Source organism: Trachurus trachurus (genome assembly GCF_905171665.1).
Source record: "Trachurus trachurus genome assembly, chromosome: 2".
NCBI classification, from domain to species: Eukaryota; Metazoa; Chordata; class Actinopteri; order Carangiformes; family Carangidae; genus Trachurus; species Trachurus trachurus.
In genome coordinates this window covers 15267841-15412019 of record NC_139914.1, presented here as the reverse complement: position 1 = coordinate 15412019, position 144179 = coordinate 15267841, and the positions used below count along the sequence as shown (strand labels likewise).

At 42.0% G+C, this 144179-nt stretch overlaps 5 protein-coding genes across 7 annotated transcripts in view; 1 reads left to right on the top strand and 4 right to left on the bottom strand.

The window, feature by feature from the left end:
• Window positions 1–18723, bottom strand: part of hecw2b (HECT, C2 and WW domain containing E3 ubiquitin protein ligase 2b) — a 31109-nt gene extending 12386 nt beyond the window's left edge. Inside the window, exons 1-15 of one of the 2 annotated variants that reach the window (XM_083988704.1) lie at window positions 18028–18723; window positions 13009–13116; window positions 12401–12495; window positions 11378–11453; window positions 11120–11289; window positions 10276–10418; window positions 9834–9934; window positions 7417–8240; window positions 6397–6538; window positions 5260–5430; window positions 3442–3534; window positions 2915–3065; window positions 2300–2400; window positions 1534–1658; window positions 1166–1351 (exon numbers count right to left, since the gene is read on the bottom strand). In XM_083988704.1, coding sequence (XP_083844830.1) covers window positions 1166–1351; window positions 1534–1658; window positions 2300–2400; window positions 2915–3065; window positions 3442–3534; window positions 5260–5430; window positions 6397–6538; window positions 7417–8240; window positions 9834–9934; window positions 10276–10418; window positions 11120–11289; window positions 11378–11453; window positions 12401–12495; window positions 13009–13116; window positions 18028–18412 — 2871 coding nt within the window. In that variant the 5' untranslated portion in view covers window positions 18413–18723. The remainder of the gene's footprint in view (window positions 1–1165; window positions 1352–1533; window positions 1659–2299; window positions 2401–2914; window positions 3066–3441; window positions 3535–5259; window positions 5431–6396; window positions 6539–7416; window positions 8241–9833; window positions 9935–10275; window positions 10419–11119; window positions 11290–11377; window positions 11454–12400; window positions 12496–13008; window positions 13117–18027) is intronic. The other variant, XM_083988705.1, reaches the window with a different exon arrangement.
• Window positions 18724–30978: 12255 nt separating this feature from the next.
• On the bottom strand, window positions 30979–53122 carry gtf3c3 (general transcription factor IIIC, polypeptide 3). The gene is made up of 18 exons (XM_083989409.1): window positions 52975–53122; window positions 52208–52280; window positions 51064–51458; window positions 49911–50034; window positions 48116–48307; window positions 47211–47376; window positions 45987–46345; window positions 44006–44106; window positions 40229–40400; window positions 37798–38000; window positions 36921–37022; window positions 36662–36791; window positions 35247–35472; window positions 33904–33958; window positions 33680–33815; window positions 32186–32310; window positions 31943–32095; window positions 30979–31331 (listed from the first exon to the last, which is right to left on the bottom strand). The coding sequence occupies exons 1-18, from the start codon at window positions 53065–53067 to the stop codon at window positions 31209–31211; spliced, it is 2928 nt and encodes a 975-aa protein (XP_083845535.1). The 5' UTR covers window positions 53068–53122; the 3' UTR covers window positions 30979–31208.
• Window positions 53123–57258: 4136 nt separating this feature from the next.
• LOC310997588 (adenosine receptor A1-like) lies at window positions 57259–62758 on the top strand (the record flags this gene model as incomplete). The annotated part of the gene is made up of 4 exons (XM_083987340.1): window positions 57259–57438; window positions 59540–59674; window positions 60468–60652; window positions 62059–62758. The coding sequence occupies 4 exons, from the start codon at window positions 57259–57261 to the stop codon at window positions 62756–62758; spliced, it is 1200 nt and encodes a 399-aa protein (XP_083843466.1).
• Window positions 62759–68303: 5545 nt separating this feature from the next.
• On the bottom strand, window positions 68304–97493 carry LOC310998789 (dystrophin-like). Of its 2 annotated transcripts, none has more exons than XM_083988984.1 (18): window positions 97410–97493; window positions 91896–91957; window positions 91705–91779; window positions 88492–88693; window positions 87896–87981; window positions 86924–87081; window positions 85750–85916; window positions 84644–84755; window positions 82843–82979; window positions 81357–81395; window positions 80133–80198; window positions 77129–77194; window positions 74975–75133; window positions 72536–72779; window positions 70111–70225; window positions 69732–69821; window positions 69520–69543; window positions 68304–68405 (listed from the first exon to the last, which is right to left on the bottom strand). In XM_083988984.1, exons 1-17 carry the CDS (start codon window positions 97427–97429, stop codon window positions 69521–69523), a joined length of 1821 nt encoding a protein of 606 aa, XP_083845110.1. In that variant the 5' UTR covers window positions 97430–97493; the 3' UTR covers window positions 68304–68405; window position 69520. The 2 variants fall into 2 exon arrangements, with proteins under 2 accessions (XP_083845110.1, XP_083845111.1); XM_083988985.1 differs by lacking the exon at window positions 97410–97493 and adding an exon at window positions 97312–97374.
• An 8018-nt stretch (window positions 97494–105511) lies between these two features.
• LOC310999082 (dystrophin-like) overlaps window positions 105512–144179 on the bottom strand; it is a gene marked incomplete at its 3' end in the record, with an annotated part of 346130 nt that continues 307462 nt past the window's right edge. Inside the window, exons 46-66 of the mRNA XM_083989398.1 lie at window positions 142450–142572; window positions 140500–140672; window positions 139946–140081; window positions 138906–139081; window positions 137513–137660; window positions 136660–136785; window positions 135885–136037; window positions 133924–134022; window positions 132718–132814; window positions 130298–130467; window positions 128507–128624; window positions 127969–128180; window positions 126984–127138; window positions 125599–125788; window positions 118575–118747; window positions 117792–117948; window positions 116865–116976; window positions 113094–113362; window positions 112316–112462; window positions 105807–105870; window positions 105512–105576 (exon numbers count right to left, since the gene is read on the bottom strand). Coding sequence (XP_083845524.1) covers window positions 105512–105576; window positions 105807–105870; window positions 112316–112462; window positions 113094–113362; window positions 116865–116976; window positions 117792–117948; window positions 118575–118747; window positions 125599–125788; window positions 126984–127138; window positions 127969–128180; window positions 128507–128624; window positions 130298–130467; window positions 132718–132814; window positions 133924–134022; window positions 135885–136037; window positions 136660–136785; window positions 137513–137660; window positions 138906–139081; window positions 139946–140081; window positions 140500–140672; window positions 142450–142572 — 3063 coding nt within the window. The remainder of the gene's footprint in view (window positions 105577–105806; window positions 105871–112315; window positions 112463–113093; window positions 113363–116864; window positions 116977–117791; window positions 117949–118574; window positions 118748–125598; window positions 125789–126983; window positions 127139–127968; window positions 128181–128506; window positions 128625–130297; window positions 130468–132717; window positions 132815–133923; window positions 134023–135884; window positions 136038–136659; window positions 136786–137512; window positions 137661–138905; window positions 139082–139945; window positions 140082–140499; window positions 140673–142449; window positions 142573–144179) is intronic.

Below are 144179 nucleotides of genomic sequence, written 5' to 3'. Positions count from 1 at the left end.
AATACGACAGAGTATTAGGGCCACATTGTGGGAAAAAAACAGGCTTAGAGAATAAAGTAATACATTTACGAGAATAAAGTCCTACGTTTCATACGAGAAAAAAAGTCATAACATTACGAGAATAAAGTCGTAAATTTATGAGAATAAAGTCATTAATTTACGAGAATAAAGTCGTTAATTTACGACTATTCTCGAAGTTTGTGATTTTTTTTATTTGTCAATACTCCGTCGTACTTTAAAGCAGTACTAAAGAACTTTCAGTTTTGGTTGAGTTTGGCGGCGCCTGTGGACCAAAGCGGTAGTGTTTTGCCTGAAGGAAGACTCCATTTCCCATGAACACTAGCGTGAAGCCCTGTAAATATCCTGCATTCAAATTAACAGAAGACATCAAAACTAAGTTTCTGTTTCCAGTGGATCATTTCAAAGTGAGAACACAAACATAATCCATTGCTAAAGTGCCGTTTTGCCTGTTCCCTCCTTGTTGTGACTCGCAAAAGTGAAAGTAAAGTGAGAGCCGGGTTCCTACCATGCTCCTCAAAGCTGCTTAGTGCCAGAGAAAGAGATACAGACCATAATGATACAGACCCCCTCAGGCCATGACAGAGGTGTCATTCAACCTGTTGTAGTCGATGTATCATCACAAAAGTTATGAAAATATTTTATGAAGGTTGAAAAGTTACTTAGTGCTGGTTTAAAATATCTTTTTTTTTAAATATAAATTAAATAGCAAAAGTAGATATTCAATATTAAGCATAAACCTAAACCACCTACAAATTACTGAACACAACCATCTAATGGATCCTCTCAGGATTTTATGGTTCGTTCCATTTACGTTGAAAGTCAGAATGACATCACCTCTGAGTCGAGCGCTTTCCAGTTGCAAAACCAACACGAAAGTCGTAAATAAAGACAATTAATTTAACAAAATGAAAATTATAACGAAAACGTGTTACTTTCACCAAAACACATGGGCTAGCCGTTAGCTACATGACTTTAATTGTGTCAGCTACTGTTGACGCTAATGGCGGCCATCTTGAATTCTTACGTTGGGGTGTGTGGCGGATTTGGAGATCTGATTCCAGATTAAAATTCCAACTCCAACTTTAAAGTCCAACCTGATTGCACTATTAATAAGGTGAGACTGTGAGCCCCCCCCCCCCCCCACCTTGCCGGCGTGGTCGTGCTTCATCTCCCAGCCGCGCGGCAGCTCCAGCTGCTTGTTACAGAACATGTTGAGGAAAGTCACCAGGTCTCTGTTGTGTTGGTAGCGCTCGTAGTGGTGAGCGTCACGACGAACCTTACTGATCATGTGCTTCAGACACGTGTTGGTGGTGAACATGCGGTAGGCACTCTGAGAGGGAAGGACACACACACACACACACACAGACACACACACACACACACACACACACAGAGACAGACACACAGACACACACACACACACACACACAGACAGGAGAGCTTGAATGAAAATTTAAAAAAAGAGCAAAAAGAGAGGAGGAGGAGGAGGAAGGAGAGAAACGAGTGTCGTACGGGGTTGGAATGCAGCACAGTGAAGAAGTCGGGGCTGGTCAGGAACTTGGCGCTGGGAGACTGAAGCAGCAGCGTGAGACGAGACCTGGAGCTGGACTGAGCCACGCTGCTGTCCCTACGCAGCTCTGCAACACACACACACACAATTCATTTTTTATTTTAATGTTTATTTAACAGGGACGATATATACAACAGCCACAAAGAATGAACAATGTGATGCATAAAGACGTGTAGCTGCAGCTAATGGTCTTTGTCCCTGGTCAGGCTACAGAAGGATAAAAGATACTGAATACCGTTACAATAAGTGCAATAATACAAATACAGTGAATAGTTATCATGAATAAATAAACAGAGCTACAAAATTTAGATGAAGAAATTGCACAAATTAAATACATTAAACATTAGTAAAGTGTTGTATTGACACTAGTGACTTGAGAGAAGTTAATGTTCACGTTTCTGCTGCTGCTTAAGCCAAATGTTTAGCTTTAGCACTAAACATCTTTAATTCTGTTTGGGATTTGATTTCTGGTGGTAAAGAACTCCATAGGTGTTTATCTACCCAGCACTGAGAGGGAGGATTGACCGGATGTCGTCCTGCATCTTCTAATTTTACAGTTTTGCTTGTTCATGCTCGTTGTCGTTGTCCCACAGTCGTCTGACTTAGTAAAAATCTGTGACATCGCTATATCAGAAGAAGTGCACAAATCAAGGTGGAGGAACATACTTGTCCTCCATAGACCAGAATGCATTGCAGCGAGGTGGTCACCTGGTATGGGGGGCATGTCGGTCTCGTCCGCCAGCAGCTCATTGGCCGGCTGCTCCTCCGGCCTGCTGTCATTGGTCATCGTCCTTCGTATACTCTGATACCTGGAGAGGTGTGTGTATAGTAGGAGTGGGAGAAAAAATCCATTCACATAAATATCGCAATATCTTTTTTGACGATTTTTAAATTGATTTTTTTTTTTTTTAAAGTCGATTTTTTTTTAGAATTTTTTTTTGTTGTTGAATTTTTTTAAATATTGTGCAATGTGCATTTATTCGCCTTTTTTACATACAGAGAGTCCAGGTTTTGAAAAGGGTTTAAGTTCACTTTATAATGGAGTATGTTAGTTTATATTCTCCTACAGTGTTTGTGTACAGATAAATGTTAAAAATGCTAAAGACTAAAAATCATAGAGAGAATCTGCAATATCGTAGAATCACAATTTAAATCTAATCACCGTCCAAAAGATCGTAGAAGAATCGAATCGGGAGAAAAGCGTATCGACCCAGCCCTAGTGTATAGATCATCATATTGAAGCTGGTCGTACATTGTGTGTGTGTGTGTGTGTGTGTGTGTGCGTGCGTGCGTGTGTGCGTGCGTGCGTGTGTGTGTGCTGACCGACGGTTGAGCTGCTCCATCTGCTGGATGGAGTTGGACCTCTGCAGCGTCTGTGGGGCCGGGGGGGCGGTGGGCCGCTGCCACGTCGTCGTCCTGTTCACGTGGTCCACGTAGAAGATCCGACCGTGGCTGTCGATACGAGCCTCCCAGTCTGACACACACACACACACACACACACACACACACACACACACACACACACACACACACACACACACATGTTTAAAGAGATAGTTCAACATTTTGGTGAATAATCCCTATAGTTTTAGGAGTAGGTTCATTGTTGTTGCAAGCTGTTTTTAGAGCGGCGGGGCAGAGACGTGAGCTGCTCAGGTTGATGAGGGAAGGGGTTAAAGCACCGTTCACCTCCATTGTGTTCACTGAGCAGCTCACGTCTCTGCCCTGCCAATCTCAAACAGCATGCACCCATAATTATGACTGTAGGGATTATGGTGATTATGGGAGAATCTGCTTGAGGGATGTGAACTATCCCTTTAAGGACCATGAGGAAGTGTATTAACACTCACTGGGCGGCAGCGGCTCGTCCACTCTCTGGTAACGGCTGATGTCATGGCGGATAGACGGCAGCGAGCGCATGGACGGGTGGCCGTTGACCTGAGCTGTGACACACACACACACACACACACACACACACACACACACACACACACACACACACACACACACACACACACACACACACACACACACACACACACACACACACACACACACACACACACACACACACACACACACACACACACACACACACGAAACATTCAGATCTTTTTTCCATCATCAGCAAAGTGTCAGAACCTCCTGACCCAGTTTCCACCCTGAGGAAGTTATTATTTAATAAAGTCCAACAATCAGCTGCTGTTCTCTGTGTCGTCCTGCTGCCTTCAGCATCTCAACAATCAGCTGCTGCCTCGTAGCATCTCAACAATCAGCTGCTGCCTTCAGCATCTCAACAATCATCCTGCTGCCTTCAGCATCTCCACAATCAGCTGCTGCCTTCAGCATCTCCACAATCAGCTGCTGCCTTGTAGCATCTCAACAATCAGCTGCTGCCTTCAGCATCTCCACAATCAGCTGCTGCCTTGTAGCATCTCAACAATCAGCTGCTGCCTTCAGCATCTCAACAATCATCCTGCTGCCTTCAGCATCTCCACAATCAGCTGCTGCCTTCAGCATCTCAACAATCAGCTGCTGCCTTGTAGCATCTCAACAATCAGCTGCTGCCTTCAGCATCTCAACAATCAGCTGCTGCCTTGTAGCATCTCAACAATCAGCTGCTGCCTCGTAGCATCTCAACAATCAGCTGCTGCCTCGTAGCATCTCAACAATCAGCTGCTGCCTTGTAGCATCTCCACAATCAGCTGCTGCCTTGTAGCATCTCAACAATCAGCTGCTGCCTTGTAGCATCTCAACAATCAGCTGCTGCCTTGTAGCATCTCAACAATCAGCTGCTGCCTTCAGCATCTCCACCAGACTTCAACACTCCAGCTCCTTTTCACTGGGTTTCTGTGTAATAATCTAATTGTGGTTGAATCAGTTCCTCTTTTTATATTCTGACTTCAGAGATTTTGTAGATGAGACATTAAAATCAAAGCAACAAGATTTTTTTGCAGCAATGTATATAGACTAATTCAGTGGTTCCCAACCTGGGGGGCGGGACCCCCCAAGGGGGGCGCCAAAGATCCAGGGGGGGTCGCGAAGCCCTCTTGATTTTAAGGGGTTTAATAATTTTAACGTAATTAAAATGTTAAATAAATGAGTAGGCTAAGCATTTCATTCATATATGTGACCAAATCAACTAAATTCAAAGGCCACATTAAACATTTATTCCTGTATTTAAATAGATAAATAGATAAATAAAATAAATGAAATAAATAAATGATAGGCCTATATCAATAGATGACTGAATATCAACAGTTTTAAAACATTAAATACATAATATACAGCAGGGCAATATCAGGCACAATGAATGTGAAAACCAGCAACGGAACAACGAGAAAAAACCTGTGTAAAATGACAACATATAATAACCCTAACCTTTGGGAACCACTGGACTAATTAATTCATTAATAAACAAACCATCATAATAAAAACAATAACAATAACAACAACAATAACGGCTATAATAATGGCTTTTAGGTTGCCTTTAACATCTGGCCAGGGACAACGGAGGAGAACTAGCCTTGTTGGCTAACTCTGGCCCACTTACAGTTTTCTTTTAACTCTGTTGATTAGTGGTGCACTGTCCCTATGAAATAAACTAATAAATGAAATGAAATGAAACAATGGGGGAAATGAGCAACATCCTCCGGTCTGCAGCTCACCTGTCTCTCTCTCCCCCGTTGAGCCACTGGGACTCTCTGTGGCGCCGCTCACTTCCTGGTTCTGGCCCCCGCCCCCCTGCTTGGACCTCCTCCTCCTCCACACCCCCCCCCCCTCCCCCTCCTGCTCCTCCTGCTCCTCCGGCCGGTCGCTGCCGCCGCTGGCTTCAGCTCCTGGAATCAGCCAGAAGACTTCATGCATTGGAGGTAAAAGTACAGCAGAATAACCTTTAGGCCACGTGGGGTCGCCTGAAATGTCTTTGTTTTTTTAGCTAATTATTATTATTTTTTAAAATTATGATTAAAAACACCACACACAATCTTAAACAACTGTTTTTTATACTTTCACTTTCTCTAATCGAGTTCAAATAAAATTGACAGGTTGTGATTTGTGAGCCTAAAAAGGTTGGGAACCACTGCTTTAGGCCAACAAATCAAACTGCCAACTGTAATCTTAAAGGACCTACATGTAAAGTTTGCTACTGCTATATGGCTAATATTAGCATTAGCTATTTTCTTGACAAACACTTTGACCACTGTTACAATTACAAAAACAAGAAGTACTAATACTAATTGGAGGTTACAGCTAGTAAAGGTCTGACCAGGATAGAAATATAAGAAAAACAAGAGGCTTGCTAACAGCTAGCTAGCTATGTAGCAACCGCAAAACTTTTTTTCTGGCATATTTATTATTTTCACAGCAATATCAAACTTTTTTTGATACAAAACAGCCAGTAAAAAAAAAAAAGTATTGTTTTTTTGTAAAGTGTTTTCATGACCGGTAAGTAAACAGCTAACAATGCTAACACTAGCTGTGTAGCTATAGCGATATATCATGAAAAAACGTGGTTATATACTGTAAGTATATAATTCTTTTTTCTTGAAAACTTTATTTATAAAGTTTTTTAAGTTTAAATATAGGTATATAATTAACCATAAACATTAAAGAGAAACATTATATATCCATTTATATTCTCATGAGTTATGTTTACAGCACTCTCGCCTCAGCAAGAGGGTTCTGGGTTCGATTCCCGGGCTAAGGGTCCAGCTTCCCCTCACTTCTTTATATCAAAATGTACCAGTCAAACGTGACTTTTAGAGCTCGTGGCCTGGATTTGTAATAGAACAGTCACCACCCACCAGCTTCAGCGCCTCCTCCTTGGTCGGCTTCGCTGCTGCCTGTAGGAGCAGCTGCTGCTACTGGTCCATTGGCCTCGCTGCTCGATGACTCCGCCCCTTCCTCCTCTGCCTTTGGAGCTACCTCCTTCCTGGTGTCCACCTCCTGGAAAGAGCCACAGAGTCAAGTTTTGCCAATTTTTTTTTTGCTTTACTTTTAAAGTGATACGCCAACATTTTTTTTTCGTGTCTTGCCTCACTCCCATGTCCCACCGCGAGGAGACCAGAGGAAGACCCAGGACACGCTGGAGTGACCACGTCACTCGGCTGGCCTGGGAACGCCTCGGGGTCCCCCGGAAGAGCTGGAGGAAGAGTCCGGGGAGAGGGAAGTCTGGGGATCCCTGCTCCGACTGCTGCCCCCGCGACCCGACTCTGGATAATGCGGTGGTCAATGGATGGATGGATGGATGGATGGATGGATGGAACCATGACGATAGAACTAGTGCTTTTACTTTGAAACAGGAAGCTAACCTACCCTCGATGTAGCTAGCTTGAACCAAAATAAAGCGTCTTTGCTTGAACCCTCCGTTTTGACCGATCTGGTCCCGTTAGCGGCATTTGACCGCTCAAGATGCCTTACCGGAGAGTTTTGTAGCTCTGAGACCAAGATCGGTCCGTTTAGAGTTGCTGAAGAGTTTCTCTGATGACTTTAGGTGGAGGCAGGCTAACACTACCCATACACTTCCAGTGTTTGAGCTAAGCTAATTAGCGACTTTAGGTGGAGGCAGGCTAACACTACCTATACACTTCCAGTGTTTGAGCTAAGCTAATTAGCGACTTTAGGTGGAGGCAGGCTAACACTACCCATACACTTCCAGTGTTTGAACTAAGCTAATTACGGCGATACGGCTCTATCTCCCTTGTTACTGCACGCACAGTGGAAAGGATGGTGTCTATCTGCTGGTCATGGACTCGGGAGTGAGGCAAGACACGGAAAAATTTTTTTTTGGTGTATCCCTTTAAACTTTTTTTACACCTTCTCACCTCAATGATTGAAAGTAGAGCAGGCATCGAACTGCAGGCTACGTCTTGATTTGCGCTGGTCCTGTTGCTCTGCTCCTGACAGGAACTTTCCCTCACAGGCTCCAGCGCCTCGGCCCCCGCTGCCTGAGACGAGCCGGGGACTGTGGGTGTTTCCTGCGTGGCGTGTAGCACCTCAGCCGAAGCGGCGGCGGGTTCACCGATCCTAGCCGCGGCCTCTGCAGCTCCTGATGTTCCTGCTCCGGCTGCACCAGCTGCAGACTCTGTTTGAGCTCCGGAGGATGAAGCTCCAGCCTGTGTTTCCCCGTCCGAGCCCCCGTTCCCCTGGTCGGGGTTAGGGTTACTACCCGACCTGCTTGTCGAGGATGAGCCTGTACTTTGCTGCGTCTGTGATTGGTCCCTGTGCGTCTCTTCGTCCTCGTCAGAGTCTATGTGCAGCATGGCGTTGAGCCGCGTGTCCGTTGGGAAGCTGGAGCGGAGTTTCGGAGAGGGCCCGGCCGGATGCGGGTCCCCGGCGCTCCGCGGAGCCTCGATGGCGTCCAGGTAGTCGTTGAGAGACACCTGCCGGTGGGTGTGTCCGCCCAGCGCCACGGGAAGCAGATCGTCCTCGCGTGTCCGTCCGGGCTCCCGCCACACGCCGTCGTCCACGTAGTAGCAGCTGTTGCCGTTGGCGACCGGGGAGCCCTCGTCGGAGCCCGTGGGGGAGGGGCCACATGTGACGTGTAAAGACGAGGACGGGTGAGGGAGGTCTTCGTCGTCCGAGGGGCTGCCGGGGTCGCTGTTGGCCGCGGCGCCCAGGAGGGTTCCCATGGTATCTGGGGAGGCTTCTGACAGGACACGAGTTATGACTGATGTTTATGTTAAAGGGACATTATGTACATTAGGGGACAAATTCTGCTCATTTCTGCTTCTTGACCTGGTACCTTGGTGTCTAACAGTAATGTTAGTAACAGGCTTTGGTCAGAAAAACAGCTGGTTCTCTACACACCAGTTTCACAGCCCTGCTGTAAACGGTCGGTTTAGAGTCTTCGCTCTGGTAGCTGAGGTAACCATGGTAACCATGGTAACCATGGGAGCGAGGGCTTGAATATTCACATCACCCGGCTTGTGATGTAATAAGCCGTTGAAATTAAAACGGCTTGTTTAAGAGACACATTTTCTGACTATGGCAGTTTACAAAATGTTGATGTAGTCGTCAAAACTGATGTTTAACGGGTGAGAAGGCAAATACACAAACTAAAGCTGTGAAAAAGTGAGTTTGCTGCCTGAGTCCCCTTTAAAGGAACACATTGACATCTGCGTTTGCTACATATGAAGATAAATATGGGAGAGGATACTTTAGCTTAGCATAGGTTAGCTTAGCTTAGCATCTGTGAGAAACTATATCTTGATTGTTGATCAGTACAGTTTAATTCATAATTAGTGTATTGCTCATTTGCATATTCATATCCATTTTCAAAGAAACTTGTAATACAAAAAAATGTACTTTTCATGTCTACTTTCATTGTGTAAAGTTTTATTGTGGTAGAAGTTAAAGGGGAAAAAAATAAGCCTATTTGGGTGTATTTTGGGCATATTTGATCATTTCAAATTATGCCTCCGCACCCTAATGGAGTTTAGAAGTATCATATCCTGAAGCTCTGCTATACTTCCACATTTCATTTTACTGTATGTTATTCCCTACATTGACATACATTAGCACCATACTGTTGATCCATGCACCAATAGTTGATACAGTAGTTTTCTACCACGTCTCAAACTGAGATTTATTGGATACAAGAGGATAAAAAACATATTTTCTTACAATGTATTATTACAATATTATTAAATTACCAAAGATTGGTTTTGTATTGAAGAGAAAAAACTGTAGAGTTGTTTTCCAGTAAGTAAGATTCATTCAAACCTCTATTTTAAAAAGGGTTGTTGTTTTGTCAAAGAATGTGTTATTCCGTTGGGTTTGTTTAAATCGAACCCAGGGTGTGAAATAACACGAGGCACCTGGCTTCGTCCTGCCTGACGTTCCAGATGACCAGTCCATCTGTGGAACAGACAACTAGAGCTGGACCTCCACAGTCAGCACTTGTGCTCCTAGTTTTAAGGACACACTGAGGAAAAAAAAAATCTGAAATTTCAAGAATAATCATCATGGTACAAGAATAAAGTCAGAATTAAAAAAAAAAAAAAACTTGTTCTACATTCTGAAATCTCAAATGTATTTCTTTTAACCTCAATGTGGCCCTTTGACTCTGCTGGTGCATTTGAAAGCTATGGCTGTGTTGGCCTGGCTGAATGGAGCTGTCCATGGTGCTGAAACAGCCATTTTTATTTTGCTTTGTTAAATCAGCATCTAATCTTTGGTTTGGTTGTGTATTATTGCTTCCCTGTGTGTGTGCATCAGACACATCCAACCATACACACACCTTCATGTCCATTGGAGGTGATGTCCACTCTGAACTGAAGCTCCCCGCTCACATGGTCCGTAGGGAGGCGACGACCCAGGCTGTAGCTGACTGGCTGATCACTATACGCACACACACACACACACACACACACACACACATGCATTACAATGCTACTGACAAATGATAAATAATCAGAGAACACACTTCAAACTAAAGCAAAAATAGATAGACGCTGCATATATCCACACCGTCTTTGATATAACATTTAAACAGAAAATAAACGTGGACCAAGCATAGAACCCTGGGGGACTCCAAATAGTAATCCAGTTGTCAATTATATTCCTACTTGTAAATTGTTACCATTAACTGTTATCGATCACAACAACTTATCTGTAGCATGTATTAACAATAACAAGAATTTCCCTAAAATGCCCCTTCACAGTTATTTGTATGGACTCACTCCTGTGTAGGTCCCTCCAGAAGTCTCTGCACAGGGATGATCAGCTGACCCAGGAACCGCTTGATGATTGGTCGGCTCTTGGAGAACTTGTCTTTCACTTCGATCTCCAACACATCACTGACCAGAGCCACAAAAGTGTATTTCTATCAGGAGAAAATGGGAAAATTATAGTTCTATTTTATTACCTGACATGGAAATTAGGTATAGTTGCTTATTCTCTTTTCTTTTTTTTTGGTAATCAACTTTTTATTTCTTTTCTTAAAGGGACAACGAGGAGTTTTGTAAAAGTGTTTTCACTCTACATTTATGAGCCTCCGCACCGTGAAATTCTTTGACCGGTGCAAGACAGACTCATGTTTTCATTCATCAAGAATTAAAGTCAGAGGTTGGAAGACGATCACATACCGTCGTAGTTCCCACCATAAACGGAGATTCGGCGGCGTTATTCTCATGACTCGCCACGAAACCGAAAGTAAAGAAACGCTGGTCGGCTCGCCCAGCATTTCCACCACCACTAATAATAACAAAATAACCATAGAGACAAAACCATAGATTTATCTAAAATGGACCATTAACAAGTGGTAACGGAGATTCATCCACATTAATATCAGACTTTTTATAACCAAATAGAAACTCCTCGTTGTCCCTTTAACCGATTCCAATGCCAATATGTCAAAATTGTGACACAAAAGTGCATTTAAATTCAATTGGCCAACTTTCTGTTAGGTTTACACTGTCTTTCTGAGACCATTGAAATATGTAGCCTGATGCATATGCAAAGTTTCTTGTCTTTTTGAGTATGTTTAGGTTGTAAAAAACGAAATTAATTAGTGTTTGTGCTGACCTCGCCGTGCCACACAGGGTTGATGGTGTTAGCTATGATGGAGGAGCGCCTCTCCTGGCCGTGGTGGGTGAACTTGGGGAGGCCGCTCCTCTTCCCGGGCTGGATGGACATCTTCAGGTAGGGGTCTGGGTTGAAGAACATGCCCTTCTTCAGGCCCGACGCCCGGATGTCTGGAGAGGAAACCAAACGTTCAGAAGTCATACCTGCATGAGATGAATCCACAGCACTACAAGATGCTACGCTATTCAGTCCTCTCACCTGATAGGGTGAAGCTGACAAGTTTCCGACTGTGCTCGGGACCTGATTGGTCGTCCACTTGGCCTTCACTCCCCACCTGATGCGTAAAAATCAACAATTCCCATTTTTAGGAGGAACCAAAAATTGGTCTTAGGGAAACTTAAAACATTAAAACAAAGTGTGACAAAACTTTGCATTCGATATGATCACTGACCTCTAGCCTTTGGTCCTAAAGGAAGGGACAAACCTACCCTACCCATCCCTAAACTTTAACATCTAACTCTGAATTTCAACAAGTTCTCCAAAGATAATGTTCCTACAAGACCTCAGTTGTCATGGCTAAAATAAATGAATGAAAATAAACAAGCAACTAGCTCATGGTTAGGTTTCGGAACTCAAACCATTTGATTGACTCCTACCACGATCATTGTGGTAGGAGTAAAGGAAAAACAAAAAAAGCCTATTCGGGTGTATTTTGGGCATATTTGATAAGTCTGTGGCTCATTTGCATATTCAAATTCATTTTCAAAGAAACTTGTAATACAAAAAATGTTACATTTCATAGATACTTTCATCGTGTAAAGTTTCATTGTGATAGCAGTAAAGGAAAAAACAGCCCCATTGGGGTGTATTGTTGTCAGCACCATAGACTTTATACAGTAAATCAATGTTGGATTGATGAGAATTAAACATATTTCCCCAACTAGGATTTCTTAGGACTTTTAGTATGTTGTTCTGGACACCTCATAGAAATGATGTATGGTGAAAAACATTCTGTTACAATTAGTCTGTTAGAAAACGCTATTTTGCCTGGACTATATGCTTGGGAAAGGAATGAAGACCAGAGCACTTTCACAACATGTCACATTTACTACAACCACTAGATGTCGCCTTACAACAAATAGAACTATGGCTCACAAGAAGCTGCTGCACAGGTAACCAATGAGACAGTCTTCTGAAAGTAAGAAAACAGCTCCAACATGTCCTCAAACTGGTCCAAACTAAAAACTCTCGTCTATAAATCGTAGAAAGCCACAAACTTACCAAGACTCTGGGGTTCTTGACGGTGATACAAGGAGTCGTCGCTCTCAGCGCGCCGCTCACTCCGTGGTAGTATTTAAAGCAGATCTTTGTCTCCGCTGAGGAGAGAACACACATCAACATGTTCGTCACTTTGACAGAATGGGGTTATGTGGACATGATGTGGTTATGTGGACATGATGTGGTTATGTGGACATTATTATGTGGACATGATGTGGTTATGTGGACATTATTATGTGGACATGATGTGGTTATGTGGACATGATGTGGTTATGTGGACATTATTATGTGGACATGATGTGGTTATGTGGACATTATTATGTGGACATGATGTGGTTATGTGGACATGATGTGGTTATGTGGACATGATGTGGTTATGTGGACATGATGTGGTTATGTGGACATTATTATGTGGACATGATGTGGTTATGTGGACATTATTATGTGGACATGATGTGGTTATGTGGACATTATTATGTGGACATTATTATGTGGACATTATTATGTGGACATGATGTGGTTATGTGGACATGATGTGGTTATGTGGACATTATTATGTGGACATTATTATGTGGACATTATTATGTGGACATGATGTGAAGTCCACTCACGGTCCATGAAGTAGGGTCCTGGCTCGAGCCTCCAGATGATCTGTCCCCTCTGGGTGCCGTTCACGCCGCGGTTCTTAGAGTCCCAGACGTCGGCCACACACGTCTCATCTAACAAACACATTATAAAACATAAAGGTGAAATCCTGCGAGTAGTGTAGTGTAACTGACATGTTTACGGTGAACTTTGACCTCCAGAGGGTTAACAATGGTAGAGGGGACTGAGCAGTGACAGAGCTACTTGGAGCTAACGTCTGGACAGCTGGGAACAGATTTTTATTCTACATGTCCTCTTTCATATTGTTGTTATTGGTAACCGTTGGCGTCGGGACGAACAACGGCCCTTAGCCGTGGTAGAATGAGCATAGACCACTGTTAGCTTAGCATTAGCCTTTAGCCCCTTAGCCGTGGTATAATGAGCAGAGACCACTGTTAGCTTAGCATTAGCCTTTAGCCCCTTAGCCGTGGTAGAATGAGCAGAGACCACTGTTAGCTTAGCATTAGCCTTTAGCCCCTTAGCCGTGGTAGAATGAGCATAGACCACTGTTAGCTTAGCATTAGCCTTTAGCCCCTTAGCCGTGGTAGAATGAGCATAGACCACTGTTAGCTTAGCATTAGCCTTTAGCCCCTTAGCCGTGGTATAATGAGCAGAGACCACTGTTAGCTTAGCATTAGCCTTTAGCCCCTTAGCCGTGGTAGAATGAGCATAGACCACTGTTAGCTTAGCATTAGCCTTTAGCCCCTTAGCCGTGGTAGAATGAGCATAGACCACTGTTAGCTTAGCATTAGCCTTTAGCCCCTTAGCCGTGGTAGAATGAGCAGAGACCACTGTTAGCTTAGCATTAGCCTTTAGCCCCTTAGCCGTGGTATAATGAGCATAGACCACTGTTAGCTTAGCATTAGCCTTTAGCCCCTTAGAGTGGTAGAATGAGCATAGACCACTGTTAGCTTAGCATTAGCCTTTAGCCCCTTAGCCGTGGTATAATGAGCATAGACCACTGTTAGCTTAGCATTAGCCTTTAGCCCCTTAGCCGTGGTATAATGAGCAGAGACCACGGCCTGGACTGATATATTGCTTAAACATGTCACTATCAATATCACATATTACAAAAAGGATCTGATGGCGCCAATTCTACAACCACAAAGGTGTGAAGTTAGCAACACTGCTAGCTTGCTGTACATCATTTTGAAAAAGCAACATCAGTCAGTCAGTCACATTAGCAGTCCACACATTAAAGGGATAGTTCAAGTTATTTTTAGAACCGAGCTGCTCAGAACTACTCTACAGTGGCTAATGGGATTTCTTGGTTTAACTCATCAAACTCATCAAATACACAATCCAACAACTCCACAACGCTCTGGTGGACAAGTTGTGAGCTGCACATTCACCACGCTATGAGATAATAACACAACGTTACCACACAGAGTTGTTGTAGAGGGAAATACAGAGACTGTTGATGAAAAACTGTCCCTGAAGGCAACGTGCATCAGCGGTTTTGCATGAATTTCCCTCTAAAACAACTCTGTGTGGTAACGTTGTGTTATTATCTCATAGCGTGGTGAATGTGCAGCTCACAAATTGTCCACCAGAGCGTTGTGGAGTTGTTGGATTGTGTATTTGATGAGTTTGATGAGGGAAACCAAGAAATCCCATAATGAGCCTCCGTAGCGTAGCTCTGAGCAGCTCACGGCTCTGCTCCGCCGTTCTAAAAACAGCTTGCACCGACAATTAAAGGTAACGAACCTACTGCTATGACTATAGGGATTATGGTGATGGGCCAATTTGCCAAAATGTTGAACTATCCCTTTAAGCATGATTGAAGTAAGTATGATTAAGTGTAAAAACTATGTTTTTTTTTTACTTCACTTCAACAGAAGTTACTACACTGCTATTTGGTTTAATGATACAACACTAATTCCTCATTTGTTTTCTCATTGGGGATTTGACAGTAGAAGTAAAGAAGCATGTCGACTGACAACCCATCATGCACAGTGGCGGACTGGGACAGAAAATAGGCCCTGGCATTTTTGACAGAGAGAGGCCACACATTATATATATATATATATATATATATATATATATATATATATATATATATATATATATATATAATGTGTGGCCTCTCTCTAGGTTGCCACCTATATATATACATATAGCTTGAAATAACAGCAATATGAATGGAAAGCATAAGGAACATCCAGATCTGGACGTTTCATATGCTTTCCATTCATGGTACTTAAATATCAGCTGACAGAGGGAGAGCAGCCTCGTTTGGTGATAAGAAGAACAGGTTCTTTAGGAACATGAGGAGAAAAAACATTTTCTGTAACATTATAAGACTGCGCCATCCCCCCTCCCCCTCTCATCTCCCTCCCCAGGCTGAATGAACAGGCGATTGGGGGAAAAAAACAAACAAAAACAATTGCTAGTCGAAGCGGTAAAAGCGTTAAAAGCATTTTGCGTTACCGCTTTAACTTTGACAGAGTGATCATTATGATTGGGAAAGAAAATGCATTATCCAAACTCAGAGGGTTATGGAGGGATTCGATCCCACACAGGAGCAGGAGTTATGATCTCAAGGCTAGGTGCTCTACCAGTTGAGCTACACGTTACACTCACTAATCACTGTCACTCACGAGTCAGCTTGCATCTATGTGCCTGCAGGCGCATTGTTGCCACCTATTGGTCTGGACATGGAACAACAGTAGATGATAAGCAAGAGGAAAAAAAAACTGTGACGGCTGCGCAGCGGCCGGCGGCGGCCGTCCTGCCGCACCGGCCGTTCTGGTATTCTCCAGAACGTCCAGATGGCCAGTCCGCCCCTGATCATGCATCTGATCGGTACCTGAGGGAAACTTTGCCCTGGGGTTATAAATAACAGCCCTGTCCGTGCCTGTTGAGCCATCAGACACTGATGTGTAAAGGATGAGAAATGGCCCATGTCGTAATAAGTCAACCACATAGACGTCCCGGCCCCTGTCACACCAGCTCACCATCAATAAAGCCTCCACACACACACACACACACACACACACACACACACACACCTGTCAGTCAGACTGCTTTCGATAGGCATTTCCTTTTCTATTAATTCAAAATCTTTCAAACTCCTCTGGTTCTGAACGAATAATTCTCCTCCTCTCCAGGCTGAGTAAAAGTCATAATTTGCTAAGTGAGATTTAAAGTTTTCTTATTGTATGATTTCCATGTAAACTCTTACTTGATAAAGGCAGGTCTAGTAGTATCAATATAGATTAACTATTATGGATCAACACTTAAAATTAAACACGGAGTAAAATGGAGTAAAATATTGGACTTTTAAGTAATTCAATTCATTCACACACACACACACACACACACACACACACACACACACACACACACACACACACACACACACACACACACACTCCATTAACCACTTATGTAGCTGCAGAGGGGCTGATGCTAATGCTCTAACCTTCAGATGAGTTACAAGTCACAACCTCTTCAACAGTCTCAAATTACATCCCAAAGCAAGAAAAGCAGAGAGATGTATGAGAAGAGGCGGAGGAAGTGAAGACCGCCATGACTCATAACGATGAGCTAAGCAACAATAGGCTATCATGTATTATTCAAAAATAAAACTGTGTTGTGACCTAAAGGTAAAATTTAAGTTATGCTTTTTGTGACTAGCCAGAGCTAGCTGGTTAGCATGCTAACCAAGGCAAACTGAGGTTAGCATGCTAACCAGCTAGCTCTGGCTAGCTGGTTAGCATGCTAACCAATGCTGAAAACTGAGGTTAGCATGCTAACCAGCTAGCTCTGGCCTGTCCTATTTCCTAATATCTGGAAAAGTGAGTCACACTTCACACAGTGTATCTTGTAACCCCGCATCAAAAGCTGAGGCTAATGGTGCTAATAGTGATGGACACCACTATTAGCCTAGCATTAGCTCCCACATACCAAAACTTAAAGGGATACGCCAACATTTTTTTTTCGTGTCTTGCCTCACTCCTGAGTCCATGACCAGCAGATAGACACCATCCTTTCCACTGTGCGTGCAGTAACCATGGAGATAGAGCCGTATTGCCCGTAATTAGCTTAGCTCAAACACTGGAAGTGTATAGGTAGTGTTAGCCTAGCTTAGCTCAAACACTGGAAGTGTATGGGTAGTGTTAGCCTGCCTCCACCTTAAGTCGCTAATTAGCTTAGCTCAAACACTGGAAGTGTATGGGTAGTGTTAGCCTGCCTCCACCTTAAGTCGCTAATTAGCTTAGCTCAAACACTGGAAGTGTATGGGTAGTGTTAGCCTGCCTCCACCTAAAGTCGCTAATTAGCTTAGCTCAAACACTGGAAGTGTATGGGTAGTGTTAGCCTGCCTCCACCTAAAGTCGCTAATTAGCTTAGCTCAAACACTGGAAGTGTATGGGTAGTGTTAGCCTGCCTCCACCTAAAGTCGCTAATTAGCTTAGCTCAAACACTGGAAGTGTATGGGTAGTGTTAGCCTGCCTCCACCTAAAGTCGCTAATTAGCTTAGCTCAAACACTGGAAGTGTATGGGTAGTGTTAGCCTAGCTTAGCTCAAACACTGGAAGTGTATGGGTAGTGTTAGCCTAGCTTAACTCAAACACTGGAAGTGTATGGGTAGTGTTAGCCTAGCTTAGCTCAAACACTGGAAGTGTATGGGTAGTGTTAGCCTGCCTCCACCTAAAGTCGCTAATTAGCTTAGCTCAAACACTGGAAGTGTATGGGTAGTGTTAGCCTGCCTCCACCTAAAGTCGCTAATTAGCTTAGCTCAAACACTGGAAGTGTATGGGTAGTGTTAGCCTGCCTCCACCTAAAGTCGCTAATTAGCTTAGCTCAAACACTGGAAGTGTATGGGTAGTGTTAGCCTGCCTCCACCTAAAGTCTCTAATTAGCTTAGCTCAAACACTGGAAGTGTATGGGTAGTGTTAGCCTAGCTTAGCTCAAACACTGGAAGTGTATGGGTAGTGTTAGCCTCCTCCTACCTGAGCTGAGCAGCAGTCTAAGTGAGCTCACCAATGTGGTACAGGCCGATCCAGTCGGTGGCGTCCACTTCCTCCTTGATGTCCCAGGAAATGACCAGGTGGCTGTGACCCAGAGTCAGCTGATACGTCGACGCCGTGAGCGACGAGCGACTGTCGGAGGTCACCAGGTCGGTGTCGCTGTTGGCCCGCTGCAGCCCCAGACTCGCTGCTTCTGGCTGAAGCTCTGCCGACATGGAGGAGGAGGAGCAGCCGGAGAGGTTGTCCGGCCCGATGGTGAACGGCCGCGCGTGGGGGGTGCGCCGCCGCACCGCCAGCAGGTGCTCCCGAGCGCTGCTGTTTGCCGACGACGAGGAAGAGGGAGAGGAGGAGGAGAAGGAGCAGGAGGTGGCGGTGGTGGTGGTGGCGGCAGTCGCCATGGCTACCACGGACGAGGAGTTACTGGCCAGGGGAGGGGTTGAAGCGCGAGGGGGAGAGGAGGAGGAGAACTGGTGGTGGTGGTGGTGGTGGTGGTGGTAGCGGTGGGGAGAGGGTGGAGGGGATGAGGTGGAGGAAGTGGGGGAGGATGACTGGGGGCGGGGGCGAGGGGGGAGGACAGCTGTGGCGAGGGAGGGGCGAATGGTGGAGGCCAGGTGGGGGCGTTAACTAAAGAAAATGGAAAAGGGCGGGAAGGAAGGAAGTCAAAGCCTTTCAGTTTACAAGAACATCCTCCAACCAGGCCGCTGCAGATTCTCCTTAGTCCAGGTCCTAACCCTAACCCTAGTGTCTCAAAGACCAAGACGCTGCATATTCTCCTTATTCTCCTTAGTCCAGGTCATAGAGTCTCAAAGGAGGTTAAATCTAATGCAACTGGACTTAGTTATTTGTCTAGGAAGACGTTTCACCTTCATCCAAGAGGCTTCATCAGTTCATGTAGCATCTGACCAGGCTGAGACTGGTCCAACTATCTGGTGTGGAGACTCACTATTTAACCTCTTGTGTGGGCGTTCACAAGGGTGATGATGTCACTGGTTCCCTTGGTGCTCCAAGTGCCAACGACAGTCGTTTAAATGACTGTCTTTGATGGAAGGTTGGTTTCGACTTCGTTAGTGCCCCTGTGTTGTTATCCCCCAACCAAACGGAGTAGAGTAGAGTAGAGAATACTTTATTCATCCCTAGGAGGGAAATTCAAATCAGTCCAGTAGCTCACACGACAATGACACAAAGAAGAAAGAAAGATGGAGCAGGGCCGAGGAAGGAGGAGGAAGCGCGGAATAGATAGATAGAAGGATGACGAGAGGATGGTGGAAGGGTGGAGATAGAGTGGCGCACCATCCGAGGCACATCTACTTTAAAAACGGATTTTGATCTTCTCTAAACTCATGTCTTTAGCCTTGCTAGCCTTGCTAGCCTCGCTAGAAGGCGGTTCTGTTTCCCCAGCGTTCACTTGGCATCATTCAAAGTGGTACAATCCAGCCTGGACAGGAAGTGACAGATCTTCTCTGTGATTCCTCGATCAGTCATTTATATCCCAGTTTTTCCTGCAACATGTGTCACTTTTGACCAAAGCAGATCAAGGCCCAGAGTATTTTGTAAACCGTGGCGATATCCATTGCGGAAGAGGAGATCTAAGATGGAGGGGAGGAATGAAGGGAATCCGAGGAATACTTCCACTCATCTGTCCAGAGGGTGGAAGGGGGGAATGACGGGCGATCCTACAATCCACAGGGAGGACGGGTGGAAAAAGGTTTGAGACCTATAGAGGAGACAGAGAGAGAATATAGGTAAGGTGACAGTGTGTTGAAGGATGATTGAGGTTTTTTAGGATTAATCCTTTAACTATACAGTGATAATCATAGATACACTGTACTACAAAAAGGTTTCAAGACATTTTGATCAAGTGACTCGTGACAATGTCAAGGTTCTAGGTGTTGCATTGCATTTGATCTTACCCTCTCTTTTGATCACCACATCAAAGGTATCACCAACACCTCTTTTTTCATATCAAGAATTCATTCTTTTCTGTCAAAGGCCGATGCTCAAATTCTGATTCATGTCTTTGTTTCATCCTGACTTGTTTTCTGCCACATGCTCGGATTTAAAGTCTTAAATGCTGCAGCTGGAGTCCTAACCAAATCCAGGACATTAGATCATGTAACACTGATTTAAGCCTCCCGTCATTGGCTTCCTGTCCAAATCACATCCCATTGTAAGGTGCTTTTGAAGTTCTAAATGGACTTACTCCTTATACCTGTCTAATCTGTTTAAACCTGTATACTCCAATTAGCCTATCCCTGGAGTTAAAAGGCATCAATCCTCTCTATCCCTGGAGTTAAAAGGCATCAATCCTCTCTATCCCCGGAGTTAAAAAGGCATCAATCCTCAGTTTCTACTACAATTGTTTTCTTAAGTGTTATATCTTTTGTCCGTTCCTTTCCAACCCAACTGGTTAAGGAAGGTGGCTGCCCAGTGCCCACCTTGAGTCTGTTTCTGCCCAAAGTCTCTCGGTTGGAACCGTTGGGTCTTTGTACCTACTAGTACCCACTGGTATACCGTTGACTCTTTGTACCTATTACTATACTGTTGACTCTTTGTACCTACTAGTACCCACTGGTATACCGTTAGCTCTTTGTACCTATTACTATACTGTTGGCTCTTTGTACTAGGGCTGCACCGAATGGCATTTTTTGGCCGAAGCCGAATACCGAATAAAATCAAAACGCTTGGCCGAATAACCGAATAATACCGAATACCGAAAGTGGTTATAAAGTTTTTAAATAAAATATTTTTTTAAACTTAATTTTCAAAGAAAGTAAATGTTTATTGACTATTCTGACAGTTTTTGAATATTCCAGTTGCTGTTGCTCATCAAAAAAGCACAAGAAGTTAAATAAAGTTTTTCATTTATATCGGCCCATTGTGAGTGCTGAACGATCTATGCAAGTACATTCCAAAAAAACCCAAGTGTCTTTTAAAACAGTGGTTCCTAACCTTTCTTGGTCAGATTTTTTTTAATTCATCAATTACGCTGCTAGACATTTCAGGTGACCTCATTTGAATTTCAGGTGACCCCACGTGGGGTCCCGACCCCAAGGTTGGGAAACACTGTTTTAAAAGCTGTCGGCCACGGACGGAGTGGGCGACATGCTGGGACGAGGAACTTTCGTTTTAACTGCTGCAGCCGTCTCTCCCTCTCGTAGCCTACTCAGCATGTTGTTGTTTGGTTTTTAAATGATTCATTAAAAGGCGCGTTGCTACGGGAACGGTCCCCTCACTCAGTCCTCTCAGTGGCCGTGTCTCCGCTGCAGACAGGACGCACCGAGCTCTTGGAGCGACGTGCAACGATGCGCGGTCGCTGTGCAGCTTCCCCCCCACTGCTCTTGTTGCTGTTGATTTTCTAACAGTAGGAGTCACCTACTAATAAAGCTCCATGGGGTTTAAGCTGCCGTTTCCATCGTCGCGCGATCGCGTATTTATCAGACTTTTTATTTATTTTTTTTATTTTTTTAATATTCGGCCTTGTTTGCCTCATTCCACCGAAGGCCGAATGTTGCTTTTTTTGCAATATTCGGCCGAATATATTCGGTTACCGAATAATCGGTGCACCCCTACTTTGTACCTATTACTATACTGTTGGCTCTTTGTACCTACTAGTATACCGTTGGGTCTTTGTACTACTATACTGTTGGCTCTTTGTTAGACCTTGTTATGAACTGGCGCTATATAAATTAAACTGAATTGACCTGAAATTGACAATAACAGCCATAGTACAAGCCATCAGGACTTTGTGATGTCACAACGAAGCAGTCACTGATCACAGTCATACCCCGAGTCCCACCAACAACCTGGACCTTTCATCCAAAATGTGTTTACCTGGAATCTGCTATTTTTGTACGTGATCACTGAGAAGACAGTCAGCCAATCAGAAGCTAAACCTAAAGATGCTCCTGACCTGTTTTTACTAACAGGAAAAAAAAAGTCAGCACTCGCACCGTCTCAAAAGTTGTCACAGAATGCGTAGACAACATCAAATGAGGCTTGTACATTACAGTAGTCACACAATGACTTTGTTCCTTAGAGGTCAATGGGTTCATTTCCACTTCCTGAATGGATTTAAAGAGCACACACACACACACACACACAAACAATACTCCCCAATCTGCTCCTCTTTCTCCCCCTCCTTTCTTTCAAACTATCAATTCCTGTCTCTCAAACACTGCACACACTTTGGTTGCCATGGTGAGAGGTGATAATGAGTCCCAGCTTCTCAACCAGTCACGTCGCTGCCTCCTTCCTCCCTCTCTCTCTCTCTCTCTCTCTCTCTCTCTCTCTCTCTCTCTCTCTCTCTCCATCCTTCTTACCAGTCACAGCACAAGTATTCTACTTTGATGAAAATACTGTGGCAGTGTGCGCAAATTCACGTATATCTCTAGAAATAATAATCAGTAACTCACCAAACTTTGATCTCCACAGGAAATTAATAGATAAAGAGAAATAAGAAACCACAAATATTCCTTAGGCCTACTAATGTGACACTTAAACATACATAGAATTTGAATAAATACTTGAAACACACACAAGATCGCACACAATCAAGCCCAAACATCTGGACAGATAGATTTAGAAATTGCTCCGGGCAGAGACCAGTACTGAGCACGGTGTTACTACAAGAGGGGATGCCACGCACAGATGCACACACACACACACACACAATCACGAACACACGATCCCGGAGCTCTCGGGAGGTAAGTGTCCTTGATCCGGCAGCGGGATTAAAACCTAGAATAGGGGATTTACCGTCGACAGACTATCTTCCCTAATCCGTTGCATTAGCAGCAGGCTTCAATCTGCAGCTGGAGCCCTGGCTGCCATCTCCACTCTGTGGCTACGACTACATCCAGCTGTCCAACAAGTATCGGCTCAACAGATTTCAGTGACTAACATTCAGAAGAAGCGATTGCATCCGTTTCAAAAATATAAAGACACACATTTTGCCTACAAATTCTTCATTTTTGTGTTATTATTTTTATTCTTGTCTGTCACTGCACTGATTTTCGTAACACTGAGTGATGAGGTACAGTCTTCTAAGTCAGTGGTTCTCAAAGGTTTTTACATCAAGGACCTAAATTGACACAATTAGACCACGGACCCCCATTGGACAAAATCTTGAAGCAAATGCCAGAAATACACAAATATTTGTTCTGAGACTTAAGAATGTTACATTTTTTAGTCAATGTACGGCGTTCAAATTAGGGCCAATGACGAGAATTTTTGGAAATATTATAGAGACATTTCTGTAAAAAAGTGGTACAATTTCTCTAAAAACATTTAAACATTTCCAGAACAAGTGGTAAAATTTCTGATTTTTTTTTTTTTTTTTTAATTCTAGAAAAAAAAATTCCAGAGAAAAGTGGTAACATTTCTCAAAAAAAAATTCTAGAAATAAGTGTTAAAATTTCTCAAAGAGGTTTTTAAAAAGTTCTAGAAAGAGTGGTAAAAAGTTCTAGAAAAAGTTGGAAAGCCCTTTAAACCCTCTGAGTTCCTCTGGTTGCCCAGCTGCTTGGAACCTGTGAGGAAGCAGAGGAGCAGTTCCAGTACACTGAGCACATTGACGTTTCTGTGTCTTCTGTGTACTGGCATCTGATGATGAGTAATTCATTTAGAGAAACTGGTGGAGTTTCCATTTGGATCATTAACTTGAAGCAGAGTTGTCAAACTTCATTTCATGAGTTTTTAGTTTCTTTGTTTGAGGAAAAAAAGGGAACTGTCATTTCCTGTTGTTGCCTAATTAACACAGCTGCCCATCATCACATAGCTGCTTAATGCTTCACTCTGTTCATCTATGTTATATCTGCCAATTACAGATGGAAATGACACTGAACCAGAACAACAAAATTATGGGATGTAAACCCAAAACAACCAGCGAAAAGATTAGATAAAGGATCGACGGAAAGCTTTAAAAACTGTGTCGGACTAAAATACTGCTAAGATTTTGTGGTGCACTCTTTCCTCCAATGGCAGCCTCAAGTCTGTGGGTTATTTATAAACTGGCGAGTCTTTGAGACTAAAAATACACACAACCTAGTGAAAACAGACCCAGGCTGGTGGCATCGATACAGCATGTTGTGCAAGCTGTATGCACAAACATACACCCAAAAACATTGAGACCAGGGAGAGACACGCAGCAGTGCATTCACATTACACTGTGTTGTTTTCCCCCTGACTCTAAGATTCTGAAAACATGAAATCAATACAATGCTGATATTCTTTGAGGTGAGTGCACACACACACACACACACACACACACACACACACAGGAAAGCTACTTTAGTGAATTATGCACGAGTCAAGGCTTACAAACTGCACTGAAGACAAAAAAACAGCTCATAAATTGGTGTTTTTGGGGCTGTGATGACAGGAATACACACTGCTAGAGGGGATAACAAAATACAATCTATCTGCATTTCATATTGCAACTAGAACTGAGTGAAGGTATGGGCAGTTCAAACTTACACACACACACACACACACACACACACACACACACACACACACACACACACACACACACACACTCTCGCATACTCTCACGGTCCTGAAATAGCTGTAGCGTGTTTGGAGAACAATGAGGCGGTCCCCACAGAGGCGACAGCTTCCTGTCCCCACATTCCACTGTGCCAGTCTCTGTGTGTGTGTGTGTGTGTGTGTGTGTGTGTGTGTGTGTGTGTGTGTGTGTGTGTGTGTCTGTGTCTGTGTGTGTGTGTGTGTGTGTGTGTGTGTGTGTGTGTGTGTGTGTGTGTGTGTGTGTGTGTCTGTGTGTGTGTTTGCGTTTAGTGCAATCTTGTACTTCTGACCTTGTGCAGATTAAAGGGCCATACCGGACAGCAACATTTAAAAGCCGCTGAATTCGAGGCTTTTGTTAAAACGTTGGGAAATATGTTAATTCACACCAGTCATGAGTGTTAGTTAGTAGCCTAACTATGACGCTAAAGCTAGCAGCTGATTGGCTCAATGCTACAGCTAGCAGCTGATTGGCTCGATGCTAAAGCTAGCAGCTGATTGGCTCAATGCTAAAGCTAGCAGCTGATTGGCTCAATGCTAAAGCTAGCAGCTGATTGGCTCAATGCTACAGCTAGCAGCTGATTGGCTCAATGCTAAAGCTAGCAGCTGATTGGCTCAATGCTAAAGCTAGCAGCTGATTGGCTCGATGCTAAAGCTAGCAGCTGATTGGCTCGATGCTAAAGCTAGCAGCTGATTGGCTCGATGCTAAAGCTAGCAGCTGATTGGCTCGATGCTAAAGCTAGCAGCTGATTGGCTCGATGCTAAAGCTAGCAGCTGATTGGCTCGATGCTAAAGCTAGCAGCTGATCGGCTCGATGCTAAAGCTAGCAGCTGATCGGCTCGATGCTAAAGCTAGCAGCTGATCGGCTCGATGCTAAAGCTAGCAGCTGATCGGCTCGATGCTAAAGCTAGCAGCTGATCGGCTCGATGCTAAAGCTAGCAGCTGATTGGCTCAATGCTAAAGCTAGCAGCTGATTGGCTCAATGCAGACTGTAGATTTCCCTGTGTTTCTATTATAAAGCTGGTCTAGGTTCTAATTCTATATTATGCGTAATCCTAGGAGAAATGCACCATCTGTTTTCAGAAATTGAGCTTTTGTGTGAGCTGTCAGAACTCAGACTCACAATCCAATCCACTGAGATGATTCTTTGCTCTGAATACCACAAATATATATATTTTTGGATCAACAAATCAAATAAAACTTCAAATGAAATGTGAAAAAACAAGATAAAACAGAACTTAGATAACTATTTCCCTGGTTTCCAGACTTTATACTGAGTTAAACTTACTGGATGTTGGATGTTAACGTTACCTCAAATGTCAAAGTATTCCTTTAAGTTCAGACGTTCAAAACAAGCTAAATTCCACAAAGCAACTTTACACCCAGAATTCAACTGATGTCTTCATTTCCACTGATTATTTCAGCACTTAGACACTGACTCTAACACCACGGATGCATTAATGCAGCATTTTCATTGCTGAGGGACTGTTAGTGGCTAACAGTTAGCATGGCTACCAAAAACCTTATTTTTTCAGATGTCGGCAGCAAGTTGTATATGTAATACTGTGTGGTATTTCCCCACTGCTACAGATAGAATACAGTCAATTACCATTCTGTTAACTACAGTATATACAGTATGCAACTTTAAATAGCAATGCCTTGGAATGTGCTCCCATGATTCGCTTTTCCCAAGTCCCCCAAACTGGTTCAGATAAATCAATACATTATTTTCTTTATTTTTATGGAAAGGTAAAAAACCTAGAATAAATTTTGAGAAAATGTCTATCCCTAGAAAGAAGGACGGTCTAGGGATATACATACTTAGTATTTAGCGTATAATGGGATGTCTTATCCTGGGCAGACAGTTGGAGATGGCTGGAGCAGAAATTTGTCGCTGAAAATTGTAAAAATGGCTTCACTTTGGTATCACACCAATTATAATAAAACCATTAAAATCAAATTATTTTCATGTAGAATAGTTCATGTAATACATAAACAACTCAAAATGAATCTTAACCCTTGTGTCAAAATCCTGGGACGCAATGGAGAAATGCTCTTTCAATAAACTTAAGAGGAAATTCAGTTTGAACAATTCGAATATATTCCAGTATCTTCAAATTAAGTCTATCATGCAGTTTGTAATTTTGGTTAAATATCAGAGATTATTTATGTTAATTATTCAAAATTAACTTTCCATTGGACCCAGCAGTGGGCCTACGGGGAAAACAGATAGATGGAGTAACTCCAAAAAGACTTGAATATCTGTTGGATTTAGCTTTCCCTTAATTCTTATCAACCGGAAGGTGAGGAAATCAAAAGACTTCTGGAAATTGTTTCCATGGAACAAGCAGCCACTGTTCTGAAGATCTGGGCAAATGATGTCATGTCATGAATCAAACAGATGATGAGTCATTATGTTATTTTTGTTGTTGTCTCAGCTGTATCCGAAAAAAAAAAAAATATATAATGGTAAAAAAAAAAAAATAGCAATGCCTTGGTTTGTATAGACTCTATCCTGTCTTACAAACTGGAGATATGGGATTTGAAAGCTATGGTTTTCCCTTTTTTTTTTCTCTCACCCTGGGGTTTTTTTTTTTGCTCACCCTGAGGTTTTCCTTTTTTTCCCCCTGTCAAGTATTTTCTTAGGAGTTTTTCATCAGTGGATGTGAGGGTCTAAGTGCAGAGGATGTTGACATGATGCTGTGTAATATGGGCCAAGCACATAAACTCGCCCTGCCTTACCAGGTTGCATTATGGGAAATGTAGGAGCACTGTCAATAAAGGATGTAAATCATCAGGGTAAGTCATTAAACCCTTAATGAAAAACAGACTGATTACACTTAAACATCTCCCTAAAGACTCGAGGACAACCCAAACCCACATCACATCACATCACATCACATCACATCACGCATCACCTGCCCTGCTGAAGTGTCTTTGAGCAGGAATACTGGAGAACCAGCATTCCTCCTCCCAGCTGAAGAGAAGGAAAACCAGCATTCCTCCAGCATTCCTCCTCCCAGCTGAAGAGATGGAGAACCAGCATTCCTCCAGCATTCCTCCTCCCAGCTGCACACACCTGTATCAGCCCTGATGCTGTGAAGATGCTGCAGAAACACACATCCATCCATCCAAGCTGCTCTCTATCCCCAGTGAGCTGCAGCCAACAACACAATAAGATGCTAATCAACCAACATGAAGCTATAGAGTTATGTGTTATATATAGATTCTCCTCCATGACGCTGTTATATTAGGAAGGAAACTGAACATGAGCCGTGCAGCTATTCTGGGATGGTCTGGTTGTGCTGCTATCATTTATATTACCCAACAGGTTCAACATTACTATCATCACTTTCCCTTCGTTATTTTCTCCTCCTGACACCTGCACAATGAGACACAACGACACCGTTATCATTTATTCTGGCTGTTTTTATTGTTAGTGTGAGGCCTGAAACCAGCAACACAACACAACACAACACAACAGGCTAATTAGCTTCAAAATAACTTGTGCTACAATACATTTGCGTTTAAACAAAAGACGTAAATACATTTATAGTAGCAAACCAGGCTGCTAGTTAGCTACCGAGTCCGAGCTGCGACAACGAACCAAAACAAAACACTTTTCCTTTCTTTAACGTCGCACGTCGCTTACCTTTAAACTGGGGGTTTAAAAAACCAAACGTTGTTAAATAACGCAGTGAAGACGGTGAAATATTCCCAAGAAAGCCGCTTCATCATGGACGACAGCTCCTCCGTCCGGTCACCGAGCCTCCATGGCTGCTGAGGGGGGTTAGCCCCCTTCACAGCCCGGGTAAGAGGCTCCACAGCCCGGGTAAGAGGCTCCACAGCCCGGGTAAGAGGCTTCTCAGCCCGGTTCAGAGGCTCCACAGCCCGGGTAAGAGGCTCCACAGCCCGGGTAAGAGGCTTCTCAGCCCCGTTAACAGGCTTCTCAGCCCGGGTAAAAGCACCGCAGCCCCTCGGTAACAGCTACTCCAACCGACTGTCACCGTCTGCCGTGAATTTGTCCTGTTTAGCGAAATAATAACATCCGTTATAAATGGTGTTTTTTATTCCGTTGTGATGGAGTTCATCTCTTATTTATCTGTCTGGACCTGATTCATCCATGGGAGCGACTGCAGCTTCACATCCGCTCCCGTTTCCGCTGCTGCTCCACGTTTCCTCCGCTGTGTTCACGGAGACAGGGCCGTAGCTAGGAATTCTGGGCCCCCTGAAACAATACTAAAGTGGGCCCCTCCCCCTCACTTTTCCTTCTTTTTTTCTTAGACTACGTATGTATTATCATTTTTTATTTAGCCTTCTTTGTTTTGATGCTAATGCAGCAAAAACTCAAGTATCTTAGCAAGAATATTTGTCTTATTTCTCATCTTATCTCATTCTAGTTAAAATAAGACTCATCATATTAAAAGCAGCTTGTTTTTAGACACTTTTTACTTCTTTCAAGCAGATTTTCACTTGGAATAAGTAGAAAAAATCTGATAGTGGAGCAAGTTTTTCTTCCTTATTACAAGCACAAAAAACTTACTTTCACTGGCAGATTTTTCTACTTATTGTGAATTTAAAGGGACAACGAGGAGTTTTGGAAAAGCGAAGCGTTTTCACACTACATTTATGAGCCTCCGCGTGCACCGTACATTTCTTTGACCGGGCGCAAGACGAACTCATGTTTTCATTCATCAATAATTAAAGTCAGAGGTTCAAAGAGGTTCACATACCGTCGTAGTTCCGACCATAAACGGCGATGCGGCTGCGTTATTCCCATGATTTGCAACGAAGGAAACGCTGGTCGGCTCGACCAGCACTTCCGCCACCACTAATAATAACAAAATAACGATAGAGACAAAACCATAGATTTATCGAAAATGGGCCCATTAACAAGTGGTAACGGAGATTCATCCACATTAACGTGAGACTTTTTTATAACCGAATAGAAACTCCTCGTTGTCCCTTTAAGTGAAAATGATCTAAAAACAAGTTAATTTTTAGGTGATGAGTCTTATTTTAAGTGGAAAGAGATTAGTTTTGACTAGAAATGAGACATTTTGACAAGAAATAAGACAAATATTCTTGTAAAGATGTAGAGTTTTTACAGTGTACTATGAGTATTAGTCAGGGTCTTATGCAGAATAAATCAGTCATACAAAGATTAGACTACTGGGTTTTTTATGGGCCCCACTGGGCCCCTAGAGTTATCACCACCTTTCTCCCCTATACGGCCCTGGGCAGAGGTCTTCAACAGGGGGTCCGTGACCCCGGGGGGGGGGGGGCGCGGAGGGGCTGCAAGGGGGTCGTGGAATTTTTTGGTTGATTAGGCAATGTTTTATATCTTTTAGTTTCCACATTTATGTTTCAAATAAAAATGTAAATTTTGAATAGCTTGTCTGCACGATTATCATGCAATCAACAGAAATAGTTGATATTGCCATTGGAATCAGTTAAAGGGACAACGAGGAGTTTGTATTTGGTTATAAAAAGTCAGATATTAATGTGGATGAATCTACGTTACCACTTGTTAATGGCTCCATTTTCTATAAATCTATGGTTTTGTCTCTATGGTTATTTTGTTATTATTAGTGGTGGTGGAAATGCTGGGCGAGCCGACCAGCGTTTCTTTACTTTCGGTTTCGTGGCGAGTCATGAGAATAACGCCGCCGAATCTCCGTTTATGGTGGGAACTACGACGGTATGTGATCGTCTTCCAACCTCTGACTTTAATTCTTGATGAATGAAAACATGAGTCTGTCTTGCACCGGTCAAAGAATTTCACGGTGCGGAGGCTCATAAATGTAGTGAGGAAACACTTCACTTTAACAAAACTCCTCATTGTCCCTTTAACAAGGTCTGTTTATAAATGGCAGTGTCGCGGCGGCCACCTTACTCACTGTATCTGTAAAACATGAATATATGAAGCTGTGTATTATTTGAAAAGCTTAGCAGTGAATGTACAATAACAAAGTATGTTTATACAGACACTGGGAGCTTCCGCTACAAAACAAGCTAAAAATATAGACTTATTTAATTTTTTTCAGAACAATTTCTCTTGTCATCTCAGGAGAAGGAACGGAGGAAATTCTCACAGCTCTTAGTCGACGTGAGGGTGAGTAGATGAGGAGTGAAATTTGGATTTGGGTGAACTATCCCTTTAGAGCATTGTCATACAAAGGCGATATATCATAAGACTTAAACTCGATTTAAACCTAAACTTAAAAATGAAGCTGTCTTTACAAAATGGGATAGAACATCACTTGTGTAAAAATGTGAATTTTTTAAATTTTTCTATTAGAAAAGCAGCGATGAAAATAACGCTGAGTCATTTCTAAAGTATTGTGTATTTGCACATCGACAGTCGTATGTATTTGACTATATATTACACAGATCGTTGTATGCGGAAGACAACAGAATGACTTATCAATACATAAAATAGATGAAATAATTTAATAACACTTAAACACACACACCTTACACAAGACAGGTGTGTGATATACAGTTATATGAGATGTATGAACTGTATTGGTTGAATGGACATGAAATCATAACCCCCTTCACAGAAGTAATAAATGCTCATAATAAATCTCAAAAAAATATTTTCTTCTTAATTGCTGTAATTCTTCTTTCTCCAAATAGTTCCAGGTGTGTACTGGTACAGGATGTAGATTCTCAGACTACACAGTAGGTGTTGATGTACTGTCGAGCCATGTCCATGTTGCCGCTCGTCTGGTAGATGAGTGACAGGTTGAAGGCGATTTCCCTCCTCAGGTCCACCTGGTCGTCATCGATGCCCTGGAAGAACAAGAAGAGGGAGAGATGAAGGACAAGAAGAGGGAGAGATAAAGGAGAAAAAGAGGGACAGATGAAGGACAAGAAGAGGGAGAGATGAAGGACAAAAAGAGGGATATATAGAGGAGAAACAGAAGAATGAATGGAAGTGTTCAGTGTTTAAGAGCTAAATGTTCATTATAGTGTGGTTAAATATCTTTTTATTCGACTCTACGACGGAGTATTAGGGCCACATTGAGAAAAAAAACATACACAGACTTCGATAATAAGTCGTACATTTCCGACAAGAAAAAAAGTCATAACATTACGAGAATAAAGTCGTAAATTTACGAGAATAAAGTCGTACATTTCCTACGAGAAAAAAAGTCATAACATTACGAGAATAAAGTCTTAAATCTACGACTTTATTCTCGAAGTCTGTGATTTTTTTTATTTGTCAATGTGGCCCTAATACTCCGTCGTACGACTCACTCGCTTAATTTTCCACGTTTTCATATGCTAGCCTTAGCGTTAGCGTTAGCCGCTATGCTAGCTAGCCTTAGCGTTAGCGTTAGCCGCTATGCTAGCTTGCCTTAGCGTTAGCGTTAGCCGCATCGCTGCTAAAGTGCATTTACCTCCAGTTTCTGTCCCGGCAGCGTTAGCGCCTTCTGGTAGTAATGAACGGCCAGATGTGTGAGGCCCATCTGGTGCATCGCTCGGCCCATGTTGTACATACTCTCCTGACAGACGCCCCGCAGCTCCACGTAGCGCTGCAGGAAGGACGAACCCTGACAACACAAGGCCGCCTCAAGTTTTTAACACCTTTCTGGACAATAATTGTGTATTGTTGTGTGAGAAAGCTCATTACAACTCTTTACCTGCATCACCAGCGTGTGTCGTTTGGCCACGTACTTCTGCGACGCCATGTGGAAGAAGGTGAGGCCCACACACAGACTGTGGAGCGGGTTGTTGGGGTGAGTCTGGAAGGCCTGGACGTACTGGCCTGAAGAAACACAAGTATGAATTCAAATGACATTAAAGGGACATTGCGTAGGAATTCCTCCCATCTAGCGTTGTTGTATATGTGTGGTGGGCTGGGAAAACCCTTCACATAAACTAGAAGTTTTCAGCTATTCATAACTGTTTGAATAACTGAGATATCAAAGTCAAAGTCAGCTTTATTGTCAATTCCACAGTATGTACGGGACATAAGAGAATCGAAATTGTGTTACTCTCAGACCCTCGGTGCAAACAATAGACAGACAGACAATAAACATTTTAAAAAACAATAAAGCAATATGTGAATCTAAAATACCATATATATGATATATATATATCTAAAATACCATATCCCTCTCAGATCAAAAGTTATGGGCATTTTAATCTATTATGACCAAAAAACTGAAAAGTGTGTGGTGCCTCTATGACAAGAAGGGACCGTAAAGGGTGCGTGTAATCACGTGGTACGAGAACAGACGCCAAACCAAGCGTAGCATCGATGCTAAACCGAACGTAGCATCAATGCTAAACCAAACGTAGCTTCAATGCTAAACAGAACGTAGCATCGATGCTAAACCGAACGTAGCATCTGCGCTTGCACATGTTTTACAAAACATCAACAACATATTATAACTTCCTGTGATAGAGACGAGCTGTAAAAAGCATCTGGATCACAGGATTCTCTGCTTTCCGAGGGTCCTTGAATGTTTCCTCTACGATAACAACGGAGCTTCTCTCCTCTAGCGCTGCTGCTGCAGCTCAGCTGGAAATTAAACGCTTTATTTGCCACAAAAACATAAAAATAAGTACTTTCCGTTTTGTTTTCTTAAAGTATTTATTCACCACGATGTCGTAGAGTTCAAAGAACCAGAATCACACTAAATATCTAAACCGTGGAAATACTGTAGTACTTTTCCACCTATTTTGGCCGTTTGCTACAATAGAACGGTTTTCCCGCCGCCACACAGATCACAAGCAACTCAATCATATTTTTCATGCTGCATTCACCTGAAATTGGGCAGACGGACGACAGCTGCTGCACGGCAACAAGTGGTCCGTCAGCACGAGGCAAAACAATACACGTGACAATATGTTGTCATGGTGATGTGGTATTGTTTTACCGTCTTTCTCTGGACTTCTGTGACTAAAATGATCTGGTTTGTTAGCGACGGCCGTCTGCCCGACTGCAGGTGAATGCAGTTATGATACAAAACACTTTCTTTTTATCTGTGTTTTGAAAGACTGGATTGACCAGTGCAGCATAAAACGTGTAGATGTTGTAGTGCAGCGTGTGAACGTGTAAACGTAAACGTTGTAGTGCAGCGTGTAGATGTTGTAGTGCAGCGTGCAGCGTGTAGATGTAAACGTTGTACCCAGAGCGTGTTTGAAGCTGCCTGACACCATGGCGTTGTGTCCACACAGGACGCACAGCGCGTAGTTGTCGGGGTGTTTGAGCAGCAGACGCAGACTGAAGCGATGGTGGCGTTGGTGCTGCGAGGTGATGGTCAACTGAGGAGGAGAGACAGTCGGTCGTTAGCAGGATTCCTTCATTACACAGCTACAGCTTTGACTTGTGGACACATGAACATGGTCAAACCTGGTTGAAAACGTTCCACAGCTGAGGCAGATCCACATTCTCCATCAGCATTTTCCTGTTGAGAAGAGAAGAGACTTTAGCTTGATGTTCCTGGGAGCAGCCTGTTAGAAGCACAGGGTTCCTACAGCTTAAACCAACTTAAATTTAAGACTTTTTAATATGTTTTTAAAGCCACTTGAAATGAAATTTAAGACCGACTTCACAATAAACACAAAGGCAAAAAAAAACACACAAAAAACGTCACCACATCTATTATATAGGGTTTTACCCACTTTCCTCTGTGGTCCAAGGTAAAGTGACTGCTACATGGATGATTGGGGGAAAAAAAGTCACTGACTCGGGAGCTGGTGGTAGTGAGAAATTTAGCGTTGACGGCCGCCACTAACTTCTCTATGTCTGAATGTTACCAATTATTTAGAGATTTGAGACTAATTACAACCATAAAATACCACTTACCATGTGTTAACATTTTAAGACTTTTGAAAAATTGATTTAAGACATTTTAATGCCAATTAAGGCTGTAGGAGCCATGTTTTATTCAAACCTTGCACCATCAGGCCACTAGGTGGCAGTATTTTCTTTGTGCCTGACCTGAACCGGATGTTGGTGGGGGGTCAGGCAGGTTACTTGAGATTGCTCATTGTGTAGCCCAGGTGTTGCTGATGAGGCAGGAGCAAACAGTTTTTGACGGTGCTCAGCAGTGATTTAAGTTTGATCGTTTTCTGTTTATGTTATATATAATACGTGGCTTCACCCAGGAATAAAAGGAACATGATTGTTTCAAACGCAAAGAAGTTTCCGTTGGTTCATGCTCGAGTACCAGTCTAAACAATACTGTCAGCAACCAGTAGTGGCTACAGGACAAGCCCCTACAAAGGCCTTGTTTTTAGATTAATGAATTCAATGCCTTTTAAGACTTTTTAAGGATCCGTAAGAACCCTGAAGCAGCGGCCATGATGGGATGTTGTTGTTTACCTGATGTAGTTGTTTACCTGATGTAGTTGTAGGCCTTGTAGTGGTTGTTTACTAGTTGTTTACCTAATGTAGTTGTAGGCCTTGTAGTGGTTGTTGTTGTTTACCGTATGTAGTTGTAGGCCTTGTAGTGGTTGTAGTGGTTGTTTACTAGTTGTTTACTAGTTGTTTACCTGATGTAGTTGTAGGCCTTGTAGTGGTTGTAGTGGTTGTTTACTAGTTGTTTACTAGTTGTTTACCTGATGTAGTTGTAGGCCTTGTAGTGGTTGTAGTGGTTGTTTACTAGTTGTTTACTAGTTGTTTACCTGATGTAGTTGTAGGCCTTGTAGTGGTTGTAGTGGTTGTTTACTAGTTGTTTACTAGTTGTTTACCGTATGTAGTTGTAGGCCTTGTAGTGGTTGTGGTCCAGGATGGTGGCCGACAGCCCCAGGAACTCGAGCGCCTTCCTGCGGGGGATGTTGTCGTAGAAGGAGTAGAACTCCATGGCCGAGTCGACCAGCAGCTCGGCCTCTTCGTAGCGCCGCGCGTCGCACAGCGTCGTCACGCAGCTCAGCAGCAGCTGCCACCAGTCCTCTTTGGACAGGACGTTGGTTTTACCTGGGACACGGACCAGATGCCACCACAGACATCAGCTGTGTTCACATAGACACCAATACTCAGAATAAAGGGCTGATCCGTATAAAAACGCATCATGTGAACACGTCAGTTGGAAGATTCTGATCTGGTTGAGCTCAATCGGAAAGAAATTGTGTTTCGATTAAGATACGACCGAGTATTAGGGCCACATTCAGGAAAAAAAAAACAGACTTCGAGAATAAAGTCATAGATTTACAAGAATAAAGTTGTAAATTTACGAGAATAAAGTCAGACATGAAAACGGGTCGTGGGTGAAAAAGGTGAGAAGGTTCAGACCCCTCTACGGGGTCCGGTTGTTCCCCCGTAAGAACATGTTGAATATTTCATATTTGAAAACATCTGATGCATTTTGAGAAGAAATTCAAGCAGAACTACAAGACAGTATGAGTGTATAATAAAGTCACATTATGTTATATAACGTTATTAGTGTTGTCACGGTACCAACATGTTTTTTGATAATTTTCCAAATACAAAGAGAACACAAAACATGTCATTATTGACTTTATTTTAATAGAAAATCTTAGAACTATTATGCATCAGTAAATAATCAATCACTGCTGCTGCAGGATTAAAATTTATATTTCCATCGATCTGAACTCTTCCTAAATTAAAACAGTGGTCTGTTGTTTAAAAATTAATATCAACTGGTTTTCTTTGCATTAAAACACTGCATCTATTTTTGTTATTTTGACCAGTTGGAATTTTTGGGAGAAATTGTTCTCAGTAGTTTATAAAAATTAAACACAAACGATAATTTTACTCAAACACACACCTATTGTTTCCCACACGTAGACCGATGTGTGGTGTCAAGAATAAAGTCGTACATTTCCTACGAAAAAAGTCTTAACATTACGAGAATAAAGTCGCAAATTTAGTTTGTGTTTGAAGTTTGTGATTTTTTTTATTAGTCATGTGGCCCTGATAGAATAAAGCTTGATCAGATTATGTGATTTTGCGTCTCCATAGAAACATAGAAACATAGAAACACTGGATTCAGATTTTCGAATCCCTCAAGTTTATTTAATTAATTAAATAATTAATTAAGAAATTAGCTTTTCTTTTTCATCTAGTTTGAGTCATTTCCTGTTGAATGTGGTCTATATTCTACTATATATACTATATTATACATTATATACTATATTGTACGTACCGGTGTTGTCCAGATAAGCAGCTTCGTGGTCAGCGATCTCCGTCATGTCTTCAACTTTGACCAGTTTCAGGTGATTCTCACCTGACATGTTTGCAGTGCAGACGCACACCTTAGCTCGCTGCATGGCAACCTAGCACACACACACACACACACACACACACACACACACACACACGGTTTAGGTGTTTTGTTAACATATGATCATATATACACATGTTGTACCAGTAGAATAGTGCATGTGAGTGTGTTTGTGTGTTACCTTCAGCAGCATGGAGATCATGGTGATCATAGCGTCCAGGTACGCTGGGATCTGTCCCTGAGTCTTCAGCAGCGTCGAGCGATGCAGCAGCAGCTTCAGTTCCTACACACACAACACAGAGATGTGAGACACAACACAGAGATGTGAGACACACACACACACACACACACACACACACACACACACACACACACACACACACAACCAGGGCCGTTGTATAGGGGAGAAAGGTGATGATAACTCTAGGGGCCCAGCGCCCAGTGGGCCCATAAAAAACCCCAGTAGTCTAATCTTTGTATGACTGATTTATTCTGCGTAAGACCCTGACTAATACTCATAGTACACTGTAAAAACTCTACATCTTTCCAAGAATATTTGTCTTATTTCTTGTCCAAATGTCTCATTTCTAGTCAAAACTAATCTCTTTCCACTTCAAATAGAAAAATCTGCCAGTGAAAACATGTTTTTTGTGTTTGTAACAAGAAAGAAAAACTTGCTCCACTATCAGATTTTTCTACTTATTTCAAGTGAAAATCTGCTTGAAAGAAGTAAAAAGTGTCTAAAAAGAAGCTGCTTTTAATATGATGAGTCTTATTTTAAGTAGAATGAGATTTGTTTTGACTAGAAATGACATTTTGACTAGAAATAAGACAAATATTCTTGCTAAGATACTTGAGTTTTTGCAGTGTAATGCTGCATTAGCATCAAAACAAAGTAGGCTAAATAATAAATGATAATACATACGTAGTCTAAGAAAAAAAAAAGGAAAAGTTAGGGGGAGGGGCCCACTTTAGTATTCTTTAAGGGGGCCCAGAATTCATAGCAACGGCCCTGCCCACACACACACACACATGTAGAAACAGAGGGGGTTTGTTGCCTTCTGTGCAGCTGACGAGTCCTGTGACAGCGTGTCGGGGTCGTACATGGACTCCAGGGCCTTGAGGGCTCGGTCGGTGCGGCCCAGCTGCTGCTGCAGCGTCGCCAGGGACAACCGGGCCTCCAGGTGCAGCGGGGCCATTTCCACCACCTTAGTGTAGCTGTCCGCTGCTGCGTCCATGTGGCCCAGCGCCTTCAGGCACTCTGCACAGGGAATCAAACAGGGTTTATTCTGCTGCTGCGTCCATGTGGCCCAGCGCCTTCAGGCACTCTGCAGGGGGAATCAAACAGGGTTTATTCCGCTGCTGCGTCCATGTGGCCCAGCGCCTTCAGGCACTCTGCACAGGGAATCAAACAGGGTTTATTCTGCTGCTGCGTCCATGTGGCGCAGCGCCTTCAGGCACTCTGCAGGGGGAATCAAACAGGGTTTATTCCGCTGCTGCGTCCATGTGGCCCAGCGCCTTCAGGCACTCTGCACAGGGAATCAAACAGGGTTTATTCTGCTGCTGCTGCGTCCATGTGGCGCAGCGCCTTCAGGCACTCTGCAACACAGAGGGAATCAAACAGGGTTTATTCTGCTGCTGCGTCCATGTGGCGCAGCGCCTTCAGGCACTCTGCAACACAGAGGGAATCAAACAGGGTTTATTCTGCTGCTGCGTCCATGTGGCGCAGCGCCTTCAGGCACTCTGCAGGGGGAATCAAACAGGGTTTATTCTGCTGCTGCGTCCATGTGGCCCAGCGCCTTCAGGCACTCTGCAGGGGGAATCAAACAGGGTTTATTCTGCTGCTGCGTCCATGTGGCGCAGCGCCTTCAGGCACTCTGCAACACAGAGGGAATCAAACAGGGTTTATTCTGCTGCTGCTGCGTCCATGTGGCGCAGCGCCTTCAGGCACTCTGCAGAGGGAATCAAACAGGGTTTTATTCTCTCTTGTTACATGTTCCTTGACTTGTTTCTACTTCCTTCACAGTTTCTCATCTGATCAATAACACAAGTGATATTGATCATTTATATTTTACATTTCCAGCTTTTTTTTTCAGGAGAATTAATAGGAAAAAAAAGAAAAAACTGGGAAAAAACATTTCAGTTTAACTAAGTGATTTTTTTTCCGCCTCAAGTAAAAAAAGGAAAAAAGAAAAAAAAAAACATTTCAGTTGAACTTTTTTTCCCTGGTACCCAGGGGGCAAAGCAAAAAAACGGACAGGGAGCGTTGTAAAAGGTTTGACACCATAAATGATCTGTAGGAACTTGAAGGATTAAAACCTGGGTGGACAACCCGGTCAACTAGCTGCTGGAAAGCTACAGGGGACAAAACCCCTTTCTGGGGACATTTTGCTGGCGAAATGATGTAAATGCAAATATTTAGGTACTACAATGGCATAAATAGTCATACAACTATAACATTTGGCAGAGAGTATCTTGACACATAGGGGGAGGCAGGAAAAAAAGATTCTGGGGTTTGTTGCAACTCGATTTTAAGATATCACCCTCAACATCCCAAAAAAGACCAAAAAAAGTACTGTTCGCCTGACAAATTCTCATGAAAATTATTATTTTTCAGCACTTTATGGAGAATATCTATGCCTAACATGTATATAGAAAACTTCCTTAATTCATAAGCTTCCATTTGAGTCCCAGATAGTCTTTCTATCTCCAAAGCCCCACTTGCTGTGGCCAACGGTCTTCTCTATCTGTCTGTTCACTTTGGGGAGACCAGAAATAGAATGTTTTCTGATCAGGCCAGTTAACATGGAGTTTTTCACAATAGGTGTTGCATTGTTTGGAGACAGCCTGTAGCTTTCCAGTAGCTAGTAGAAAGACTATCTTGGACTCAAATGGAAGCTTATGAATTAAGGAAGTTTTCTATATATATGTTAAGCATAGATATTCTCTATAAAGTGCTGAAAAATAATAATTTTCATAAGAATTTGTCAGGTGAACAGTACTTTTTTGGGGTCTTTTTTGGGATGTTGAGGGTGATATCTTAAAATTAAGTTGCATCAAACCCCAGAATCTTTTTTTCCTGCCTCCCCCTATGTGTCAAGATACTCTCTGCCAAATTTTATAGTTGTATGACTATTTATGCCATTGTAGTACCTAAATATTTGCATTTACATCATTTCTCCAGCAAAATGTCCCCAGAAAGGGGTTTTGGCCCCTGTAGCTTTCCAGCAGCTAGTTGACCAGGTCGTCCACCAGGTTTTAATCCTTCAAGTTCCTACAGATCATTTTTGCTGTCAAACCTTTTACAACGCTCCCTGTCTGGTTTTTCAAAAAACTGGGATTTTGCCCCCTGGGTATGGATAAAAAAAATAATTAAATTGAACTTTAAAGTCAAAATGTTTTTCATTGTTATAGTTAATGTGTACTGCTGTTGAACTGTTTTTATGTTAATGGAACTACGGATGGAAATTAGCATCTTGCTATAATCACCTGCGTGCCTCAGCCAGACCACGGCCAGGTTGTATTTCTCTGACAGGATGAGGTTGGACAGCAGCGGCAGAGCAGACAGGTACTCTCCCTCCTCCAGGTACGCTTCACTCACATCCAGGTGCAGGTCCCCGATCTCCTCGGGGCTCTGCTCCATCAGGGACCACACCAAGCTCTGTTAAAGGGACAGTACAACATGAGCTCTGCTCCATCAGGGACCACACCAGGCTCTGTTAAAGAGACAGTACAACATTTAGTCTCCTCAGGGCTCTGCTCCATCAGGGACCACACCAGGCTCTGTTAAAGAGACAGTACAACATTTAGTCTCCTCAGGGCTCTGCTCCATCAGGGACCACACCAGGCTCTGTTAAAGGGACAGTACAACATGAGCTCTGCTCCATCAGGGACCACACCAGGCTCTGTTAAAGGGACAGTACAACATGAGCTCTGCTCCATCAGGGACCACACCAGGCTCTGTTAAAGGGACAGTACAACATGAGCTCTGCTCCATCAGGGACCACACCAAGCTCTGTTAAAGAGACAGTACAACATGAGCTCTGCTCCATCAGGGACCACACCAAGCTCTGTTAAAGGGACAGTACAACATTTAGTCTCCTCAGGGCTCTGCTCCATCAGGGACCACACCAGGCTCTGTTAAAGAGACAGTACAACATTTAGTCTCCTCAGGGCTCTGCTCCATCAGGGACCACACCAGGCTCTGTTAAAGGGACAGTACAACATGAGCTCTGCTCCATCAGGGACCACACCAGGCTCTGTTAAAGGGACAGTACAACATGAGCTCTGCTCCATCAGGGACCACACCAGGCTCTGTTAAAGGGACAGTACAACATGAGCTCTGCTCCATCAGGGACCACACCAGGCTCTGTTAAAGGGACAGTACAACATGAGCTCTGCTCCATCAGGGACCACACCAGGCTCTGTTAAAGGGACAGTACAACATGAGCTCTGCTCCATCAGGGACCACACCAGGCTCTGTTAAAGGGACAGTACAACATGAGCTCTGCTCCATCAGGGACCACACCAGGCTCTGTTAAAGAGACAGTACAACATTTAGTCCCCGATCTCCTCAGGGCTCTGCTCCATCAGGGACCACACCAGGCTCTGTTAAAGGGACAGTACAACATGAGCTCTGCTCCATCAGGGACCACACCAAGCTCTGTTAAAGGGACAGTACAACATTTAGTCTCCTCGGGGCTCTGCTCCATCAGGGACCACACCAAGCTCTGTTAAAGAGACAGTACAACATTTAGTCCCCGATCTCCTCAGGGCTCTGCTCCATCAGGGACCACACCAGGCTCTGTTAAAGGGACAGTACAACATGAGCTCTGCTCCATCAGGGACCACACCAAGCTCTGTTAAAGGGACAGTACAACATTTAGTCTCCTCAGGGCTCTGCTCCATCAGGGACCACACCAGGCTCTGTTAAAGGGACAGTACAACATTTAGTCTCCTCAGGGCTCTGCTCCATCAGGGACCACACCAGGCTCTACAGGAGGGTAAAGGGACAGTACAACATTTAGTCTCCTCGGGGCTCTGCTCCATCAGGGACCACACCAGGCTCTGTTAAAGGGACAGTACAACATTTAGTCCCCCATCTCCTCGGGGCTCTGCTCCATCAGGGACCACACCAAGCTCTGCACAGAAACACACATTTACAGTCCCAAAACAGTTAAAACAGTGCTGTAAACCAGTGGTTCTCAACCTTTTGTACATCAAGGACCCCTGAATTGACACATATTAGACCATGGACCCCCATTGGACCAAATTTAGAAGTAAACACCAGAAATACACAAATAATTGTTCTGAGACTGAAGAACTTTACTTTTTTATACATTTAAAGGCCCTTTCACACCGCGGACGTAACGAATAAACGACACGAAATTGCGAAATATTCACGGCCAAATATTTCGCATCAAAACCATACACACCGGCGGCGACGCGAATATGCGACGATGCGACAATTAAATTCCAAAGTTTCGCTTTGCGACGGGTGGTTCTTCGCCTCCATGTCATTTCTAATCTGTTAATTATCCCTCATGTATTCGCTGCTACGTTATGCCACTGTCGTCTTGTTACCAACTTCACTCAACACAGCAGCTACTGTCTGATCACTGATCAATATCTGATCACTGTCCTGACAGTATGGACACACTCTATTGCTATTTCTCCTCTTTCCACTTACCCCCCCTCTTCCTCTCCTCCTCTCTCCTCTTCCTCCCTCCTCCTCCTCTCTTCTCCTCCTCCTCTTCCTCCTCCTCCTCTCTTCTCCTCCTCCGAGACACAGGTTATTTATTGTTTACATTAGTGGCCAAGCACGTGTCCATGCGCCCGCGTGTCCGTGTGCGTGTGTGTGTGTGTGTGTGTGTGTGTGTGTGTGTGTGCGTGTGTGTGTGTGTGTGTGTGTGTGTGTGTGTGTGTGTGTGTGTGTGTGTGTGTGTGTGTCTGTGTGTGTGTACGTGCCCAGAGAGACGGCAGGTGGAGGGGCTGACTGGCAGAGATGAGAGCAAAGACGGTGAAACAACAACTTCTTTTTCCTGTGAGAGACTGTGCGGCCACCGTCTGTTATGGGAAACAGCTGTGTGTGTTCTGACCATAGACTGTAAAAAGAATGGACGTAGCGTCCGTGACGTCACCCATTGGTTTTGGGGAGTCTGTTTTGTGTCTCTACTACGGGGGTTAGAACCGCGCCATGTTAGATTCTACTTGCCATATTTGGAGCGGTGCGGCCGTTGGCCGGCCGAGAGCCCGCCCACTGGCCTCGAAGCAGCGGTCGCCGGACCTGTCACTCAACGGTTCTGCGCCCTGATTGGCCAGAACTTTAAACCTAATAATAGTAAAACGGTAGAGTTAAAAAAAAATTCACCCCCCTCAGAGTGTGTGCGGGGGTAGAAACTATCGGTTGAGACCAAAAAAATAAAATGTACCAGGCTGTAAATATGTTTTTTTAAGCTGTAAAATCGGCTATTTTAACATGGGGCTCGATTGGAGTTGCTCCCTTCTGGAGCCAGCCCCCAGAGGAAGAAGAGGGGATTGCAGCTTTTTGAATGCGGAAGTGAGCTTCACTTCTCAGACCGACAACTGCCCCCTTGGTTCTGACGTGGTGGATGTGACGTGGCCGACCTCCTTTTCACGCCACATGATTGGTTGATGCGTTTATTCGCCGGGCGAAAGCTCAGAAAAATCGACCTCGCTCCGAAAAAAAATTGTGCCGCATTTTCGCCGCGAAACATTCGCGGTCGGTGTGAAAGGACCCGTGATGAAAACCGGGGTTCGAAAAAAAATATTGACGCGCAAATTATTCGCACGAAAAATACGTCTCCGGTGTGAAAGGGCCTTTAATTAGGGCCAATGGCGTGAATTATTGGAAATATCATAGAGAAATTTCTGGAAAAAAAGTGGTCCAATTTCTCCAAAAACATTTAAACATTTCTAGGAAGAAGTGGTAAAATAAATTCTCCAAAAAAAGGAAAAAATAAAAAAAAAAGGAAACATTTTCTAAAAAAAAAAGGTTAAAAATAAAAATAAAAAAGGAAACATTTTCTAGAAAAAAGTGGTAACATTTCTCCAAAAGCAAAGTAAAAAAGAAACTAGAAAAAGTGATAAAATAATAAAAAAAATAAAAATAAAAACTTCTAGTAAAAAGTGGTAAAATTTCAAGAAAAAATCGGGGACCCCTTCAGATCTCTCAAGGACCCCTGGGGGTCCCCGGACCCCATGTTGAGAACCAGTGGTGTAAACCATAATGAGTGGGTTGTTTACCTCCAGGGGGGCGTAGACGTGCTTGTGTATGAGGCAGACGATCAGCTTGGCCCTCAGGTCGACCGGGACGCTGTCTGGTACCTGCACCTGTTTAACTGCACCTGGATGCAGACAAACAGACAGACTGGCCCTTTAATCAGCAGCTGTGATCGCAGTTTCCACGGTGACGGAGAGGAGCGGGGGAGTTTCCACGGCGACGGAGAGCAGCGGGGGAGTTTCCACGGCGACGGAGAGGAGCTTCCACAACAAACCACGTTGGGATCATGAAGGTCACGTGACTCTTGTGTTGTCGAGAATAAAGTCGTAAATTTACAAGAATAAAGTCTTAAATTTACGAGAATAAAGTCGTAAATTTACGAGAATAAAGTCGTAAATTTACAAGAATAAAGTCGTAAATTTACAAGAATAAAGTCTTAAATTTACGAGAATAAAGTCGTAAATTTACGAGAATAAAGTCGTACATTTACGAGAATAAAGTCGTAAATTTACGAGAATAAAGTCGTAAATTTACGAGAATAAAGTCGTACATTTACGAGAATAAAGTCGTAAATTTACGAGAATAAAGTCGTACATTTACGAGAATAAAGTCGTAAATTTACGAGAATAAAGTCGTACATTTACAAGAATAAAGTCGTAAATTTACGAGAATAAAGTCGTACATTTCATACGAGAAAAAAGTCATAACATTACGAGAAAAAAGTCGTAAATTTACGAGAATAAAGTCGTAAATTTACGAGAATAAAGTCGTAAATTTACGAGAATAAAGTCGTAAATTTACGAGAATAAAGTCGTACATTTACGAGAATAAAGTCGTAAATTTACGAGAATAAAGTCGTAAATTTACGAGAATAAAGTCGTACATTTACGAGAATAAAGTCGTAAATTTACGAGAATAAAGTCGTACATTTACAAGAATAAAGTCGTAAATTTACGAGAATAAAGTCGTACATTTCATACGAGAAAAAAGTCATAACATTACGAGAATAAAGTCGTAAATTTACGAGAATAAAGTCGTAAATTTACGAGAATAAAGTCGTACATTTACAAGAATAAAGTCGTAAATTTACGAGAATAAAGTCGTACATTTCATACGAGAAAAAAGTCATAACATTACGAGAAAAAAGTCGTAAATTTACGAGAATAAAGTCGTAAATTTACGAGAATAAAGTCGTAAATTTACGAGAATAAAGTCGTAAATTTACGAGAATAAAGTCGTACATTTACGAGAATAAAGTCGTAAATTTACGAGAATAAAGTCGTACATTTACAAGAATAAAGTCGTAAATTTACGAGAATAAAGTCGTACATTTCATACGAGAAAAAAGTCATAACATTACGAGAATAAAGTCGTAAATTTACGAGAATAAAGTCGTAAATTTACGAGAATAAAGTCGTACATTTCCTACGAGAAAGAAGTCATAACATTACAAGAATAAAGTCGGAAATTTCCGACTTCATTCTTGAAGTTAGTGATGTTTTTATTTGTCAACGTGGCCCTGATAGATAGAACGAGAAGTGTCTTGAGGTCTTTAGCTTTTCCTCCTACGTGACAGATTCTACTTGTGTTGTTGCGTATCGACTCCTCACTGTAGTTCAAGTCTGAAGTAGTGATGTCACCGTTATGGATTAGATAGATAGATAGATAGATAATAGATAGATAGATAGATAGATAGATAGATAGATAATAGATAGATAGATAGATAATAGATAGATAGATAGATAGATAGATAATAGATAGATAGATAGATAGATAGATAGATAGAACGATAGATAGAACGATAGAACGATAGATAGATAGATAGATAGATAGATAGAACGATAGAACGATAGAACGATAGATAGATAGATAGATAGAACGATAGATAGAACGATAGAACGATAGATAGATAGATAGATAGATAGATAGATAGATAGATAGATAGATAGATAGATAGATAGATAGATAGATAGATAGATAGATAGATGCGTGTCGACTCCTCACCGTAGTTCTCTGTGGCCTTTTCCTCCTCGTACTTCTTCTTCGCTCCTTCTTCGTCTTTCTTCTCCTCCTCCTCCCCCTCCTCTTCCTCCCTGGTCTCCTTCTCCACCTCTCTCTCCTCCTCCACCTCCTCCTCCGGTGGTCCGGCGGGGTTCGATGTGGACTCTGTGGACTGGGCCGTAACCATGCGGACGCCAGCGAAGCGCTCCAGGACCTGCAGCGCGGCGTCGTACTGGCGGCTGGAGATGTAGAGCTCGGCGGCCATGTTGATGAAGTCATCACTGACCAGCGTGGGGTGACGGGAGAAGGCTTCTTCTATCACACTGAGAGCTGCCGGCACGTCGCTGCACTCGTAGTAGCTCCTACACACACACACACACGATACACACTCAAGACTTAAAGGGACAGTTCAACACTTTAGAAAAAAGCCGGTGAATATTCTCATTTGCCCAGGTCATAGTATTTCAAAAGGAGGTTAAATCGAAAGCAACTGGACTTAGTTATTTGTCTAACTAACCCTTTCCTAGACAAATAACTAAGTCCAGTTGCTTTCGATTTAACCTCCTTTGAAACTTTAGAAAAAAGTAAAAAATCGGCACACCATGAAGAGCTAACCGTAACCCTTGAACAGAGATTTATTGCAGAGTAGTGACGTTTGGAGCACACCGCTCTTTTTCAAACTGCTGTGTTACAATGCAGACAGAGAACTGCTCTTTACTGAGCAGCTCACGTCTCTGCCCCGCTGATCTCAAAACAACATGCACTGCAAAAATCTTACCAAGAATATTTGTCTTATTTCTAGTCAAAACAAATCTCATTCTACTTAAAATAATACACATCATATTAAAAGCAGCTTGTTTTTAGACACTTTTTACTTCTTTCAAACATATTTTCACTTGAAATAAGTAGAAAAATCTGATAGTGGGTTAGGGCAAGTGAAATTTTGTTTGAAACCAATGGAAATGGTGTAAAAACAAGTTCATTTTTAGGTGATGAGTCTTATTTTGAGTGAAAAGAGATTAGTTTTGACTAGAAATGAGACATTTTGACAAGAAATAAGCTTTTGTGTGACTGGTGTGTGTGTGTGTGTGTGTGTGTGTGTGTGTGTGTGTGTGTCTGTGTGTGTGTGTGTGTGTGTGTGTGTGTGTGTGTGTGTGTGTGTGTGTGTGTGTGTGAGTGTGTGTGTGTGTGTCAGTGTAGTGATGTGTGTGATGTGTGTGGTCGTACTTGGCCATGTCCTTGGACAGCTGCATGAAGTGCTCTCCGTCCTCCAGCGGCAGCAGCGACAGGATTCGTCGGTAGCCGTCCATGCAGTGTTTGTGCTCTCCGAGCCGCATGTGCAGGCTGGAGCGCTCCCACAGGTAGCGCACGTTGCTCGGGTCGTACTTGATGGCTGCCGGTTACCATGACGACAACGAAAACCCTGGGTTATTGGCATTCCGTTGCATTTTGAACACAACTTTATATTACAACAATTTTACTCCCATTCTTACTTACGACGGAGTGTTAGGGAAAAACAAAAACACAGACTTAGAGAATAAAGTCGTACATCTAAAACTCTAAAATAGTTTGATTTGGTGGAGCATAAAACAGCCCAAGGAACTAACTGCTACCAAGAAATGTTCAGAGAATGTTTCATGAAAGAGAGCACGGTGATTTAAGAGAGAAATCAAATCTACAGGTTGGTAGAGCTCAAACAAAGAAAAGTTTCTGTATCACCATTTGTGGAGTAAAACTGTGGAATAATATGAGTAACTGAAATCAAAAACATGTCGAGTGTAATCATGTTTAAAAAGAGACATAAAGAAATGATTCTCCAGAGGTTCATTGAATAATTCACACAAGGTGTTTGCTTACTTACTATCTGGATTAAAATGTGGCAGGAAATGGTTCATAGTGTAATGGAGGAATGAAATAATAAATGTAACGTCTTTGTGCTATGATTTTAATTAGAACATATAGTTATAGGGACCAGGATTAGATAAATTTATACTTCTTCCTGCTCCTTTTCACTCATGTAAACTGCTTATGAGATGTTACTTGTTCACTTATTTCCTTACTATATTATTATTTTATCTTTTTTACATTGTCGTTTACATGATTTAAATAAAGATATCAGTCAGTGAATGGACCTTTGCTGTAGCAGACGATGGCCTGGCGGACGTTGTCCTGCTCCAGCGACATCTCGGCCAGGCGGACCCACTCCTCGCAGTCCGACGGGTTGAGGTGAGCGGCGATCAGACTGAACTGCAGCGCTTTGTCCACGTCGCCGTCGTCCTCGTAGATCATGGCCAGCGTGGAGAACGGCTCGTAGGCCAGCGGCGCTGCAGCCGGGGAGGAAACCATGGAAACCACCCACAAGTTAGAGCAGTCAGGGTTATCAAACTTTTGAAGCAAACACCAGAAACACAAGAATATTTGTTCTGAGACTGAATAAAGTTTTGTACATTCAAATTAGGGCCAATGGTGAGAATTTTTAGAAATATTATAGAGAAATTTCTGGAAAAAAAGTGGTACAATTTCTCCAAAAACATTTCTAGAAAGAAGTGGTAAAATTCTCACAAAAAAAAAAAAAGTAAAAAAAAAAAATCTAGAAAAAGTGGTAAAATTTCTAAAAATAAAAAAAGAATTCTCAAAAAAAAAAAAAATAGTTTAACAATTCTAGAAAAAAGTGTAAAATTTCAATAAAAAGTTGTGGACACCGTTGAACCCTCTCCAGGACCCCTGGGGGTCCGTGGACCCCACGTTGAGAACCAGTGAGTTAGATCATCGATCTGTGCTGTTACAACATCAGAAGCTGTTTTCATTTATATTTCTGTCCTCTAACCCTCAGGGGACTGAGCCTATTTTAGATGTTTTCATACATCCCATAAATAAATGTTTAACATGCTCATGCTTGGGATCGTTCTTTCAGAGCAACTTCATCGACATGGTCTGATCATTATTTTTTCACTTTAACCTACTTTATTAACACATCGGGCCCAGATAGACACAGAAATCATCCAATCTGAATAAAATAAAATAAAATCTGATCCACGTCAGAACACTTTGTTCTTTACGACCACTTTTTCCCATTTGTAAAATGACAAAAAATGACGATTATGTGGGAAAGAATGCAACACCTTCGAAGGTAAAAGGCTGTGTTTTTGTTTTTGTTATGTCTTCATTTCATAAGTCTCCATCGCCATGGTAATTCTACTCAATCTTAATTATACATCATAATTATCACTATTATAAGAATTTAAAGTTTTTAATAAAAAAAGATTCTGTGAGTGTGTTTAAAGGGACATTGTGTAACTTCTCCTGTTGCCTACTCAGGAAAATCGATTATTTGGTTCAAAAGTCTGTTTTTCATTAACCAGTATTCCCCCCATCAACAAACTGAAGTGTTACACTGATGCTGCATTCACCTGCAGTCAGGCAGACGGCCGTCGCTAACAAACCAGATCATTTTAGTCACAGAAGTCCAGAGAAAGACGGTAAAACGATACCACATCGCCATGACAACATATTGTCAGGTGTCTTGTTTTGCCTCGTGCTGACGGACCACTTGTTGCCGTGTAGCGGCTGTCGTCCGTCTGCCGTCTGCCCAATTTCAGGTGAATGCAGCATGAAAAATACCATTGAGTTGCTTGTGATATACAACCACAACGCTAGATGGGAGGAATTCCTACGCAATGTTCCTTTAAGTATGTAAAGCTTGAAACATCAATAAACACATTTGAGTGAAGTTGACGGCAGCGCTCCAGGTGACTTAGTTTCATTTTCAGATAAACTTATTTTTTGGGAGGAAAAAAAGACAAAGAAAAAAGGATAAAAAGGAGAATTAAATTAACCCAGGAGGGAAAAAAAAGAACAGAAAAAAAAGAAAAGATTGAGATAAAGCCAAATGTAAAAACTCCCCAACACAGCGCGGTGGTTTCGTACCTTGTCTTATGATCTCCATACACATCAATATGGCGTCTTCCTTCTCTCCTCGGGCGTAGCGGATGTTGGCTTCCCCCATCAGGCCTCTGAGGGCGCGGGGCAGCTTGCTGCGATGCCGTCGCTCCTGAACACAGATAGATAGATAGATAGATAGATAGATAGATAGATAGATAGATAGATAGATATTTAGATAGATAGATAGATAGATATTTAGATAGATAGATAGATAGATAGATAGATAGATAGATAGATAGATAGATAGATAGATAGATAGATAGATAGATAGATATTTAGATAGATAGATAGATAGATAGATAGATAGATAGATAGATAGATAGATAGATATTTAGATATTTAGATAGATAGATAGATAGATAGATAGATAGATAGATAGATATTTAGATATTTAGATAGATAGATAGATAGATAGATAGATAGATATTTAGATATTTAGATAGATAGATAGATAGATAGATAGATAGATAGATAGATAGATAGATAGATAAGAGACCCACGTTAACAGCTGGATATCATGTACACAGGGCCGTTGCTAGGAATTCTGGGCCCCCTTAAAGAATACTAAAGTGGGCCCCTCCCCCTAACTTTTCCAGGTTTTTTTTCTTAGACTACGTATGTATTATCATTTATTATTTAGCCTTCTTTGTTTTGACGCTAATGCAGCATTACACTGCAAAAACTCAAGTATCTTAGAAAAATCTGATAGTGAAACAAGTTTTTCTTCCTTATTACAAGCACAAAAAACTTACTTTAACTGGCAGATTTTTCTACTTATTTCAAGTGAAAATTTGTTTGAAACAAGTGAAAATGATCTAAAAACAAGTTAGTTTTTAGGTGATGAGTCTTATTTTAAGTGGAAAGAGATTAGTTTTGACTAGAAATGAGACATTTGGACAAGAAATAAGACAAACATTCTTGTAAAGATGTTGAGTTTTTACAGTGTACTATGAGTATTAGTCAGGGTCTTATGCAGAATAAATCAGTCATACAAAGATTAGACTACTGGGGTTTTTTATGGGCCCCACTGGGCGCTGGGCCCCTAGAGTTATCATCACCTTTCTCCTCTACGGCCCTGATGATACATCCTCCTCCTCCTCCTCCTCCTCCTCCTCCTCCTCCTCCTCCTCCTCCTCACCTTCATCATCTTCTTGTTCTCTCGGTTCAGCTCCATCTCCAGGGCGAACACGTCACCGACCGAGGGATCGTCCTCCATCTCGTCCTCTAACTCTTCTCTCCTTCTCCTCCGTCTTCCTTTCTTCCCTCCTCCTCCCTTCTTCTTCTGCTGCTTCTCCTCCGTCAGCCCCAGACCCAGCTCGGCCTTCATCACCTCTTCCTCCTCCTCCTCCTTGTCCACTTTGTAATCCTCATCGTCTTTGTCGTCGACGTAGCTCAAGCTGTCTTCTTCCTCCTCCTCTTCCTCTTCCTCCTCCTCCTCCTCCTCCTCCTCTTCTTCAGAAGAGGGCGGTTGTGGTGTTTCTCCCAGCATGGAGGCGAAGGCCAGCTGGACCCCCGGGCTGACTCCTTCTTCTGCTAGTGGAGGAAAATGTTCAATATAGTTAATTAAACTATATTAAAGGGATAGTATCATTTTTTTAAAGTGTGGTTGTATGATCTACAAATAGCCCCTAAGTACTTTAATTGCAGTAGAAGACTCTCTGCACTCCTCCCGTTAGCAACGCCAGCCCATAATAGCCCTGCCCAGAGATTTACAACATACAGTGTTGTGAACAGACCCAAAGAAACGGCCTATTTTCACTTCTATAATATAAAGTTTTCCAGCCCTTCAAAGTTCAGGAAAAACACAGTTTTTATTTGGACCTAACCAACTCACGTATCCCTCCGCCCAGGGTTAGCGCCGCCGATCAGCAGTTGGTTCGGTCCAAATAAAAACTGTGTTTTTCCTGCACTTTGAAGGACTGGAAAAAATTATATTATAGTGAACAATGGAACTGTGTATTTTTTTTCATTTAAAACCTCTTTTAGGCCGTGAAAATAGGCCGTTTCTTTGGGTCTGTTCACAACACAGTATGTTGTAAATCTCTGGGCAGGGCTATTATGGGCTGGCGTTGCTAACGGGAGGAGTGCAGAGAGTCTTCTACTGCAATTAAAGTACTTAGGGGCTATTTGGAGATCATACAACCCCACTTTAAAAAAATGATACTATCCCTTTAACTTATGAACTCTTTCCTTCTTGTAGCATCAGAACTCAATCGATGATGTTGCAACTGGAACAAACTCATAAACGAACGAACAAAAAGAGGGAAAGACGGGACTTTTACCGAGTTTCACGGGGACCTGAGTGGAGGTGGACGGCTGAGCTTCGTCCTCCACATCATCAGTCCCATCTGGCTGCTGATGGGACAGAACACACACACACACACACCACCATACACACAACCATGCACAAGTCATATAAAACATATCAGACAAGTGTTAATAGTAAAGCTGAGGCACTGGTTTGACAGGAGGTTTATTCACTGACACTGTGACAGCTAACAAGCTAACAAGCTAACAGTAGTTCTCTAACAGAATTAGACAGATAAATACACTTAACTTACAGGTATTCACATTAACCATATAGCTATAATTTAGTATTTAACTTAGCCAAGCTTGTACCTTAGTTTAGCTTATAGCCTAATAACTGCTACTGCGACAGCTAAGAAGCAATAACGTTAAGTTAGCTAACAGAAGCTAACAAACAGAATATCAACCAGTTACACCAGACTTTAACCATAATAAAACCTTCATAATGTGTTATTTAACTCACCGCAGCCTTTCTGAATGTGTTATTTAACTTATTTAACTCACCGTAGCCTTGTTAATGTGTTATTTAACTTTATTTAACTCACCGTAGCCTTGTTAATGTGTTATTTAACTTTATTTAACTCACCGCAGCCTTGTTAATGTGTTATTTAACTTAATGTGTTATTTAACTTTATTTAACTCACCGCAGCCTTGTTAATGTGTTATTTAACTTATTTAACTCACCGTAGCCTTGTTAATGTGTTATTTAACTTAATGTATTATTTAACTTTATTTAACTCACCGTAGCCTTCCTGTCGTCTCTCCTCTTGTCAAACTCTTCGAAGCTGATTCTTCCCTCCAGGTAGTCGATCAGCTCGGTGCTGAAGCCCGACATGTCTCAGTTTACTTTATTACTTTAATAAACTAAACAAACTAAACTAAACTAAACTAAACTATCTATCATCAGCTCGACATGTCTGACTCTCTCTCCCTTGGTTCGTTTCTCCGACTGAAGCTGAATAACAGCAGCTACGTTACTGCTAACTACGTTAACTTACTTCTCCAAACCAACTGCGTTTTATCACAATGAAACACTCATTTTCCAGAGGATATAGATGTATAACCCTCTGAGAGGACTGCTGCTCATGGATGTAGCTGCTACTGCTGCACTGTAAACACTGTAAACACTGTAAACACTGTAAACACTGTAAACACTACCGCGTGCACGCTGAGCTCCGGTCACGTGAACTGTTACAACTTCCGGTTCGGGGTCGGCGGGTCAACATCAGAACAAAAAGCTTTGGCGACGCCTGGCGGTGAAACATGAGAACTGCACTCAGGTGTTTAAACTTTATTTTATACCTTCATTTAAACGTTTGAGAAAAATGTATTTACAGAGTGTTTTATTTAATGGCCAATCAGCACACAGGGCAGCTGTCATGGAGACCAGAAGGAAAGAGAACGACAGCGTAGTGCAACACATTCAATGCAGTATTGCAAATTAAAAGTGATTTTTTATTTATGATTTAAACTCTACAACTCCAGACTGGGGGGCTGAGGAGGGAAAACAGTTTTATTCACAGAAAAGCCAAAAATAAAACAAAATAAAATAAAAACCGTAGAGGCTTCATGAGCTGAATCATGATTTCTCTGTTGTGTGGTGTGTAACCTTAACCTAAAATGAGGAATACAACCATGAGCTCAGCCTACAGGGTTTTACCTGTTCAAACTAGGTTTTTATACTTCATTTTTAGCAGAGGATAAAAATAATAATAATTATATTCAATAACAATTCACAGTGTATAGATTATAGATTATATCCTACAAAGAAACTGTCTGAGTAGCAGCTGACTGTTTCTCCGTTGCTGCTGCAGCTGTGGGGCTGTTTTTTTGGAAGATTGTTCCACTAGGTGAGTAATGTATGACAACCTTTTTTTGTTCCCATGTTGCCATGGTAATTCACCAAATTGGAGCTTCATTGATGATGTTTGATGTAGTTCAGTGAGTGAACATACTGATGTTTCCTGTAGAGATTGTGTTTAGTTATTTCTAATAGGAACTGGAATTCACAGCTTGTTAAATTGTTAAATTGTTAAATTGTTAAATTGCCCCCTGAAGATAAATAAAGTTTTTTGAATTGAGGTGAATATGTTCCTACATACACACACACTGTAGTGTATGTTGGTTAAAAATAACACATTTACCCAACCACTGTCTATATTTATAGATAGAAATGAAACTGCTTCTCCTATGTTTACCTTTTCATTGTCCTTTTCCTTTAATCTGATACAAGTATTTCACAATATGAAAAGTGCAGTTCACCTGGAAGTAATTCACATAATTCAAAATGTAATAATATAGCTCTGCTTGTGTTGCCGGGAACAGGTGAAGGATTTGTGTCAAAGCTTTTATCTGCTTTCCATTTCACAAAGACTGAGGCCGACGTGGTGACGTGGTGACGTGGTGACGGCTGCTGCTCATTCAACAGGTTCATCCATTATATTATCTGTATTATCTGTATTAACAGTAGATCATTCTCCTCCTGCTTCATCCTGGTTTCAGCTCAGTGATGCCTTCAGGGTCCCACGACTGCACCTGAAGCTGAGCGCAGGTGGGTAACGATCATAATCCTGATACATAAACCTGTAATATTGCTTCGTAGTGACTTGTTAGTTGTGTTATTACAGCTCCTGAGTAGTGATGTCACGATTATAGATTTTCTTTGTACGATTATTGTCAGAGAAATAATCACGGTGTTATGATTATCACGATTATTACGCATTAGCCTAATTAATTTCACAACATATGAATGTGTAAAATCAAACACAGTCAAAATATAATTACATTACAAATCTTTACACTAAATATTTTAAGTATCTACTATTCATATGTAACCAATTATTAATCCTCCAGGGGAAGTGTTTTAAATATTCAAATCATTAATTGTCATCGATACCAAATGTTTAAGTTTATTTTAATTGTTTGTTTATCACAAATGAGACGCTAACATTTAAATTCCTACCATGTTACGTTAAAGGTAAATTGACCAGTATTTCTTACATTTACCTTCACTTTTGTGCACATCTGCCTCTGTGTTTCCAAAATAATCTTTTTGTGAAGTGACGGTATTTAAGAATCTTTACGATTAATTCATTGTGGCGTTTAATACCGCGATTAATTGTGAAAACAAGTAATTGTGACATCCCTACTCCTGAGGGACCGTGTACAAATTATCACAGGGAAGTTGGATGTTCATGTAAGATGTCAGTGTGTATCATGATGCATTGTTGTATTATCGTCGTCCTTCCTCTGGTGCTTTTATCTTCATGGTTTTAATGTTTAACTTCAACCTGCCAACCGGACCGGGGATGGAGATCAGCCACTTGGCTTCAATCCCATCATCAATATGTAGTTCCTATTTTTAAATAAATAAATAAATAAATAAATAAATCTGAAATCTAAATCTTAGTCACATAATCATGACAAACATTCTATAGTCTAATCAAGTAATTTTGTCAGTTTCTAATGTTTCAGAAGCTGGTAGAGTCGAGTCGACCACATTGACCCTGAGTTAGAATGTAGCTGCTGAAAGCTTTGCTCAAATATAATAAGGGATACAACTTTTTATTATTATTATTTTTTTTAATTCACATTGATTTGATGGAAATGAATGAAACAATGATCAAACTACTTGGGCATTGATTGGTCAGCAGTATATATAATGACATGATGTATGATTTACAGGTGTCCAAGGCAACAGGTCCCATCAGTGAGTCAATACTGAACACTACGGTCAGAACAGGTTATCACTGCTGCACTGGTCAGAATAAAGACACAGCTTCAGTGTCAAAGCACACCCTTTGGTTATGATTGTATTTATAAGTAACCATACTACTAATACCTTCTTTATTTATTTGGAACTGACCAAAGAATTTAGTTTGTGTTCAGAATTGAAACTCTAGTTTTTTAATTTTGTGTTAGCAATTTATTTACTTTGAGTCAAAAGGAACTCTTAGCTAGCTGTATTTTAAATGTAATATATATTAAATGAATATAGCCTAATAAAGCTATTTATCTCTATCTGTGTAGATATATAGCCAGGGCCGTTGTATAGGGGAGAAAGGTGATGATAACTCTAGGGGCCCAGCGCCCAGTGGGGCCCATAAAAAACCCCAGTAGTCTAATCTTTGTACGACTGATTTATTCTGCATAAGACCCTGACTAATGCTCACAGTAATGCTGCATTAGCATCAAAACTAAGTAGGCTAAATAAAGAATGTTAATACATATGTAGTCTAAGAAAAAAAGTGGAAAAGTCCTGGGGTAGGGGCCCATGTTAGTATTCTTTCAGGGGCCCAGAATTCCTAGCAACGGCCCTGTATATACACACTAAAAACAGTTGGGTTAAAAAATAACCTAATTTTAACCCAACTGCTGGTTCAAATAAGGACGAACCCCTTTTTTGGGTTAATTTTGACCCAATTTTTGGTTTGAATATTCAACCTAGTTGGGTTATGCTAACTACAACGTTGGGTTATTTTTAACCCAACTATTGGGTCGTGTATAAAAAAATAAAAATAACCCAATGTTGTAGTGCGCGGACAGCATTTTTCAAATGAACCAGCCAGTTAAATTCATAGCCCTATAACATAGGAAAAATGGAAATGGAAAAAATAACTTTATTTTAATTTAACTCAACACCAATAACTCAGAAATTGGGTTCCAGAGATAACCCAACAGTTTTTTGTGTGTAGCAACTAGCAAGCTAGCTGTAGCTATAGATAAAGATAAATAACTACAGCTATAGATAAAGATCAATAACTATAGCTATAGATAAAGATAAATAACTATAGCTATAGATAAAGATAAATAACTGTAGCTATAGATGAAGATAAATAACTATAGCTATAGATAAAGATAAATAACTGTAGCTATAGATGAAGATAAATAACTATAGCTATAGATAAAGATAAATAACTGTAGCTATAGATGAAGATAAATAACTATAGCTATAGATAAAGATAAATAACTGTAGCTATAGATAAAGATAAATAACTATCGCTCGACCTTTTCACCAGGCGTCACCATGAATGTGACTGTTAACAGCTGTACAGCAGAGAAGCCTTATGGGTTCGAACCCCGTCTCAAAGTCCTGTACGTCGCCACCGAACTGATCATCGCCATGGTGACCGTCATCGGGAACTCCCTGGTCTGCCTGGCCGTCGCCCACAACAAGAAGCTCCGCACCGTCACCAACTACTTCCTGGTGAGGGAAGTCGATCGTCCCATTGGTGAAAGAGTCTTCTTAGGGCTGGGCGATACGGCCATACGGCCATACGGCGATATTAGATATTAGATATTAGATGGTGAAGGATTAGGATTATTGAAAGGCACACAAGACACGTGAACACATGCAGTTGTAATGCTCCTCCTCACTTTCTTATTATTTGCTCCATTTGCTCTGAATGCAAAGATATCAGTTTCTTATTAATGTGGCCTGATGCAGTGAATCTGGTTTTGTTTTGTGGGTCTTTATTTTGTGCAGTTTGATATTTATTCACTTTAGTGAACATGCTCTGAATGCAGAGATGCATTAGAAGTCAAATATATTGTTTTGTTGGTCTCCATCTGAAATGCACTTTGCTCAATAAAGAGCTAAATGAGTTTTTAAAGACTTTAAAAGCCCCAAACAACGCCACCTGGGGAGTTTCACCCCAGGAAATATCTGAATAAGACCTCAATACTTTCACAGACAACACAAGTTTGTATACTAAGACAAGACAGAGAGGAGAGCTGTGGCAAACAATTGCAACCTGGTCACTACATATAACTGATTTAAAGTAACATTTAAACTAGTGGCTCTATTTCCTACCTCAGAGTCAGAGGAAGCCCACACAGCAGCCAGAGAGAGAGACAAAAGCTGTGTCTCAATTCAGGGGCTGCAGCCTTCGGAGGACCCAGCCTACGCGGTCTCCGGAGGCAACGGCTTCGGAGACTCCTCCTCCTCTGTCGGCCGCATCAACGGTCGGTAAATGGGACGGTCTAGCCTTCAGAGCATTTCCTGATCCGAACGTAAACAACGGCTGAACGTAAACAACGGCTGAACGTAAACAACGGCTGAACGTAAACAACGGCCGGACGTTAAACATTTAAAAGTGGCGCTTGCAACGGCTCTACCGCTCCTCCTCCTCCTCCTCCTTTTTTTTTTTTTTTTTTTTTTTAAAGAAGTAGAATCAATACAAGGGCAGTTATCATTAATATACTAATAAACAAACCATTGAACAGCAGCCGGGGGGGGGAGGGGGGGGGGCTTCAGGCTTCAGGCTATTAAGTGAATAGAGAATAAAGAGCACAAGTAATGTGTTTTCATAGCTTTCTTATTAAAAGTTGTCACACACACCTCCGCTCCTCACCTGTGCAGCCAGAGCAGAGCTCAGCTCAGCTCAGCGGGCAGCCACACCTCCAAGCCGGCCACAGAGCCGGGTTACCATGACTACAGCACAGAGCTGCTACGTTCGATAGCTAACGGCTAGGTTGCTAATAACAACAACGGTGCAGCAAAGCATCTTGGGATACGGGAGGCCGCGAAGGATAGTAGCGATGCATCCTCCGAATGCAGGGGAAAGGAGGCTGCATTTGGAGGAGCCTTCGAATTTAGACGAATTGGGACAAGACAGCCTTCGCGCAGCGCTGTGACGTAATCGGCCTTCAAATGCACCCTCCGAAGGATGCAGACCCTGAATTGGGACACAGCTAAAGAGACAGCCAAGAGGTCACAGGTGACTTAAATGCCCTCAGTCTAATCAGGAGGCAGTAAAGGGGTTGGCCTGAACACAAGGGTGTGTTCAAGAACTAACAACTGCAACTCTGGTTTCCCCATCACACTTGGTTTGAATTCTATAAAAGTGGGTCGCGACTTAATGACCATGGGACAATGTGGAGCCCAGAGTGAGACTAGTTGAGAACCGCTGGTGTAGACGATCTGCCAAAGTGCAGAGATCGTAGCATCGTCTGGGGCTCATTCTATAAACTACAGTTCTATGCTGCAAAGCGCAAAACAAAGGACATTTACAAAGTTTTCTAAAAGAGAAAACAACAGTTACTTTAGTTTGTATTTTTATTTGACCCTTTTCAATCAGCTATTTAGTGTTTTGATGCTTAAAATCCTGTTAAAATGACTGTGTTGAATAAAACAAACAGTAGCCTAATCTCTTCATTAAGATCGTGATGAAATCGAAATCGTGACTTCATTTTTAAGAAATCGTGATGTGATATTTTTGCCGTATCGCCCCCCCCCATCCTTAAGTCTTCTGTTAAACCTGGACTGACATGTTTGTTTTGTTTTGTTGTGTTTGTGGCTGGTGAAGGTGTCGTTGGCGGTGGCGGACATCTTGGTGGGGTCGGTGGCCGTTCCCTGTGCAGTGATGACAGACCTGGGTCGACCTCGCCATGACCTGTCCCTCTGCTTGGTGACGCTCAGCATCCTCATGATGCTCACACAGGTACAAACATACACATGCTCATTTTTTCCCTCATTTTGATCATTAAAGGGATACGCCAACATTTTTTTTGTGTGTGTCTTGCCTCACTCCCGAGTCCATGACCAGCAGATAGACACCATCCTTTCGACTGTGCGTGCAGTAACAAGGGAGATAGAGCCGTATCGCCGTAATTAGCTTAGCTCAAACACTGGAAGTGTATGGGTAGTGTTAGCCTGCCTCCACCTAAAGTCATCAGAGAAACTCTTCAGCAACTCTAAACGGACCGATCTTGGTCTCAGAGCTACAAAACTCTCCGGTAAGGCATCTTGAGCGGTCAAATGCTGCTAACGGGACCAGATCGGTCAAAACGGAGGGTTCAAGCAAAGACGCTTTATTTTGGTTCAAGCTAGCTACATCGAGGGTAGGTTAGCTTCCTGTTTCAAAGTAAAAGCACAAATTCTATCGTCATGGTTTTCTGTATGTAAAGGGCAACGGGTGTTTTAGTTTGTGAAAGTAACTGGAAGAGCGTTGGTCACAGCTTCTGACTGCTGATTTCAGCTCAGGTAGCAGGCAGGCTAACACTACCCATACACTTCCAGTGTTTGAGCTAAGCTAATTACGGCGATACGGCTCTATCTCCCTTGTTACTGCACGCACAGTGGAAAGGATGGTGTCTATCTGCTGGTCATGGACTCAGGAGTGAGGCAAGACACAATTTTTTTTTTGGCGTATCACTTTAAAGGCCAAAAAGAACTTTGTTAGGTTATGGTGACAATCCTATGGGACCTCTTAAAGTATATTTCTTCTCCACTAGAGCTCCATTCTGAGCTTGTTAGCCGTAGCAGCAGAGCGCTACGTGGCCATCCTGCTGCCCTTCCAGTACGAGCGTATGATGAGCCCCAGGAACGCCCAGCTGGCCCTGCTGCTCACCTGGAGCCTCGGGGCCGTCACGGGATCAGTGCCACTTATGGACCAGCACAGACAGCCAGCAAATTCTAAGTAAGGAGCTGAGGATGGGTGGAGGAATAACGGAGAGATTTAAAGGGATACGCCAACATTTTTTCTTTCGTGTCTTGCCTCACTCCTGAGTCCATGACCAGCAGATAGACACCATCCTTTCTACTGTGCGTGCAGTAACAAGGGAGATAGAGCCGTATCGCCGTAATTAGCTTAGCTCAAACACTGGAAGTGTATGGGTAGTGTTAGCCTGCCTCCACCTAAAGTCATCAGAGAAACTCTTCAGCAACTCTAAACGGACCGATCTTGGTCTCAGAGCTACAAAACTCTCCGGTAAGGCATCTTGAGCGGTCAAATGCCGCTAACGGGACCAGATCGGTCAAAACGGAGGGTTCAAGCAAAGACGCTTTATTTTGGTTCAAGCTAGCTACATCGAGGGTAGGTTAGCTTCCTGTTTCAAAGTAAAAGCACAAATTCTATCGTCATGGTTTTCTGTATGTAAAGGGCAACGGGTGTTTTATTTTGTGAAAGTAACAGGAAGTGCGTTGGTCACAACGGCTAGCTTGAGTAGCGCCGAATTCGTCCAAACAAAATAGTAAACAGCTGGTATTTAGACAAATTAACGACACACTGCTGATCTAAACGGCTACTTTCTCACCTAAACATGTTTGAAATGTTGATAAAGTGATATATTTACAGAGTTTAGAGCTAAAATGAAATCAGCTTCTGACTGCTGATTTCAGCTCAGGTAGGAGGCAGGCTAACACTACCCATACACTTCCAGTGTTTGAGCTAAGCTAATTAGCGACTTTAGGTGGAGGCAGGCTAACACTACCCATACACTTCCAGTGTTTGAGCTAAGCTAATTACGGCGATACGGCTCTATCTCCATGGTTACTGCACGCACAGTGGAAAGGATGGTGTCTATCTGCTGGTCATGGACTCGGGAGTGAGGCAAGACACGAAAAAAAATGTTGGCGTATCCCTTTAATATTAGAAAGACGATTACATGAATGTGTGAATGGATGGAAAATGGGATGAAGGAATGTTAATTTGTGCTACCTACTGCTGTAACATGTTATGTCAAAATGTCATAAGTAAAAGAATGTTATATCAAAATGTAAAAAAGCAAAAACAAAAGAAAAAGATTATGATATGATCTGATTATGAAAAAGATTTTATTCTGTGGGTAATGGGGGCAGGACTACATCAGCTTTTGCTTCTCCCGCTTTCCCTTTCGGCCATGTGTGTTGTATTATTTGAACTAAGATGAAGTGTGATGATGATGATTTAATTGACATGCCCAAAATAAATAAATTGATTGATTGATTGATTGATTGATTGATTGAATATACAGGAAAATAGAAGATGCGTGGCATTTATTTCATGAAATGACACAATGACGTGGTCACTAAAGGTCCATTCCGTCACCTTTCCTGTGCTTTCAGCTACTGCGTCTTCACCTGTGTGGTGAACATGAGCTACATGGTCTACTTCAACTTCTTCTGCTGCCTCCTCCTTCCTCTGGCGGCCATGTTCATCATCTACGGCCACATATTCCTGACTGTGCGCCGCCAGCTCAGACGCATCGCGGTCGTCGGGGGCAACGCCAGTAGGACCGAGGACACTGTTAGTTCAGGTGTTGGAGGAACCACAGGAAGTAAATCAGACCTGCAACTTTCAACGGAGAATAAGAAGAAATGTACGAACGCTGGGGCTCTTGTTGAAACTGAAACTACGACTGTGTATCCAACACCAGGATTCAGGATCACCCCAACTACCCTAACTACCCCAATTACCCTAACTACCCCAACTACCCCAACTAATAAAACCGGTTTCTGTGACGAGTCCAGAACGATCAAATCCAACACCCGCACCCGTCGTCGGGAGCAACGTAAAGCCACGTCCCTCTTCCTGGTCCTGTTTCTGTTCACGCTGTGCTGGACGCCCATCCACCTCATCCACTGCGTCCTGCTGCTCTGTCCGCGCTGCCACGTGCCCACGGCGCTCACGCTGGCGGCCATTTTGCTTTCCCACGCCAACTCGGCCCTGAACCCGCTCCTCTACGCCTACAGGATGAGGTCGTTCCGACAAACCGTGACCGGGATGTGGAGAGGAATCTGGAACGTTCCACCGAAACACCGATAGAGCTGATAGAGCTGATAGAGCTGATAGAGCAACCCTATCATGTTGATCTCACTTAAAATAAAGGTCATTGAAATCATATTTAAAGGGATAGTTCAACATTTTTGGCAAATCGGCCCATCGCCATAATCCCTATAGTCATAGCAGTAGGTTCGTTACCTTTAATTGTCGGTGCAAGCTGTTTTTAGAACGGCGGAGCAGAGCCGTGAGCTGCTCAGAGCTACGCTACGGAGGCTCATTATGGGATTTCTTGGTTTCCCTCATCAAACTCATCAAATACACAATCCAACAACTCCACAACGCTCTGGTGGACAAGTTGTGAGCTGCACATTCACCACGCTATGAGATAATAACACAACGTTACCACACAGAGTTGTTTTAGAGGGAAATTCATGCAAAACCACTGATGCACGTTGCCTTCAGGGACAGTTTTTCATCAACAGTCTCTGTATTTCCCTCTAAAACAACTCTGTCTGATCCCATTAGCCTCCGTAGCATTGTGACACGGCTCTGCTCCACCGTTCTAAAAACAGCTTGCACCGACAATTAAAGGTAACGAACCTACTGCTATGACTATAGGGATTATGGCAACGGGCCGATTTGCCAAAATGTTGAAGTATCCCTTTAATACACCCTGTAGTGTAGAAGCTTCTCCCTAAGTAGAATAAACGGTTGTTTTATTGGGCGCCAGACAGTAGAATAGTAAGTTCAGACTGTCACTTTTATATTATGATTTCTATGTTAAACGATGACTTCCTAAGGGAGAGAAACCCAGCAGCTCGTTTCCCTGCTACATAAGTCACATCACATCACAGCAACAATCAAACACATCAAACTCAAGGAGGTTAAGGATGGTAAAGTAAAGATTCTTATTGTCTCTCAGACAGCCATCACTATCATCATCATCATCATCATCATCATCATCATCAAACAGTATAACGAATTAATTGAATTAATCAGATCAAGCAGGATAAATCAGGAGGTAAAACAGTCAATTCACAGAACTTAAATTAAACGTAAATATGCAGACTGTTTCTTTAAATAAAGTCTCTGCCTAAATGAAGTCCAAGAGTGTGTGTGTATGAGCGTAGGGGTGTGTGTGGGGAGGGACAGGGGGTTGGTATGTGAGTCTTCAGGGGGCCGGTCCGGTCCGGGGAAGGAGAGGGAGTGAAGTGTGGGAGGGAAGGCAGTTCAGTCCAGTTCAGTTCAGTTCAGTTCAGTTCATAGGAGTGTGCATGTAGGTGTGTGTGTGTGTGTGTGGGGGGGGGGGGGCAGGTAGGAGAGGGGGTATGTGTGTGTTTCAGGTAGGGGAGGGAGAGGGAGAGGGAGAGAGAGAGCAGGAGTAGTTCTCAGGTCACACAGGGAGAAGCCAGGAGAGTTTGGGGTGAAGGGAACTTATCTGCTGATCCAGGGACACGGTTCTCCTCCGACCCGGAGAGAAACCTCGCCTGAGTCCGAGCAGCGACCAGTGACAGGTCCGCCTGCTCCAGGGATTCAGTCCTGGTCCACGTACAGATTCCTCAGCTTCCCTCAGTTAAAGTCTTTTTTTCACTTTTACTTTAAACTCTTTTCCTCCTTTCCTTTTGCTCTCACTTCTCGTGTTCAGACCTCCGTCCTCCTCTCAGTCTCTCCTTTGTTTCATTTTCCCGCCTCCCAGACTCTCACAGGTGGTCTGATTTCTAACCTCCCTCCCTCCTCCTCACCAGTGATGTCACCTCCTCCTTGCTACAACCCTTATATAGTTAGTATATTATTATTACTATTAGTAAAGAACCTCTCTGGTCAGATTTGTGTATGTGTTGCTATGGTAACAAACAGAGAATGCATTTATTAGAGTTATTTATACTTTGCTTGATAAATGAAGATTCTGAAAAAATAAATAGTCAAAGCCTGCAGAGGTTGGGTGGTGACCCCGGGTGGGCGGGGCTTGGGGTTTGAATGACAGTTGTGACATCACAAAGTTCAGGAAGTTGTGTTGTCTGCTCTCGCTCCGACCTTCCGTTGTACTGGTTGCCATAGTTACCGCAGTAGCTAAAGCTAAGCTACGCTAACGCTAACCGTATTTAACAAGCAGCAGTGAACTGGAAACACGTCTCAATCATTTCACACTAACTCACCTGCAGACGAACCCGACGAACCCGACAAACCCACAGCATCACACTGCAAAAACTCTACATCTTACCCACAATATTTGTCTTATTTCTTGTCAAAATGTCTCATTTCTAGTCAAAACTAATCTCTTTCCACTTTAAATAAGACTCATCACCTAAAAATTAACTTGTTTTTAGATCATTTTCACTTGTTTCAAACTAATTTTCACTTGAAATAAGTAGAAAAATCTGCCAGTGAAAGCAAGTTTTTTGTGTTTGTAATAAGAAAGAAAAACTTGCTCCACTATCAGATTTTTCTACTTATTTCAAATGAAAATCTGCTTGAAAGAAGTAAAAAGTGTCTAAAAACAAGCTGCTTTTAATATGATGAGTCTCATTCTACTTATCTCATAAGTAGAATGAGATTTGTTTTCCAGCTGACCGTTAGTTAGCATTAGCATTAGCATTAGCACAAGGCCAAAAATACACTAAAAAAAACTGAACACTTTGATAATTTCACAGTTCTTTTAGGAGCAACATCAGTTGTATAATAAAATAATACATAATTGTTCGATCTTTAAGTGCAACACACAACGAATCAAACAGGCGTGTCAAATCAACATAACTGCGTGCTTTATTGATATACAGTAAAGCATTTTATAATACAGTAGTAAGGCATATATTTGGTGGAATCTGATATGTTGTGAAGAATTGATGCGTTATTTGAAAAAATGATGTGATAATGAAACAAATGTTAGAAATGAATAACAAAGAAACAAGAAAGAAATCAATTCAATTCAGTGTCTGGATCAGAAACAAAAACCTCATCGTGCTGCAACAACAGGATGTTCCTAACGCACGCAGCAGTTCTCATCATGGACCTCTCTGAGTGGTTATATATTAAATAATGATGTCTTTTCTTTAGTCATACATGCTAATATTGTAACAACTCACACAGCACAAATTGTTTAACCAAAGACAAAATGTAACACGCTGCTAAAATAAATGCATCCGCCACACACAGAAAACAGTTATCTAGCATATCCCAGGTACGACAGTAGTGCACACGGATCAATTAGAGTTTTTTTTGATGGAGTTTTTCTACTTGAGTGGTAGAAAATCTCTGAACAGAGATGAGAAATGCAGCGAATGCATCCCAACATTCAGACTGGACGCTCCTACAGTACAGAAATCAATCAGCTAGCAATAATCAACTCATTAATGAAGAATCTGAGAAGAGTGCAGGATTAAGTCAGTAGAGAAATTGCCTCCGAACTAAACTTGGAACAATTTACACGAGGTAGAGCTCAAATATTTATTTATTCTTACTTGATTTTTTTTTTAAATGAGTGATTCTTTAACGTAATCTCAGCTAGTCAACCACTGTGGCGCTCAGATTGAACAAGATTAAAACATTCATGGAACAGTAATCCTGACAGAGGAGCTGTTTTAGGCAGTGTACTGTGTGCACTCAACAAGCCCTGAACAGTGTTTTCATGATAACAATTAAAAATCAATCCCTAGTTTAGATGAACCAGTGCAATAATCAGGCTTTTCTTTCTGACGCAGTCGGGATTAAAGGCACAATGCAGAACTGAAGTCCAGATCAGTCGGGGTTTGGACGTAAAAGATACAATAATTACCTACAATGACACCTTTTTTAGCGCACCAAGTATCTGATTACATTCAGCGACAGCTTTTTTCTTAAAGGTGCTATACGTACAGTAGGTGGTGATGATCAGTTGCCACAAGCTTCAGCCATTATAGTGTTAATAAGGCAACACAACCCCAGAGCAGCACGATCTCTGCAGGGCAACTTGGACGCTACATTGATGGACTACCACGTTTAAGTTAGCATGCTAACTCCAGTTTGTTTGCCACCTTTGTAAAGTAACTACAATGAAGTTAACATGCTAACTTCTAGACTGGTATGTAAATAGCTGTTGATGCTAACTTTTGCTACATAGCAATAGCAAAAGCCTTACACACATAGCTCCTTTAATGGTAAATTATTAAATGTTTTGCCACCTTTGCTGTTACACTGCTTGATAATCAGGATGCTAAATTGACTCGCTATGAGGAAGTTGACAGAATTAGTTGACAACCGTGAAGGTAGCATGCTAACTTCAGTAGAAGAGATAGAAACAAAAGGGTTCTGTGAAGTAACAAAGTTTTGTGCTGCGCTAGCGACATTCAGTCTAGACTGGTATCCAATGCTAATGCTAGCTATGTAGCAATAGCAAAAACATAAATCTCCTTTAATACCACAATATTTTATGTTTGTCACCTTTGTTAGCAGGTTGCTACATTGCTCGGATGCTAAATTGCATTTCTATGAAAAGATTGACCGGATGAATTGACCATGTTGAAGTTAGCATGCTAACCAGTAGAAGTGATAGAAACAAAAGGGTTCAGTCCAAGTTCAACAAGTCACGACATTTTGATGCAGAACTCGCAATGTTTGCAGTTAATGCTAACATTAGCTATGTAGCATAGGAAAAACTTACATATAGCTCCTTTAATGTTACATTATTTCATGTTTGCCGTCTTTGTTGTCACACTGCTCGATGACTTGGTGCGCAGCTGCTACCGACCGTCAGTTGTAACAGATAAAACTACAACAGGGAACCACTCGTTACGACATGGCTACATAGAGCTACTACACGGAGGGAACCTTTAACCCTTTAACGTCTGAACCGACCTCGTCCCAGTTCTGAATCGGCCTTTACAACATCTACACACATCTACACACAGCACACTGCGTTGAAAACAAATAAAAAGGTAACCTGTTGCCATAGAGATGTTCATGTGTGGAAGGATGGAAGGACGGATGAATGAAAGAAAGAAAAATTAAATATAACATGAGTTTATCAGCCAAAGCCAAAAAAAGCTGTGGAAATTAAGCAACCCCCCCCCCCCCCCTACCCACACACACACACTCACACACACACACACATAAATCACACACTCGTCTCCCAGACAACGTACGGTAGAGAACCAGGATGCCTGCATTACCTCGACAGTAGTTGTACGCTGTGGCTGAAAGACAGTTTCCTCGTAGAAAGCACCCTGATGATTACAATCATTCTTCTTGATACAAATGTCTGAAACACTTTAGCTGTTTTCCCAATTACAAAGAGATGACAAATATATGACCACAATGAACACACTTCTTTTTAAGTGTTTTTATACAGTTGCATAGAAGTTTAAAAACCAGCCTCTGTTAATAATAAAACAATTTCAGGACGTTTTTAAGAAACTACTTAAATCTACAAGTTATATCGTTTTTCTTCCTTGTTTTTTTTACGTGTCATTGGAACCGCAATCCTTCACAAAAATAGACGTTATATATATATTTGCTTTGTAAACTGTGTTTCCAATCCAGTTGTTTTGACTAGAAAAGCATGCTATAGTAGAGAGGGAGGGGGGGGGGGGGGGGGGTCAGAAGGGCAGCGCCTCGTGCTGTTCGGCGCTCTGCTCGTCTGTCATCACGTTGACCAGCAGCTCCATGGCTCGGCCCAGGTCGTCGGCCATGTGGAACAAGCTGCCGATGCTGGGGCCTGGAGAGAGACACAGAGAGAGGGTTAACCCTACACACAGAGAGAGGGTTAACCCTAACCTACACACACAGAGAGAGGGTTAACCCTAACCTACACACAGAGACTTACACAGGGATCACAAACTAACAAGCTGCCGATGCTGGGGCCTGGAGAGACACACACAGAGAGGGTTAACCCTAACCCTACACACAGAGACTTAGACACTGATCACAAACTAACAAACTGGCACTAAGAAGACAAAATAGTAAGAAGAGCTCCTTTGGCCAATCAGCCTTCTCTATAAAGAGTTCACTTCCCAGATGTGGAATTCACTACCAACCGAAATAAAACTAACCCGAGACATTAGGATTTTTAATACAAAGGTTAAAATCTGGCTGAAACAAAATCAGAACTGTTGCATTTTTAATGTGTCATGACTTGGTATGAGTTTAGATGTAGGCCTATTGTACATTTTATAGTGTTGTTATGTCATTTTGATGTCTTTCTTCTACTAAAAGCCGAACTAGCATCAGCTATAATCTCTGTCTGCAGAACATCAGTCACATTGACTTGTTTGTAACGAGTGGAAGTGTCACTATGTTAATTAACCTGCATTGTCCCGATCAAATAAACTGAATTAAATTAAATTAAAGACCATCTAATAACGTGGCAACACTTGATGGACATGAGTACCTAACATCTAGCATGGGATACTCTGTAAAAACAAAAAGATGTTTCTGACGAGTGTGACAACCCGGTGGCCTACGGCGCCAAAAATGACTTCACCATCATTTTCTATGTAGCTACGCTGCTTTACGCAAACCGCTCCGCCTCGTACTTTCCATCCTGTCCATTATCCTTACTTTAACAAATTTCTATAAGTTTCTATAAGGGAACAACATGAAAACCCGTTCCACACCCAACCTTAAAAAAAAAAGCACACACACACACACACAGTAGAAACTCTCGTCCCTATCGTGTGAAGCAGAGCAGAGTGCGACAGAAAAGGGAAAGGAAGTTAAACAGGTAACAGAGGAGAGGCAGGGCAGAGGTTTGCTGATCTGATCTGTTGTGTGATCGGTCAGACCGAGGCTTTGTGTCTTTGTGTGAAGAAGGTGTGGTGAGAGCCACTGACCTCATGGATGTCCCCTTCTCCCTCCTGGCTCAGGGAAGTGAGGAGGAAAAAGGAGGAAAAGACAGAACAGGAAGAAACAGCTGAGATCAGTTTTTCTCTTCTATTCTGTTTTATTCTGTTTCATTCTGTTTTATTCTATCGATTTGAACAGATGAGACAAGGTGGCACTGGTGTTGTGTTGTGTTGTGTTGTGTTGTGTTGTGTTTCTGTACCCTGGCTGTGAGGGAAGGAGTTGTTGAGCTGCTCCATCACCTCCTCCAACCCAGATGCATCTTGGGAAGGACTGGACAGCTCATCGTCACCTGGAATGGGGAGAAAATTATGTTTTTTTTTTAAAAGGATAGTTCAACATTTTGGCAAATTGTCCCATTAGCTATGACTATAGGGATTATGGCAATGGGCCAATTTGCCAAAATGTTGAACTATCCCTTTAACTTTCAGACTTCAGGGTCCTAAAATAAAGTCACATTTGTGTTGTTGTTGTTGTGTGTGTGTGTGTGTGTGTGTGTTGTCGTGTGTGTGTGTGTGTGTGTGTGTGTGTGTGTTGTCGTGTGTGTGTGTGTGTGTGTGTGTGTGTGTGTGTGTGTTTACCCATGGTGTCAGTAGTTTGGCTGGCGGCCACGCGGAGCAGAGGGAGGGAGGAGTCTGAGCGCTGAGAGGAGGTGGAGGGGGAGGAGAGAGCTGTGCCGTTCACCTTCGAGTCCGTCTGACACACACACACACACACACACACACACACACACACACACACACACACACACACACACACACACACACACACAATTAGACACAAAGGAAATGAGCAGCGACGCCTCCACAGCTCTGTTACCTCTTCTCCACCAAACTGGTTCCAGTTCTGGTTCCATCAGGAGCTGCTAACAGTGGTTAACGCTGCTGCTACAGTTAGAAACAGACCTGTTAGCTGCTAACAGCCTAGTTAACAGCGGTTAACGCTGCTGCTACAGTTAGAAACAGACCTGTTAGCCGCTAACAGCCTGGCTAACAGCGGCTAACGCTGCTGCTACAGTTAGAAACGGACCTGTTAGCCGCTAACAGCCTAGCTAACAGCGGCTAACGCTGCTGCTACAGCTAGAAACAGACCTGTTAGCCGCTAACAGTCTAGCTAACAGCGGCTAACGCTGCTGCTACAGCTAGAAACAGACCTGTTAGCCGCTAACAGCCTAGCTAACAGCGGCTAACGCTGCTGCTGCAGTTAGAAAAAGACCTGTTAGCCGCTAACAGTCTAGCTAACAGCGGCTAACGCTGCTGCTACAGTTAGAAAAAGACCTGTTAGCCGCTAACAGTCTAGCTAACAGCGGCTAACGCTGCTGCTACAGTTAGAAAAAGACCTGTTAGCCGCTAACAGTCTAGCTAACAGCGGCTAACACTGCTGCTACAGTTAGAAACGGACCTGTTAGCCGCTAACAGTCTAGCTAACAGCGGCTAACGCTGCTGCTACAGTTAGAAACGGACCTGTTAGCCGCTAACAGTCTAGCTAACAGCGGCTAACGCTGCTGCTACAGTTAGAAACGGACCTGTTAGCCGCTAACAGTCTAGCTAACAGCGGCTAACGCTGCTGCTACAGTTAGAAACGGACCTTTTAGCCGCTAACAGCCTAGCTAACAGTGGCTAACGCTGCTGCTACAGCTAGAAACGGACCTGTTAGCCGCTAACAGCCTAGCTAACAGCGGCTAACGCTGCTGCTACAGTTAGAAACAGACCTGTTAGCCGCTAACAGCCTGGCTAACAGCGGCTAACGCTGCTGCTACAGCTAGAAACGGACCTGTTAGCCGCTAACAGCCTAGCTAACAGCGGCTAACGCTGCTGCTACAGCTAGAAACGGACCTGTTAGCCGCTAACAGTCTAGCTAACAGCGGCTAACGCTGCTGCTACAGCTAGAAACAGACCTGTTAGCCGCTAACAGCCTAGCTAACAGCGGCTAACGCTGCTGCTACAGCTAGAAACAGACCTGTTAGCCGCTAACAGCCTAGCTAACAGCGGCTAACGCTGCTGCTGCAGTTAGAAAAAGACCTGTTAGCCGCTAACAGTCTAGCTAACAGCGGCTAACGCTGCTGCTACAGTTAGAAAAAGACCTGTTAGCCGCTAACAGTCTAGCTAACAGCGGCTAACGCTGCTGCTACAGTTAGAAAAAGACCTGTTAGCCGCTAACAGTCTAGCTAACAGCGGCTAACGCTGCTGCTACAGTTAGAAACGGACCTGTTAGCCGCTAACAGTCTAGCTAACAGCGGCTAACGCTGCTGCTACAGTTAGAAACGGACCTGTTAGCCGCTAACAGTCTAGCTAACAGCGGCTAACGCTGCTGCTACAGTTAGAAACGGACCTGTTAGCCGCTAACAGCCTAGCTAACAGTGGCTAACGCTGCTGCTACAGTTAGAAACGGACCTGTTAGCCGCTAACAGCCTAGCTAACAGTGGCTAACGCTGCTGCTACAGCTAGAAACGGACCTGTTAGCCGCTAACAGCCTAGCTAACAGCGGCTAACGCTGCTGCTACAGTTAGAAACAGACCTGTTAGCCGCTAACAGCCTAGCTAACAGCGGCTAACGCTGCTGCTACAGTTAGAAACAGACCTGTTAGCCGCTAACAGCCTAGCTAACAGTGGCTAACGCTGCTGCTACAGTTAGAAACAGACCTGTTAGCCGCTAACAGCCTAGCTAACAGTGGCTAACGCTGCTGCAAACTGATTTGGGAGCTGGTGGCGGTAAGAAATTTATCGTTGACGGCCGCCACTAACTTCTCTAGGTCAGATTGTTACCAATTATTATGAGATTTGAGACAAATTACAACCATAAAATACCATTTACCATGTGTTAACATTTTTAAGACGTTTGAAAAATGTATTTAAGACATTTTAATGCCAGTTAAGGCCTTGTTTTTAGATTAATGAATTCAATGCCTTTTAAGACTTTTTAAGGACCGGTGCTAAGCTAAGGAACTAGCTCTGAACCAGCTCGGTGGAGAAGAGGTCTGTCTATCTGTGCCCGTTGCCGTGGCTACCTGCTCCAGCAGCTGCCTGAGCCGGTGCAGCTGTGACTCCAGCTGTTTATTATGGTCTTCCAGGATCTGCATCCGGGCCTCCAGCCGCCCCTTGTGTTGCCGTAGCAACTTGGCCTCGGCGATGAGCTCGGCGTCGCGGGCGCTCTGCGGCGATGCCGGCAGCATCTCCGGGGGCGACGGCAGCGGGGACAGGCCCTTCCTGTCGTGGGCTTTCTTCAGTCGGTCGTACTCCGCCTGGAGCTTCCTGGAGCAGAGAAGAGATTACATGCACATGTCATTTATTATTATTTTATTATTTTATTTTATTTTTATTATTATTTTATTATCCCTATATATACATTTATTATTTTAGTTTTATTGTTCACCTTCATGTATCTCTACAGTACGTTTATAGGTATGGGTATATATGAATACATGGCTTATGATTTATTGTTGTATTATTGACTTGTACCTTTCTAAGTTTTTCAGTAAAAAATAAAATAAAGTTGATCACAAAAAAAATAAATTCCTGAAGAGAGATGAGATGTAACACAATGTTCATCTCACAACTCCGTGTGCAGAAGTTAAAGGTGGAAAAAGTGAGCTGAGCTCCAGCACATGTGTCTTTTTCTCTCCATAATTATTTCTTTTGACATTCCCACAAAATATGGCGGTGGTTTGCTGCTAGGCAACCACATTTCCTCCAACACCAGGGATCACTTCTAATGCCGTGTGACTTTATAGAAAGGGAATGAGGAGGATTTTTTCCACATATGATGTTTTGATCCGTGTGTCCATCTGTTATTAACACGTTTCCTTCCAGCTCCCATCTCCCTTTGGATTATTTTGTTAACTTAAGTTAAGTTAACTTGAGAAAAGCTAAGTTACCAAAGCAAAGTAAAGTTCAGGTCCAGCAAAAATTATATCTTATAAAATATAAAAGCTAAAATGTCTCTTAAAGCTCTGCCCCTTTAATTAGTGCATACAAAATAATGTAACTTTAGCCTACTACTTTTACAACCACATTATTTACCAGCAACATAAAGTGAAACAGAGGCAGAGGTCTCCTGCCACAGTCAGTCAACCTGCTCCTCCTCCTCCTCCTCCTCCTCCTCCTCCTCCTGCTGCTGCTGCTGCTGCTGCTGCTGCTGCTGCTGCTGCTGGATTGCTAATAAATGCTTAACGCGCTAATCGCTAATTGGTCGCGATCGCAGTCATCACACACACGCGGTCCCATACAGCACCTACAACGCTGCTGCTGCATCTTCTAGCTCCGACTCTTTCACTCCCCATGCTCACAAACGTTTCCACAAGTGACCAGCTGATCCACTGCTCTGCTTCTTCTTGTTGTTTACCCACAGCACCGTGCTACAGGGCAGATTATTTCTTAGCACAGGCATGTTTAGATGTAGCTGGGCTGTACAGTAGCTACATCTAAACAGCTACCTGGGTTTACCGCCGGCTGGTTAAACTCTTTATAGGAGATTAATGTTGGTCTCATTGATTAAATCTAACAACTGTGGCAGTGGTATTAGTTAGTTTGTATGAGAAGTGAAGCTTCAGGTGTGTATTGCTGCAGCGCTGCCTCCACTTGTTTTCATCCAGATAAGGTGCACGCGCCTTAAAGAGACAGGTGCATTGCTTCGCCTCGCCTCGCCTCGCCTCGCCACATACCCCCCCCCCCCCCCTCTCAATTTTTTTTTATTGTGGATTTACACGAATCACACAAATGACCCATTTGGGATCCAAAACGGCGAATTTCGCCGAAAGGTGACAAGTTTGCAGCCCTGTATAACGCTTCGTTCACGCTTCCTAAACCAAACACCAACTTTCTGAAGCACACAATAGAAAACAGATCAATGAAATCATGGAACTCCTTACCACTGCCAATAACTAAAATCACACACAAACTAACATTCAAAAAGCAAATAAAAAAATATCTTGGAATTTCATATCTGTAAAATAACATGCACACACATACACATAAAGGGTCTTATGTAGCGTAATAGGGTCTCTTGTTGTCATCTTCATTTGTTTTACCCTCTTATTTTATTCTTTTTATTTTATTTTATTTTATAACTGCTGTACATCGGAGTTGTGGGGGGTTAGGGGTTAGGGTTGTAACCCTCTTACACAGGTTGTTTGCTGTGGATGATAATCTGATGGTACAGATTTAATGTAAGATTTTGTTGATTTGTCTTTATGTTGTGATTGCAGATTTATGTTTAAATGTATTGGTTTTAACTGTGAAATCCCAGGAAGACTAGCGGCGTTCTAGAGCGCAGCTAATGGGGATCCTAACAAATAAAACAATAAAACCTGTATAACTCTTTGTAAATGGGGTTAAAACAGGAGGAGTCATGAGGATGCAGCATCCAAACCTCTGACTGCATCTTCAGGTGTCATGATGTTAAGTTTGTGTTTTTGTTGACATGTTGAGTGTGGAAGTCGTTGTCTGACCTGTTCTCCTGCTCCAGGTCACCGAGGACCCGCTCCAGCTCCCCCTTCTCCTCCGTCTCCATGGAGATGAGTATCTGGGCGGGGCTGCGGGGCTGGCTGAGCGGAGAGCCCTGGTTCAGGGACTGGCAGTAGTGCTGGATCAACATGTGCTCGTCATCGCTGCACACACACACACACACACACACACACACACACCGATGACATGATGAGAGATGTACAGATGCACACACGCATTTATATCAGATGTATTCAGCACACACACACACACACAGAAAGAGAGGGAGAGAAGGAGAGAAGGGGGGAGGGAGGTGGAGAAAAAAGAAGAAGAAATCAGCCAGTAAATGACACAGCAGCTGTGGAACAGGACTGCACCACCGAAGAAGAAGAAAAGACAGCGAGGGGACAGAGAGGACACACAACTCCCCAGCTCTGTCTCAACACTACACAACTCAGAGTGGACACACACACACACACGCAGCCCGTGGTGTTTCAGGGTTTTAATGAGGCCAGATAGTTAGAAGCTGCTGCTGCTGCTGCTGCTGCTGCTGCTCTGCTTTCAGCTTTCAGTCGGCCATTTTGAAAACTTAAGGACAAACTGATGTTTTCTGTCTGATGCTTTTTTACATAATAATATGTTCTTCACTGTTTCAATTTCAGGCTCAGTTATCAAAATATCACAAAACTTAAAGCAGAAGTAAGCGATCCGGTCGTTTTCGCTAATGCTGCGTTCCAGGCAGGCTTTTGAAATCGTAAATTACAGCTTCAAGTCACAACTTACGACTTTGTAGCGTTCCAGGCAACCCACTCGTGTTTCTCCGACCTGTTTTACCGGTGAAAGTCACTATAACGGCCACTCGTAACTTCTGACCCGTGAACTCGTACCAGATCAAACTGGTACCACTTCACAGGTCGGAAAAATACGAGTTTCCTTGAACGCACCATAACAGTCCTCGTCCCTACGTCACCACATTCACGGCGTTCCTTGGCTGCACACACAGCCCTGCATGCCGTTCTCTCTCCTCATTGGATAAAAACTGTAGGATACGATAAATGTTTTCTCTTCGGCTCAGAGCAGAGCAGAGGGACTGAGAGACCCGTGTTTCAGACCAAACACTCTATAGAAGTGATTGCTGTCGGAAGATATAACTATTTAAGACTTATATTAACACAAATATATCACTCACTTCTGCTTTAAGGACATACTGATGTTTTCTGTCTGATGCTTTTTTACATAATAATATGTTCTTCACTGTTTCAATTTCAGGCTCAGTTATTAAAATATCACACAACTTAATGTCCTTGTTTAGCGGCTAAGCTAACAATAGAATCTAACTATGTTATCTATGTGTTATTGATGACTAATTTCTCCGTATCGTCGGCATAGAAAGACATTTTTACAAACTAATTTCTTAAAAATACCACTGACTACAGGACAATTTCACAAAGGGAAAACACATAAATGTCACAAAAATGAGTTTAAACATTTAACAATAATAATGTGCCTATTTCGCATATTTACATACACACTAATAGGAATTATTTGGGGTGTTAAATCTGGTTATACCATCAATGTGTGCAGACCTATTCCCTTTTTCCATATTTTACACTGACCACAATATGATCTTATATCCACACACAGGGCCGTTGTATAGAGGAGAAAGGTGATGATAACTCTAGGGGCCCAGCGCCCAGTGGGGCCCATAAAAAACCCCAGTAGTCTAATCTTTGTATGACTGAATTATTCTGCATAAGACCCTGACTGATACTCATAGTACACTGTAAAAACTCAACATCTTTCCAAGAATATTTGTCTTATTTCTTGTCCAAATGTCTCATTTCTAGTCAAAACTAATCTCTTTCCACTTAAAATAAGACTCATTACCTAAAAATTAACTTGTTTTTAGATCATTTTCACTTGTTTCAAACTAATTTTCACTTGAAATAAGTAGAAAAATCTGCCAGTGAAAGTAAGTTTGAGGGGCTTTAGTATTCTTTAAGGGGGCCCAGAATTCCTAGCAACGGCCCTGGCTACAACACTGTAAAACATCTTTGACATCACGTCACAAGCAGCGATGGAGACGAGACAGAGCAGGTTCACACAGCGAGTCAGTTCAGTGGGTGAGAAACATCAAACAATCAAAAAGCGGTTCTCACATGCTCTCATTGGGTGAGATACTGTCATTCAGATAAGAGCCGTTACGATTCTCCATTTCCGCTAACCTGCGGAGGGGGAAGAAACAGAGCAGTCAGTCAGTCCCTGAACGCAACGCGGAGCAGTTAATAGACTCTGGAGGGAAAACCCAACTCAGTTCAGAACTCAGGTGTTTCTCTGTTTTCTCTGCTACGACGGGAAGAAACGTGACAATGACACCGCTATGTACAGTCAGCTGTTTTCACTAGTGAACTGTAGAAAAGGTTTCTGGAGTTAAGTGGGTTTATCTGAGTCTGGTCTGTGGATGTTGTAGTTTTTCTGGCTGTTGGAGTTCCTCTGTGTTTGGCACCGTATCCTTGACAACCGTTACTGCCACATTATAAAACATAAAGGTGAAATCCAGCGATCTGATTGGTTGTTAACCGTGGTATAATGAGCAGTTACCACGGCTACTATTCTAAAGCCTTATCACAGCGTAGCTATCACTCCGCCTCAGGCACGTAGGACTGGGATGAATGGAAGCTGTTGTCATGTATCCATGAGTTTGTGGTTGCCATGGTTTGTGGTTGCCATGGCGATGAGGCCGGCGAGTGAGTGTAAACCACTGTAGGCTACCTATATAACCGTGCTAGGCCATATTAAATCAGTTTCATGGCTCTGACATTAACCCTATAACTGCTAAGGTGAGTTATGTAGCTGAGTTGTAGTGTTGATATTAAAACAAAGGGCTTCAGTGATAGACCTCTGCTGCCTCTGTAGATACAGGAAGTCAAAGTTAGACACCTCCTGACCAAGATGGCGGCGGTGGCGATAATCTGTTCCAATGGGCAGCAGCGTCAGAGGCCGAGGCAGCTACGTGTAGATATCTATGTGATGCTGCACGCTCCAGAAACAAGAGATAACCTCCTGGCCCAGGAGACTCTTAATTACGCTGCTTCTTCACCTCGACACCTTCCTCTAATCTGCTGGATGCAATCTGTGGCAGAGGGGGGGGGGGGGGGGGGGGGGGCTGTGACTCAGCATCTGTGTCCGTCAGCACGGGGCATTGGGGCAGCTAGTGTTGTGTTTGTGTTTATGTGCCAACGTTGGCCAAAGGCAACAATGAGTGGTGTCAAATCCTCTCTGGCAGAGATCAAACACTTGGCCACAGAGGAACAACAACAACAACAACAACAACAACAACGACCGACCGACTCAGCCGCCAGTTTATCAACGACTTGTACTTGTGATTGACTGGTTGTGTGATTGATTTGACTTCTGCTTCTTGTCCCTCGGCGGTGGCTCGGTGGCTCGGTGCAGCAGTTAGCGGTTAGCATCACTAGCATCACTAGCATCACTAGCATCACTGCAAACTGAAGGAAGTCAAACATGTTTTGGTGAATAAGCTCTGATTCTCTCAGGACTCTCTCTCTCTCTCTCTCTCGATGCAGAACACTTATTCACCAAACAGCCAAACACACTTTATCTCAGTCTGGATTTATGCAAAGGGATATCTGGACCTTTTTGTTTTAGTCATTATTAGGAGCAGAAGAATCACTGTAGCATCAGTAGTGCTGCTGCTGCTGCTGCTGCTGCTGCTGCTGCTGCTGCTGCTGTTGTTCACTATGGACATTTGGTGTTTAAGTGGAAACAGGAACTTAATGGAATTGTTGTAAATAGCTGGTAATAACCAGATACTAAAACATAGTTTGTCAAGGTTGTCAAGGTATCCCATTCTCCATCTCTACATCACCAACACAGCAGCTTTCTGTCAAAGCACACACATGTACAGTCAGAGATAGTTAAAGGGCTGTTCTGGGGTTATTGGTTTGAGCAGTGAAGGGTCTCAAATTGTCAAAACTTTGACTAAAGGTGCAATGTCAATGTCTTTTATGCTGTGTTTGACTTTACTTTTTTTTTTTTTTTACAGTACTGTGTATGTATGTGTATGTGTGTATATATATAGTATGTTTTGTCGTGTTATTCCTGCCATATCTGCCTTATCACTATTGTATTGTAATTGTAAGGTGTGAGACCATGTTGCATGGTAACTCTACACCTTCAATAAAGATTGATTGATTGATTGATTGATTTATTGATTGATTGATTGATTGATTGATTGATTGATTGATTGATTGATTGATTGATTGATTGGTGGATGATAGTGTAGGAAACCTAAATGTAGCCATAATCATTGCAATTAAAAGAGAACAAAGACATTAAATATTTCAACCTGTGTGTAATGAACTCTATGTGATCTGAGTTTCACTGTGTGAACTGAAAGTTTTCCATGATTTTCTCATTTATTGAGATGTGCCTGTATAACTGAATTCACTACTTTCAAACTTCCTGTATAGAAGTGATTAACATTCTTTAAATATTTTATATTTCAAAAATGTTCAGTGTATATGAGCCCAATAGATCTCCCAGAAGAACTCACTGTCAGATTTCTTTTTTGGACACTTATAATAATAATTTGAATTTTTTTTTTTTTTTTACTTCCAAAAGAACATTGTAACTTTGCTATAAAATAAATTAGAAAATGCAACTTTTGATGTATGTTATGAACCATGTGGACTGACTGTATATGACGTGCGCCTGACAGCAGGTTTAGATCATCACTTAATCACATCACTCTGCCTTTTTTCAATTCCATTTCAATCAAAACAAACTCATTATGTTGTGAACAGGAGAAGGAAACTTCTGTCTCCTCTCTGACTTGGAAGTTTTTTTTGTTTTTTTGATGATCAAACTTTTTGATCAGGAACAAAGTTGACTGAAAGTTCCCAGAACTGCGTCAGCCAAGAGAATTAGGGCGCCGGCTCCCCGGGGAGCGACGGCGGCTAAACGCAGCAGGGGACACGGTGTTTTAGCTTGTTTTTAGTCATTATTCCAGATCACATCCATCCCAGAGCTGCTGGTGGCTCTGTCTCTAGAGGAGCTGTTATCTTATTATCTCCACCGTGGGAAGGTTTCATCCCCTTATCCTGTTCACAAACACACTGCCGGCTGAACGCAGAGTGTTACCGGTTGGCGTAGTGCTCGATGCGAGTGTGTGTGTCGTCATGGGAGAGCTGCGGGGACGATCCAGGCCTGAGAGGGAGGAGAGGAAGGAGAGAGGAGAAGAAAGAAAGAAAGAGAGAGTCAATGCAACAGGAGGGACCAGTTCATCCCAGTGCAGCTGCAGAACGAGCCACAGAAACACAGAAACACAGAAACACAGAAACACAGAAACAGCACGAGGCAGCTGATGTGTGACGGCGTCAGATGCTGTAAATAAACTCCTTCACGTCGCTCTAAGATCTCACACCTCGTCCTCCGAGGGAGATTAGCAACATGACGACATGAAGCAGGAAACTACTTCCTCTTCAAGAGTCAGAGTCCTTGAAACATTGGAACTGGATGCTAGAAAAGTTTACAGGCTTTACAAGGACACCGTGGTGTTTTCAGCAAATCCAACGGCTAAAGAATACCTGTTATATACTTAAATACTGATCGTATATCTTGGTATTTTTTCTTTATAAACGGCGTCTGGCTTTTGACCGTCAATAAACTACATGAACAGCTTGGAACCACAGGAACTCCATATATGGTCTAACCCTTCTCACCTAGCTGATGCACCTCCAATAGCTGACACAAAAAAGTCAAAATTTACAAGAATGAAGTCGTACATTTCCTACGGGAATAAAGTCATAACATTAGAGAGAATAAAGTCGTAAATTCACGACTTTAGTCTCGAAGTTTGTGATTTTTTTATTTGTCAATGTGGCCCTGATGCTCCATCGTAGAAAACACCATTCTAAGTTATTGAGTTATTTGATTTAACCACACTATGACTATGTTTTAGGACAAATCTAAACTTTGACATGTCTATCTATATGATTATGTTAATGTCTTGTCAATGAAAAATATCCATAAATAAAGTTGGCCTTAATTAGAGAGAAAAGAAAAGCTGCACTACCCTACTACAGGGCTGTGTTCAACTCATTTTAATATTCAAATGAGGTTAATTATTATGTCATGAGGTGTTTTTCATTCTGAATATAAGATGCTACAAACTAAATGAGTGTGAGACGGGTGGAAGCGACAGAAAAATAACCTGATGAGGAGTAAAAAACTAAAATCATGAATGTTTTATATGTGTTAAAAAGACAGAACAGTGTGTGTGTGTGTGTGTGTGTGTGTGTGTGTGTGTGCGTGTGTGTGTGTGTGTGTGTGTGTGTGTGTGTGTGTGTGTGTGTGTGTACTCACGCATGGTCTACGGGCCAGAAGTTGATCAGAGTGACGGGACTGAAAGACAAGAAAACGTGAGATGATGACACAGGAAGTGGGAGGACACAGCAGCAAGGCATGATGGGAACACAACACTCAACCGTCCTGATACAGTATTGATTATTGATTAACCCCTTGGTGTTTTCCTTTGCTTTGCTACATAGCTAATGCTAACATTAAAGGGACAATAGCATTTTTTTTTTAAAGTGTGGTTGTATGATCTCCAAATAGCCCCTAAGTACTTTAATTGCAGTAGAAGACTCTCTGCACTCCTCCCGTTAGCAACGCCAGCCCATAATAGCCCTGCCCAGAGATTTACAACATACAGTGTTGTGAACAGACCCAAAGAAACGGCCTATTTTCACGGCCTAAAAGAGGTTTTACCTGAAAATAAATACACAGTTCCATTGTTCACTATAATATAATTTTTTCCAGCCCTTCAAAGTGCAGGAAAAACACAGTTTTTATTTGGACCTAACCAACTGCTGATCGGCGGGCGCTAACCCTGGGCGGAGGGATACGTGAGGTGGTTCGGTCCAAATAAAAACTGTGTATTATAAAATAAAATTATATTATAGTGAACAATGTAACTGTGTATTTTTTTTTCAGGTAAAACCTCTTTTAGGCCGTGAAAATAGGCCGTTTCTTTGGGTCTGTTCACAACACTGTATGTTGTAAATCTCTGGGCAGGGCTATTATGGGCTGGCGTTGCTAACGGGAGGAGTGCAGAGAGTCTTCTACTGCAATTAAAGTACTTAGGGGCTATTTGGAGATCATACAACCCCACTTTAAAAAAATGCTACTATCCCTTCAAGAGCTGTTTACTTAGCATCTATCAGAAAATAGGCTAAACATGCTAACCAGCTAGCATCACTTTACCCTTTAGTGCTGTTAACACTGGCTGGAGCTGCTAATGCTAACGCTATGTAGCAATAGCAAAACATACACACAGGTCCTTTAATGTGTGCATGCATGGATTACTCTGCAAAACAAATCAACACACACACACTTTAAAAAGCCGTTGTAATGTCGTGTTGCATCAATGACCTCATCAAACATTTAAACTGGTGGTTTACTGATGTTAAATATTAATGAGTCTGAATCAGAAACGTGTTTTACAGTTTACTGTCTTTAACTGTGACAAGACACACACACTTCACACAAACAAACACACACAGCTGCACCAAGCCTAATCTATATTACATGTGTTTGTGCTCTGTGTGTGTGTGTGTGTGTGTGTGTGTGTTAACTTCAATTAAATGTGAGTGTGAGTATTCTATTCCAGTTTATTGTAGTTTCCCGCCCTGTTTCAATGTGAATGAGTGTGTGTGTGTGTGTGTGTGTGTGCTCTGTGTGTGTGTGTGTGTGCTCTGTGTGTGTGTGTGTGTCTCTCTGTGTGTGTGTGTGTGTCTCTGTGTGTGTGTGTGTCTCTCTGTGTGTCTCTCTGTGTGTGTGTGTGTCTCACGTCTCCATGTTGTCCCCCTCCAGGATGGTCTGGACCGGCAGGTAGCCCATGCGCGGGTGTTTGGCGAAGTAGCGCTTGGTCCTGAACTTGTTCTTCAGAACCTTGGCGAAGTCCCGGACGTCTTCACCTGACGTCGTCTTGGAGACAGAAACAGAAACGTGTTCACTTGGTGCCACAAACGCACAAACGCACAAACGCCCCGTCAGGAGTGTGTTTCAGACAACGTTCCCTCTAATTTACAAAAGTCCTGAGCAGAAATTCAACTCTCTGATGACCTGGTTGACTACACAGTACGTCCACATGCTGGTGCTCTGGCCTCACCTCTACAACTCCACATATCAATACTACTGGCTATTACTATAATGATTAATAACAGATTATTTCTACAACATTACCTAGGCTGCTCCATATCTAGTTCAGTAACAAAATACTAGATTGTTTTGGCAAAGTAGATTTTGCATTTATTGCCATATTTTTATTTTTATTTTTTTTATTTAGCCTTTATTTAACCAGGTAAAAGACCCGTTGAGATCGAGATCTCATTTTCAAGGGTGACCTGGCCAAGAGGGCAGCAGCACACGTCGTCAACATTATAAAATACAAAATACATTACAATATTACATTATAATAAATAGGGCCATAATACAGTAGAGGTTAAAACTAAAGTGCAAGGAGCATCATGGGGGTCAAGGTGACAAGGTTGGTCAGCAAAGGCACCGCTCAATTGATTTTTGTTGTCGGACCTTTAAGAAGTGACGAAAAACATTAAAAGATACAAGTTCAGACAATTTCAGTTCAGCCTGGAGGTTGTTCCATGTTGATGGAGCGGCATAACTAAACGCTTTTTTCCCTAATTCAGTCCGCACTCTAGAAATGTTCAAACAATAGATATCACTGGACCTTAAGGCATATCGATTTTCTGTTCGACGGAGGAGTGAACAGAGGTAGGAAGGAACCATACCGAGGACGAGGAGAGCCTTATAGATCATCAGCAGCCAGTGGGATATGAACAATAACTAACATCAAGTTGGTGTCATCAACTCTTGGCACAGAAGCATCTTGATATGAACAGTAATAATAATTCTCAAGCAAAAACTTAAATCCTAGTTGCACTACAGACCATAGTTAAGGTCATAGCTACATTTCACCATTCGAAGCCACATGAGGGAGAAATAAACAGGAAACTAGTCGGGATATTTGAGTGCAACTTTTTTGTCTTCTGGGCAAAGAGGAGGAGCAGTAAAACACCTGAGAGGGAACAGTGGTTTCAGTTGGCTTCATTCAAACAGCCGGTGAGGGGGAGTTAATGATTTATGGCTGTAGCCTTGAGTTTGGGCAACAGAAACCACTTTATAAGTAGTAAATCCGTTTATTTAGTTTGAAGTCTTCTGTAGAATCTGTAATATTCTTTATTTCTACAGATTCTGACACAGTCCAGAAATGTAATGCAGAATTTACACAGCAGGTGGCGTAGGTCCAGTTGTTGCAACCAACATGTTAATATCTACATTCATCAGACACAGACCAGTTCAATAAACTACTTCAAATACTGTTATTATCTCTATTAGCTCTGTGTTTGGTCTCCACCAGCTCACAACAGCTACTAGAGGAGAGAAACAGACATTTAAGAGGTGTTGCTCTAACTACAGATGTGTCATTGATGAAGAGGACACTGAGTAAAGCTCTATTTCCTCTAACTGAATCAGTGTTTCTCCAGCTAGAACATCTGGGCTGATGTGTGTGAGTGTGTTTGTTCTGGGCTGATGTGTGTGAGTGTGTGAGTGTGTTCATGTGTTCGTACCGGGGTGCAGTACTCCACCATGGGGTACTGCATCTTGTGTCCCTTGGCAACGCGGCCGGAGAAGAAGCAGCTTTGGCAGATGTCGTAGTTGAAGTGTTTGAGACTCCGATATCTGGATGAAGGAAAGACGACGTTTAACTGGGAACCAGAATAACCACATGACGCTGTGTTAAAGGATCATTTCTGTTTTTTACAACCTGGACCTTATTTCTATCATAAAATCCGATCATTTCCTCCCCCAGATAACTTTAGTGTCATTACAAGTGGTTTTGATGAAATGAGCTCCAGCCGAGAGGCGCGTATATCCGTATAATGGAGTCTACAGGGCAGCAGAATGCAGCCTCTAAATAACACATTATCTGCAGAGAAACTCCTTCATTTCACCAAGATTTAGTTGTGATAGGCTAGTGCTATTCCCCTCTGAGTCCGGGGTTAGCTGTTATCAACATCCGGGGTCTGTAGGTTGACCTACTGACCTCTGACCTGGATGATGTCATCTCTGAGCTTGTTGCTACCGCTAATGCTACGGTTGGTTTCTGCGTGTTTCTGACTTGTCAGAACAAAATGAGCAGCTGGATGAAGTTCAGCTTCCACAGGCTTCCTCTCCTCAACCTGGACTCACTAAAGCTCCGGCTAGTTGAGATAAAAATGGACCCGAATGCCGAAGCAGAATGATTATTATCAGAATGAGCCGCGCGGCGCTCAGAGATGACATCATCCAGGTCAGAGGTCAGCAGGTCAACCTACAGACCCCGGATGTTGATAACAGCTAACCCCGGACTCAGAGGGGAATAGCACTAGCCTATCAGAACTAAATCTTGGTGAAATGAAGGAGTTTCTCTGCAGATAATGTGTTATTTAGAGGCTGCATTCTGCTGCCCTGTAGACTCCATTATACGGATATACGCGCCTCACGGCTGGAGCTCATTTCATCACAACCACTTGTAATGACACCAAAGTTATCTGGGGGAGGAAATGATCGGAGTTTATGATAGAAATAAGGTCCAGGTTGTAAAAAAACAGAAATGATCCTTTAAGTTAAAGGTAAATGTGTGTAATATCCTTTAAGTTAAAGGTGAATCTGTGTAATAAGGAGCGTCACTGACCTGAAGCCGATGATGGGACACTCCTTACAGATGTTGCACTTGGCCTGGTGCTTGGCCGTCTCGGCGGCCGCCACGCGGTGCAGGACGGGGAGCCACACCATGGACTGGGGCTCCAGCCGCATCCAGTCCAGGAACATGGCGGCCTCCAGCTCTGGTTTGTTGTTGGCCTGGAACAACCACATCACAGCACCGTCAGATTTTAACCCCTTAATGCTGGCGGGCCCAGCTTTAATTACAAGCTACAAGACTAAGAGTTGTTCCCATTCGGTATCAGGAAATGTCCTGCCAGTGGTGCAGCGTTTAGACCAGAGTGAACTTCTCAGTCTGTAAAGGAAGTGTTCTTTATTCCTACATTTACATTTATTCTCTTCCAGTTGTGTCTGACTGTCAAACTAGACAATAGAAGAAAGTTAAAAGTCTTTCTTTAGCTGTGTTCATTCATGTTTTACAGGGTTAGGCTTTAACCTGAACAACGTTAATAATCATATTAACACACTGGTATTGGAACATCTCTAAACCAGCCACAGGCCAGTGGGTGTTGGGGGGTTAAATAACATGAATAAAAACTATTCCTGGAGTTGGAATCAGTGAGTCAGAGTTCCTCCAGTTCCTCCAGTTCCTCCACAGTGAAAACAACCTTCATTGAAATAACAGCTCAGTCAGAAACTTCTCTACGTTTCCTTAGAAGAATCACTGAAACACCGTCAGACAGGTGACGACACCACAGAGCTCTGAGGACAGGAAGTAGAAAACTGTTGTCCACTAATCCAATAAAACCAACACATAACTGTGTGTCTGTACTGTGTGTGTCTGTACTGTGTGTGGACGCACACGACACACACACACACACACACACACTAGTTTAGTTTGACCGTCCCGCTGCCCCAAATAACCAGCAGAGCTTTAATCCTCGGCTGAATGCAGCTGTTTTCAGCCTGATGTGGAGCGTCGCTCGTCCTTTACCTTCCTTCTCACAGGAGATTATAAAACGTAAAGGTGAAACCCGGCGATCTGATTGGTTGTTAACCGTGGTATAATGAGCATATACCACGGCTACTATTCTAAAGCCTTATCACAGCGTAGCTATCACTCCGCCTCAGGCACGTATGACTGGTATGAATGGAGGTTGTTGTCATGTATCCATGACAACGGACTGTTGCAGGGGTGGACGTACAAACTGGAAGCAGCTGCGGACCGAGGGCTCGATGTTCGAGCCCCCGAAGGACGCCACCTCTCCGAGCTGCCGGGGGATCTGGATGGCGTCGTGGAGCAGGAGGCCGAGGCGCCGCTGGTCACAGAACCCGGTGGCGCTGGCGACCTGACGGAACAAGACTGGAGGGGGGGGGGGGGGGAGTAATGAAACAGGTTAGATTCATTAAATCTTCACTTTGCATTGTCACATTATTACGACTAAGTATCAGGGCCACATTGACAAATAAAAAAATCACAAACTTCGAGAATAAAGTCGTTAATTTACAACTTTATGCTTGTGATGTTATGACTTTATTCTCGTAGGAAATGTACGACTTTATCGCCACGGCAACGATGAATGGGAGCGGATTGAAGTTCTGCTGCTGAGGCTGTTTCCATCCCTCAAAGCCACAGACAGCGTCAGATGGAGACTCAAACATGCAGCCAGAAGTTTATTTACTTGAAGCAAGTCCAGAGTTGATATTCCTGTGTTTCTGACACAAACGGGAGCTTCCCACTGCACCTGAACACACCGAGCGTCAACACATACGGGAGCTTCCCACTGCACCTGAACACACCGAGCGTCAACTTGGGTCTCGACTCCGCCAGACTTTGAATTAGATCTAGTTTCACAAACATGTCGGCTTGTTGAAGTAAATAAACTTCTGGGTGCATGTTTGAGTCTCCATCTGACGCTGTCTGTGGCTTTGAGGGATGGAAACAGCCTAAGCAGCAGAACTTCCATCCGCTCCCATTCATCGCTGCCGTGGCGACGCGGGGACAGACCATAACTACCGCAAAACAGGAAACATTAAACTGAAAACCTTCAGATTCCTTCTGTTAGACCTAAAATGTTAGGAACATACAGCCCCCAGTGGAATTCTCCTGGAATTGTCCTTTAATAGTGTTTAGTGCTGATGCAGCCGTTAAGGGGTTAATGTGTTGATAGACTTACATCGGTACTTCTCCTCCAGGTGAGCCTTGCAGAGCGAGATGATTCCAGTTTTGAACGACAGAGTCCGAATCTTTCCAGTGCGGCCGCTGTTCCACCACAAAACAACAACAACAACAACAACAATGTGTAAGAATGTGTTAAAGGGATAGTTCAACATTTTGGCAAATTGGCCCATCACCATAACCCCTATAGTCATAGCAGTAGGTTTTCATCAACAGTCTCTGTATTTCCCTCTAAAACAACTCTGTGTGGTAACGTTGTGTTATTATCTCATAGCGTGGTGAATGTGCAGCTCACAACTTGTCCACCAGAGCGTTGTGGAGTTGTTGGATTGTGTATTTGATGAGTTTGATGAGTTTGAAACCAAGAAATCCCATAATGAGCCTCTGTAGCGTAGCTCTGAGCAGCTCACGGCTCTGCTCCGCCGTTCTAAAAATAGCTTGCACCGACAATTAAAGGTAACGAACCTACTGCTATGACTATAGGGATTATGGCAATGGGCCAGTTTGACTAAATGTTGAACTATCCCTTTATATCTCCAGTGTGTGTGTGTGTGTGTGTGTGTGTGTGTGTGTGTGTGTGTGTGATGCTCTTACGTGTCGTAGACGTTGAGCAGCCAGTTGAGACACATGTCGACGCTCAGCGGGACGTTGACCAGGTGGGCGTGGCTCTGCTCCAGCTTCGTGTACAGGCTGGTCAAGCTGCCGACCAGCTGGTTGATGTCCAGCAGCTGCTCGTTCTGCTTCAGGCCGTGCTGCTCAAACACCTCACAGGCCATGGGCATGCTCAGCAGGTCCACTGTGGAGGGAGAGAGACAGAGACAGTGAGATGCTCAGCAGGTCCACTGTGGAGGGACAGAGACACAGAGAGACAGTGAGATGCTCAGCAGGTCCACTGTGGAGAAGCAGAGAGAGACAGAGAGACAGTGAGATGCTCAGCAGGTCCACTGTGGAGGGACAGAGAGAGTATCTCTTCTAATTACACTGCATTTTCTATGAGATACCAGTAATAACACAACGTTACCACACAGAGTTGTTTTAGAGGGAAATTCATGTAAAACCTCTGATGCACGTTGCCTTCAGGGACAGTTTTTCATCATCAGTCTCTGTATTTCCCTCTAAAACAACTCTGTGTGGTAACGTTGTGTTATTATCTCATAGCGTGGTGAATGTGCAGCTCACAACTTGTCCACCAGAGCGTTGTGGAGTTGTTGGATTGTGTATTTGATGAGTTTGATGATGAGGGAAACCAAGAAATCCCATAATGAGCCTCCGTAGCGTAGCTCTGAGCAGCTCACGGCTCTGCTCCGCCGTTCTAAAAACAGCTTGCACCGACAATTAAATGTAACGAACCTACTGCTATGACTATAGGGATTATGGCAAAATGTTGAACTATCCCTTTAAAAAAACACAGGAAGTGTTGAGTTTGTGGCACTGGTGTAATTCAGTAAATGTAAAAAGACAGAGAGTGATTCAAAACAATTCAAATGTGGCTTCTTATTAAAATATGAGCAATTTCCCTTTAAAACATACAGTATAGGACTGGGAAAGATGCTAATTAGCTTAGCTTCTGCAGCTCAGGCAACATTCAGTAAAATGACAAATGTCAAGTCAATAAAATGTATTTGTGGTTTGAAGAAGCTAGCTCTTGTACCAATAGCTCAGTTAGCCAATCAGAGGTGAGAAGACTTCTGATTGGCTAACTGTTGAGTTTGTAATACAATAAAAATATAGCCAGTTTCAGGTAGAAGTAGCAGTTTCTCAATACAAATGATATGATATGATAGAACTTTGATCATTTCACAGTATTAATTTCAAACCTTAGACCTGATTCATTATTAAAGAATCATCTGACTTTATATAACATGGGACCTTTAATTTAAAGGTTGAAAAATGGGTTTAATTAAAACTACTCTCATCTTACTGATCCATTTCATGCTCTGGAAACTGTTCTTAAAGCCAAATATTATATTATATTATATTATATTATTATTATATTATATTATATTATATTATATTATATTATATATTATAGAACATGAACAAAGGCTAAGATGAAGAGTAAAGGTAGGAAGGTTTTTATGGGTGTTTGTGTGGCAGTGAAGGCATCGTGAACGGACAGAGCAACTTTCAGGGTTAAAAAAAGAAGTAATAGTAATTCATCTAAATAGTTTAGAGTTTAGGAAACCGGATCTACTCAATAAGAGCAAAAAACAACTAAATGAAAACAACAGATTGAATGAAATTGGCTGCAACTACGTAGCTATACACCTTAAAATTAAAACGTATCACACTAAACAGCTCGTGGGCGGTTCACACTCTGCAGTTAGAGACCAGAGGGATGATGAGTTAACACACATATGGAGTCACGGAAACACGCAGAGATGGTGTGAGATGAGGGACAAAGATCGTAGAGATGAGATGATGGGATGGGAGGAGGAAACACACGACAGAAAGAAGAAAAACAGCCCGAACAGAGAAGAAAAGAGAGATGGAGGGAAATAAAGAGCAAAGTGGAGGAGGACTGGGACACACTTGAGGCATGCACTGTAAAAACTCTTCATCTTTCCAAGAATATTTGTCTTATTTCTTCTCAAAATGTCTCATTTCTAGTCAAAACTAATCTCTTTCCACTTAAAATAAGACTCATCACCTAAAAATTAACTTGTTTTTAGATCATTTTCACTTGTTTCAAACTCATTTTCACTTGAAATAAGTAGAAAAATCTGCCAGTGAAAGTAAGTTTTTTGTGTTTGTAATAAGAAAGAAAAACTTGCTCCACTATCAGATTTTTCTACTTATTTCAAGTGAAAATCTGCTTGAAAGAAGTAAAACGTGTCTAAAAACAAGCTGCTTTTTATATGATGAGTCTTATTTTAAGTAGAATGAGATTTGTTTTGACTAGAAATAAAACAAATATTCTTGGTCAGATGTAGAGTTTTTGCAGTGTGGGACGAGGGGCAAAGGGGCAGAAACTTTCCTGTCCATTTCTGGTCAATTTCCAGAAACTTTCCATGGGAAGTTAAGCTAGGGAATTTTGGAAATATTCCAAATTGGAAACTTTCCATGGGAATTATTTGGAATTTATGGGAATTAACTGGAAATTAACTAATTGGGGGTAATTTAAACAAACTGTATCATATCTAAACATAAATGTAAACATTTTGTTTTGTCATAAGCAGACATCCATGCTAAATAATACAATTAAAAAACATTTCAACAGATTTATTTGTGAGTAGAACTTTATCAAGTTTTAATTCTTGTATGAACAATCAATTATTTTACAGAACCACAAAAACATGAATGGTGAGTAAAATATGACTTACTATATTGGATTAAATCTGGTTGCTTTAACCTAGATTATGCTACAATATATTTTCCACAACTATATTTAAGTTCCCTGTTACGGGCCAACCTTCAATTTTGTAAATTTCTTATTTTTTCCCCGTTTATTCCCTTTTATTCCCATTAGTTCCCATGGAAAGTTTCCAACTTCCAATCAGAACACACCTTGTGCAAAATAAAAACATACAAAAAATATATCAGTCAAAACTGCATCATAGTTTAAATAGATCAACACCCATCAGGCCGACTGGTCGTCTTAAGATCTAATAAATTAGAGGCGCCTCATAGTAATAGGATGGTCTAATACAAGGTTATCACATTTTTTACATTTTAATCATGTTTAGAGATTTAACATATTTTAGATTTAATCATATTTTAAAGTTCAGTTTCCTATAACCTTGAACTAGATAAAGGACCAATCCAACCACAAACAATGGAAAAGTGAACATGATATAGAAGACTTACAGCAGAGAGCCTTCTGCAGCCGCCGCAGCTTCATGGCCGTCCGGTAGGCCGAGAACCGGACGTTGTTCAGGTCGGCTGGAGAGAGAAGAAAGAACGGAGAGAGAGAGAGAAGAACGACCTGGGTTAGGATTAAAGAAGAGGGGGAAGAGAGGGAAGAGAGGAAGTCTGTAGGATGAAAAGCAGCTTCTCACCCAGAGACTGGTAGAGCTCGGCCATCTTGGGATGGTCCCAGCATGTTGTCTGGGTCTGGTGGCTGCAGAACGACAAAACAGACACAACGGTGAACTGATGAGCTGAGCAAACAGATGAACTGGTGCATCATGGGTATTATATCCTCTGGCTAAAGCAGCGGTTTCTCAACCTTTTTTACATCAACGACCCTAAACTGACACAGATTAGACCACGGACCTCCATTGGACAACATTTTCAAGCAAACACCAGAAATACACAAATAATATTTGTTCTGAGACTGAATAACGTTACTTTTTTTGTACATTCAAATTAGGGCCAATGGCGTGAATTTTTGGAAATATTATAGAGACATTTCTGGAAAAAAGTGGTACAATTTCTCCAAAAACATTTAAACATTTGTAGGAAGAAGTGGTTAAAAAAATGTCTAAAAAAAATAGTAAAAAAAAATAGATGAATTTCCTTCGGGGATCTATTTATCTATCTATCTATCTATCTATCTATCTATCTATCTATCTATCTATCTATCTATCTTAAAGATTTTCTACAAAAAAAGTGGTAAAACTCTCAAAAAAAACAAACAATAATACTAATAATAAAAAGTGGTACAATTTCTCCTAAAACATTTAAACATTTGTAGGAAGAAGTGGTTAAAAAAAATTTCTCAAAAAAAAAAAGAGAAATGTTGAAGATTTTCTACAAAAAAAGTGGTAAAACTCTCAAAAAAAAACCCACACCAAAACAATAATACTAATAATAAAAATTCCCCCAAAAAAAAAATAAGTGGAAGAATTTCAATAAAAAGTTGTGGACCCCCTTGAACCCTCTGAAGGACCCCTGGGGGTCCGTGGACCCCACGTTGAGAACCACGGGGCTAAAGGAGAAGCCTCCCTGAAGTTACTGTGAAAATAATATGGTGCAAAATGTTCCCCAAAATTCTTGTTGTAGACTGTAGATACCACATCAGCTTCAGCAAATCACAATCAATCGATCGACCGACCGACCAACCAATCAACCAATCAATCAATCAATCAATCAGCTTCCCAAGGCCGAAAATCTAGCACCATGTTAGCGGCTCTGTGAAGCTGTAGTTGCTAGGCTAGCACTAGCAACATGCCACATTGTGTGTAGCTTGGATTTATCTTCTTATTTCAGCCAAAGATATTCAATAAATGGAAAGATGCTCCATGAGAGGCTCAAACGATAGAAACAGTTTCACTTCCTGTCTCTCTAAATGGGCGTGGCCAAAAATTCCCAATTTCTCCATCTACTACTAAAGTACTAAAATCAAAAACTGTCCATTTAAAAAAAGGCTGTGTAATTTCTGTAACTTTTACTCAAAATTGCATGACTGGAAAATGCACATCTGCAGATAAATATAGAATATCAGCAGCAGTTTAATAATATTAAACTAAAGGGTCCAATCAGGAATATAGTCTTCATGTACTACGACTGATATTAGAAAAAGGTGTAAAAACAGGAGGAGTAATTGCTTGTTCACTCAACAGAAAAATAATTTCCAGTTTCCGAGCTGTGAGGATTTATTTCCAATTATTTTCTTGAAAGATTAGTCTGCTGATTATTTTCTAGTTTAATTGCCTGGTGTGTAAAATAGCGAGAGGCTAAGGGGACATGCTCAAATTGCTTGTTTTATCTAAGCAGCACTGTAAAACCAGAAAAGATATTAAATTAACAACGACCTCAGATAGGGAAAAGCAGGGGGAAAAAATCTAATCTAGGAAAGTAATAGAGGCACTCAATTTGTTTGTTCGTAAGAGATTCTATCAGGCTGTGTGTGAGTGTGTGGATTTGCTCTGGAGCTAACGCGAGCTAGCAGCTGTCTGCAGGTATCAGACCGGTGTGAATAACCATTATATGGACAAATACTGCTGCGCGGACCCCCCTGTAAATCTGAGAAAACACAGAGGACTCAGTCAGTCGACATGAGGGCGAGTAGATAATGAGTGAAATTTGAATTTTGGGTGAGCTATCCCTTTAAAGTAGATGCCAGGGCATTGCTGTACATGTTTATTTTCATTAAACCATTTCAATTAATCCTTGGTTCACAGTTGCATCACTGTTATTGCACTTAGCACAAGGGTTTTTGAATGAATAGTGCTGCATTCACATGGAATCAGGCAGACGTCAGACGGCGGACAGCAAATTGGATGTCATTCCGCCACAGCATTCACAACTGGATGTGACACTTTGGAAGGAATTTAACATAAGTTTCAGTTTGCAATAAAATATCAGGAGAAATCAGAATTATATTTCCCCGTTCCGTCCCATGGCTGAGGTCCGTCTGCCGGATTCCATGTGAATGCAGCCCAAGAAAAACATGATGCAAACTGTAGATGCATCCTTATATCATGTGTCCTAGCCTGACAGTCACACTGCTACATGAGCTAGGCTAATCTAAGTATGTCTTAATGGTGTACAAGTAAAAACGGTAAATGTTTTAAAGTTAAACCCAAGTCTCTTCTGTTTTTTAGTTATCAGAAAATTAAACTTGCCCTTTTCACTAGGGATGCACATTAACTGCTTTTTCCCACCGATACAGATAACTTCCTGCTTCTCATAACCAATGCCAATACCGATGACCGATAACACTTACAAATACACGAGGTTAAAGGGACATTGTGTAACTTCTCCTGTTATCTATTCACGAAAAACGATTATTTCGCTCAAAAGTCTGTTTTTCATTAATCAGTAATCACCCCCATCAACAAACTGAAGTGTTCCTCTCAGCTCTGAACATATTGTCACGTGTATTGTTTTGCCTGGTGCTGACGGACCACTTGTTTCCATAGAGGCTTGTTTATGCTGTTACGTGCAGCGGCTGTCGTCCGTCTGCCGTCTGCCCAATTTCAGGTGAATGCAGCATGAAAAATACGATTGAGCTGCCTGCGATATACAACCGCAATGCTAGATGGGAGGAATTCCTACACAATGTACCTTTAAGAGGGGCTAAGATGTAGTGAGTAAAGATGAATTAAATATTATCACTCTGCCTGTGACTTAACAAATTAATATAACCAGCATCAGTGCTGTAGATAGTCAGAAAGACAGCTAGACAGCTACACTGCAAAAACTAAAAATCTTTCCAAGAATATTTGTCTTATTTCTTGTCAAAATGTCTCATTTCTAGTCAAAACTAATCTATTTCCACTTAAAATAAGACTCATCACCTAAAAAATAACTAATTTTTAGATAAATTTCACTTCTTTCAAACAAATTCTCACTTGAAATAAGTAGAAAAATCTGCCAGTGAAAGGAAGTTTTTTATGTTTGTAATAAGGAAGAAAAACTTGCTCCACTGTCAGATTTTTCTACTTATTTCAAGTGAAAATAGACTTGAAATAAGTTAAAAAGTGTCTAAAAACAAGCTGCTTTTTTATGTATAACTATGTATGTAGCCTATATGTATAAATATACTTATTTTAGGTATAATGAGATTTGTTTTGACTAGAAACGACATTTTGACTAGAAATAAGACAAATATTCTTGGTAAGATTTTGAGTTTTTGCAGTATAGATAGATAGATAGATAGATAGATAGATAGATAGATAGATAGATAGATAGATAGATAGATAGATAGATAGATAGATAGATAGATAGATAGATAGTGTACATCTTTGGTTACAAGAAGTTACTATAGAAACAACCGTTTCCATGTAAAACAACTAATTGGCTGTTCAACCATTGTAAAGACAGTGGAATGTAGAATCCATCATTGCCATAATTACATGTTTGTGTATCCACATTGACTCCAGTCTATTAGCTCAACCCTCAACTTACAAGTCATCGTTTTATCATATTAACATACAACGTCTGAAACAGATGGTGATCTGGTTTGATTCACCACTTCTATCCTGGTGTTTGAGCTGCAGGCTGCTGGTGGGCTAACGACCCCCCCAGGACCACGGATAACCACTATCTAGTATCATCTTTAAAACATCCGACATGTCAGTTAGGGCTGAGTTATCACGTCTTTTATACCGGCAATTACTGAATTTATCAACAAAGTCAGCCATGACACCACAACTTTCTGCCAACCACAGATCGAGCCTCGATAGATGGTGGGGGTTGATAACAACGCACACACACAAAGACGACAAGCTCGCACACAACACAAGACATAACAATCATGCCTGAGCATGTCAGCATCTGTGTGTGTCTGTGTACAGCTGATGGATAAAAAGCTTCAACACACACCTGCAATCACATCGGTGCCAAAAATCTGTACCAGCCAACCCCCCCCTGTGCTCTCATTTCACCAACACACACACACACACACACACACACACACACACACACACACACACACACACACACACACACACACACACACACACACAGATTTAAAGCCCCATGTAGTATCAGTGCAAGACGACCACATCCCACATCCCACGTTACAGCTGAGCGCTGACCAACAATCTGGAGGATGAGCAGCACAGAACGAAGCCATGGCCTGGCTTTATTTCGCATGCATCCCAAAATAGACCGACCGAAGCATCACATCAAAATCGACACACAACATAAAAAAAAAGCACAAAAAAAAATTGGTGGCACAGAGGAGGAACGCAACCACAAAAACACAAAATCCAGCAAATAAACGCAGGCACAGATTCTCTCTGTTTATTTCAATGAAGAGCAGTGAAACAGCACAAACATAGAGAATGGGAATGGGAATGGGAATATGCATCAAGAAGGGTGGGGGGGGGGGGGGGGGGGGTCCAGAGGACTGCTGACCACACACCTCGCCTGGTTCCCCGGCAACAACCACCACCAAAAAGCTGCTGTGAAGGAAAGGAAAGGAAAGGAAAGGGGGGGCTGCTCGGTTTAATGTCTGCCCCCAAAAACAACCGTTTCTCTTCTCGCTTTTCTTTGGGAAAAAAAAAACACGTCCTATTTCTGTTCCCACGCACCACGACCTGGATAATTACGACGCAAAAATAATATATACTAAAGTCAAACGTGGATATTTTATTAATGGAATGTATTTATTTATTTACAGTGGCGTTTTTTTACTCTGTGTTAGCTTACATACAGATACAGATAGATCTGGTCTGGTACCAACACAACAGCAGAGAGGGAGGGAAGGAGTCTATTTTCCTATGCGCTGGACTGAATTTAAACGTCTCACCGTCGAGGGGGTTTTTCACATTTTTTCGCTCATTTTTTGCGCAAATTCGCCAGTAGCTTCTCCACGTGAAATAATGTGTGTTATCCACGGAATGCGACTCACCGCTGTCTCCTCAGCCGCTGTGAAACCCCACAAGCCGCCGTGTGTTTTCACTGGGAACAGGTTTACTGCATTATGACCAGCAGCGCGGTTACCATGGCTATTCTTTAACGTTACCATGGCTATTCTGTTACCATGGCTATTCTTTAACGGTTACCATGGCTATTCTTTACCGTTAACGTGACCATGGCTGTTCTTCTTCACCGCGGAGGTTATAACGTAACACCCCCCCTTTATTTCCCTTTATGTCCCTTTCATCCCGGCCACTCACTTCCGAAGCTGCTCCCGCATCGCGTCCTCAGTCCCCGTGGAAATGAACCGAATTCCCGGGGGAAGAAACCGAGGCGACACCCCCCTAGACCGACCCCCTCTCCGGGATTCGAACAGGCGTCCTCAATCCTCAACCGGCCGGAGAGAGAGAGAGAGAAATAGAGGGGTCCCGAGATTTACAGTGTAAAGCGCCGGCGGTGGGCTGCAGAGGCTGACTGGTCAACAGCTAGCGGAACACAACCACAACCACTTCCGCTCACTCCTTCAAAATAAGAGCTGGAGTTAAGAAATAAAAAAGACAGGTTGTGTCCTAAACCCCTCCCTCATTCCCTCATTCCCTCATTCCCTCATTCCCTCATCCCTACTCACTACTCACTAGTGAATTCAATATAGTGACTCACTGGTCAAATAAAAAAAACACTTTCGGACTCTACGTCGCGTAATTAAAACAACCGCGATCGTAACGGCCGGTGTAGTTACCATGGATACAACCATGGTAACGGCCGGTGTAGAGGAGTAAAGCATTAAGCGGTAATATATATATTTAAGCATTAAAGATGTTCAATCAAACCCACATAGTTTGAAACAACATTCAAAACACACACAGCCAGTGTCACAACTAAGCATAACGTCCGCTAGCTTAATGCTAACGTTAATGTAAAACACCATAGACGGGCTAACAGAAATTAGCTTCGCTATCCAGAGTCTGTGGTCAGTTTATAACGCTTGTAAGGAAATTTGCTCCGACGTTTGTTGTGGGAGTCTGTGGAAGCCGCGACCGGACAACTCTGGCAGCTGGACACATTTATTGAGGCTGCTGCACTACTGCATTTATTTGGTAGCTACACCGGTCACTACTGCATTTATTTGGTAGCTACACCGGTCACTACTGCATTTATTTGGTAGCTACACCGGTCACTACTGCATTTATTTGGTAGCTACACCGGTCACTACTGCATTTATTTGGTAGCTACACCGGTCACTACTTGCATTTATTTGGTAGCTACACCGGTCACTACTGCATTTATTTGGTAGCTACACCGGTCACTACTGCATTTATTTGGTAGCTACACCGGTCACTACTGCATTTATTTGGTAGCTACACCGGTCACTACTTCATTTATTTGGTAGCTACACCGGTCACTACTGCATTTATTTGGTAGCTACACCGGTCACTACTTCATTTATTTGGTAGCTACACCGGTCACTACTGCATTTATTTGGTAGCTACACCGGTCACTACTTGCATTTATTTGGTAGCTACACCGGTCGCTCTGGGCCGCTGTGGTAACGGCGTCGATCCGTGAACGCAATGCATGATGGGATATGTTGCTCCGGTTAGTGACCATCGGATGTTCACTACATTTGGCGGTGAATTGTGAGATAGATTCAGTCACTAGATAGTGAACATTAATAATCACTAGACATTCGGACACCACTACAAAATGGCCTGGTCACTATATAGTGAGTAGGGGGGGATTTCGGACACAGCCATATAGCTAAATTTGTAACAATTTCCTTTCTTGTGCGCCATAATATTATTTATCTTAAAGGGATAGTTCAACATTTTGGCAAATTCCCCTATGGGCTCTATGCACAGCTCCACTACTTCCTGAACTTAAGGCAGCTCCTTTATTTCCTGTCTTACATTATTGGACAAACTGATGAATCCAGGTGTGTCTGAGTAGTCACAATGGTCAGACACACCTGGATTAATCAGTTTGTCCAATAATGTAAGACAGGAAATAAAGGAGCTGCCTTAAATTCAGGAAGTAGTGGAGCTTTGCATAGAGCCCATTGTCAGTTGGTTAATCACCAGGGCCGTTGCTAGGAATTCTGGGGCCCCTGAAAGAATACTAAAGTGGGCCCCTGACTTTTCCACTTTTTTTCTTAGACTACGTATGTATTATCATTTTTTATTTAGCCTACTTTGTTTTGATGCTAATGCAGCATTACTATGAGTATTAGTCAGGGTCTAAGCAGAATAATTCAGTCATACAAAGATTAGACTGCTGGGTATTTTGTGGGCCCTACTGGGCGCTGGGCCCCTAGAATTATCATCACACCCTTGTGGAGAAGTCGCCACGCTATGAAATAATCATGTATAATTATGTAACATTAGGACACATGAAGCAAATACTCAGACCTACTTTCTCTTCTGAAATCCCTCCGCCCAGCAGCCGTGTCTGGAATGTAGTTCCGGCTACGCATTTGCCTCAAAAACAACTCGTCATCTCGTACTTTTACATTATTATCTCATAGCGTGGTGAATGTGCAGGTCACAACTTGTCCACAGGAGCGTTGTGGAGTTGTTGGATTGTGTATTTGATGAGTTTGATGAGGGGCAGGGACCTGGACCGTTCACTGAGCAGCTCACGTCTCTGCCCCGCCGATCTCAAAACAACATGCACCTATAATTAAAGGTAATGAACCTACTCCTATGACTATAGGGATTATGGCAATAGATGAAATTGCCAAAATGTTGAATTATCCCTTTAAGACAGGTTTACCTCTCCTGCACTTTAATTTGGTCAATTCCAAATTTGCAAGATTCATTTTCAATATCAACTAAAATCTAAATAACAAGCGCCGTCTTTAATGGCTAAACAGCCAGTGGCGTGTTAAGGGAGAGGCCTTGGGTGGCACTGCCCCCCCCCAGGTGCCACCCCAAAATATTATGGGCTATATGCCCAGTCAGAGGCATTTTATACATTGTTTATACTGGACTTTGTCAAGTAATTCTTTTCTCAAGAATAAAATACTGAGGTTTGTTATCACAATTGTATGTTGCCACTATTTTCATTTCCTGTCTAGTTGTGTAGTATTGAGTATGGCCAAAACCTGTGTGGGTGTGTGTTTGTGTGTGCACGCTTCATGCCACCCCAGTGCCCCACTTGGGCCACCCCTATCAAAAACATCTAGTTACGCCCCTGTAAACAGCAAATAGAGCAAGTAAGATGAATCACAGGAATTTACTGGTGCTTTTATTTTGAAATTAAACTCGGCACATTTCCTGGCTCGCCCCGACTTTCCCAGAGAAACTTGACGCCGCTCGGTTGGACAAGGAGGAGCTGAGGCTTCGCTGCCTCTGCCTCCCTTCCCCCATCCCCGCTGCATCTGAGAGCAGAGGAGCCTCGACAGACACACACCATCCACGGAGGTTTTTCACCTCCTTGACGTGACAGAGGGAGAGAGAGAAACAGACTCACAGGATTTCCTCACTCAGTGTCATGGAAGAGAGCGAAACACAGAGGAGGGAAAACTGCAAGAGGCAAGGACGTAGAGGGGAAAAGACAAAAAAGCTGCCTTTTGCTTTTAACAAGGGGGGGGGTCACTGGAGTCTCAACTCTTCTTTAACCCCCACCACCAGGGCCGTTGCTAGGAATTCTGGGCCCCCTGCAAGAAAACTAAAGTGGGCCCCCTAACCCCCTGACTTTTCCACCTTTTTTTTTTTCTTAGACTACGTGACGTATTATCATTTTTTATTTAGCCTTTACTACTTTGTCTATGGATGTTCTCATTCATCCAGGTCATCGTTCTTTTCTGGGCAAATTGAATCGTGGGCAACTGGACTTGTATTTGTCTGGGAAAACGTTTCACCTCTTATCCAAGGGGCTTCATCAGTTCGTACGCAACGCAACGCAACGCAAAAAAAAAAAAATGCCTACTCTGTTTTGATGCTAATGCAGCATTACTATGAGTATTAGTCAGGGTCTTATGCAGAAGTAGAGAATGCCTTTCCTGAGAGATTAGACTACTGTTTTTTTTTTTATGGGCCCCCCTGGGCGCTGGGCCCCTCACCTTTCTCCGCTGTACTACGGCCCTGCCCACCACTGTGTGTCTTTGTACCTGTGTGTGCTCAGTATAATAAATAATTACAGGAAAGCATCTCCAGTGATGATGCATGAGAAGCAGTTGGTCCACCATATGCTATTCCACTGTGCCTTGAATGTGTATGAGAAACAGTTTGTATGCATGACACACAGGGTGGGTGTGTTAAGTGTGTGTAGGCGTATTGTATGTTTAGACTTTGCCTGCCGCAGTGTGTGAAGCTGAAACCTATAATATCCCCTGTAGTGTATACTATACGTTGTGTAATTTTAGTCCAAGTCTCTTTTGTTTTGAAGTTGGGACTTCAATCTCCAGGATGAACGTACGGTGGCCCTGAGAGATCAAAGCGCTGCACCGATGAAACATGCAAATAGACGACTTCAGAAAGCATCTTCATCAGTTTGACAACACAAGCAACCCATCTAGTCCAGTCATTTTATGAACAAAGGTTGAACAAACTGCAACAGAAGCAAACTCAACTGGTTTTGTATCCTCAACATGTCCTGAGTGAGGGGAAAAAAGCCCAGAAGAATCCCATCAGGGGAAAGTTTAGAAAAAGACCCAAATACATCCCATAATACGCCTATTCATTATTTTTCTCACGTGAATAGGGTAACATTTTTAACCTTTAGATATCTCCATGAAAAATACTGAGTTGATTACTTACATTAAGACAAACAAAAAATGTATGACAAGTTTTTTGAAATTCTTTCTTAACTTGAGCAAATTTGCATACATTTGCATGATTTCCACCGTTTTTTTTTGACTAATGCTGAGGGACCAGCTGACATCATAAACCACAAACGTTAAATTTACGACTTTATAATATAATTTAACATAAAATTATATAATATAATATATACGACGGAGTATTAGGGCCACATTGACATAATAAAAAATATAAAAAATCACAAATTTCGGGAATTAAGTCGCAAATGTACGACTTTATTCTCATAAATGTACGACTTTATTCTCGTTATGACGTTCTTTATACTAGTGCGGATGTGTGTGTTCACACATACAATGAGAGTGTGTGTGAGTGTGTGTGTGTGTGTGTGTGAGTGTGAGAGTGTGTGTGTGTGTGTGTGTGTGTGTGTGTGTGTGTGTGTGTGTGTGTGTGTGTGTGTGTGTGTGTGTGTGTGTGTGTGTGTGTGTGTGTGTGTGTGTGTGTGTGTGTGGTCAGCTGCCACTCACAGCGTCTCGGTGAAAAGGTCGGGTCCAGCTCTCTCTCTGCATGTGGAGAGAAGAATCTGTCACTTCTGTTTCTACCTTCAACTTGCCGTCACGTAACTCCACGTCAAACAACCAATCACGTCGCACCGGCTACATGCAGTCTCTCTCATTGGGTGGTTTAGTCACAACACAGCAAGCCGCCGGTTAAAGAAGCAGGAAGTGAAGGTTCATCTAATATCTTAAAAACATTCCCTTATGAACATTACGTTTGCTCTAAATTGAAATATATTTCCTGGTCAGGGCCGTTGCTAGGAATTCTGGGCCCCTTAAAGAATACTAAAGTGGGCCCCTCCCCCTAACTTTTCCTTCTTTTTTTCCTTAGACTACGTATGTATTATCATTATTTATTTAGTCTACTTTGTTTTGATGCTAATGCAGCATTACACTGCAAAAACTCAAGTATCTTACCAAGAATATTTGTCTTATTTCTAGTCAAAACAAATCTCATTCTACTTAAAATAAGACTCATCACATTAAAAGCAGCTTGTTTTTAGACACTTTTTACTTCTTTCAAGCAGATTTTCACTTGAAATAAGTAGAAAAATCTGATAGTGGAGCAAGTTTTTCTTTCTTATTACAAACACAAAAAACTTGTTTTCACTGGCAGATTTTTCTATGTATTGTGAATTTAAGTGAAAAGTATCTAAAAACAAGTTCATTTTTAGGTAACGAGTCTTATTTTAAGTGGAAAGAGATTAGTTTTGACTAGAAATGAGACATTTGGACAAGAAATAAGACAAATATTCTTGGAAAGATGTTGAGGCGCTGGGCCCCTAGAGTTATCATCACCTTTCTCCCCAATACAACGGCCCTGTTCCTGGTCCTCATGACGCTCTACAGGCTTGGACAGAAAATCTAATGTCTACTGCTGATAATCTGAGAGGATAAAGCTCGATAAGTATGTGATTTGTTGGGTAGTATCTGTATAAATACACCAATACCAAAAGAATAAATAAATATCAATACAAATGAATACTGAAACCAGAGGCAGCGTCCTCCATGTTGTCTGTTTTACTAAAGTAAGTTACTAAAGTCAGGTTTGAGTTGAGATTAGACTCATTTGTGTTAAACGTTGTGGTGGGAACAAAGCAACGTTGTAAAAAGAACCAAATGTTTCAGGTGGTTTTGGTGGAAACACAGTTAATGATTTACAGGATGAAGGCGTAATACTTGTGTCAGAATGTGGAACAATTAGGTTCACTGCTCTTGAGGCGACACACAAGGCTAGTTACTGAACTACTATAACTAGTAAAACACACAGGAAGCTGGAGAAATGCTGGTCAGTCATAGTCTGTTTTCTCTTATGATTAGTTTTTCTATTGAGCTCTACAAGCTATTTTATATTTATATATATATATATATATATATATAGCTATTGTGCTGTGAAAAATGAATAGTGGTTCTTGGTAAATGTTGTGTAGGAAAGCCATTAGCCAGCGTTATGGTAGCTCGTGTTAGCTTTCATAAGCTGTCATGCTAGCTAGACCACAGAAAAGCTATTAGCTTACAGCAAACTCCAAACTTATAGTCTACAATAAATAAAACACAATAGTTGGGCTGTTTTTATTTTCTCTACGTTATATACCACAATCTGTTTCATATTACACATCACTGAGTCGCCACAAAATTCAGGCACCTTGGTAGCTATAGCATTAGCCACACACGTTAGAAAGCTGGAAACATGCTAATGCTGCTCAGTCAGGGCTATACCTTTTTATTTTTCAACAGAATTTATCAAATGAGCTCTCTAAGCTAGCTAGCTTCAAGGCTATAGTCAGCAACTCAACATTATGGTAGTTAGCTAACATTAGCTATGATAAGCTGGTTGTCATGCTAGAAAAGCTATCAGCTAACAGCAAATCCCCAATATATTCAATTGAAATGTTGGGGAATGATGTTGCCAGATGATACTCAAAGAAGATTGTTAATCTTTATTTATTCTCTCTACATTTTATGACACTGTTTCTGTTTGATACAACTTTTACACAACCGTTGCTACATAATTCAAGCACTTTGGTGGTAGGCCTGTATCCACCAGCAGTGGCGTGCACAGACTTTTTGAAGGGCAGGGGCGAAAAGGGAAAAAAAAGGGCACATATAGCGCGTCCTCGCCACTGAAGAGGGCACTTTAGCAAACGTTTTGGCTCCTAGAGGGCACTTTAACACACGTTTTGGCTCCTAGAGGGCACTTTAACACATGTTTTGGCTGCCATGAGGGCAGAAGTTTTTTTGGAAATGTCTTACTAAAATTTGTAACTTCACTTTGCGAGTGTCGCCTAATGGATTTGGAACTCATTCACACTGGACCAGCACACACGACGCCCTTGATAGGGTATTGGTGCGGTTGCTTTGGTTTGAATTATTGTTCTCACGCCCAAATGAATCACACCCAGTTCAGTTTAACTGGGCTAAAAAAGGCAGGTGTTGAAGCACCCGAACACATCTCACCTTCCAAACTCCTTCTTCCTGTTATCAACTGAAGAGTGAAAAAACAAAAATCTCCCAGAATCTTCAAGAGTCAAACCAACAACTCGAGTTTTGTCCAAAAAATATCAGAAAGCAGATAAATGAGCAGCATTACCGCAGTGGGCGACACGTTCCTTCATTACCAAGTTCATTCCAACTCAGTCCCACACACCATGTAGCTGTCACAAATACTTATTACAGGAACGAGCGTCGACTAATCTGCTGCTAAATTTAGTCCCCAACAAATTTCCTCCTGTTAGAAAAAGATTTTTTAAAAACTACAGTGCTGTTTTGTGATTTTACAGATTTTATCCTTTTGTAGGATTGAAGCCTTATGATGAAAATTTAAAAAAAGTTTAAGACACTTTTCTTAGGTCGGATATTTAATTTGCTTTTAGTTGCAATGCAAAACACTCTGTTAAAGGGTTAGTGCAGCAGAGACAATCATCTGTCAGCCTCACTAGAATGAGTATCAGCTAAATGAACTCATCTGTCAGCTCAGATTTACATGTCGTCTTGACATATAAACAGCAGTGAAGTGGAGCTGCTGAGCCACAGCTCTCAGGTCAGTACTTACTTGATGTAGTAGGGCACATTATTGGGGGAGACGCCCTGCTCGAAGGGGCTCTCCACTGATCCTGCAGAGACAAAGAAAGAAGGAGTCACAACAACACGATAAATGAAATATCTTGGACAGAAAATGTCAGTGAAATACCACTGGAATTACCACGTTCATCCAAATATAAGAGAAATTCTAATGCGGGCGTGGAAATGATGTTCAAAACAACTGAGAAAACCTGAGAATGACATTCTCTCTGTATGTGTGTGTAGCCTATATGTTTGTCTGTGTGAGCTTCTTTGTACTCACCGTGCAAAAGGCCAAAGTCCTTGTGAGCGTCCGTCAGCTGCTTCAGATGTTCCTCAACGGAGATCTGACCGAGGAAGATGGAGAAAAACATTTAGATGGATGGATGGATGGATGGATGGATGGATGGATATACATGCATACATATAGATAGATAGATAGATAGATAGATAGATAGATAGATAGATAGATAGATAGATAGATAGATAGATAGATAGATAGATAGATAGATAGATAGATATACATACATACATGCATATGAATGGGTAGATTGAGGAGGTGGAATGGAGGAGCGGAAATAGACTCAACCAGCCACTAACCCAAATTTAAATAGCTATTATCTAGACCAGTGGCTCTCAAACTTTATTTTTTACATCAAGGACCTAAATTGACACAAATTAGACCATGGACCCATTGGACAACATTTTGAAGTAAACACCAGAAATACACAAATATTTGTTCAGAGACTGAATAAAGTTTTGTACATTCAAATTCAGGCCGATGGTGTGAATCTTTGGAAATATTATAGAGACATTTCTGGAAAAAAGTGGTACAATTCTCAAAAAAAAAGTTTTTTTTAAAAAAGTAAAAAATGTTCTAGAAAAAAAAAGTTAAAAAACAAAATCTAGAAAAAGTGGTTTCTAAAAACAAAAACTAAAAAAGAATTCTCTCTCTCTCAAAAAAAAGTTGAACAATTCTAGAAAAAAATTAAAATTTCAAGAAAAAGTTGTGGACCCCGTTGAACCCTCTGAAGGACCCCCCCCCCGGACCCCACGTTGAGAAACACTGATCTAGAGTAGTACTGCTTTTAGAATATTATATAGCCTACTGTATGTCAAATTACTACATCATGAAATACCACAAAAATAATATTAGCTGTGTAAATACACAGAGCCGAGGAGCCTTACGACGAAGGAAAGTGATATCTGAGCTGATTGAATAGCTGTTAGGTTTTAGTAAAGTCTTCAGTTACACTAATACAGGGTGTATAAAGAACAACAGCCATTATTACTACACAATAAGACCTGGGTAGAGAAACGCTACGAGCCCTTTCAGGTGAACGATCACATGACCACAGTTATTTAACTATGTGAATCTTAGTTAAAGGAACAGCTCGTGCCTGATACATTTACCTTTTACAATGGGAAATACATTCATCTAAAATAGTGGAGCTCAGAGTTCAGACCAGACATGGTGAAGCAGCATTTAGCTGTGATGCTGCTCACAAGTGGAACAAACTACCAGCAGAACTGAGATCAGCCCCAACTTTTTTCACGTGCTTATAGTTGAGAACTTAAAACTTTATCTATTTTCTTTTCTTTTACTTTTATTTGCTCTTGCTTTTAACTGTTTTTAGTGTTTTGTTTGTTTTTATTCTGTTTTATGCTTCTTTTCTTCATGTTTAGTCTTTATGTAAAGCACATTGAGTTGCCTTGGTATGAAATGCGCTGCTATAGAAATAAAGATGCCTTGCCTTGCCTTTCCTAATCTAAAATAATCAAAATCAGAATGACAATAACTAGGTCAGCACCACTTAACAGTGAGAACGGTTTACAACCAGTTAACTAGTTGAATTTTCCAACATGACAATAAACCAAATCAAAGGATATTAATAAGGTCAACTAATAGACTTCATTCTTCCAGAGTTTTGTTTATAAACAAAAAAAATTCTAAATGTTGCAGCCTAAAACCACATTTATACTTCATGGTACAATATTGACAAAACTCAATAAGGAAACTATTGACACACACACAAAAAGCTATTTGACCTGTCATCTGACTAACTCCTGAACTAATCATATCCTTGGTTGCATTGAGGTACCAGTAACATCCCCACAGGAACCACAGTGTTATTGTCTACTTCCTGACACAGTGTTCAGATGTCTAATGTTCCCAGGCATCGTTGCCATGGAGATGCTGATTAGTGACACGTTTTTGTTCCAGGAAGTTAAGAATGTGAATGACTTAAACTTCTCTGCTAGAAGTCTTTGAGCTGAGGGAGTGTGTTTGTGTGTTTGGTTGATTGACCTTTCAAACACGATGTATGAGATGAAGAACAGGCGAGGATGAAGATGCTATAGAGATGACCAGGCCTGAAACTAAAGGATGAAGTTACCTTTGACTCCACCTCACCCAATCCATTCCTGCCTGAGCTGTTCTTCCCTGTCCCCAAGGTAACCTGACAGGAGTTGTAAAAACAAGAGGAAGTGGGATTGTTGAGGAGAAAATGGTCGCACCACTTTCCCTCCGTGTCGACTGAAGTGACCTGGTTGTGAAGGTGCGACCAAGTAGCTACACAACAGAAGCACGACCACTTCCCTAAACTGACTGAAGCCAGAAACATGGACAGAAAAACACATGTTTCTGTTGTACTCATGTTTTACATATGCACCACCCTGACATTAAAAGCAACGCCAGCATTCCTGAGCAAACACGTCACTCCCAATAAACCACCTGCAATGGAAACTGACTTCACAAACTGGCAGTTAAATGGTCATTTTCTGTCCCAACCAGGCGCTGGTTTCCACTGCTTGTGTCTTGGAGCAGCATGAAGGACGTAGCGTCAGTGGACGACTAAAGCAACAGGCTTCAATTTACTCCTACTGACGACTTTGGAGGTAAACCAGAAGTCCAGAGGTCTTTACATATGTGTTCCTTAGAGGAAAAGATAGTCTTACATACTCTTTGTTTGAATGGTACCCTTGGTGCAAACCAGACTGCCAAGTGATCATTGAGCCAAGAGCCAAGACCAGGGTTTGAACCCCACCTGGGGCATTCTGTACCGAGAAACACAACGCAGAGGGCCAGACTGACATCAGCTACACAGACACTATACCTCTCTCTAAGGGCCCACACCCAGGTATTAAAGGTATGAAAGGCGTATGAAAGGTCAAGTGTCCAAGGGTTCGCTCATGAACATTGACTGTAATGGTGTCAGAGATGGAGAACCAACATTCCCAGGTATTGAGACTGGATTGTGTATTTGATGAGTTTGATGAGGGAAACCAAGAAATCCCATAATGAGCCTCCGTAGCGTAGCTCTGAGCAGCTCACGGCTCTGCTCCACCGTTCTAAAAACAGCTTGCACCGACAATTAAAGGTAACGAACCTACTGCTATGACTATAGGGATTATGGTGATGGGCCAGTTTGACTAAATGTTGAACTATCCCTTTAAAATGCAAACGCAGATGGAAAAGAATCAAATTCTACGCTGTTCCAGACTTGATCCATGCCATTAGGTCCCAAAAAGATCCAAAGATAATATCACACTGTAAAAACTCTACATCTTTCCAAGAATATTTGTCTTATTTCTTGTCCAAATGTCTCATTTCTAGTCAAAACTAAACTCTTTCCTCTTAAAATAAGACTCATCACCTAAAAATGAACTTGTTTTTAGATCATTTTCACTTCTTTCAAACAAATTCTCACTTGAAATAAGTAGAAAAATCTGCCAGTGAAAGCAAGTTTTTTGTGCTACGGGGGTATTGTTAAAATGTTGTGTTTTCCCGGTGGCCTGCAGCCATGTTCACACAACAAAACCCAGCAGGTGTTGACCATGTAGTCACACAAATCTCACCATACTACCTTTACCACAAGGCCCTAGCTCTGGACACAGGCTGTCCCAAGACAAACTAATGTCTCAAAGACTTTCACAAGCCTGTAGCTCCCCCACTCTACCAACGGATGTCACTGCTCTGGAGAACGACACTTGGAGCTAAAGCCACTTAATGCAGCAGCTCCAGGGCTCCTGGGCACATGGACAGAAAAGCTGCTGCCCTAAAGCCCAGCAGGCGCAGATATATATGACTCTGTTTAGCCAACTAGGTAAATGCTGAAGAAAATAAACCTAATGAAGAGAAAAGGACATTTCTAAGGGAAAAAGTTAAAAACACTTCATAATAACTCAACAAGGACAAATAGCTTGTAAACTGTGAAACCGATATTAAAAAATAAGATTCAGCATGAATGAACTGCAGATTTACATCAACACTAGAGTTACTACACACTCAAAACAGTTGGGTTAAAAAATAACCCAATTTTAACCCAACTGCTGGTTCAAATAAGGACGAACCCCTTTTTTGGGTTAATTTTAACCCAACGGGTTGGGTTAATCTTTTTGACCCAACTTTTGGTTTGAATATTCAACCCAAGAGTTGGGTTATGCTAACTACAATGTTGGGTTATTTTTAACCCAACTATTGGGTCGTGTATAAAGCACTTGCTCGACCCAATAGCTGGGTTAAAAATAACCCAATGTTGTAGTGCGCGGACAGCTTTTTTCAAATGAACCGGCCGGTTAAGTCACAGAATTACCCAACCCTTAACCCAACAAATGGGTTACTCACTGAAAAATAACCCAATTACTTACACAACCCAGGAATTGGGTTAAATTCATAGCCCTATAACCCTGAAAATGGGTTACACTCTGGAAAAACAACTTTATTTTAATTTAACTCGACACCAATAACTCAGAAATTGGGTTCCAGAGATAACCCAACATTTTTTAGTGTGTAGAGTAGTGTGTGTGTGTGTGTGTGTGTGTGTGTGTGTGTGTGTGTGTGTGTGTACAAGCATCTGGTCAGGTGCTAACTTCAGAGAGACCGGCCGTCTGGTCCTGTCACCGTGGCGACACCGCAGCCCGTCTCAGACCGGGACTCTGCGGCGTTAAGCTGCTTTCTCTGGCAGCTGATTGGCTCTCCCTGTCGCCCCCGGTAACCATCACTGTCTGACTTCCAGCATGGCTGCCGCTGGATTTATTCAGACCAATAGAGGCACAAACTGTGCTGCCTGAGGAGGCCAGGCTCAGATGGAGCAGCAGCGAATTAAACTGTGACGTTAGCATATTAGCATATTAGCATATTAGCATGCATGGCTAACTAACCTGGAAACTAAAGTTGTTACAGCAGGGCGGCTCTACGGCTCTACGCAGGGGGCCGGCTCTACGGCTCTACGCAGGGGCCCCCTCAAATAAATGTCCTGCCCCCTTAAATCCAAATTTTAGAAGTTGAGAAAGCACATTTTAATACACTTAAGAAATGTTTATATTACAAGTTGACAAAATGTTCTGCAGTAGCACAAAAATCCGCCGAAAAAGGGACAGTGTTCTTTTCTAAAATGTTCTGTTCTTTTTTCTTTTCCTTTAGTATTCATAAGACGACCTTTCAGTTTTGTAAATCTTGACCATAGTAGACCCCCCCCCCTCTTCTCAGAGTAGGGGAGAGTGGGGTAAGTTGAGCCACTTTTTGTATTCAGGATCACTACATCAAGACAATTATAGTTTTGTTGCTAACTAACACATCTGCATATATTTCAGGATGTTTTGCATCCCTACAAATTAACAGAATGAGTGTAAATATAACTGTTTTTAAAATATAGCATGTTCAAAAAAAGTGGTCTTGTGACTCAACTTACCCCATGAATGGGGTAAGTTGACCATAGGAGTGGGGTAAATTGATCAACCCCCCCTTCTTTCCTTCCATCCATCTCCTACCTCCCCCTTTACTTAATATTTCATCTGTCCAGGTTACAGGTGAACACAAACTGCAGGGACTTCCTGCTGAGCCACCAACTCACTGAGATTTGGGGAGTTTTGCGATTACGTGGCATCTTTGGAAGAATCCCAGAGATTTTTCTTTGAAAGTAAAGTTTGGCCTCACTATAAACAACTTTTCCTGTTTATAGCAACATACTTACTGTAATCACAAACATACAGAATCTTGATTTAATCATTTGGACATATACAGCCAAAATACATTCACTAAGTGTATAGGATAGGTGGCTCAACTTACCCCACAGCTACCTTAGCTTGGGTTTATTGCTCTCACAGCTAAAATGGTGCAGTTTCATGCTAGGTTTACTACCTCATGTTGTAGCTCATAGATACCACAACCCATGTATAAAACACATGTACAATCATCTCTTTTGGTCATGAAACTTATGAAACTTCACTCTCGAGAGTGAAAAATGATTTTTTGGTCATAAATGTTAAACCACTTTACTCACGTGGTTCTAACCTTCACAGACTCTATGAAATGATGCCTGCCTCCCAAATATTTGGTCACATGCTAACTTTTTCCTATAGTTTCCTAGAAACAAGGGGTGGGTCAACTTACCCACTGGCTCATCTTACCCCACTCTCCCCTACACCAGAATGCTTCACTCACATTTTAAAATCACAAAGATTTTCTGGGGGGGATAGTGCCCCCAGACCTCCCTACAGGGGTTTAGCTACTCACCTTTTTCATGCATCTTCAGGTATATGCACCCCCCCCCCCTATAATGTGGCTCTTTGCATTACGACAGTAAAATGTTTTTATCCTCAAACAAAGAGTTAAAGGGATAGTTCACCCAAAATTCAAATTTCACTCACGAAATTTGGATTTTGGGTGAACTATCACTTCAATAAACATGTGACAGGTTTTCATCTCTACCTCTGTACATGCATGCACACTGCACAGGATCGACTTTTCCACCTGTGCGTGTGTGTGTGTGTGTTTGCACCGGCTCGTACCTGGAGCAGCCTCCAACGGGTGTTGAGGTCCTCGATGCGCTCCAGGTTGCTAGGCGACAGCTGGATGTTGGACGGACCAAACGTGGACGCCAAGTGGTTCATGTGAGTTACGTCATCTTTAATCGGAGCAATCTCTTCCTGGAACTCCTGTTAAACACAAACAGACACACACAAATGAAATGTCAAATGATTTTCTGGCTTAAAGGGATAGTTCAACATTTTGGCAAATTGGCCCATTGCCATAATCCCTATAGTGATTATGGCAATGCAAAATGCAAATGCAGATGGAAAAGAATCAAATTCTACGCTGGTCCAGACTTGATCCATGCCATTAGGTCCCAAAAAGATCCAAAGATAATATCACACTGCAAAAACTCAAAATCTTTCCAGGAATATTTGTCTTATTTCTTGTCAAAATGTCTCATTTCTAGTCAAAACTAATCTCTTTCCACTTAAAATAAGACTCATCACCTAAAAATTAACTTATTTTTAGATCATTTTCACTTGTTTCAAACAAATTCTCACTTGAAATAAGTAGAAAAATCTGCCAGTGAAAGGAAGTTTTTTGTGCTTGTAATAAGAAAGAAAAACTTTTCTACTTATTTCAAGTGAAAATAGACTTTAAATAAGTTAAAACGTGTCTAAAAACAAGCTGCTTTTTAATGTATAACTATATATAAATATACTTATTTTAGGTAGAAAGAGATTAGTTTTGACCAGAAATAAGACAGATATTCTTGGTAAGACTTTGAGTTTTTGCAGTGCAACAGAAACCCACCTTGACTCTGTCGATGTGGTCGGGCAGCGAGTCGATGAGCAGGTCTCCCACCGGTTCCCAGGCCTCCTTCACCATCTGGGCCTGCCTCAGCTGCCCGTCCAGCAGCTCCTCCGCGTCCTGCAGCTCCAGCAGCCGGTCCAGACCCAGCTCCAGCCTCCTCTGCCAGTCGGCCGCGTCCACGTTCAGCCGGTCCCAGTCGTTCACCACGTCGTCCGCTTCCTTCCTCAGGACTCGCCCCACGTTCTGAGCCCGCTCCTCTGGGCTGATACCTGGGAAAAGGGTGATGGATGGAAAAATAAGTCTCTAAAAACCCTGAAAAAATGATGACACCACCATCTGTTTTAATACTTTAGGTCATAATTACACTGCTACTAATATTGTTTTTATTGCTTGTATTATTATCTAATAGGGCAGTGGTTTTCAACCTTTTGTACATCAAGGACCCTAAACTGACACAAATTAGACCACGGACCCCCATTGGACCAAATTTAGAAGTAAAGACCAGAAATACACGAATATTTGTTCAGAGACTGAAGAACATTACTTTTTTATACATTTAAATTAGGGCCAATGGCGTGAATTTTTGGAAATATCATAGAGAAACTTCTGGAAAAAATTTCTCCAAAAACATTTAAACATTTCTAGGAAGAAGTGGTAAAAACAAATCTCGAAAAAAGTAAAAAATAAAAATAAAAGTAAAAATTTTCTCAAAAAAAAGTGGTAAAATTTCTTGTAAAAAATGTTAAAAATAAAAAAGGAAAGATTTTCTAGAAAAATAGGGGTAATATTTCTCCAAAAAAAGTAAAAAAGAAACTAGAAAAAGTGGTAAAATAAAAAAATAAAAAAACTTCTAGAAAAAAGTGGTAAAATTTAAAGAAAGAATCGGGGACCCCCTTCAAACCTCTCAAGGACCTCTCGGGGTCCCCGGACCCCATGTTGAGAACCAGTGTATTAGGGCCGTCAATCTTCCCCCTAAATCTGATTGGAATATTCAAATTATATTCTATTTTTTAATGTGTTTTTTTTATTTTTTTAGCTCATTATACCAGCTTATTATTACGCCCTGCGTCCACTAAAGGGCATTCCAACCAAATCTGTTATGTAACATTTGCAACACACTTAAGTTTTACCAACTCAATATAAAACTTCAAGATGGAAAATTGAAAGATTTTCTATTAAAATAAAGTCAATAATGACATTTTTTGTGTTCTCTTTTTATTTGGAAAAGTATCGAAAAATATCGAAAAACATGTTGGTACTGATACCGGTACCAAAAAGTTGGTACTGTGACAACACTAGTGTAAATACACTAATTTGGTATATTTATAAATAAATGAATATATCATTCAATAAATGCAGAAACACTGAAATAAATGAATGTACAAACAGAAATAAGATTTTTTTTCATTGACAAAATCAAATTTTTTTTTTTTGTTCATTCAATGACTTCCTTTTAGATAGATAGACAGAGATAGAAATAATTTGTACTTGGGCGTTTATTTGTGCTTGTTTTTCCTTTAAACGAGGCACCGTAGGCTTCATCGTTTCAAATGTCAGGCCGCTCCAGCATCGTTTGGTTCATCTGAAGGCCTGCTGTGGTCCTCTGCTGCATATTTTCCACGTGCGCACGATCCCAAATCAGCTCAGGTGTAGTTTAAGACACGTCCGTTTTCATTTAAGCGCCTGTTACCTCTTTTATGGCGACCAAACCAAAGCCCAAAGACCAGAGACCAACCCCTGAGAGACAGTGGAACTTATATGTCAAAGCACTCAGGCTTGTTTGTGCGGCGATAGAGGCTCACTTTGAGGAAAGCAAAAGCTGAATTTAAACCAAACAAAACAAAATGTCACAGTCTGAAGGTCAAACTGAGACTTTCTAAGAGGAAACGGTGTTTTGTTTCTCTCAGTGTGGCGGTGATTAGCAGCTGGAGTTCACCAGCTTTCTTTCTGTCTTCTGTCTCTGAGTGTGTTTGAGTTGGCAGCTCGCTGAGTTTAATGAGCCAAAGTTAAAGTTCAGCTGTTTTCTAGCAGCGCAGGTCACCAGGTAACCAGGTAACCAGGTAACCAGGTCACCAGGTAACCAGGTAACCAGGTAACCAGGTAACCAGGTAACCAGGCTGCTGCCACGAGTCTGTGAATGTGTTTAACCTCCACGTGTTGAAAAGACGCTTGAAGGTTTGTTAACAGGCGCCTGCTGCTGATTGGACCAACACACCGTCAGTCTTTTGACCTGGAAGGAAACGCTCAGTATGAAGCCAAACTTTATATATTTAGCCTCTTTAAAGGGATACGCCAACATTTTTTTTTGCGTGTCTTGCCTCACTCCCGAGTCCATGACCAGCAGATAGACACCATCCTTTCCACTGTGCGTGCAGTAACAAAGGAGATAGAGCCGTATCGCCGTAATTAGCTTAGCTCAAACACTGGAAGTGTATGGGTAGTGTTAGCCTGCCTCCACCTAAAGTCGCTAATTAGCTTAGCTCAAACACTGGAAGTGTATGGGTAGTGTTAGCCTGCCTCCACCTAAAGTTGCTAATTAGCTTAGCTCAAACACTGGAAGTGTATGGGTAGTGTTAGCCTGCCTCCTACCTGAGCTGAAATCAGCAGTCAGAAGCTGATTTCATTTTAGCTCTAAACTCTGTAAATATATCACTTTATCAACATTTCAAACATGTTTAGGTGAGAAAGTAGCCGTTTAGATCAGCAGTGTGTCGTTAATTTGTCTAAATACCAGCTGTTTACTATTTTGTTCGGACAAATTTGGCGCTACTCAAGCTAGCTGTTGTGACCAACACACTTCTGGTTACTTTCACAAAATAAAACACCCGTTGCCCTTTACATACAGAAAACCATGACGATAGAATTTGTGCTTTTACTTTGAAATAGGAAGCTAACCTACCCTCGATGTAGCTAGCTTGAACCAAAATAAAGCGTCTTTGCTTGAACCCTCCGTTTTGACCGATCTGGTCCCGTTAGCGGCATTTGACCGCTCAAGATGCCTTACCGGAGAGTTTTGTAGCTCTGAGACGAAGATCGGTCCATTTAGAGTTGCTGAAGAGTTTCTCTGATGACTTTAGGTGGAGGCAGGCTAACACTACCCATACACTTCCAGTGTTTGAGCTAAGCTAATTAGCAACTTTAGGTGGAGGCAGGCTAACACTACCCATACACTTCCAGTGTTTGAGCTAAGCTAATTACGGGCGATACGGCTCTATCTCCCTTGTTACTGCACGCACAGTGGAAAGGATGGTGTCTATCTGCTGGTCATGGACTCGGGAGTGAGGCAAGACACGAAAAAAAAAAAGTTGGCGTATCCCTTTAATGCTTTTATTGCAATAGGACAGTATATGAGGTCCTCTTGGTCCATGAATTCCCTGTAATATACTGTATGTTTTTAATGTTTTCAGTCACATACAGCTGCGGCTATGGGGAACTTTTACAATGTTTCTATTTCACAGTTTTCAAACATCTATTTTTAGGTAATATTATATTATATCTTTTCAAGTAAATCTGGAGAGATTTGACCGTGACCTTTTTCATATGGTTTGTTTTTGCATTTGTCATTTTCATATTTGTGGTGTTTTTGGTGAATTTTTTGTGACTTGTCGCTGTGTTTGGCCCTTCAAGGCTCCCGTAGGATATATCACAAATGGAAGAGTTATTTCTTGCATTTACATTTCAACAGCACAGTCTTCCTCAGATGTAAATGACCCTAACCCAGGGGGGGTTAAGGCCTGAAGGAATGGAGGGTCAGGGTGGGGGGGGGTTTACCTTTCTGCTCAGGTGATGGGGGGTCTCGGGGCAGTTCGGACAGAAAGACCCCGACGTCGTCCAAGGACTTGGTCACAACTGGTTCCTTGGCTCTCAGGTCCCTTCTGAAGCCCTGTGAGGTAAATACAGAGACTGCTTGATGAAAAACTGTCCCTGAAGGCAACGTGCATCAGAGGTTTTGCATGAATTTCCCTCTAAAACAACTCTGTGTTCAGTTCAGTTCAGTTCAGTTCAGACAACTTTATTTATCCCCAAGGGGCAATTCAGTTTAGCAGACTCAGTTTCATTAAAAGACAAATAAAAGAAAGAGAAGGGAGACAAAAACAAGTTCATATCAGGTAAACAGTATGTGGCACAGACTCTCACCGCACGTTGACATGTGTGGTAACGTTGTGTTATTATCTCATAGCGTGGTGAATGTGCAGCTCACAACTTGTCCACCAGAGCGTTGTGGAGTTGTTGGATTGTGTATTTGATGAGTTTGATGATGAGAGAAACCAAGAAATCCCATAATGAGCCTCCGTAGCGTAGCTCTGAGCAGCTCACGGCTCTGCTCCGCCGTTCTAAAAACAGCTTGCACCGACAATTAAAGGTAACGAACCTACTGCTATGACTATAGGGATTATGGTGATGGGCCAACTTGCCAAAATGTTGAACTATACCTTTAAATAATGATGAAGCTGTTACATTTTAAAGGTAGGGTAGCATGCCAATTTTTCTTTTAGAGCATTAAGTAAAAATACATTTTAACATTTAAAAAAAAAAGGTGTATTCATCATGTATAACTTAAAAGAAAATCAAATCAAAATATGTAAATGACTGAAGGGTGCCCACATGCTGCAGAGACAATCAGTTTCTGTTTGTGTGTGTGTGTAGGTTATATATGTGTGTGTGTGTGTGTGTGTGTGTGTGTGTGTGTGCTCCTACTCGGTGAGTGTCCAGCTGTGCCTGCACGGCGGGGACGTCGCCCCCTACAGGCGGCTCCCTCTCCAGCTGCTGACTCCTCCCTCTCAGCCAGTTGAGCAGCTCCTGCAGCGACATGTGCAGCCTCTTCCACGGGGCCATCTCCGAGTCCAGGTGGGCCCTGGTAACCATGGAAACCACAACCACAGAATCAAAAAACATGTTTTACCCTAATTTCAAAGCAATGACGTTCAAAAACAATCTCCCAAAGTTTCACAGTCCAGATAATTGAGAAAAGGCACGAAAATGATGATTAAAGTCGACTTGCAACTTTAAAACCCTCTGAAGATGAGCGTTGCATCGGTGCAAAACATGAAATATCTCCTGAACCGTTTATGATAGAGACGAGCTGTTAACTGCATCTGGATCACGGGATTCTCCGCTTTCCGACGGTCATTGAATGGTGCCTCTATGACAACAAGGGACCGTATAGGGTGCGTGTAATCACGTGGTACAGGAACAGATGCCAGAGTCACTGGCAAAACTTTAAATGCAATTTTCTCAGGTTTTAGAACGGAATAAGAGAGTAGGAGATCGTAATTCAAATGGCCACATCTAGAAAACCATCAAATGTAGCTATGACTCTGACTAGGGAATCATTTTAAAGCTTATTTTCTAATCTTTCCATTGATACCAAAATCTCAACTTTGAAATGTGGGTCACGGTGACTCATTTTGATGGATCAGGTTTTATTTTTCTTCCTGTGTCTTTGCTCAGCAGCAGCTTCCTGTCCCGTCCCGTCCTCACCTCATGCTGAGCGTCTTGTTGCGCAGCTCGTTCCAGCGCTGACTCATGTTGTCCAGTCGTTTCTGCAGCAGCGCCGAGTCGTCCGAGTCGTCCAGGGAGCTGATGATCCTCCGGCCATTTTCATCCAGAGAGTGGTACAGCTCTGTGTGGTTGTCGATCTCTGCCTGGAGGTCCTGGTGGTGACACATAAGAGACACTTTATGAACGCTGGTCAACATGACCTTTGACCTTTGACCTTTGACCTTTGACCACCAAAATCTAACCAGTTTGTTCTTTGGTCTAAGTAAATGATTGTATAAGAGTTCTAAACAGGCCGGGCCGGGTCGACCAACCAGAACGGACACACTAGTCTGGGCTGAAAATACTAGATATTCAAATGACTCGGGTAGGGCCACGGGTCCAAGCCACGGGCCACAAGCCACGGGCTGAGGGCCACGGGTCCAAGCCACGGGCCACAAGCCACAGGCTAAGGGCCACTAAGGGCCACTTTTAGACCAGACCTAGCAGGCCTAGTACCTAATCATAACACATGATGCATGAAACTGGCACAGAATTGAAACGAATCGCATCCAGTGGAAATTGCCCGTTAAATTGCTACACCTCTGCCTGGCCATGTGCATCTGTTGACAACAAAGCCTCAAAAAATCAATGGATGGAGCTGTGGATACATATATGTTAGACGTGTATATTTGTGTAGTCATAAGTAGCAGCAGCAACTCCACCGAGCAGCAGCGGTTGGAGTTAAGGCAGCACCATCTACTCATTGTAAACAGCTGTGATACGTTCTTTCACGTCGGAGTCTTCAAACCAGAACAAACACAAACACCACCGGGAAAAGTCGTTAGATTTGTCGCTAGTCGCTTTTGACAAGAGAAAGTCGGCAACACTCTGACACTGCTCAGAGTACATCCCATAGACTGTAAACAGCCGCTCTCATTCTTCTTCTTCTTGGTCTCGGGGCTGGCGGTTGGCATCCAACTTGAAGGTGCCTTACCGCCACCTACTGGACTGGAGGTCCCACACTCAGTCCTCCAGTCCAGCAGACAGAGGACAAAATGGGCCGCGATTAAATAAATGTAACGCGTTATTTTTTTAAAATTAATCGCATTGCGATTAACGCGTTAACTCTGACAGCCCTAATACACAACAATGGCAAGTCCTCAGGAAATGGATCAGGAGCTGAGACAGTGATTTACTCACTCATATCATAATGAAATGATGCAGGATTAATGCATTATGGATGGAACTGTCTGTAACAACCAAATATCAAAATGTGTCATTGGGATCCAAAACGTGGTAACCCTTTAAGCATATTTTTGGGCTTTTGATGCCTTTATCTGATAGTACAGTCGAGAGAGAGAGAGGAAATAGGGAGGCAGAGAGAAGAGGAACGACATGCAGGAAAGAGTCGCCTGATGCGGGATTCGAACCGGGGCCGCCTGCACGAGGACTGTAGCCTCAACACACCGTTACTCCATTACTAAACTCTTAATGCTGCTGAGAGGATGATTGACAGGGGAAGAAACTATCTTTGTGAAGTTCTTGAACATTTCCCAATCAAGAATTGTGGGAAAACAAAACAGTTCAATAACTTTATTTAGCAGCTTTAAAAACAAGAGTTAACAAAGTGCTTTAACAAATAGGAACTAAAGAAAACAAAGCAGAAACTATAAAAAGCCCCAGCAACACAGGCGATATGAGAAGCCAGGAGGAACCAGAATATGATGCAGTTAAACTAGATAAAAACAATAAAATACAAGATAAGAAGAGATAAAGAAGAGTTGGAACAAGTGATGGCATGAAAAGTAAGGCTGTAAGAACAGATAAGAGCACCTGAATAAGACTGTGAGACAAAATAAGATAAGGGACAAATAAAACATTTGTAAGATATATATGACAGTGAAAGTCATAAAAGGAAAAAAAAACGATGCAGAGAGATTAAAAAAACTGGGGAACTAAACAAATAAAGAAAGTAGGAGAATATCAGCCGAGGAGTAAAAGATGATAGAAAACAATAAGAGGACGAAGATGAAGACCAATAGAAGGTGACAACTGCAGTAGCAACATATGATGTGATGTGATGGGCCTATAGCTCTCCACTAGTTACTTACCTTCAGTAAAATAACAAGTCTTATTTAACCTAACTTAGTTTTATGGAATAATTCAAATATCGAGAGATCGAGATCGGTCAAAACGGAGGGTTCAAGCAAAGACGCTTTTATTTTGGTTCAAGCTAGCTACATCGAGGGTAGGTTAGCTTCCTATTTCAAAGTAAAAGCACAAATTCTATCCTCATGGTTTTCTGTATGTAAAGGGCAACGGGTGTTTTATTCTGTCAAAGTAACCGGAAGTGCGTTGGTCACAACAGCTAGCTTGAGTAGCGCCGAATTCGTCCGAACAAAATAGTAAACAGCTGGTATTTAGACAAATTAACGACACACTGCTGATCTAAACGGCTACTTTCTCACCTAAACATGTTTGAAATGTTGATAAAGTGATATATTTACAGAGTTTAGAGCTAAAATGAAATCAGCTTCTGACTGCTGATTTCAGCTCAGGTAGGAGGCAGGCTAACACTACCCATACACTTCCAGTGTTTGAGCTAAGCTAATTACGGCGATACGGCTCTATCTCCCTTGTTACTGCACGCACAGTGGAAAGGATGGTGTCTATCTGCTGGTCATGGACTCAGGAGTGAGGCAAGACACGGAAAAAAAAAGTTTGGCGTATCCCTTTAAAAGGACATTTTCATAGGAAATCCAAGATACTGCAGAAAGATTTTCCCCAACCTGGCAACCCAGTGTTTTATAACTGATCTGTCATCTTGTAATAACAATGCTGTATGTTCTATATAATGTATCACATTTTTAATCAAACTTTAAGACATTGAGAATCCAACATCTTCCATGTGTTCTTAATAATGCTTATAGGATGAGTTATGTGAATAACAATTCTTGTCCAGTTTCAAACTTCTCAGTTTGTCCTTTAAGTAGCACTAACATCAACGCTAAACACCCAATCAATCTTCAGTGCTGTTTAATTCGTCCCTTAATGTGTTCGTTTGGAGTAAAACCTTGAAAACTGTGGAAACCACAGTTACAGAAAGTTCCACCCGCTGGAAGTTTCATGATAAATTAGACGACATGAAATTTTAATGACACCTGAGAGGAAAATTGGGTCACTGCAGCAAAGAAGAGGACGGAGATAAGAATAGAACAAATAGCAAACAGTGAAGATATTGAAGGTGGAGTGAAGGATTGTACAGATGGAGGTGGCTTTACAAGCTTATTTGCACTGTAATCTTAATGTTCTCTGCAGTTTGAGCCCTTTGACGTCTTTAATGTCAATTTATGTCTTGTTTGTTGGTGGTTTTATCACATTTTTAAAGGGATATGCCAACATTTTTTTTTGCGTCTTGCCTCACTCCTGAGTCCATGACCAGCAGATAGACACCATCCTTTCCACTGTGCGTGCAGTAACAAGGGAGATAGAGCCGTATCGCCGTAATTAGCTTAGCTCAAACACTGGAAGTGTATGGGTAGTGTTAGCCTGCCTCCACCTAAAGTCGCTAATTAGCTTAGCTCAAACACTGGAAGTGTATGGGTAGTGTTAGCCTGCCTCCACCTAAAGTCACTAATTAGCTTAGCTCAAACACTGGAAGTGTATGGGTAGTGTTAGCCTGCCTCCACCTAAAGTCGCTAATTAGCTTAGCTCAAACACTGGAAGTGTATGGGTAGTGTTAGCCTGCCTCCACCTAAAGTAGCTAATTAGCTTAGCTCAAACACTGGAAGTGTATGGGTAGTGTTAGCCTGCTTCCACCTAAAGTCATCAGAGAAACTCTTCAGCAACTCTAAACGGACCGATCTTGGTCTCAGAGCTACAAAACTCTCCGGTAAGGCATCTTGAGCGGTCAAATGCCGCTAACGGGACCAGATCGGTCAAAACGGAGGGTTCAAGCAAAGACGCTTTATTTTGGTTCAAGCTAGCTACATCGAGGGTAGGTTAGCTTCCTGTTTCAAAGTAAAAGCACAAATTCTATCCTCATGGTTTTCTGTATGTAAAGGGCAACGGGTGTTTTATTTTGTGAAAGTAACTGGAAGTGCGTTGGTCACAACGGCTAGCTTGAGTAGCGCAAAATTCGTGGAACAAAATTGTAAACAGCTGGTATTTAGACAAATTAACGACACACTGCTGATCTAAACGGCTACTTTCTCACCTAAACATGTTTGAAATGTTGATAAAGTGATATATTTACAGAGTTTAGAGCTAAAATGAAATCAGCTTCTGACTGCTGATTTCAGCTCAGGTAGGAGGCAGGCTAACACTACCCATACACTTCCAGTGTTTGAGCTAAGCTAATTAGCGACTTTAGGTGGAGGCAGGCTAACACTACCCATACACTTCCAGTGTTTGAGCTAAGCTAATTACGGCGATACGGCTCTATCTCCCTTGTTACTGCACGCACAGTGGAAAGGATGGTGTCTATCTGCTGGTCATGGACTCGGGAGTGAGGCAAGACACGAAAAAAAATGTTGGCGTATCCCTTTAAAAAAAACGAACTTGCAGAAATGTCTTTTTTTGAGGATTAAGGAGTGGAATCAGCTCAGATTTAGACATTCTGTCGTATGGAAATACTAAACAGTGACATGCTGAGTTAAAAAAAACAGCTAAATATTTCAATATTTAAAAAAAAAAATTAAAAGAAACAAGAGCAGTAAGTTGTATTTGAACTACTATTTTCTTAAATGTTAGTAATCGTTTGACTTAGATTTGATCGTCACATATACACAAGAGAAAATCGCTCGGTTTTCTTTCCCAACCTGGACGTGGTAGACCTTCCTGCGTAGCATCTTCCGGACTTTACTCTGCTATCCAATAGTTAGACGGTGAGAAGACGAAGAAGAGGCATCATCATCATCTCCATCATCATCCAGTCCTACGTCCCGGTGTAACTTCATAAAAACGCCCTCTCTTTACATGTTTGTGTGCGCGCGGCAAAGAGAGAGAGAGATTTAGAGATGAAGAGATGGAGTTAGTTTGAAAGATAGAGGGTGAGGAAAAAAGAAAGAAAGAAAAAGGAGGTAGAGGAAGAGAGGGAGGAAAGAGGGAGAGAGACTTTGGTGCATGAGATGATGAGTGTGCTCATTTTCCAATTAACTGTTATCAGTGCGCGACGCTGTAGCCTGAGCCTGTGTGTGTCTGCTGCCGCGCTGCCCTCTGCCATTATAATTGGACACAGCAGATTATCTTAGCGCAGCTACAGTGCTGCTGTTGTACTGACGGAGCTGCGTGTGTGTGTGTGTGTGCGTGGAAAGGAAGTGTGCACCGCGGCTGAATTCGCAACAGTGTGCGTTTGAAATTTTCCAAAATGCTCCATTTGTGCTTTTTTCCTAAAACGTGTGTGTGTGTGTGTGTGTGTGTGTGTGTGTGTGTGTGTGCCACTGCACCAGAAAGAGTGTGTGGGTGCAGGGTGAAGGCTGAGGGTCAGAATATGTTCTCTCTCAGAACAGAGCCTTCCCTTCAACACCCACAATGCAGTGGTGGGATTTTGCATTTTGTCCATGGAACAGCTGTGGACCAATGAGATCTCTCTTCTCTACCCAGATTCCAGTCATACCAACCGAGGCAGAGTCAGGAAGAAGAAGAAGGTCTCAGGCCTCGTCCACACCAACACGGATATTTGTGAAACCAAAGTTTTGTTAAAGCAGAAGTAAGCGATCCGGTGGTTTTGGCTAATGCTGCGTTCCAGGCAGGCTTTTGAAACCGTAAATTACAGCTTCAAGTCACGACTTACGACTTTGTAGCGTTCCAGGCAACCCACTCGTGTTTCTCCGACCTGTTTTACCGGTGAAAGTCACTATAACGGCCACTCGTAACTTCTGACCCGTGAACTCGTACCAGATCGAACTGGTACCACTTCACAGGTCGGAAAAACACGAGTTACGAGTTGCCTTGAACGCACCATAACGTCTTGTCAGCCGATGGAGTTAGCAGCCCCCGCCCTCGTCATGGATCTATTGGTCCTCGTCCCTACGTCACCACATTCAGGCGCATCCCTTGGCTGCACACACAGAGAGGACTGCCCCTTTATGCCGTTCTCTCTCCTCATTGGATAAAGGTTGTAGGATACAAGGAAAGTTTTCTCCTGGGCTCAGAGCAGAGCAGAGTGACTGACAGACCCGTGTTTCAGACCAAACACTCTATAGAAGTGATTGCTGTCGGAAGATACAACTATTTAAGACTTAGATTAACACAAAAATATCGCTTACTTCTGCTTTAAATAAAATTCTGCGTCCACACGAGTGGTGTAATAACAATACTCCGTAAAACACACGCAACCGTAAAATCCGCTACCAAGTGATGCAATGTACGTGTAATACATATGCCACAGCAATAGGTGGCGATGTAAGGCCAATACAGCTGACAGCCAATAAACAACAACAACTTTATCACGTCCATTTTAGCTAGCAAGCTAACGTTAACTCTAGCTAACAACCGCTACCTAGAGGAAATAATAACGTAAACAATGGAAATAATCGAATACTCAAGTGTTTTCTGTCTAAATATTAGAACCTCCGCTGTAAGCACACTGAGGCCAGTTTGTCCTAGAACACTGTAGAAAGAAATCATTTCAAATCCCTTGTGAAAACACTCCTTCAGTCATGAGAATGAACTGTTTTGGTGCTTGAAATAGGATATGAATACAGTAATAGATACGTGTAGAAAACAAGTCTAAAATGACATTTTGTCAGATTGCTTTTTGAGCACAAATGTTGTCATTCTGCCGTTCTATTTTCACCAAATGTCTCAAATGTGAGATAAAAGAAGCTGAATATTGACTTCACATTACATATAAAGCTCATAGCTGCACGTGCAGACCTCAGGATGTTTAAATGACTTGATGAACCCCGGTACCTTTCTGATCATGGGGCCCCCCCCCCCCCCCCACCTAACGGCTGTGGCCCTAAACGACCACATAGAGGGTTTATGCCAGCGGCCACCGGCCCTGGGTGTGTTGCCGTACCGTCCACTGTGCCAGCAGGTTCCTGGCTGCATCAGGCTGCTCCTGCAGCCGCTCCTTGGTGGTGGCGTCGACCAGCACGGTGCAGGTGGTCTCAGCCTCCGTCAGCCAGTTGAGGAACTTCTCCAGGTCGAGGTAGAAATGTTGCAGCAGCTTCAGAGCAGCTTCTAGAGCTGCTTCCCTGTCTGAGATGCTGAGGAGACAAAGACACGGGACAAGACGCTGGGTCAAGCATCTTTATTCAAAATGTTCTGTTCTGCTATTCTGAAAGTCTCTTCACAATATTTTCAATACATCCAGCGAAAATTTACATTTATCATTTCTGTAGAACCTGCTTCCCAAATAAGACTTTAGACTTAGACTTTATTTGCACATATGAAATAGAATAAATACATTTACTGATCTCTGTCAATAGGGAGGAAGATACGAAACCCGAAAGGCTTATTGCATGACCTCACCTTGACCTAACAAATAATTTAAACAAAGTAAAGAAATATGCATTGTGCAAGGTAGGCTATGTTATAAATAAAAAAAATTTAAAAAGTAAAATCTATTCACATGAATGTAATTGTGACATTTTAGCACTTGCAAGCTACTTTTCATTCAAAAAGTCATCAACTTGCTCTTTCTTTCTCTGTTTTTTGAAATTCTTTTTTTTTTAACTGAACATGGAGCACATTTTTTGTTATCAATATCATTCATATTAGGGCTTATAATTCTGACGGAGTATTAGGGCCACATTGAGAAAAACACAGACTTCGAGAATAAAGTCATAAATTTACGAGAATAAAGTCGTAAATTTACGATTTTATTCTCTAAGTTTGTGATTTTTTTATTTGTCAATGTGGTCCTAATACTCCGTCGTATATAATAGATGATTGCCATCTAAAAGAATCATTTCAAAGGCCCTGATGGTTTTGAAATTCAAATCTGAACATTTATGGATTCTTTTCTGATTTCTTTCTGATTCTTTTATTATTACTTAAACAGAAAGTGGAAATCACTTGTTTAAAAGAGAAAAGTTAAAAAAAATTTAAGCAATATTAAACCATAAAATTTGAATTTGGATGTACTTGAATCATTTTTGGTAATACTTTATAATAAGTACACATTATTAAGCATTAAATACTGAATTCATCATTTATAACATGAATACTCATTAGCATGTAGTTTATAAACACAGTTAAAATGTTTTATTCATAGGGTTAAGCAATAACTGTGTTTATAAACTACATACTAATGAATATTCATGCTTTATAAATTAAGAATTCAGTATTTAATAATGCTTAACTAATGCTTAATAGTGTGTAGTTATTATAAATAGTTACCTAACTTTTTAATGGATCAACAGCCTTTGAATTCATATTTCTAAGTGTGTGTGTCGTTACCGTTTGCTGATGTGCGTCCATGTGGCCGTCATGTCGTTGTTGACGTGTGAGACCTTGTGTGTGTCGTCGCGGGCGTACAGCGTCAGCAGTTTGTCGGCGTGTGCGTTGGTTTTATCCACCTGGCCCTGCCACGTCTGCAGCTCCTTAGCAAACAGCTGCAGGGACGAGAAGAGACGTTAACGGTCAGAACGACACAACAACTACAACTGACCCCAAGTTCACAGTGACCTTCAAAATAAGAGTTGAGTCGTCTCTACACACTAAAAAATGTTGGGTTATCTCTGTAATCCAATTTCTGAGTTATTGGTGTTGAGTTAAATTTTTGGGTTGTTTTTCCAGAGTGTAACCCATTTTCAGTGTTATAGGGCCATGAATTTAACCCAATTCCTGGGTTGTTCAAGTAATTGGGTTGTTTTTCAGTGAGTAACCCATTTGTTGGGTTAAGGATTGGGTAATTCTGTGACTTAACCGGCCGGTTCATTTGAAAAAAGCTGTCCACGCACTACAACATTGGGTGATTTTTAAGTGCTTTATACACGACCCAATAGTTGTTTAAAGTTGTTAAAAATAACCCAACGTTGTAGTTAGCATAACCCAACTCTTGGGTTGAATATTCAATATATTGTTCAAGTAATTGGGTTATTTTTCAGTGAGTAACCCATTTGTTGGGTTAAGGGTTGGGCAATTCTGTGTGTCTCCGCCCGCCACCACAGCTACCTGTGAATATATTGGGTCGAACAAGCGCTTTATACACGACCCAATAGTTGGGTTAAAAATAACCCATCGTTGTAGTTAGCATAACCCAACTCTTGGGTTGAATATTCAACCTAAGAGTTGGGTCAAAAAAGAATAACCCAACCTGTTGGGTTAAAATAACCCAAAAAGGGATTCGTCTTTATTTGAACCAGCAGTTGGGTTAAAATTGGGTTATTTTTTAACCCAACTGTTTTTAGTGTGTAGATGTGAAGGTAAAGTCAAGTCCCACCTTCATTTCAGCGTTTAGTTTCTTCAGCTGCTCCACCGTGTACGTGATCTCGTCCCAGGACTCGATCCTCTCATTGGCCAGCTGGATGTGGTGATCTGTCACTTTCCTCGCGTCCAGCCAATCGGTGGAGTCCTGCAGCATGTTGTGAAGCTGCTTCGTCCGGTCCGACAGTTTGGTCTGAGAGTCCTCCCAGTGGGTCTGAAGCCTGTCGACTACAACCACACAGATGGAAAAGTCTTCACATTTAGAATCATAATGTGTGTATAATATGTCTGTGTGTGTTTGGTACTTGTTGTTGTTTCAGGAACAAACACATGGATTATAATTATTATAGGAATTGGACAGAGTGTCTTTGTGTCCAGTGAGCATTTGGAAAACCAGTGCAGATTGTTATTCCCCACTAATCAAGTTAAATCAAGTCATATAAATTGAATTGAACTTAACTGAATTTCAGATCATTATGATTAAATATGATGCAGATAAACACATTTCATTGGTCTCAGTGCTTTGAATGTCTGTATTTGACTTTGCGACGTACTGCGTTCAGTGATGGCGTTGCGGGTGTCCTGGTTGCTGCTCTTGTTCTTCAGGTTCTGGGCTGCAGTGACCTGTCTCTCCAGCAGGGGGCGCCGCTGCTCCAGCTCCTGCAGGGAAACCTGAAAACACACCATCAATATTCATTCATTCATTCTTCTCTTCGGCTGTAAATTGGACCTTGTGATAATTATGTGTTCACTTAATTGGAATGTAACTCACTGGAATTGGAAGCATTGGATTCCAATTCTGTTTTCTAGAAATTACATTTCATCACAAATAAAACTGATTTTTTTTTAAGTTCTTTTTTCTTTCTTTCTTTCTATTTATTATTTTCTCTCTGCTTAGTCTTATGAATCCCATTCAAACATCAATACAGCTTGACGACTAAATTCCAGGTATAAAACTTTTATCAATCTCACAATTTCTAAAAATGTCAGTATTGTTCACTGCTTTCTGCCCATGAAGATGAAGGAAGGAATGTTTCCAGCCCACACTGTAAAATAATAAGTTACACTGTTCTGACAGATCTCTGAGTCTGATTATGAGGATGTATGTGGATTAATTTCTTTTTTTTAATTGTAGTTTCTTGCTATCTAAATGTAGCTTCTATTGTGTCTTGTGTAAAAGCATTCGCAAATGCTATTTCCTATTCTATTCTATTCTATTGGATTCTATTCTATCCTGCTGTATTCTATTCTCTTTTATTCTATTCTATTCGATTTTATTCCATTCAATCCTGCTCTATTCTATTGGATTCTATTCTATCCTGCTGTATTCTATTATATCCTGCTGTATTCTATTTTATTCTATTCTATCCTGCTGTATTCTATTCTCTTTTATTCTATTCTACTCTGCTCTATTCTATTGGATTCTATTCTATCCTGCTGTATTCTATTATATCCTGCTGTATTCTATTTTATTCTATTCTATCCTGCTGTATTCTATTCTCTTTTATTCTATTCTACTCTGCTCTATTCTATTGGATTCTATTCTATCCTGCTGTATTCTATTCTATTTTATTCTATTCTGCTCCATTCTATTCTATTCTTTTATATCCTGCTGTAATCTATTCTATTCTATTCTGCTGTATTCTATTCTATTCTATTCTATTCTATTCTATCCTGTTCTATTCTATTCGATTCTGCTGTATTCTATTCTATTCTATTCTATTCTATCCTGTTCTATTCTATTCGATTCTGCTGTATTCTATTCTATTCTATTCTATTTTATCCTGCTGTATTCTATTCTGCTGTATTCTATTCTATTCTATTCTATTCTATTCTATTCTATTCTATTCTATCCTGCTTTATTCTATTCTATTCTATTCTATCCTGCTTTATTCTATTCTATTCTATTCTATCCTGCTTTATTCTATTCTGCTGTATTCTATTCTATTCTATTCTATTCTATCCTTCTGTATTCTATTCTACTCTACTCTACTCTACTCTGCTGAGTGTCAGACCTTGAGCTGGTTGATGTTACGTATGTCTACTCTATTCTACTTTACTCTACTCTACTCTACTCTATCTGCCGAGTCACCGCCCTTGAGCTGGTTGATGTTATATTCTACTCTACTCTACTCTACTCTACTCTACTCTACTCTACTCTACGTGTGAGTGTCAGACCTTGAGCTGGTTGATGTTATATTCTATTCTGCTCTACTCTACACTGTTCTACTCTACTCTACTCTGCTGAGTCACCGACCTTGAGCTGGTTGATGTTGTATTCTATTCTACTCTATCCTTCTGTATTCTACTCTACCCTACTCTACTCTATCTGCTGAGTGACCGACCTTGAGCTGGGTGATGTTGTCCTCGATGTCGTCCAGGTCGGCCACCACCACCTTCTTGTTCTGCACCATGTTGTCCAGCATCGTCAGCCAATCAGTGAGCTCGGCCCAGGACCGGTTGAACTGAGCCAGAGCTGCAGCGTCGGGCTGAGAGCTGGAGGACAGGGTCTCAGCTACACACACACACACACACACACACACACACACACACACACACACACACACACACACACACACACACACACACACACACACACACACACAAGATGATATATACTGTATGTAATATGTCAGTTTTTGGATTATTAGGCCTATATGGATCGGACGGTCCCAGGTTTGATTCCACAGGTTTCTATTTGAGCGCCTAAAAGATTCTTTGTCTGCAGAAAGTTTGAGAAACAATGAGCTGATCCCAGTTCTAATCTGAGCACTTTAGATGTTCAAGGTGAGAGGACACGTGGGAAGACGTGTGTCCTGAAGCACAGTTGGTAATAAACTCAAATGTGTGGAGGGAATTTAAATAGAAGGTAATTATGAGATTCTTTTAGTACAAAATCAGTTTTTTAACCCTTCAGAGTCTGTGCATCTTTTTCTGTATTTCTCTTGCCTGGTCTCTTTGTGTTTTACTGCTTGTAAAACCTCAGCCCTGTAACGCACAAAGTAATTGACATGCTTTTTTTCAGGACAACCTGGGCTATTCATGGGATATTCATTCTGTAGTGGTGTTATATGAATGCAGAAAAAGAGATATGATCAGAAAAAGAAAGGAAAATAAAAAATGCAAAATAAATTTCACATATATTTGTTGGAAACACACAGAAAATGTATATGTACTTGTGTATCTATTTTTTACGACGGAGTATTAGGACCACATCGAGAAAAAAAAACACAGAGTTTGAGAATACAGTCGTAACTTTATTCCCGTAAATTTACGACTTTATTCTCAAAGTCTGTGTTTTCTTTCAATGAGAAAAAAAGTCATAACATTACGAGAATAAAGTCGTAAATTTACGACTTTATTCTCGAAATTTGTGATTTTTTTTTATTTGTCAATGTGGCCCTGATACTCCGTTGTAATTTTTTTCTTTTCTCTTTTGTTATTGTTGTTTCGCTTCCTTTTGTTTTGTCCTGATTGTTATACGTCCTTCTTAACTCTTTCGCGACCATTGACGAGTTAACTCGTCAAAACCGTTTTTTTACAGATTACGATAATAGTCACTCTGAGGTACCCTGTGTGTGAATATGGTTCCTCTGATATGTAAAACTGTTTTAAACTACAATCAAAACATAATGTTTTTTATAAACTGTGTGATCTTGGTTTTGTTTGAGTAATCGTTCTCCTTGCTGCTCTGGGGACAGCGTGCAGCGCTGTGCGGCTGTCGGCTACAGTGTTGCGACTTTCTCGCTGAATCTGGCGACTTTCCAAACCCTCTTTTGACAAAAGCGACTGACGACAAATGTGGCGAGTTTTACCGGTGCTGTTACAAACGTTTCTGGTTTGGAGACTCGGATCTGAAAGCCGGTTATCTCTGCTGTTTTCACGGTGCAGCGGAGCGGGCGCTGTGCAGCGGGGGCTGTGCAGCGGGCGCTGTGACCGGCCGCCCCCCGCCCCAGAGCGCTCATCACCGGCCAGTCACACAGCAGTGTCCCGGAGCTGCTGCGCTGCAGCCAGAGACCCACACCGCTGCACCGCTGCACCGCTGCTCTCCACGCTGCCACACCCCCCAGACAGATTTACCTACAAATATATTTATTTAGCCGTAGAAATGATTTGGGAGACGCCACACTGCAGAGAACCGGTAAAATGAGCCGATTGCCACTTGACACAAAAGTGCGTTTTTCTCTGAAACTAGAGCGGGAGCTCCGTTTTTGGAGAAACCCAGCTCTCTTCTTCTACTTCTTACTCACGAACGAAACGGCGGAAAAACTCGCCGTTTTTTCGTGGAGCACGTTGTAAAGTCACTCTTCAACCAAGTGAAGACCGTTTGTTTCTAGGTGACGTACAGAGTTCGGTTCGACGTGAGAAAAAGGTAAACAAATAGCCAAAAACATGTGGTCCTGAGCGGATGTGCTGAAGAATTAGTGTGGTCGCGAAAGAGTTAATATCACTTTCTGTTGAAACTGAGACAAAAACTTAAGTAAAAAAAAAAAAAAAAAAAAAAATCAATAAATATGACAGCTTGTGTAAAACAGGAAGTCTGAGACAGAAGGCGACTTTGCTTATAGTATATATCCTCATATAGCCTTTGTCTTTACTTTTCTTACTTCATTTATTTCATTTAACAATGTCAGGTGGTGTATGCCTATTTTGTATGTAGGTCTTATCTTGTTATTTTTTTTCTTCCTTCTATTTTTTGTAAAAAATGTAAAAAAGTGAAAATAAAATATAAAAAAAAAAAAAAAAAAAAAACAGGAAGCCTTACTGGTTTTCCTGGACGCCAGCAGCGCCAGTCGTTCTTGATGCTGCCGCAGCAGCTCCAGGATGATGGTCCAGTCTTCTCTCAGCTGGACGCACTTCACCTGCCACGCAAACACACACACACACACAACAAAGGCTTTTATTTTGATAGGGCATCTTTGGCTGGGGAAAACCTACTGTGAAATAGAGGAGAACTTTATTGCAGGACAGATTATTGATATTGAAAGGAAAACGTTCATAATAATATAACTTTTTTCTACAGAAAACTTAAAGGGATATGCCAAGATTTTTTTCCGTGTCTTGCCTCACTCCTGAGTCCATGACCAGCAGATAGACACCATCCTTTCCACTGTGCGTGCAGTAACAAGGGAGATAGAGCCGTATCGCCGTAATTAGCTTAGCTCAAACACTGGAAGTGTATGGGTAGTGTTAGCCTGCCTCCACCTAAAGTCATCAGAGAAACTCTTCAGCAACTCTAAACGGACCGATCTTGGTCTCAGAGCTACAAAACTCTCCGGTAAGGCATCTTGAGCGGTCAAATGGCGCTAACGGGACCAGATCGGTCAAAACGGAGGGTTCAAGCAAAGACGCTTTATTTTGGTTCAAGCTAGCTACATCGAGGGTAGGTTAGCTTCCTGTTTCAAAGTAAAAGCACAAATTCTATCGTCATGGTTTTCTGTATGTAAAGGGCAACGGGTGTTTTATTTTGTGAAAGTAACCGGAAGCGCGTTGGTCACAACGGCTAGCTTGAGTAGCGCCGAATTCGTCCGAACAAAATAGTAAACAGCTGGTATTTAGACAAATTAACGACACACTGCTGATCTAAACGGCTACTTTCTCACCTAAACATGTTTGAAATGTTGATAAAGTGATATATTTACAGAGTTTAGAGCTAAAATGAAATCAGCTTCCGACTGCTGATTTCAGCTCAGGTAGGAGGCAGGCTAACACTACCCATACACTTCCAGTGTTTGAGCTAAGCTAATTAGCGACTTTAGGTGGAGGCAGGCTAACACTACCCATACACTTCCAGTGTTTGAGCTAAGCTAATTACGGCGATACGGCTCTATCTCCCTTGTTACTGCACACACAGTGGAAAGGATGGTGTCTATCTGCTGGTCATGGACTCAGGAGTGAGGCAAGACATGAAAAAAAAATGTTGGTGTATCACGTTAAGTAAGAAGAAGAGTTGACAGTTGAATTTACTCACCTTGTCAGCCTGGCCGGGTGGGGTTTCCTTATACAGTTGATCCGCACGCTCTAAAACCAACTCCACCTCCGGTTGCTTCATCTGCACCTCCTCAATGATCTGGAGACAGAATCAGTCAAGACAGAATCAGTCATTTGTTTTCATTTCGAGCAGGGGTGGGCAATACGGCGATACGGCGATATGAGATGGTGAAGGATTAGAGCGTGTAGACGATCTGCCAAAGTGCAGAGATCGTAGCATCGTCTCTAGGGCTCGTTCTATAAACTGCAGTTCTATGCTGATGCACCGACGCACCAGACGTAGCCTATTACGTCATCAACCTGAACGACCAATCATAGTGAAAACTATGCAGACTATGCAAAACTGCAGATATTTAAATGGGCTCTATGCACAGCTCCACTACTTCCTGAACTTCTGAAAGGCAGAAGGCAGCTCCCAACCTGATTAATCCAGGTGTGTCTGACCATTGTGACTACTCAGACACACCTGGATTCATCAGTTGGTCCAATAATGTAAGACAGGAAGTAAAGGAGCAGCATTAAGTTCAGGAAGTAGTGGAGCTGTGTATAGAGCCCATTAAAATCTGTTCAGAAAGGCTCTTTGACCTAACCACCTAGGTATGATGGCCTTCTGCTCTTTGTTGGCCAGGAGACTTATCCTGTTTAAATGGAAAGATGCTTCCCCCCCAACGTATGGCCAATGGATAAGGGAAGTTATGAGTTATGTTCATTTAGAAAAAATTAGATATACTGTAAGAGGGACCACTAGAAAATTCTATGTCATTTGGCAGCCATTTATCTCCTTTGTGGAAGGCACGGCAGCTATTAAAGGGATAGTTCACCCTAGAATGATATTTCGCTCATTATCTACTCACCCTCATGTTGACTAAGGGCTGGAAGAATTATCAGAGTCCACCGTCCCTTCTCTGAGTTACAGGGGGTCTCGGCGTAGCAGTGAATTTCAATGCAACGGTTGCAAAGGGACACCGGAGCTCTTCGTAAAAAAACACACACAAAAAAACATCCAAATACCTCAATGATGCTCGTCCAAATATCGCGTGATTCGCAGTAACCGCACTGACGCCGGCGCAAATCACGCGATATTTGGACGGACCAGGAAGAGGAGAAGAAGAAGAAGACGAGAAGCTTCCGCTACAAACAAGCTTAAAATATAGACTTATTTAATTTTTTTCGGGACAATTACGCAATTTGGGGCTTCAGCACAAGACGGACATTACATACGAGCATCATGGAGGTATTTGGATGTTTTTTTGTGTGTGTTTTTTTACGAAGAGCTCTGGTGTCCCTTTGCAACCGTTGCATTGAAATGCACTGCTACGCCGAGACCCCCTGTAACTCAGAGAAGGGACGGTGGACTCTGATAATTCTTCCAGCCCTTAGTCAACATGAGGGTGAGTAGATAATGAGCGAAATATCATTCTAGGGTGAACTATCCCTTTAACATATCTATGTAACCCAAATGTATGTTTTTTTTTTGTTTGTTTTTGTTTTTTTCTTCTTCATTTTCACTTCGTTATAGTCTTCTTTTTTATTCACCTAGTCTGTGTATGTGTCAATCTGGATGTATTGAAATTTTCTTGGGTTCCAGTACAAGTGGGTGGGGGGCACGGGAAATTTGTTTGTTTGGACAGGAACTAATCTTGTTTGTTCCATGTGTGAATTGTATTTCTTGTATTTGTTATATTTGAAAAATAAAAAAGACCTTGATCAAAAAAAAGAAAGGCCCTTTTACCTAAATTGTCTGTTTTTCAATTTTTGATTAAGATCGTGATAAAATCTAGATCGTTATTTTATTTTTTTTAAATCGTGATGTGATATTTTTGCCATATCGCCCACCCCTAATTTCGAGTGGTTAATAAGGCATATGTTTGTTTGTATATGTGTGTGTGTGTGTGTGTGTGTGTGTGTGTGTGTGTGTGTGTGTGTGTGTGTGTGTGTTACCCTGGCCGGTGGCCCCTCAGGACTCTGCTGCTCCAGTGTGGTTCTGGTCCTGGAGGCCCAGACTGACAGGTGGTCCAGCTGAGCCTGCAGCTGCTGCAGCTGCTTCAGCAGAGCCTCCATCTCCAGCTGCCGCTCCGGCAGAGCCTTGGACACCTGGACGACACCAGAGAGTCACCATGGTTACATACTGGACGTCGCCATGGTTACATACTGGACGTCACCATGGTTACATACTGTAGCTACGGGTCTGGGCAACAACAACTACAGGTAGGAAGTTTAGTGTAAAGGTAAAGGACATTTATAGGCTCATTGCAGCTCTATGAAAGAAAAAGTATATCAACACTTTTCTGCATTAATTGGCCATTTAAAGGGATAGCTCAACATTTTTGGCAAGTTGGCCCATCACCATAATCCCTATAGTCATAGCAGTAGGTTCGTTACCTTTAATTGTCGGTGCAAGCTGTTTTTAGAACGGCGGAGCAGAGCCGTGAGCTGCTCAGAGCTACGCTACGGAGGCTCATTATGGGATTTCTTGGTTTCCCTCATCAAACTCATCAAATACACAATCCAACAACTCCACAACGCTCTGGTGGACAAGTTGTGAGCTGCACATTCACCACGCTATGAGATAATAACACAACGTTACCACACAGAGTTGTTTTAGAGGGAAATTCATGCAAAACCACTGATGCACGTTGCCTTCAGGGACAGTTTTTCATCAGCATGAGGGTGAGTCACTAATGAGTGAATCTGCTGCAGCGTCTACAGTGCTGACCTGAGACCAGCGGGTGTTGATGACCCTGATGTCTTTCTGTTTGTCCACAGGAAGTGAGATCTGCTTGTTCCTGGAGTTCAGGTCCTCTACTGCTGTCTTCTTAGCAGGAAGCTCCTCCACACGAGCCTGAGACACACACACACACACACACAACCTCATATACTGAACCGTCTCCTCTGTATCGGATAGTGTATTAAAGGGATAGTTCACCCAAAATTCAAATGTCCCTCATTATCTCCTCCCCCTCATGTGGACTAAGGGCTGGGAGAAGTTTCAGAGTCCTCCGTGGCTTCTCTGAGTTACAGGGGGTCTCGGCGTAGCAGTGCATGTCCATATGACGGTTGCTAATGGATACCAACTTTCTTCGTCCAAAAAGACACACCAAAAAACATCCAGATACCTCCATGCTGCTCGTATGTAATGTCCCTCTGGTATTGAAGCCCCAACATGAGAAATTGTTCCGCCGGTCACAGGCAGAGCAGTGAACTGAGACTCTGGGAGCTTCCGCTACAAACAAGCTTAAAATATAGACTTATTTAATGTTTTTCTGAACAATTTCTCATGTCGGGGCTTCAATACCAGAGGGACATTACATACGAGCAGCATGGAGGTATCTGGATGTTTTTTGGTGTGTCTTTTTGTTATGAAGACAGTTGGTATCCATTTGCAACCGTCATATGGACATGCACTGCTACGCCGAGACCCCCTGTAACTCAGAGAAGCCACGGAGGACTCTGAAACTTCTCCCAGCCCTTAGTCCACATGAGGTTGAGTAGATAATGAGTGAAATTTGAATTTTGGGTGAACTATCCCTTTAACAGACACAGGGTGTAGGTGTAGGTGTGGACAGTACCTGGACTCTGCTCAGCGTGTCTCTGATGTGCTGTGTGTCTGCAGGCTGCAGGGGAACAGCCAGGACGTCCTCGGCCTTGTCCAGCCAGTTCAGCATGGAGCTCATGTCCTCCTGCAGCTCCGCCGCCGCCGACCGCGCCTCGCTGGACCTGCAGGGACCCAGACACACCAATGAATAGAGGGCTGGGTATCTCTGTTTATGACAGATAACACCTGAGCCCCTTCAGAGCCCCTTTGGTCTCTGTTTGTGAATATATGGTTTTATCCTCCCTTCCTTCCTTCGCCCTTATTTCTTCCTTCCTCTTTTGATCCAACTGACCTGATCTGTTCCCTCCCTCCATCTTTCTTTCCTTCTTTTTTCCCTTCCTTCTTTCCACAATCCTTTTTCCCTCCCTTTCCTTCCTTTTTGACCCAATTGGCCCAACCTGTTCCATCCCTCCTTCTATCTTTCCTTCCTTTTTATCTTCCTTCTTCCCTCCCATCTTTCCCTTTGTCCTTCCTTCCTTCCTTCCTTCCTTCCTTCCTTCCTTCCTTCCTTCCTTCCTTCCTTCCTTCCTTCCCTTCGTCCTTCCTCCCTCGACCCAGGAGGACAACAGGTGAGTTAAGAACTGGTTCAAGTACCGTTTAAAAAATAGAGTAGTAACCGGTAACGGTAAAAACCCTCAACGCTGCCGCTGAGTGTAAAGGACGAGACTCAAACAAAACTTTATGAATATTATTTGTGTGTGTGATCCAGCACACTAAAAACAGTTGGGTTAAAAAATAACCCAATTTTTACCTAACTGCTGGTTCAAATAAAGACAAACCCCTTTTTTGGGTTAATTTTAACCCAATGGGTTGGGTTAATCTTTTTGACCCAACTTTTGGGTTGAATATTCAACCCAAAAGTTGGGTTATGCTAACTACAACGATGGGTTATTTTTAACCCAACTATTGGGTCGTGTATAAAGCACTTGCTCGACCCAATAGTTGGGTTAAAAATAACCCAATGTTGTAGTGCACGGACAGCATTTTTCAAATGAACCGGCCGGTTACAGTAAGTCACAGAATTACCCAACCCAACCCAACAAATGGGTTACTCACTGAAAAACAACCCAATTACTTACACAACCCAGGAATTGGGTTAAATTCATAGCCCTATAACCCTGAAAATGGGTTACACTCTGGAAAAATAACTTTATTTTAATTTAACTCAACACCAGTAACTCAGAAATTGGGTTACAGAGATAACCCAACATTTTTTAGTGTGAGTGAAAGAGGTTTAAAACACACACACACACACACTCACACACACACACACACACACACACACACACACACACACACACACACACACACACACACACACACACACACACACACACACACACACACACACACACACACACACCCACCTCCTCTTGTGCTGGTTGAGCAGCTGACAGGCGTCGACCCAGCGCGTGTTGAGCAGCTTGAGCTGCGTTCGAAGCCGCGCGGCGTCGTCCGGCGTGCTCAGCTGGCTGATGTCTTCACCGGCCGCGTTGACCCGGCCCAGCGCCCCCTCCTGGACGGGGATGGCCTCGGTCAGGTCCTACACACACACACACACACACACACATACCAGATATATAAATACAGACAGTTTGCTTGTGTGGAACAGGGACGCAGCAGAAATTCCCAACAGAAAGTGAACGCACCATCTTTCAAGAATCAAAGAAGCAACGTCCTGTGTTCTGCTTGTTGGAAATGCTCGTGTCCAGGGCCGTTGCTAGGGATTCTGGGCCCCCTTAAAGAATACTAAAGTGGGCCCCTGACTTTTCCACTTTTTTTCTTAGACTACGTATGTATTATAAGTTATTATTCAGCCTACTTTGTTTTGATGCTAATGCAGCATTACTATGAGTATTAGTCAGGGTCTAAGCAGAATAATTCAGTCATACAAAGATTAGACTACTGGGTTTTTTGGGGGGCCCTATTGGGCACTGGGCCCCTACACTCTTAGAAATAAAAGTGCTAAGTAGAATCATATAAGGTTCTTCCACTTGTCATCATAGGAGAACCCTTTTTGGCTCCTGGTAGAACCTTTTTTAAAGGTTCTCTGGATCAGAATGGTTCTTACTGGAACCCTTAGTGTTACCAAGAACCCTTGAAAAACCCTTTCTTCAGGAAAGGGTTTTTCAGAGGCAAATGGTTCCAGGCAGGCAATGCAATTTTATTTCTACAGCCCATTTTTACAAACAGTTTGTCTCAAAGGGCTTCACATCCCATCATAACAACACCCTCAAGGTACCCTCAGGTAGGACCCCGGCCCTTCTTTTAGAACCCTTATTTCTAAGAGTGTAGAATTATCATCACCTTTCTCCCCTATACAACGGCCCTGCTTGTGTGTCTGGTTGTGTGTAGTGTGTTGTGTGTTGTGTGTTGTGTGTTGTGTGTTGTGTGTTGTGTGTGTTACCCTGAGATGCTGTCTTTGTGCTGCCGGGTCGCTCTCGGCCTGTTTCAGAACGCCCTCGGCCTCGTTCAGCCACTCCTCCACAGCCTTCTGCTCCGACGTGAACTTCTGCCACTTGGAGTTACACTCCTGCCAACGCCTTGATACACACACACACACACACACAATTAAAGGTAACGACCCTACTGCTATGACCATAGGGATTATGGCAATGGGCCAACTTTCCAAAACTATCACTTTAACTTAGTTTATCTTAACTTAGCCTAGCCCAACCAGACTGAACCTAGCTTAAGTAAGGTTACCTTAGTACCTAGCCTAGCCTAGCTGAGCCTAGCTTAACTTAATTTAATTTAACTTAACTCAAATCAACTTGACTTGTTTCATTTCCTAAAAGCCCCTTTTCCTCCAGTCTAATGTTTAATGAGAATATTAACTTAACATTTCTCTATATTTGTACGATTTTCACTGCTGTCACATGATTGGCCGACTGGATGCTAACTGATGCTAACTGATGCTAACTGATGCTAACTGATGCTAACTGATGCTAACGGACTTACTTGAGTCTGTCGTGGTAGAGCTTGTTGAGCTTGTCCCAGTTGGTGTTGAGGAGCGTGGCGGTCTCGTGGATCTTCTGGGCCTCGAGGGGCCGCGCCCCCCCCACCATCTCCCCCCGCTGGGCCAGGGCCCCCCCCACCGAGCCCTGCAGCTGCTCCATACGCCCCTTCACATCCTGCACAACAATCAGTCTGTCAGTTGTACTATGATTGTAAAACATTCATATATTTTACACATATTATGTTTACATATTACAATCTTATTATTACTATATACCAAATTATTATTGTGTCACAAAATATTATATTTTGCTAAATCTTAAAAAAAGATTTAAAAAAAAAAACACTGAACAAAAAATACAGTAACACTTTACACTAAGGGTCCCTAAACGTTGGTTAGTACATTATTAAGCATTAATATATAAACTAATGTGTTGATTAATGCTGAGTAATGCATACATAATAATAACTAATTACATTATTCAACTTTTATTATTACTTAATCATTTATTAACTAACTTTGAGTAGTAAGCATTAGTTAACTGCTTACTAATAGGCTACATTAATTAGTGTGTTTCCTAATCCTAAATAATGCATAATAATGATTGTTAAAGGGATACGCCAACATTTTTTGTGTGTGTCTTGCCTCACTCCCGAGTCCATGACCAGCAGATAGACACCATCCTTTCCACTGTGCGTGCAGTAACAAGGGAGATAGAGCCGTATCGCCGTAATTAGCTTAGCTCAAACACTGGAAGTGTATGGGTAGTGTTAGCCTGCCTCCACCTAAAGTCACTAATTAGCTTAGCTCAAACACTGGAAGTGTATAGGTAGTGTTAGCCTGCCTCCACCTAAAGTCACTAATTAGCTTAGCTCAAACACTGGAAGTGTATGGGTAGTGTTAGCCTGCCTCCACCTAAAGTCATCAGAGAAACTCTTCAGCAACTCTAAACGGACCGATCTTGGTCTCAGAGCTACAAAACTCTCCGGTAAGGCATCTTGAGCGGTCAAATGCCGCTAACGGGACCAGATCGGTCAAAACGGAGGGTTCAAGCAAAGACGCTTTATTTTGGTTCAAGCTAGCTACATCGAGGGTAGGTTAGCTTCCTATTTCAAAGTAAAACCACAAATTCTATCGTCATGGTTTTCTGTATGTAAAGGGCAACAGGTGTTTTATTTTGTGAAAGTAACTGGAAGTGCGTTGGTCACAACGGCTAGCTTGAGTAGCGCCGAATTCGTCTGAACAAAATAGTAAACAGCTGGTATTTAGACAAATTAACGACACACTGCTGATCTAAACGGCTACTTTCTCACCTAAACATGTTTGAAATGTTGATAAAGTGATATATTTACAGAGTTTAGAGCTAAAATGAAATCAGCTTCCGACTGCTGATTTCAGCTCAGGTAGGAGGCAGGCTAACACTACCCATACACTTCCAGTGTTTGAGCTAAGCTAATTAGCGACTTTAGGTGGAGGCAGGCTAACACTACCCATACACTTCCAGTGTTTGAGCTAAGCTAATTACGGCGATACGGCTCTATCTCCCTTGTTACTGCACGCACAGTGGAAAGGATGGTGTCTATCTGCTGGTCATGGACTCAGGAGTGAGGCAAGACACGAAAAAAAAGTTGGCCTATCACTTTAATATATCTGTAAACAGTTCATTAATGCTTAATAATGTACTAGCTAACCTTAATTAAGGGACCCTTATTGTAAAGTGTTAACAAAAATACAAATCCCTATATAAATATGTGTTTAAGGTGAAAGTAATATGCTGCTGTAGTTTTTGTAATGGTTTTAAAGCCAGTGTTTTTACTACACAGATATTACATTACATTTCACTGAAAAAACACTAATCCCTCTGGTTCCCTGGTGATCATATGTTCAGAGCAGCATTGTGTGATTGTGTTGAGTCTATTCCAGACAGAAAGACATAATAAAACCCTGCTGACCTTCAGGCAGTTCTCCTGCTGAGGCAGGTTGTAATACGCAGCGGGCCAGTACTCAGGAGAGTTCAGCTTGAAGTCTGTTTCTGAGACGGAGCGCAGCAACACCTGCAGCTCTGCTAGGTAGTCCTGCACACACACACACACACACACACACACACACACACACACACACACACACACACACACACACACACACACACACACACACACAGAGAGAGAGAGACACGACACACAGAGAAGACAGGTCGATCAGAAAAAGACAAAACGCTGCTTCCATAAACAGATAAATCATTATTTGCCACGTGTGTTAAAAGCTGTTACCAAGCAACATGTAATAGGACTGATCTATTAGACATTACTAAGTTGCCATATTACAAAAATTCAATATGTCTTTTTTATTTTATTTTATTTTTTTAAGAAAATGTGTTCAAGATCAATAGTAAAGCAAAGGATTTTTTTTGTAGTGTGAAATAAAATATAAAAAATGTTAATATAACCTATTTAATGTCGATGTTTTTAGACGATGAACTGTAAACTTTGATCTATGAAACCTAGGAAGATGTAACAATAGTAGACATCCTATATAAACATGACAAATTCTAAACTCTAAAGGGATAGTTCACCCAAAATTCAAATTTCACTCATTATCTCCTCCCCCTCATGTGGACTAAGGGCTGGGAGAAGTTTCAGAGTCCTCCGTGGCTTCTCTGAGTTACGGGGGGGTCCATGCAGCAGTATTTGTCCATATAATGGTTGTGAATGGAGCTCACTTTTCTTCGTCCAAAAAGACACACCAAAAAACATCCAGATACCTCCATGCTGCTCGTCTGTAATGTCCCTCTTGTATTGAAGCCCTGACTGAGACACTGGGAGCTTCCACTACAAAACAAGCTTAAAATATAGACTTATTTAATTTTTTTCGGGACAATTTCTCATGTCGGGGCTTCAATACAAGAGGGACATTACATACGAGCAGCATGGAGGTATTTGGATGTTTTTTGGTGTGTCTTTTTGGACGAAGAAAAGTGAGCTCCATTCACAACCATTATATGGACAAATACTGCTACGCCGAGACCCCCCGTAACTCAGAGAAGCCACGGAGGACTCTGAAACTTCTCACAGCTCTTAGTCCACATGAGGGGGAGGAGATAATGAGTGACAGAAATTTGAATTTTGGGTGAACTATCCCTTTTAGCAATGAAAACTATTTTTTTAAAAGTTCAATCACATTATATCATTTTTTGTTTGTTTTGTAAGTGTCCAATTAATTAATTAATTAATTAATGTAGATGTTCTTAGATGATTATCTCTAAACTTTGATCAATGAAACCTGGAACATTTTAACTATTCTAGAAATCCGATGTATAAAAAAACTCCCATTTTTTTGTTTGTAGTGTCCAATATAAAAACGATATAAAACTTAGTTTAAATACAGTAGATGTTCTAACTTATCTGAACTGTGATTATGAGTAAACTCTTGAAATGATTAATTGATGAAAACCATGTTACACACCAGTTAACAAGCATTTATCCAGATATAAAACACTGTTAGATTAGACTGGGACGGCCCAACTGGACAATACCAGCAATGTCCAGTGGCTCTTTTAAAGTAACTTTGAATAATTAAAGGTGGATTTCAATGATTTACTATTAAATTTGAAATGGCGTTTGCTGCTGAATGTTTTTTTTGTTTTACTGGGAGTGAGTGGTTGGTTGTGATTGTCGTGTTTACA

Coding starts and splice junctions, on each gene's coding strand:
- gtf3c3 (XM_083989409.1), bottom strand. CDS start 53,067: ATGTCGGGCTTCAGCACCGAGCTGATCGACTACCTGGAGGGAAGAATC. Junction 47,377..48,115: donor CATCGTCTGCTACAGCAAAG/GTCCATTCACTG, acceptor GGTAACCGGCAG/CCATCAAGTACGACCCGAGC. Junction 44,107..45,986: donor AAAGGCCACAGAGAACTACG/GTGAGGAGTCGA, acceptor GTCTGCATCCAG/GTGCAGTTAAACAGGTGCAG.
- LOC310998789 (XM_083988984.1), bottom strand. CDS start 97,429: ATGCGGGAGCAGCTTCGGAA. Junction 70,226..72,535: donor TCAGGCAGCTGCTGGAGCAG/GTAGCCACGGCA, acceptor TGTGTGTGTCAG/ACGGACTCGAAGGTGAACGG. Junction 69,822..70,110: donor CCAAACTACTGACACCATGG/GTAAACACACAC, acceptor TCCCCATTCCAG/GTGACGATGAGCTGTCCAGT.